The sequence below is a fragment of the Camarhynchus parvulus genome, chromosome 1 (assembly GCF_901933205.1).
Source record: "Camarhynchus parvulus chromosome 1, STF_HiC, whole genome shotgun sequence".
Classification (NCBI taxonomy): Eukaryota; Metazoa; Chordata; class Aves; order Passeriformes; family Thraupidae; genus Camarhynchus; species Camarhynchus parvulus.
In genome coordinates this window covers 99,822,306-99,949,381 of record NC_044571.1, presented here as the reverse complement: position 1 = coordinate 99,949,381, position 127,076 = coordinate 99,822,306, and the positions used below count along the sequence as shown (strand labels likewise).

Genomic DNA, 127,076 nt, shown 5'->3' with positions numbered 1-127,076 from the left:
GTGCTGCTCAGGGGCAGGAGGGGCCAGATCAGCCCCACAGCCCGGCCATGGTGCTGCTCAGGGGCAGGAGGGGCCGGGCTCAGCCCCACAGCCCGGCCATGCTGCTGCTAGGGCCAGGAGGGCGCTCAGCCCCAGCCCGGCCAGGGGCCAGGGCAGGAAAACCCCACAAAAGCCTTTACTCTGAGCCCCACAGCCCTGCTGCTGCAGGGGGGCTCCCGGGGGCATATCATTCCCCTACTCTCAGAATTCCCACTCCCCCCGACCACCACATCCCCCCGCTCCCTGCCCCACTCCTCGGAGCCACCACACCCCCCACGTTATCCCATCCTGCTCCCCAGAACCAATCACATGGCCCTGCTCTCCTATCCCAGACCTTTGGATCCATCTGGGGGGATACCCTCCCCGAGCCTTTGGCAGAGGATTAAGGGTGCCATGGCCTTACCCAGTTTGGGGGTGTCACACAACAAAGTGCTGTCTGAGACCCCAGGGGCCAGCAGCAGTGTGTGATCCCTGAAGGGCTGAAGCCTTGTAGCCCTTCCCAGCAGCATTTCAGGGACGACCCACGTCAGCACCTGAGGATGTCCCCAGCACAGCCCTCAGATCCCTGCCCCAGCAGCATTTCAGGGATGACCCATGTCAGCACCTGAGGATGTCCCCAGCACAGCCCTCAGATCCCTGCCCCCCTCCACATATCCTACCTGTGCCCCAGCTCTTCTCAGCCCCCCCGGCACCAGAGATGTCCAGAGCATATTCCACTTCCTTCTGGAGCCATCTTCTCTCTCTGGTCCTGCAGCTCTGGGTCTCCAGCTGTACCTCCCAGAGCAGACAGAGCTAAGCCCTCCCCACAAGGGGCTTTACCCCATCACCTGCCCTGCTCTGTGTCCCCCTGGCTCCAGAGCTGCTGCAGCATGTCCTGTATCCAGTTCGGTTCCATTTCCAACCTGCCAGGCGGGTGGTGGCCAGGTTCCTTTTTAATTGGGTTCTATTTTTAATTGGGAGCAGTGCAGGAGGGTGGGAGGGGGTGGAAATTAACAGGAGAAATGGGAAGCAAGTCCCTAGTGCCCAGCCCAGCCCCATAGGTGACAGACACAGGCACAGAGGATGGCACATGCTGAACAATGCCACCCACCAAGACCCTGCTGGGGCACAGAGAGGGGCTGGGGCCTGCTGAGGTGTTGGGGTGCCACAGCACTGGGAGGGCGGAGTGGGGTGCACAAGTAGCTTTGTCCCTGGGTCACTCCAGGAGGAGACAAAGGCCCCACAATCCAGGGAGTGCCACCTCTGTTCCCCAGTATTCTCCTCCTGGAGAAGCCAGGATGTATCCCCCCCAGAGTGCCCCCAAAGTTGAGCCCCCCACGTCTCCTCTCCCAGAGGAGCTTTTGGGGGAAATGTACCGGTGGTACTGGCTTGGCTGGGGCTGTGGGAAAACCAACTACAAGGGGTGTGTAGCCTCATGCCTAATTAGTGTCCAGTGCAAATTCATTTTAGGGGTTTCTCTGCCACCCTCTGGTGGCATCGCCATCACCCAGAGCCCCCCTGGAGGGGAGGGTCCCACAACCTCTGAGGGTCCCCCCAGCAACCACCATGAGCAGGGACCCCCTGCCTGAGCACACTATGGGGACAGGGATGGCTACCAAAGGACCAAGGTGGGACAGAGGCTAAGTCCCTCCCATGCCAGATTCAATTATTTTATTCTTAAATAATCAACTCTGGTACAAGGTACAAAATCTCCCAAGTCCCTGTGCACCCCCAGAAAAGGAGGGGGCAGGAGCATGGCCAAAGACCAGCTCCCAAACCCCCAGTCAAGGCCTCAAATTCCAGTGGAGGAAGGGTCCAGGCACCCAGTTTGGAAAGGGTCCCCATCCTAGAAAGGCAGGGGACAGGACAGGAGCCTTCAGAGACCCACAGAACACCGGGAGGTGCCAGGAGCCTCCCCAAGTCCTTTCAACGTGCCTGAAGATGCTGGGAGCCCCCAGAGACACTGGGCACACCTGGAGGTGTGAACTTACCCCAAAACCTCCCCCAGACAAACCTGAAGATGCTGAGACTCCATAAGAACACCCCCCAACATGAATGGAGATCCCAGGAGCCCCCAAAATGCCCACCACAGAACATCTGGAGGTGCCATGAGCCCCTCAACTCCTCCCACAAGCCTGAAGGCAAAACCTCAACATCCCCTCCAACATGCTGGAGGTGCCAGGAGCCTAGAAGCTTCCCCTCTACATGCTTGGAGATGCCAAAAAACCCCGAAGGCCCTCCTTCCCAGCATGCCAGGAGGTGCCAGAAGCCCCCCAAACCCCTCTGCATGCCCAGAGGTGCAGGCAGGTGCCCAAGCACCCCCGGTGGTCTGCTGGGGGTGGGAATCCCATGGGATGAAGGCAGTGCTGTTGGACCATAACAGAGATGGGGAGCGGGAATGGGGAGCAGAGGGGGAGTGCAGTGGAAGGGTCTCCAGGGCTGAGGAGCGGGCACAGGGCCCCCCTTTTCCTCTGCCCCCCCAAAAGCTGAAGGTCACTTTGGGTTTGCCACCTATAGGGACAACACTAGCGTCCCACAAGGGCTCAGCGACCAGACAACCCCCAGCTTCTCACCCTGGGGAACCCACTATGTCCCTGCTGTCCCCAGACAGGGGTACACCAATGAGGGGGGGTCCCCCTGAACCCAAAGTGGGGGTGCATGTGTACAGGTGTGTGAGATAGAGACACAAACCATGTTGGAAGTGGGGGGATAGGGAGAGTAGCCCCCCGGGGTGGGGGTCATGTCAGGCTGTGCTAGCCACGGGAACAAGGAGAGGAGCTCCCAGGGGAATCAGGTCAGGCTGTCCTCGTCGCTGCCCTCGCCACGGTCCTCCTTGCTCTCGGCCAGGGAGCTCTCGTCAATGTTTTCCAGGGAATCCGCATGCTGGAGGGAGAGCTCAGAGAGGGCCAGGGCTGGGAGCCGGCTCTGCTCCGGGAACAGCCAGGGCTTGAAGTGAGGGTCATGCTTCTGCTTCCACTCAGGGTACTTGAGGCATGCCTTGTACATCTTCTTCATCGCCTGGGAGGAAGAGGGAGATGGGCACAGAGACCCCTCACCCCACACCAGCCCCACCCCTGTGCCACAAACTCACCTTGGGGGCCAGGAACTGGGAGGATTTGTTCACCACCCACTTCGGTAAGGAACCTGGAGGGAAGGGAGGGGCGGCTGGGAGTGGGACCCCCGGCATCCCCCAGGTGCCTAAAAACCAGGACTCCCACACATGTGACCACCATAGCACTCTCAGTGGGCACATTTGGCTAGAGAGAGTGAACAGGGCTCAATCCATACTGCTCTCTGCTCTTGCAGAGGTCAAAAAATAGTGATTTCAGCATTTTGGGTCCCTCTTCAACCCATAAAAACAAAAGATTTCAAGAGAACAGGCCCAAGATGTTTCCTCCTGACATTGCTCCATGCTGCATCCCAAGATGCTCCTGCTGATGAGCCCTTCTAAGCCCACCTTGAGCATACCCACATACCCACCCCGAGTCCCACTGAGCTCAACCTGAGACTTCCTGAAGCCCTACTGACGCTGCCCTGAAGTGCCAGAGCCCCAAATGAATCCCCACTGAGCCACCCCAGCCCAACCTGAGCTCCCACTGAGCCCCCATTAAGTCCAAGTGAGTGCCCATCAGCCTTCCCCCAGCCCACCCTGAGCCCCCCAAGCTACTCTTGAGCCCCCACTGAGCCCAAAGCCCTCATGAAGCCCCTGAACTGCCAATGAGCCCACAGTGAGAACCCATGAGACCCCCACTAACCCCCCCCAAGTTCCACCAGGACCCCACTGGGCCCCCAAGCACACAATGACACAAGGGAAGGACCTGAGGGTGCTGAGCCCCAGGGCACAGAGCTGGGGGTCCCTCTCTCACCTTTGGGGTCCACCTGTGCCAGGTAGGTGATGGTGCAGCTCTTGGCTCCTGTGCCCTCGATCAGGTAGCCTGTCTGAATGGAGACAGCTCGCACCATGTCCTTGCGGGGGGGATACTTCTGTGGTGGGCAACAGGGAGGGAACACAAGTCACTGGCAGGGCAGGTGGGGTACAGCAGGCACCAGCCACAAGCAGGGCTGTCACGACCCCCTCAACTCTCCAACCTATCTCCCCAAGCTCTGAGTGAGCCCCAGCCCCAGCCCAGCACCACAGCACCCCTGGTGCCCCGCTAAACTCACAGGATGCTTGACAGAGTAGTTCATGATGATGTAGTCAGAGCCCATGGGCAGCCAGGAGCGGAGTGTGACCACGTCCCGGTTCTTCAGGGGCTTGGGACACCTCCCTAGGGACAGCACCAGGTGGGATGTTCCAGAGTGAGACACCCACCTTCAAGAATGGGCTCCCCTTCTGCCCTCCAAATCCCCCCAAACTGTTATACAGGCTCCTCCCTTCAATGCCACACACCATGGCTCCCCCAGATGCCAAGCCCAGAGTGGAGTGGCAGCAGCCCAGGGATTGAGCCCTCCCCCAGGAGCACCCAGATCCCCCAGGCCCCTCCTCACAGGCGTAGTATCCCACATCGGAGTTGGCCGTCAGCCTCCCGATGTCAAAGGTCTCGATGACGTTGGTGTCCCACTTCTTGCGGTACTCGATGTCATGGAGCACGTCGTAGAGCGTCTCCGCCGGCACGTCCCTGCACTCCATCCTGCACTGCAAGGCAGGGGGCATCAGACACCTACCAGGGGCCCCCAGGGTGGAAGCTCAGCTGTGGGGACCCCCAACAGGATGGCAGTGGGGACCTCGTGGTGGGGGGATGGCCATTGGGACCCCAGAGTGGAAAGGTGGCTGTGGGGATCCCAAAGTCTGAGAGTGGCTGTGGGGCCCCTGGGAGAGAAGGAGGCCATGGGGACCCCCAAGTGGGAAGGCAGCTGTGGGAAGTCCCAGCAAGTTGGAAGGAGGTGTTTCCTCTTTTTGTTTTGTTTTGTTTTTTTTTTTAATATCAATGCAACATGCTCCAAGAAGACCTGGATCCCAAACTGGATCCCAGCCACCCCCATAGCACAGGCACACAGGGCCTCAAGGCAATGTGGAGATGAATCCTGGGTGCTAGGGGACCCTGCTTCCCACCTGCCACCCCATCACTGTGGATGTGCTCCCCACAAAGTGGCACCCCTGCACAGGGGAGCCAAGAGGAGCCTGTGCCTGGTGCCTTGGGGCAGCATGGATCACAGAGAAGGGGTTGGGGGGTGCAGAGCTGCTCCATCTCTACAGCAGCCAAATCCAGGGAAGGCAAGGAGACAAGAATGGAGAAGGTGAAGGGAGGCTGCCCCTGCAGCAGGGATGCCATCTGCTGAGGTCAAGGGTGCTGGAGCCAAGTGTGGGGCAGGGACAGCCAGCAGCCTGTCCCTGGGAATGCCACTGGCTCCTGTTTATCCCCAGGGATAGCATCAGCTCCTCTGGCCCCCAGACCCTGCAGTTCAGGATTTAGGGCTGGCCCTGTCACCCCAGCACAGGGTATTAGAGACCCCCCAGCCCTGGGAAGGGGCACAGAAGCATCCAGCAGTGGGGCACAGCCTCACACGGCCCCTTGGTGGGACACAGCCATGGAGCCCTTTCCCCCACAGCACTCATCCTCAATCCCATCCTTGTCCCACAGAGCCCAGCCTCACCCCCACAGTGCTCATCCTCAACCCCACAGGTCCATCCCTGCCCCATGGAGTCTGCCCTCAACCCCACCGTGCTTATCCTCAATCTCAGAGACTCATCTCTGTTCCACAGGGCCCATCTCCAGCTCCTCCATTCACCCCAAAAACTTGTCTGGGAACAGCCACCGCTGCAGGGCAGGTTTGGGGAGAGCCTGCCAGGATGACTTCCTTGAAGAAGCCCCGCTCCACCCTGCAGCCAGGCCAGCCCAGCACCATGCTCAGGTGCATGATTCCCAGAGCAGCAAGGCTGGTCAGGCCAGTAGTGCAGGACTGGCCCTGCAGGTGACTCACATCCTGGGGGGGTGCCAGGGGGGTCGCAGCAGGAGAGGGGATGGTGCCACCTGGGAAGTGCCTGGAAACACATGCCCCAACCTTGAGTCAATATTGACTAATGGGGTGAGGAGGAGGAGGAGGAAGAAGAGGAGGTGGAGGAGAAAGAGATGAAGTCCCCAGGGCTGGGGTTATGCTGTACCTGAGGGAACAAGGAATGGGTGCCAGACTGTGGGACAGGAGCAGATCCAAAGGGAGACCAAGCACCCCTGCCTGCAGCCACCAAGGGAGTCCCCAAGCTCATCCTCACTGGCAGTTTTACCAACACCCCAGATCCCCCCTCCGCTGCATCCTACAGGATGGCTCCTGGCCATCCTTTGGGACAGCCCATTTAGAGGGGAAACCATCATCCCTGGGAGATCTCAGATGCCCAGGGACCAACTCACTGCCCCACCGGGTAGGATGGGGTGTCCTGGCTGGGCTCCCCCAACCTGTAGCCAGTCCCAAGGCCACCAAATGTCCCACTGAGAAATCAGCCATGGCACCAGCTTGTTCCCAGACTCCAGAAAACAGGTTAGACGGGAGCTGCATCCCTAATGGAGGGGGGCGGGGAGGAGGGGGCGGCAGCCTCAAAGCAGGGCGAGACCTTCAGGTTACACTTAATTAGGCAAGGAATCCAGGAGGAATCCAGGATGAATTCAGGGGGAAAACAGCTCTTGGGAAGCTGCAGAGAATCCCCAGCACCCACACAGAGACCCCCAGCATGAGGGGCAAACCCCTGGGCTGCACCTTGCCGTGCCACGTCAGCAATGCCACATGTGTCCCTCCCTTCAAAATCCAGCAGGAGCGTTTCATCCTGGGTGGGATGGTGGGCCTGGGTGCTGCTGGGGGCCACGGGGTGGGGACAAGGACTGCTACCACACAGGGTCTCCAATACCCAGTGGCACACACATGGAATCAACACATGAACACCCAAGAGGACCTTTCCAAGCAGGATTTGTCCAGGAGGGCGTGGAAAGAGGCAGGGCCTGGCTCAGGGACCCCCGCAGGCAAAAGACAGCTCCAGGTGCGGTGGCAGGAGCAGCTGTTCCAGGACATCCTGGAATGGGCTGGGTCCCTGCCACGCCAACGTGGCACACTGGGATTGTGGGACAGGCAGGGGACGCACCCAAGCACCACCTCAAACAGGGGATGTTTTGGGATGCAACCCCCAAGAGCAAGCAGCAGGGCTGGGGGACACGAGGAGCTTGGGGGTGGGGGGGTTCAGGATGCACTGTCACACAGAGCCATGCCCGTGCCATCATGCCTGGATGCCACAGGGATGGACGCTCTGCATCCCACCCACCACGGGTCCCCACCTCTGTGGGGATGGGGCAGGGTGCAGGTGGCACCAGTGACCCCCTACATCCCAGAGACCACCATCTTCCCCCCAGGGTTCACTGCTGCCACCAGGGCACAACAGGGACCCGTTCCTGGGTCACGGCAGCCCAAACTCCTCCATGGGGAGTGCTACAGTGGAAGCAACCCAGTGGTTCCATGGCAGGAGCTGGGCACAGCCACTGCCAGTGCCCCAGGGACAGGTTTCCCCAGCAGGGCCAGTGCCAGCTGCTGCAGAGCTGTGTGTGAGCAGGCCGCGTCGTCACTGCTGCCACCGCCAACCACCCGGGCTCGACACCACGGCAAGGATGATGCTACCCACTATACCAAGACAGCTTAATGGAGGTGCCACCAGGGACAGGGACAGCTGCCAGAGATTCCAGTGTAACCCCATCTGTACGCTGCTCCTGTCTCAAGTTGTCCCTACTTTGCCAGAGGGAAGGGCCAAGATAAGCGTGCACCTGCCTGTGCCAGCACACTGGCACCAAGAGGGCAGGGACCCACGGGGAAATGCAGTGGGGAAATAGGGAGCTCTGGCCAAGGGGGACAAGCCCAGTGATAGCAGGCCAGTGGCTGCAGGCTCCAAGGAGTCCCCAAGCCTAGCCCTGGTGTGCAGCAAGCATGGGAGGGACATTCCCTATGGGTGAAGTGGGGAGAAGCAGCATCCAGGACCCACGGCCCCACACGTCCTGGGGCTCCTGTCTGTCCCTGGCTGAGCCCCCAGTGTCCCTGCACAGCCCTCAGCGGTGCCTGCTTGTCCCTGGCTCAGCCCTGCTGGAGTTGTGTTTGTCCTGGCGTCCCCAGACTGCCCGTTTGTCCTGCTGTGCCAGTTAACCCCACCTCTCCCGGTGTCCGGGCTGCCATCGGGGCCCAGCTTGGCCTAGTCCCCCCTCACCCCAAGGCGCTGCATCACCTGAGGGACGCCACTATTCCCTGGGATTCCCCCTCACCCCTGGCTGGTGGTTAAACCCCCGAGTTCCCACTCATTCCCTGTTCACTGTGGGGGTCTCCCGTCCCTCCCCCCAAGCCCAGGGTCCCTCCTGCCTTCAGGTGCCCGCGGGGTCCCCGCGCCCCCCCTCGCTGCTGGGTACCCCGGTCCCGGGGGGATGCCGGGCCGGTGGGGGGGGTCTCACCGTGGACTGGGGATGCCCAGGGTGGATGGGGATGTCTCACCGTGCACCAGGGTGTGCCGGGCGGGAGATCTCACCTTGATCTTGTGGAGGGCGCGCTCGGGCTCCAGCAGCTGCACCCAGACGCCCACCCCGCCCTTGCTGTAGGTGAGGCTCCAGCCCTGCTCCGACTCGCACTGCGCCCGGAACGCCCCGAAGTCCCGGTCATCGGGGATCTGCACGCTGTCGCGACTCGACATGCCGCCGTCGTGACCCGACATGGCCCCGGAGCGCGCCCAGCCCGCCGGTGCCGGTGCCGCCAGCCCCTAGGGCGGCATTGCGGGGCGCGGAGCGCGATGGGACCGGCAGGGGCGGGCCCGGGGCGGGGCCGGGCCGGGAAGCGCCGGGGGCGGGAGCGGGGGAGACCTGAGGGAAAACGGGGGGAACAGGAACACCGGGAGGGAGGAGTTGGGGGATGCCGGTGGGGGTGGGATTACCGGGAGAAGCAGCGGGGAGGAGCCGGGGGAAAACGGGAAGGTCGGAGCTGAAACCGGGGAGACCAGGCGGGAAGGGGAGCGCTGGGAGGAAGGGCAGGCTGTGGGAGAGGGGAGCAGCTGGAGGACACGGGTGCAGAGTTGTGGCACTTGCAGGGACACCTGCACTGTGTGCCAGGGAAGGTTTAGGTTGGATATTGGGAAAATTTCTTCACTGAAAGGATTGTCCGGCCCTGGCACTGGTGGAGTCCCCATCTCCGGAGGGGTTTAAAAAGACAGATGTGACACATGTGAGGACATGGGTTAGTAGTGGCCTTGGCAGTACAGGGGAGTGGTTGGACTCAATGGTCCCAGCGAGCTTTTCCAACCCAAACGATTCCATGATTCCAGTCGGGGTAGGAGGGGACACGAGTGCAGACAGAGCCCACAGCCTCTCTGCAGGCTGTGTCACCCTGATGTGACACTGCCAGCTGTGAGCCCGCGCCCTGTCCCGTGCATTATCCATCCTTTGTGCCAGTGCTGGGCCTTGCCGTGGCATCCCCACGGTGCCGCGGCCAGGAGCAGGTGGGCATGCTGCCATTGGCAGTGATGACTAGGATGTGTTATTTTTGGAAAAGCTCAGGCTCTGGCTCCCATCCAGCTCTGAAAATGCTGCCGACTCAGGATTTCTTTCTTTCCATTTGGGAGCACCAAGGAACGCTCTTCCAGCTCCCGTGAGTAACTGTGTACATGATGACAGAGCAGTGTGGCATGTACCTAGACTGGCAAAGCAAAGCCAGGAATGTGGGACCAAGCTCCTTATCCAGGATGAGGCTCTTCCAGGGATGCAGTAGCTGGAGGGATAGGAGAGCACAGGGATGTCACCATGCTCAGCACCTGTGAGGAGACAGGGACCTGGCACCACAGGGCTCACCATGCCACACCACTGCTCCTAGCATCCTCACCTGGGAAAAGGAGCCAAGGGAATCTCTGGCATCCTGTCCCACTGGAAGTGGACATCCACAGTGGGTGGCTGGGGACAGGGTGCTGTGGCTGATACAGGGGGAGCCTCTCCCCTCATCCTTCTCTCCTTGCCCTTTCTGCCCGCTCTGCTGTGAAAGCTTGGGCTGTTCCCACCCTGTGTCCAGGGAAGGAGAAAGGTGAAAGCCATCACACTACAGCCCTTCCCAGCCTCCAGCAGTCCTGGTGCTGGAAGCAGGAGCACCCACATTCCCAGCAAGTCCAGCCATGTAGCACCACATGCCATTCCTAATCTGGAACACATATGGCATGGGAGTCATGGCATAGGGAGGACAGGCTGGGGGAATGGGGGAGCTGGGCTGGGGAGCTGGGGAAACTGTGCTGGGGAACTGGGCTGTTGCAGCAGGGAGAAGTGGGGGAGCTGGGCTGGAGAAGCTGTTGACCTGAGCTGGAGAGCATGGTGGGAGGAGCTGGGGAGCTGGAGAGATTGGGCTGGGTACCTGGGGGAGCTGGGCTATCAGAGCTGGAAGAACTGGACTGAGCAACTGAGTAAGGGCAGCAAACAGTCTGGGGAAGCTGGGCTGGGGAACAGGGAGCAGTGGGCTGATCTGGCTGGAAGAACTAGGCTGGGGAACTACAAGCACTGGGCTAATGGAGTTGGGAAACTGGGAGCACTGAGCTGATGGAGCTGGGCTGGGGAAGTGGGAGCACTGAGCTGATGGAGCTAGGGGAAGTGGACTGGGGATCTGGGAGCACTGGGCTTTCTGTAACAACTCCCAGTCCTGCTGGCCCCAGTCTGGGTGCAGAAATGCCCATTTCTGACACCTTCCTTTCCCACACTCCTGGTTCTTTCCCAGCTCCCTGGGTCCCAATCCTTATTCCTGCTCCACCATCCCACATCTGCCAGCAGTGTGTGGAGCTAAATGCAGGAATCAGTAATTCAGGCAATAAAACAAAGTCTTCTAAATATATATATATAAATATAATTATATATTTTTTAATCAAATCCCTAAAATGCATCTTAGCAGCTCTGTTTAATCCAGGAGTTTGTCGAACCCCGTGGAAGCACTGGAGTGATGGTGGGATGGCAAACTGGGCAAACAGCTGCTGGGGTAATGGGAAATGGAGGGAATTGGGGTGAAACCGGAGGAAATAGGTAGAATGGGAATTGCTGGTGGCAAATCCTGGCCGGGAAGGCACTCACACACACATGCATGCTCACACATGTGCCCACACAGGCATCCCCCAGAGGCATCCACCCTGAGCCCAGCCCGCAGCAGATGCCCAGGATTCATTCATAGCACCACATGAAGTCCTGCCTGGGGTACAAGCGCTGCACACGCGTGTGCACAGCGGCACGGGGAGAGCAGCGTGCCTGCAGGTGTGCACAGGTGTGGCACTGCATTTGTGCATGCAGGAACGCCCCTGTGCGTGCGCGCCAGTGCACACGTGTTTGTGTGCGCCCCGTGTGTGAATAAACGCGTGTGCACGAGTGCATGTGTGCGCCAATGTAGGTGTTTGGTGTCTGTCTGTCCGTCCGTGCCCGCCCCCGCGTGCGGGACCCCTTACATCACACACGCGGGCGCCCCGCCCCCCCCGGCTGCGCTGCGCCCCCTGCCGGAGCCCGCCCGCCACTACGCCCCTGCATGTCCCGCAGCCTACGCCGGCTTCCCGGCATGCCCCGGGAAGGCCGTGCCGCGGCACCTCCTGGGGGCTGTAGTCCTCCGCGTCGGATAAGCGCGCCGCAGGGCGTGGCGGGAACTACATCTCCCGGCACACCTTGCGCGCCCCCTTCATCAAGCTCCGCCGGCCGGCAAGCCGCCATCTTGTCCACCGGCCTCAGCGACGGGGGGGGGTAAGGTGCGAGCGGCGCAGCGGGAGGAGCGAGGGAGCTATGCTGGCGTCTCTGGCGTTCTGCCCGCTGCCGCAGGGGCTGGCGCGGCTCCTCCGAGCGCGGCCATGGTGGTCGCCGTCACGTGCGACCTACGGGACTGCGACGGCGGCCGTGGCTGAGGGGGCCGGGGCCGCCCGGCTGCTCCCGCTATTGGCCGCCAGGGGGCGCCGTGGGCTCGCGCCGGCGCCCGGAGCAAGGCTGTCATGGCGGACCGCTGCCTGCAGGGGGCGACAGGGGGGCCTGGGGGGCGAACCCCCGGTAGCGGGGCCGGTGCCCGGGGGCTCTCGCCCCGCTTTGCCAATGGGGCCGGTGCCCGGGGGCTCTCCGGTGGCTGCTCCGCCAGGCCCCACTTTGCCAATGGGGCCAGGCCCAGGGGGCTCTCCCTTAGGTAATGGGCCAGGCCTAAAGGGGAGCACCGCAGCGGAGAGGTCAGTGCTGCCTGTTCCAGGCCTGGCCGCACTGCAGACACCCCGGCCACCTGCCACCGGCCCGGCCCGCACTGGCTGCCTTGTGCCAGCAACATCGTCCAGCCGTATGGCCTCCCTCAGAGAGCCGACGCCACGGCCCTCGGGTGCAGAGCAGCGCTGCTGTCATGCGGGAGACCCCGGCGGGCATCAGAGTGGAGCTGGGAGCTGCTCCCCGGGAGCAGGGCTGCCTGCCCTCATCGCTGCGCTGGCTTACTGCTACCTGCGGGACCGCCTGTCCAAGGGTGACTATCGCTGCTGGGGCCCGCCCCAGGGCAGGAGGCGTGGGATGCAGCACAGAGTGTCCCCTGCCCTTTGGGAGGGGATGTGGGGTCCCTCCTTGGGGATGGAACCTGCCTGCTGGCTGTAACCTGGGAAGGGTTATCCTTAACGCATCAGTGCATAAAGGGGCTCCAAGAGAGCTAGAGAGAGACTTTGGACATGGGTCTGGAGGGACAGGATAAGGGGGAATGGTTTCCTACTGACTGGCTTCTTCTAACCCTGAGGTCAGGCTTAGATGATGGAGTATTGGGAAGAAATTCTTGCCTGTGAGGTTTGGTGAGGCCCTGGCACAGGTTGCCCAGAGAAGCTGTGGCTGGAAGTGTTCATGGACAAGGCTGGGAGCAGCATGGCCTAGTAGAAAGAGTCCTTTCTCATGGCAGAGAGGTGGAACGAGATAAGCTTTTAGGTTCCTCCCAACCCAGCCCATCACTTATCCCATCTCCCAGAGCTGGGTGCTGCTCTTCCCTTCTCTAGCCAGGGGGTGTCATTCTGACTCTGTGGTAGGAGCACTTCTGTGGTGTCTGGAAATCTCTAGCTGAGGCTGACACCTTGGGGTGACAGTGCCCACTGCCCTGGGATGGCTGCTGCTGTTCTCAGGGTGTGTGATGGGGGCTGCAGTCAGTCACCAAGGCAGCGAGGGTTTTAGATAACCTGCTCACAGGAATGGGTTCTTGCTCGCTGGGGTGGTCAGTGAGAGCTCTGAGCAGCAGCAGCCCCTGCCCATTCCAGGTTAGGATGTCCATGTGTGTTCTCCACACTAACTCCCTCCTCCCTTCTTTCTGCATTTCAGAGGATGCTCTTCTGGAAGCTGCAAGGATTAACAACGTTTCAGAAGTCAAGAGGTGAGCAGGGTTCTGAGACTTGAGAGCAGTGTGCCAAGGGCTGGGAGGGCAGGAAAACCCCGTCAGCGCACAGGGGAGGGAGGAAGGGGCTGGCTGCTCCCAGCTCCCATGGGATGCTCCCCTCACTCTCTCAGATCCAGAGTGGATGAGGAGAGATGGGGAACATCCTTACCTGTTGGGTAGGAGGTGGATTGCAGATCCTTGTGCTGAGAGAGGACAGTGTGAGGCCATACTGTGCAGATGTGGGTGTTCCCCTGTGAAGCTCATCTGTTGGGGTCTGTCTCTGAACAAACAGCCCTTGTGGGTTCCTCAGCCTGAGCCAGCAGTTCTCCAGGAGCCTTTTGTCCCACAAGGAGCAGAGGAGAGAGCTCCACCCAGCCAAGGAGGCCAGGGAAGTGAGTGGTTGGGTGACCAGAGATACAGCTGTTAGGGAGTGGAGCATCTCCAGAGCTCCTGTCCCATGGCAGCAGGCTTTTTGTCCCAGTTGGGTGTGCCTGCCTCATTGGGGTGGTACCATGGCACCTTTCAGGTAGTGTTACATTCCCTGAGGTGGTAGCAAAGGGCCAGTTTGTCACAGGCTCAGCATGTGACTAGTCCCCAGGAGGCACGTTCTTTCTGCAGCCAAACCTCCAGGGAGGGACTCAAAGGTTCTCAGGATGGTGTGTGAGCAGCAGCGCCATGCCACTGAGACATGCTCCAGTGACGGCTCCACCCAGTGCTGGGGGCAAGCTCTGGGGCTGTGGGAGGAAAACAAGTCTCCCCTAAAGTGGGAAGAGAAGTGTGAGAACCTTGGAGCTGCTTCTTGAACAGATCCTGGCACTCCTACCTGGTCTGTCTCATAATGCCAGAGGTTTCCCAAGTGCTGCCCTCAGCCAGTAGAGAATTCAGACCTTTTGGCAGCCTGGCAGCTTGTGTAGGATGGGAAGAGACATTGCTACTCTGTGTACACCACACATGTGTTCCTGTCTCTGGCTGAGATCTCCCACCTAGCACAGGCACCTGGGGAGGTAGGAGCTGCCATCCCTGTGTAGAAGCAAAGGGAAGAGAAGGATGGGTGCACAAGAGGACAGGGAGAGGAGAGCCCTCTTGGCCTGCAGCCAGGGGATGTTCCATCCAGTTTCCAGGATCTTGGAGGAAGCACCTGGCTCTGCTGCACCCCAGGGCTGAGATCTGGCCTAGATCAAGGGCCAAAGAGGATATTGGTGTGCAGCTAATTGGCACATGTGTTCTGCTGCTTGTAATTGCAGGAAGCTGCTGTTTAGGGATGTCTGGGTGATTTGTGAGCCTGGTCAGGCAGATCAGCAAGAGGGATGCTCTGTGCTCCTGCTGGTCAGCGCAGGGCTGGTGGCTGTACGCCATCCTGCTAGGCTGCACGTCTACAGCTTCTCCCTTTGTTTCTGTGCTCTGTCACAGAATCACAGAATTGTTTGGGTTGGAAAAGCCCTCTGAGATCATTGCCTCCAACCATTCCCCCAGCACTGCCAAGCCCACCACTAAGCTGTGGCCCCAAGTGCCACATCCACATGTTTGTTAAATCTCTCCAGGGGTGGGAACTCCACCACTGCCCTGAGCAGCCTGTGCCAGGGCTTGATGACCTTTTCCATGAGGAAATTTTCCCAAACATCCCACCTAAACCTCCCATAGCGCAACTTGAGGCTGTTTCCTCCAATACAGTCATTTGTTACCTCTGAGAATAGCCTGACCCCCACCTGGCTACACTCTCAGAGAGCTGTACAGAATGAGAAGGTCCCTCTGAGCCTCCTTTTCTTCAGGCTGTTCCCCCACCTCCCTCAGCCACTCCTCATCCACCCCTTTGGTCCAGATCCTTGAGCAGCTTCACTGTCCTTCTCTGGACCCACTCCAGCACCTCAAAGTCTTTCTGCTCATGAGGAGCCTCACACTGCACACAGGATTTGAGGTACCTTGCCCAGTGCAAGGGAACAAGGATCTGCCTTGGGCTTGCTGGCCACACTGTAGCTGATACAAGTTAGGGTACTATTTACATTCTTGCCACACCTGGCTTATGTTCAACCACTGTCAACCAGCACCCCCAGGGCCTTTCCTGCTGTGCACTTTCAGCCACTCTCAGCTTGTATATCTGCACAGGGTTGTGGTGACCCATGTACAGGACCCAGCACCTGACCTTGTTGAACCTCATAGAGTGGCCTCAACCCATCAAGCCAGCCTGTCCAGATCCCTCTGCAGAGGCTCTCCAGGGCCTTCCTTCCCATCCTGTTCCCTGTGGGGCTGGCAGCCTCCCACTCTTTGAAGCTTGGTGCCTAACTCTGCTTGGCACATGCTTTTTGCTTGTGTGAGAAGCATGAATGGTGAAAATGACTGACTCGCCCTGCTGCAGGCAGTTTCAGCCTCAAACATGATGAAGGGATTGGAGCATCCCTCTTATAAGGAAAGGCTGAGGGAGATGAAGCTGTTCAGCCTCAAGAAGAGACAACTTGAGAGGCAAACTCATCTTTGTCTGTCAGTGTCTGCAGAGAGGTTGTTAGGGAATTGACCAGGTTCTGCTCCATAGGGCCCAGCAATGGGACAAGAGGCATCAGGAGAAACTGATGCACAGGAAGTTCCATCTCAATATGAGAAAGAACTTTGGGCTGTGAGTGTGACAGAGCACTGGAACAGCCTGCCCAGAGAGCCTGTGGAATCTTCTTCCTCGGGGATATTCAAACCCCACTTGGACACAATCCTTTGCAGCCTGCTCTGGGTGAACCTGCTCAAGGAGAAGGTTGGACACAGTGATCTCCAGAAGGTGCTTCCCACCCCAGCCACTCTCTGATTCCATGATTCTCTTTACAAAAAACTTCCACAGCCCAAGATTGCCAGACCTACTGCAGAGCTGACAGAGGAAACACAAACAGTCTTGCCTTCAGTGCTCTCTCCAGCTGCAAGGGGTGAAGTCCAGACTGAGCTTTGATGGGGCGGGAGTGTGACAATCCAGCTGGGCAGCCATCCATGGAACATTACCTGTCCTCCTGCCTCACTGCTGTCCCCTGCCTGCACTGTCCCCTGGGGTGGTGTTTCTTATCCAGCTTCAAGCTTGTTTGAAGTGGGATGCTGATCTTTTCCAAGTGCCTTCAGCTGACAGCTGGTCATGGCCCTCTGCACATGAAAACATCAGAATACAGTTACTAGGAAATACAGTCTTAGTATAAAATGTGGAAAATGACTGTGTGAGAGAGGGTGGGAGGTACCAAGAAGACCACGAGATCCCACCTAAAGTACCGATTCTAGCTCTGGGGCCCTCATCATGAAAAGGCTGTGGAGCTGCTGGAGTGAGCCCAGAGGAGGCCATGGAGATGCTCCAAAGGTTGGAGCCCCTCTGTTCTGGAGACCCGCTGGGAGAACTGGGGTGTTTAAGGCTCCTGAGAGAGCTGGAAGCCCCTGCCAGTGCCTAAAGGGGCTCCATGACTGCTGAAGAGGGACTCCAAGGGCATGGAGTGACAGGCAAGGGAGGATGGCTTCAGACTGACGGAGGGCAGAGTTAGATGAGATATTGGGAATAAATTCTTCTCTGTGAGGGTTGTGAGTCCCTGGCACAGGCTAGCCAGAGAAACTGTGGCTGCTCCATCCCTGGAAGTGATCAAGGCCAGGTTGGATGGGTCTTGGAGCAACCTGGTCAAGTGGAAGGTGTCCCTGCCCATGGCAAAGGGGGTCAGAACTAGCTGAACTTTCAGGTTTCTCCCAACCCAAACCATTCCATGATTCTGTGATTATTCCAAGCAGTGATTTTTCACTCTGAAAAGGACCAGGCCTTTCAGGCATAGCAGACAGACCTCACTGGAGTACACGTTTGTATTGCTGTGGGAAGAATGCATATCCACAGGCTGAATCCAGCCCCTCTGCTGTAGGCTTGCCTCTATCATCTCTGGCTCCTCTGAGCTTCCAGCCAAGTTTTCTCATCTCTAACCACTTGCTGAATGGAGAGAACCAGGCTGAATTCTTCACTGAGCTGAAAGAACATGCTAACTTCTAAAAGCATCCCCTTTGGAGCATGTGGCAAACCAGCTCTTCCCTCCAAGGCCTTCATGCTGTTAGCCAGCACAAAAAATAATACCTAATTGATGTAGATAGTTTAATTTCCCTCAGCCTCAGTTGTTCTGTGCATTTGGAGGGAAAGCAAGAAGCAAAGGCATAAAAAGTGCCCACCTCACTCCCACTTGTGTTGGTATTCAGTATTAATATTGATTCTTTGTGTTCTAGCTTTGTTTCTTAGTAAGCCACCCCAAGAGCACAGGCTTTCAGCAGTTTTCTCACCAGATAAGCATGATGGAGCAGTGTTTTCCTCAGCCCTGTGCAGCTGTGACTCATGGAGACACAGAGCATGTGTCAGATGGCTGTTATCAGCCTCATTCCCAACAGCAGGCAGCCACTCATATCTGTCTGGTAATGAGATCTGGAGCTGACCAGGTGCTCTCCTGCTCTCACAGGGATCCAGACAGATGTGGCAGTGGGGCAGGAAGCTCCATGTCAGTTGCTTCAGCTGGGTCTGCTCTCTCCAAGCTGATTTTTTAGTTGGAGGAGATGCAGAAACAGCTAAGTCAGGCTTGATTGCCCCAAACAGTGATCTCTCAATTTTCAAGCAGTACCACTCATCTTGGCTCTGACTTATGGCAGTTCTGCCTCCTCCAGACTGTGCTTGTCTCTTCTCCCTTGTTTGTAAGCAGCACAGCTCATTGAGCAATTTCCCCCATCCCTGTCTCTGGAAGTGTTCAAGGCCAGGTTGGACAGGGCAGTGGAAGGTGTTCCTGTCCATGGGAGGGAGTAGAAACAAGATGAGATTTAGGGTCTCTCCCAGCTGTAACCCTTTCAGTTCTCTCCAGTTTGGGGGGATGAACTGGGGGTACAGTCCCCCAGTCTTTTGTTTGCTTCCTGGCTCAAGTGTTCGTTACAGGAATTTAGAGACTGGGTAAAAAATCCCTCTGCAGTGTTTCAGGCTTTGCTTACCTGGAACATCAGATCGTTGAAAGGCACTGTGTGGAGGAGGTGGGCCTTTATGGGAGCCATGTTGTACCTGTTGAAGCATCTTCTCTCACAGAATAATTGTGAGTGTCGTGACTGAGGCTCAAGGGATGCCTGAATGCTTTGTAGGGTGAGCAGAAGAGTCCTGTCATTGGCTCCTGGTCACTAGCCATCATGTACCTTATCTCAGTCCTGAGCAGATGTGACACATCTTCAGCAGGGGTAGTGGGAGCAGGTTGGAGGCAGGATTGGGAGATGATTTATAATTATGTTTATTTCTGTTGCTCCATGCTTATATATGATGTTGAGCCTGCATTTGTCTGTGTGTATCTGAGTTACAGACACCTAGGGTTTTTAGGATTAAAAAATGTTTATCATGTAAATGTCCCCTTTAATCTTCAAATCTCCCCAAATTTTCCAGGACTGTGTTTCAGTGAAAGTTTTGTTACTGATTATTGAGTTTGAATTGGCCTGTGGCTGCAGGGAATTCAGAGCACATACAACAGCCCAGATTTCTTCATGTTGGCAATGAAGTATTGGGGGAGATGTATGTGTGCTGTGCTTTCCTGTTCTAGATAGCTGGAAAACTGCCCTTTTTGATCTGTTTCTTGGTGTATTTTGGTCTCCCAGGATTGTTTGAATTTGTACACTGAGTACAGAGCAGTGTCTCTGCAGTCAGTGCCAGGCCTACAGGAGATTTCATGCTTCTTTCCAAAATAGCTTTAAAGCCCATAAATCCCAGATCCCTCTCTCTGGAAGCAGACACCAACACACCTGGATGCATGGGAGCTTCTGTATGTCTGGAATATGCCTGGGAACCATCAGAAGGTTAATTCCAGTTAGTGGAGATGTTTATCAGCAGGGCTGAGTGCAGGAAAGCCTCCTGAGCAGCTCTGGGTTTGGAGGAGAAGCAGTCCACCAGCATGGATGTGGCCTGTACAACCAGGGGAGCAATAATTCCACTTTCCTCACAGCTCAGGAGTTAAGGGACACCTTGGAAGATGTGAGGTAGCAGGTTAAAAACACGCCGAGTGCTTGCTTTGTGCTTGCTTACACAGCACATCAGCTGTGAATGTTGGTGGATGTGGGAGAGTCTGACACTTGAGTTCAGACCTGCACAGAGTAAGTCGAGCAGGTAACACATGCCACCTCCAGGAGGAATGGATTGTCAGAAGTTAGTGTATTATGCTCAAATTCCTCTGCAAAAGTGATGGCTCATTTCCCACTTACACTGCTGACTCTGCCAGAGCAGGTTGCAGGCTGGTAGGGTATTTTTCTGGCACACAGCTCAGCTGTTGTTGGGTTGACCGGATTGGGGCTACTCCATGTAGGGTTTCACATTCTCTTCCAAACCTGGTGATGCCAGCTGTGAAATCACAGAAGGATTTGGGTTGGAGGGCACTTTGAAGCTCATCCAGTTCCAGCCCCCTGCCATGGGCAGGGACACGTTCCACTAATCCAAGTAGCTTCAAGCCCTGTCCAACCTGGTATTGAACACTTACAGGCACAGGGCAGCTGCAGCTACTCACATGTCTGTGTTAGCCTTTTCATGCTTGGGTTGTACCTCTTTGACTTTTCCCACTCCATGTGCTTCACCCATGGTGGTTTTGCCCACCCTCTGTGCCTCCAGACCTGCTCTCCTCTTGGAGTTGGCTTTACCTCCTGAAACTTGGATTTATAAGAGCTTCCCCTTGATTTTGAAAATTTCTTTCCAGGAGTTTCTCCTTGGCCACTGGCCTCTCTTCATGGCCTGTTTGTGCTGTCAGAGCTAGGCTTACCAGGATTCCTCCAGAATCCCCCCTGTCCTGGGAGCAGCTTTCCTGCCTTACGAGCTGCAGGGAAATGCTGTTCCTCTCTTCCTTCCCGTTCCCCTTCCCCTTCCCCTCCCCTTCCCCACGATGTGCTGCTCCATATGTTTTCAGGGAGCACCATGGTGTGTTTCTGCCCTGCAAAGGTGGTGAGGGGTGAGAGACAGCAATGAGCTCTCTCCAAGAATACAGCAGCTGCATCAAAGGGTGTCAAGCAGCTCGCTGTGTTCTCCTCTCCAAGCAGATCCTTTCCCTGGCCAGAAAATCTAGCAGGGATTGTGCTTTCATGTTCCAAGATATTGTTCAGTTGGGATGTTTTTCTTTCCCCCTTCTTCTGCAAAGCAGAGAGCAGTTCCCAAGAGGGTGAGCACATCTGAGGGTGTCCCACACTCTGCAGTTAAACAGTGACATATTGGGACAGGGCTGGGGGAAATGTCTAAGAGGCTGACAGAAACAGAAGCTATTGTTGTTGCAAAAGTTCAAGTTTCCAGCTTCCTCTTCCTCCACCTGTCAGGATGGAGTGCTGGGCATGCTCCCAGCACTGAGCACAAACTCAAACATGCCCTCTGGGCTCAGCAGTGTCACCGAGTCAGTCACCCAGAACCCCAGTGACGGGTGAATAGAAGGCACATCTGTCCGGGGGCAGTGGGGGGAGAAGGCTCATCGCTGCCGATGTGCGCTCTTTATCTCTTCTGCGGGGATCAAAGTGCTAAAGCTTTGGGAACTGCTGGCTTGGGGTAAAATAGGGCATATGCACAAAGCAGTAGGTGCTGCTCTGCCCAGATTCCTTCAGCAAATTCCAGAGCAGACAGTGATGTTCAGAGAGTCAAGGAATCGCAGAGTGGGCTGGAAACAACCTTAAAGCTCACCCAGTTCCAACCCTCTGCCATGGGCAGGGACACTTTCCACCCGACCAGGTTGCTTCAAGCCCCATCCAGCTTGTCCTTGAACATTTACGGGGATGAGGCAGGCATGGCTTCCCTGGGCAGCCTGTGCCAGGGCCTTACCACCCTCATAGGGAAAATATTCTCCCTAATATTCAGTCTAACCCTGCCATCTGTCAGCTTTCTGCCCTAAAACCATTAGAAAAAAAAAAAGTTTTACTGAAATCCCTTAAATATGAGTACTTCCCCAATCAGAAACAGCACCAGCTCTGGTTTGGGGTTCTTCCCCTGACCAGGTCTTGAATCACAGAATCCCAGAAGAGTTTATGTTGGAAGAGACATTTAAAGGTCATCCAGTCCAACTCCTGCCAGGGGAAGGGACATCTTGGTGGCATCACTGCAGTCAAAGAACAGTTTGTCATTTGAGAAACACTGGAAATGGCGCTAATAGAGCTGTATCCGTGTGAGAAACTCCTTAGGAGAGGAGTGTCCTGGATCTTACTTGGTTAAAATGTGGATAAACATCCTAAACATTGATCAGAGGATTTTATTTAATTAAAATAAAATACTCCTGCTGGTAAATACATTTGGCTGTCTGGGATCTGAGCAGTGGTCTTGGCTTTATCGATTGTCATATCATTAAATCAGGCGGACAAAAAATAAATGGTGGGCCTGAAGACCCTGAACATAAAGTTCAGTTGTCTGAAAATCTGTTAAGTTGCTGAGCATCTTGCAATGATTTAACCAAAAAAAAAAAAAAAAAAGCAATCCAGCTCCTAAATGAAATGTCAATGCATATTATGGTAGATGGTATGATGCAAGTAATTCCCTCACTGGGCTCAGTGATGTGGCATTCCAGATGCTTATGATGATCTAGATTCCTGAACGGAAAACTACTTGACTGATCCTAATACCTTTGCTCCAAGCCTGTAACCTAATCCCACAGGAGAGGCTCCAGCATCCTTCCTGTTGGATGCACGATGATTAAACAGGTTTGACTGCCAGACTAGGATCTTTTTCATTATTTTTTTTAAGAATGAAGATAATTCATTATTCAGTGTGTCCTTCGAGTGTGTCTGTAAAGAAAAAAGCCTTTCAGTACTCATAGGTATTTTTCAGTGGCTCCAGAGTGCCTTGAGAATTCTAAAATCACAGGATGATAGAATGGCTTTGGTTGGAAGAGACCTTAAAGATCATCTAGTCCCAACCCCTTTGCCATGGACAAGGACACCTTCCACTAAACCAGGTTGCTCAAAGCCCCATCCAGCCTGGCCTTGGACACTTCCAGGGATGGGGCAACCACAGCTTTTCTGGGCAACCTGTGCCAGGGCCTCACCAACTTCACAGGGAAGAACTTCTTCCCAATGTCTAATGTAAATCTCTCATCTTTTAGTTTAAAACATTATCTTTTTACTTGAAATAAGGGCTGATGTCCTGTCCTTTGTCTCAAAGGGAGATACTGAAGAGTTACACTGCAGGTCCCATTTATGAGAAAACAAATGTAACAGGAGAAGGGGGTTGACTTCACACTGACATAATGCAGGGTTAGATTGTATATTGGGAAGAAGTATCCATTCACATGGCTACCCTGTCCCTGGAAGTGTTCAAGGACAGGTTGAATGGGGCTTAGAGCAAACTGGTCTAGGGGAAGGTGTCCCTGGCTGTGACAGTGAGATTGGAACTGGATGATCTTCAAGGTCATTTCCAGTCCAAACCCTCCAATGAAATGTTAAAACTCATGACAGGCAAAATTAAGACTGATTCTTTGCAGCAGAGCAACCCAGTGGCTGGCAGAAGGTGACCAGGATGGTCTCTCTGCCCCTTTAATGTAAAATCATATAAACACCATGGTCAGGTGTAAATGGGCCTGATACTTTGCAAAATTACATCAATTAAACTCTACTGAGGATGTTAATCAGTGGTTGGTGTTGGGCTTTAAGGCTTTTATTGCCAGGCAGAAGTTCCCAGCCTGAAGGGATTTGTGTGCCTCCATCCTGGCATAGCTGATGCCTTCTTACCTGCAGTTTGGTGTTGGGGTTACTGTGCCCCTTCTGGGTTCTTTTTTCAGGCTCCCTCTCCCTTGTCATCAAGATGCTTTTATTTCCTGGATTTTCTGTGGCTATTAGGCTGTCACAGTGACACACTATAGGAAGGGGGTGATGTGAATGTTACTGCTTTCAAATTATTTTCAAATGTAAAGTAAATACAATGAAATTCAGAAATTACTTGGACATGTTGATCCACACCTCTCTGAGACAAATGGAAGGGGATTTGGCATCACAATATCTGGGAAAGGATTGTTGGAAGCAGTTAGGGTGAGTCAGAGGAGACAGTAAGATCTCTGGCATTGCATCCTGAGCTCTGGTGCTGGTGGGATTGGCTCCTTGGGGTCTGGGGGAGCTGGGTGTGGAGTTTGTTCCTGCAGTGACAGCGAGCGAGCAGTTTTCCAGCACAGGGAGCTGCTCCCTGTGCCTGCGCAGAGGACACGGCACACATGGCGGTACAGATGGAGCTGTGGTGTGGATTTCTGCTGCAGGCAGTGTCCTTCCAGCTGGAGCAGGTGATGGTGTGACCAGCAGCGGCCGTGGGTCTGAGTCAGGCTACCTTATCTCTGTTGTGAGTGCAAACACCTCTGTAAGCGGAGCTGCAAAGGGAGCTGATCTGTGCAGATAGCAATCTGCTCTCCCCTGTGTGTCTGGGCACACCCTGCCTCACCAGGATGGAAAGCTGTGTGGCTGCACAGGGTTATTTCTGCTTTCAGCATTCTGTGCTCTGAGAGTGCTCTTCAGGCAGCAGAACTGGCAGCACACTCTTGGCATTCACTTGCAGGGATGTGGTGCTGGCAGAAGGAGAAAGCATAAGGATATTTCACAAATTCTTCATAGAAAGGGCTGTCCAGCCCTGGCACAGGCTGCCAGGGGCAGCAGTGCAATCTCCATCCCTGGAGGAATTTAATAGATGTGTGGATGCAGCACTTGGGGACATGGGTTAGTGGTGAGCTTGGCAGTGCTGGGGGAATGGTTGGACTCAATGGTCTCAGAGGGGCTTTTCCAGCCCAAATGATTCCATAATTCTGTGCCATACCCTGCAGAGGGCCAAGGCCGCTCTTGTGCAACTCCCCAGATGAGTTTACTGGGCCCCTGGATAATGCAGGGGCTGCAGCTTGACCAGTGTTGGCCATATCCAGGGCTGTGTAGATCCAAACCCCCATAAGGCTGTAGGTGAATCATCCCTGCTCTCCATCATGCTGCTGGATGGTTGTTCAGGTATTAAACCACAGAGAAAAACGAAATAAAAATTGGATCTGGAGTGGATTCTGTGTGAAAATTTGTTCTACAAGTATCAGACTTCTTTGGACCAGGGTCCTGTTGTTGACTGCCAGATAGTTCATTACTATTGAACTTTAAATTGTTACCCTGGTAAAGAGAGCATAAAGCTTCTATGGTTGGTGCTATGGTAATTTACAGTGGTCACAGCCTTCTGAATCACAGCTGGGAGCTACAAATGGAGGCTGCCAGTTATGATTCTAGTATTTCAGCTATTAGGTTTCTGTCCAAATGTGTAATGAACAGTTCAGAGCTTCCAGAACCACAGCACTAGCACTGGCCACTCCTTCTGTCAAAAAAAGGGTGGTCAAATTGTCCCCCCAGACCCATTCCCTGTGTATCATACCACTGCTCCAGTCAGAAGAGTTCACCAATGTGCTTCTGTGTAGAGCTTGCCTGAAGCCATCTGCCTGTTGGCTCTCAAGGCCCAGTCTCTGTCAAATAAGGCAGGTAGTTCAACTGGAGAGGAAACAGGCTTTTTATTCATATGATGTTTATCTGGCTGGTTTGTCCAGTCAGTGGACTGAACTGCGTTCAGCTGTGTTCGAGATACCAGCCAAAGTTCAGGCATTGCTAGTTGGAAATAACTTTAGAATTATCATACCATATATTGTAGCACTGAGGGGTTTGGTTGGGAGGGAGCTTCAAGACTATCTAGTTCCAACCCTTCTGCCATGGGCCTTCCACTAGACCAGGGTGCCAGAAGCCCTGTCCAGCCTGGTATTGGACACTCCCAGGGATAAGACAGCCACAGCTTCTTTGGGCAACCTGTCTCAGGGCCTCACCACCCTCACATCCAAGAATTTCTTCCTGATATCCCATCTAACCCTGCCCTGTGTCAATGGGAAGCCATTTCCTCTTGTCCTGTCACTCCAGGCCCTTGTCCGAAGTCCTCTCCAGGTCTTTTGGAGCCCCTTTAGGCACTGGCAGAGGCTCTAAGTTCTCCCTGGAGCCTTCTCTTATTCAGTTTGAACATACCAGGTGTCTCTCTGTATATGAGTGTATTTGTTCCTCGGGATAAGTTTCTAGTGAAACTGCTGTGAAGGTTGCAGTGAGGTGGAGGGAGGTTGGCAAGACACCCTGGGTATATCTGTGAGTGTTCCCTGGACCAGCATTCCTACTTTCCTTTATTTTTTTCCAACTGTAGGAAGAGGAATATGGTTCATTTACCTCCTTTTCACTCATTCCATCCCAGCACTCTTAACCAGTGAGAGCATTGCCACCAGAGCAGCTCAAGGGTGAGGAATTTGGAAAGGCTGTCTGAGTTCAGATGTGTACCTTTCTAGGTCCTTAAAGAAGTGATCTGACTTGTTCAGTGCGTGCAAGCACTCACACCCACACCTGACCTTGACTTCCTTGCCTGGGATTCTGGGCAGAATTTTAAAACTTGCAAGTGTGGTGCTTGCACAGGTGGAACATGGCTGCTGTGTTCACTTGTGTCTCTCCCAGCAGGGAGTTCAATGACAGCTCTTCCCTGTTATACCCGTGTGGAGGATGCACAGTGCAGGGACAGCCTCATCCAGAAAGGAGGTTGGAAAAGCCTTAATATGTGAAAAGGGAGAGGAATAAACGAAGGGGCAGAGAACTGCTGACTCTTGTGTGGTCCACCCTCCTTTCTAAAGCCTGACCCATGCCTTCCCTGTCTTGGTACTGGCAGCACCTTGCTCCTGCAAGAAAAATGGGTTCATAATCATGGATCTGGTTGTGTAGAGGGACCTTTTACACCGGCAGAAAGTGGCAGGACAAGGGGAAATGGCTTCAAACTGACAGAGGGGAGATCTAGATTAGATATGGCAGTGTTCTTCCTTGAGAGGGTGGTGAGGCCCTGGCACAGGTTGCCCAGAGGAGCTGTGGCAGCCCCTCCCTGGAAGTGTCCAAGGCCAGGTTGGACAGATCTTTGAGCAAACTGGTCTAGTGGAAGGTGTCCATGCTTAAGGCAGAAGTGATGGAACAAGATGGCCTTCAAGGTCCCTTCTAGCACAAACCCTTCTGTGAATCATTCTATGATTCTATGACTTGAACATGCAGGGTTTAGAGTTTGTCTCATTTAATTTGAGCACTGTAAAATTTGTGTCTCAATTCTGAACTTCCTTTCTTCCTTGTGGTATGCAGAGAGAACTATCATTTCATACTGTCTGGGTTCAGCACATGTTTTAGGTTGAGCTAAAGTACCTGCTGCAAAAACCTGTCCCTTGCCATTATCTTGCAAAAGCTGAGAAAATTTTGGAGACATAAGGAGAGTTTCGTTTCTAATATATTTGGAGGTTGTCTTATTTGTTCTTATGTTGTATGAGAAAACTGTGAAGTATCTGCAGGTGGCATGGACTTTGGAGTTCCACTGAGCTGCTTCTGAAGCCTAATGGGTGCTTTGCAGCCAAAGGATTCAAATGTCATTGGAATTTGGGTTTATCAGTTTTGCTACTGATTGGTTCTTCAGAAATTAGACTGAACAGAATAAATAAATTTACAAACAATACAGAAAGCAAGATGTTGGCATTGCACCCTTTGAAAGGAGTGGGATTGCCATCACCTGAATGTTTGTTTAAGTTTGGTCACCTTTGAGAACTATTGAATCAACTTCATGTTGGGTCTTCTGGACCGTGCTGGAGCAGGTGCCTGCACAGTAAAACATTCTGCTTTCCCTCATTAGCTCCAGAATGCCTGAGGTGCTCTCTTCATATCTGTTTTCTGACCATATCTCTCCCCTTTCCAGGTTGTTGGAAGAAGGCACAGATGTGAATGCAAGGCACAAGCTTGGCTGGACGGCTCTCATGGTGGCAGCCATCAGCAGGCACTCCAGGTATGTGCATCTCACATCATGATTACTCTCTTCAACCTTTTCCTAAAGTCACACTGAGCTCTGTAGAGGATCCTCATAAAGTTTGGGATGTGTTGTGAAGCTTAACCAAAGGGAGCTTGTCACTCTCCTTATGCCCAGTATGGGGTGTGACAGATCAGGGCAGGCTGCTCCTCTGTCCCACAGATGTGACAGCTGAACTGATGGTGCCATTCCACACCAGCTCTCAGGTTTTGGCCATGGATGAGCCCATACCTGTGGGATGTTGTTGTGGTGGGTATCCCACCAGCCAAAATCACTCCTGTCCCATATCTTCTCACTGGTGATGGTGTCACCGGGGCTGAATGCTGTGCCCTTGCTCCACAGTTCCCATGATGATCACTCTGGCTTCTTGTAACCTTTTAAAGACACTCCTAAATATATTCAGTCTACAACTAAATTCAATTAGGTTTTTTTATTTAAGGAAAAAAAGAGAAAAAGAAATCCAATTTTGGAAAATGTGGGACAGACGGGAGAATGAGCTTTGATGTTACAACCTCTCAGGGATGCTTTACTTAGTCACAAGTTCATAAGCAAAAAAGCTTAATTACTTGGGAAAACACAGGATTAAAGCAGTACACAAAGGCTGCATATCCGCTCTCGGGTGACACTATCCCAATCCATGCGCTGAGTTCGTGTGTGGTGCAAACTTTGATGTGTGCTATGACAAGCTGAAAGTCGTGACCTCCTCAGGGAGCTCCTTAAAACAGGCCCAGAGGTGGGGGCTTGCGAATGTTTGTTTAACTTTGATGTCCGAGCAGCAACAGGCTCTGTTATTTGCCTGTCCATGAAGGGATGGGCTTGGGAGCCTCCCACCTTTCCCAGTGGACAATGGTCAGCAGCAGAGTGTGACGACTGTTGACCATTCCAAGTGACTGGTGAAGCAGAACAGGACTTCCCGAGTTGCAAAGGCTAAGGGGAGACAGGGAGAAAGGCTGTTCATGGGACAATAATTACCTAAAATCAGGCCTAAAATCAAGTGGAAATGCTAATGAAAACATCTTGACAAAAAATGTGTGGACTTCGGGCTGGTCCCTTCTGAGAGGGCAGAGTCATCACCACGTCTGTCTTTGTTGTGTACCTGGCCAAAAGAAAAAGGGCTTGGATGTGTTGGGCAAATTCTGTTTATTTTTCCCACATTTTAGATGAATACCAACTTAAAGTGAAAATTAAGAAGATCTTGAATACCTGAAGCTCAGTATAACTTTTCTTCAGATAGCAGAAGAGTAATTAAATACTACTGGACTTGCTGATCTTAAAGGTCTTTTCCCACCTTTGTGATTCTGATTCTATCCTTGCTGGAGACAAACATAAATGCAAGCTTATTCCTTATGTAACAGCTCTGGCATTGTGCCAGACAAGGTTTTGGCCCTCAGTCCTGTTTCTAGACTTGAAATGTCCACAGTGCAGAGTGGGAAATGCATTGAGCTGGAGTGTGACCCACAGAGAGTTTGAAATTCCTTGCAAATAGTTTGCTAATGGACCTAGTCCACAGGGTGAACTGTGTAACTGAAACTAGATGTTGTGGCCAGGGTGTAATGGGGAAGGGAAGAGTCAGAGGCACAATGATGCAGGATGGTTTTGTTTATAGATTGTGGTCCCTCTGTAAAAGGTTGTGCTCTAAATCTGCTATCTCCAGCCACAGCAACTGATCTCAGAATCAGAATCATGGGTTGGAAGGGACCTTGAAGATCTTCCACCCTTCTGCTGTGAGCAGCAGCATCTTCCACTAGACCAGGTTGCTCCAAGCCCAGCCCAACCTGGTCTTGAATGCTTTCAGGGATGGGGCTGCCACAGCTTCTCTGGGCAACCTGTGCCTGAGCCTCACCACTCCATCAAGGTAGAATTGCTTCCCTCTGTTCAATCTAACCCTGTCCTCTGGCAGTGTGAAACCATCCTCCTGTGTCCCAATTGCCTGTGTAATCCACCTGATGTGATGGATTTGAAGTTTTTATGGCTTTTGGTCCTTTGCCCCTCAGGCCAGCACCTCTGCAGAGGTGAGCTGGGCTGTCCCTGGCTCAGAGATGGCTTGAGGTGCAGCCAGCTGAACAGGACCTACAGGTACTGCTTGCCTGCAAAAATATCAAGGTCATTCCAATGTTTAACTTATTGGCTCTCTCACCACTTCCTATTTTGTGGCTAATGATACCTCCACAGGTTCCTCAGCATGGTTTTGAAGGGCTGGGATGCTGGGAACTGAGATGAGTGTTCATCCTCAACACCTTTCCGAAGGTGTTTTTCAGAGAGGAATGATGTTTTCAGTCTCCACTGTGTGCTGGAGATTTCTATGACCTGTGCTTTAGCTTTGTCATGTTTCCCAATTTCCATAGCCCTCACTCTTCCAATTAGACAGCCCCAGTCCATCTGTTTAATTTAATTCCAGAGGCACTGCTTTAATGATTTCTGTCAGTTGCCATCAGCTACAAGATGAAATCCAGTGTGCTGGAAGGCAAGTTTGGGGTCCATCTTTTCTTTTTACAGCAAAACAATAATCATCTTCTTCCTCTTGGAAATGTCTTGTGTCCAAAATGTGGGGAGGCATTAAGAAGCATTCTGCAATATTGCCATGGATAGGTCTCCAGGAGGAGACCGGTGTCTGCCTGGGTGGGGAGATACAGTAGTGAATCTAGTGGAGACAGATATTTAGGCTTTCTTTTTTGCATGAGACAGAGTCAGTGTCCAAATTATTTGGCTCCATGATGATATATGTTGTAACTGGGTCGTGGGCTAAAGACACATCAGCTGTGACCATGTTTACAGCAGCAAAGGAAGGTTTTATGCTGTAGTTCCCATTGCTGTGGGAATTACCATAGCATTGTCATATTTTTAGAGTTTAGCTGTATGTCTGTATTCTGTAGAATAGTGACCTTTTCTATATCTGGTTATCAGCTACTCCTTCGCTTTTTATCATTTCCACAGAAATAAAGTGACAGTGAAATGTCAAGTCATCTTCTCAGCCTCCTCTGCCTCCTCTGAGGCAGAGAACTACTTGTGTGGTAGGGGAGACTAAGGCACAGAGCAGCATGGAGAGTCTGAATCCCAGTGGGATAAGTTTGAGTGGTTCTGAAAAACACTGGAACCTGCTTCTGCTCCCATTCAACTACATTGGCACAACCCCTGGGCAGCAATTCTGAAGGCTGGAGCGTGAGCACGAGTCTGATGAGGAGTGGCTGAGGGAGCTGAGGGCCTCAGCCTGGAGAAAAGGTGGCTCAGGAGAGACCTTCTCACTCTGTCAAACTCCCTGAGAGGTGGGTGGAGCCAGATGGGGGTCACTCTCTTCTTCCAGGTAACAAGGGACAGGGAAAAAAGGAAACAGCCTCAAATTGTGCCACGGGAGCTTGAGGTTGGTGTTAGGGAAAATTCCAAGCCTGAAAATATTGTCAAGCCCTGGAAGAGACTGCCCAGTGCAGTGGTGGAGTCACCGTCCCTGGAGGGATTTAAAAATCCTATGGAAGTGGCACCTGGGGACAATGTTTAGTGGTGACCTTGGTAGTGCTGGAGGAACAGTTGAACTCAATGATCTCAAAGGGGTTTTCTAACCTAAATGGTTCTGTGATTCTGTGATTTTAGGGCTTCCAAAGTTTTCTGCATGGCTCAGGTGGTGGGGAGGAGCACCTGGGTGCACTCACAGGGATTCCTTTCTCAGAATGCAGTTCAAGTGCAGTTCAAGCCTATGCAAGGCTCCATAAAGGCTTTTACAGTAGCAGCAGCAGCAATGCCCGTGTTTTAATTGGACAGAAGTGCTCCAGCCCTCAGAGCATCATTTTGTTCCCCTCTGGACTCACTCCAGCAGCTTCACATCCTTCTGATTTTGGGTGGCCCAGAGAGGGAGGCAGCCCTGCATGTGGGGTCTCACCTGAGAGGAGCAGAGGGTCAGAATTGCCCCTCCTCTGCTGTCCATGCTGTGGGATCAGCCTAGGGTGTGGGTTTCTGACAGTGCACTGTCAGGACATGTTGAGCTTTGTCTTCTTGTTTCACTGGGGGCTTTAGCCTCCAAATTCCCCTTGACTCTTCCCCACATCTACTCATCTTCATTTTCTTTTTGCAGCTTTTACTTCCTGTGCACCCTTTCTTCTTCTGCCTTCCTCTTCAGGTCTGGATCTCTTTGCATTTCTTCACCTTTGCTTCTCACCACCTTTCTTCTGGGAATGACCAATGTCAAGTGACTCCTCCTTGAGTTTGGCTCTCCTTTTCCTTCTCTGCCTTTCTGTGAAGATCAAAGGAGCTGTGGGTCAAAGGTTCTCCCATGGAACCAGAACCAGCAGGGCTTGGGCCAGCGTGGCCTTGTCCCATCCCTCACCCTCCTCCAATCCTCCTCGGGGAGAGGCGTCAGGAAGTAGTTTGTTCCATGCCTCCATGTACATTGCTGGGAGCTGTGCCTCATCCACATGTGCATTGAAGATGCTCTGTGGTTGTTTTATATTGGTAATGACAATTCCTCATGGACTGTGATATTCTAGTGGGTTTGTTCTGAGATTGGTGAAGGGTGACTGATCTGGAGCTGTTCCCTGTCTACAGGCAGTGACATGATGAACTGGTGCAGTCTTGTTGTCTATATTAGGTACATACATCTGTTCCATGGGGATTTTTTCACTCCTTTCACTTTAGACAAATCATTCAGAGCTGTCTGCAGTGGAGCTGGAGAAATATCTGAGTACCTTTGGAAGAAGATAGGGCCCAATGTGTCACCTGTCAGAGAGCTGAGGAGTTGGGTGTGGGTTTCAGCTATGGTGACAGAACATTTGGAGGGCCTGATCCTACAAACTGGGGCATTGACTTTCAACCACTCCCTTTCTGGGTGTTTTTGATGAACAGTGACCACTTGGCTGGTCCTGCAGCTGTTACTCACACCTCTGCCTTGGCAGCACCCCATCTCAGACCCCAGGACATGAGCATCCCTGTTTTCAGGAATGAACACCCTGTGATGTCTTGCAACTCAGGCACAATGTGATACTGTCAGTTTAGCAGATTCCTGCACCTCTCCAAACCACAGAAATGGCTTCTCTTCACATTTTCTTACTGTTCCAGGCAGGGAGCAGGGCTTCTAACACTCTTCATGGTGAACTCCCTTCACCCTGCCTCTGAAAGATGATTCACCCATGTCACACTCTTAAAGAAAACTGAAGAATATAACAATTACCACCTTTCAAGATTTTTTTCCCCTTTTTTTCAGATTCCATAGTTCCTTTTTATTCCTTTTTGAGGAGTCAGTAATTTTCATCTGGGTTAATAATAACACATCACAGCACAAGGGGTTCCTGCGGCTGCCTGGCTTTCTGTGCCATGGGTAGATGTAAACATGCTCCTGGGAAGGCACACATCCACTTTTAGCTTTATCTGAGAAACAGTTCCTCCCAGCCCTCCTGCTGTGCTGAGTTTTACACAGTTAAGATATAACCAGGCAAGGATCTTCTTTGTGTCCAGGCAGGACATGTGGCTCCTACCAGAGCTCAGGGCAGCCGCCTATCAAAGCCCAGCCAGGCGTTTGCATTGTGCTGATAACACACGGTCATGGGGATCACCAGGCTTCTTGGTTCACCAACCCCAGCTGCCGGCGGTGGTCCAGGCATAACATCTCTCTTGACGCAGCCCCAGTCACCTCCCACCATCTCAGCATTGATTTCCCCACCCCCTGTATTGTATTTATGTATTTATTTATTGAACAATATGTTAGTGCAGCCATTACAAGCAGAAAGCACTTTCCCCAATCGATCGAACTGCCCAGCCAGCTCTAGCTCAGCATTGCCCTCTGAGTCATCACCAGGGTCAATTTAGATTTATATTCATGCTGATGAATAGGCTCTGCCTCTAATGCAATCAAAACTTGATCAGCAAATTAAAACTCAGCTTGTTGAGGCCATTGAACCCAGGTGAGTTATGGAGGGAGCTGGAACAGCCCAGCCGGACAGTGGCATCCCACTCCTTCTAGGATCTGGTGTAGGGTGTTGTTCTGCCCCAGTGTCTCACAGCAAGAGGAAAAACACAAAAAGTGTCTGGGCCAGGGAATTCCTCATTTGAAACTCACTCATCATGGGATAGTTTGGGTTTGGAAGGGCCTTAAAGCTCATCTCATTCCAATCCCTCTGCCATGGGCAGGAGCACCTTCCACTAGACCTGGATGCTCCAGGAACCATCCAGCCAGACCTTGAACACTCCCAGGGATGGGGCAGCCACAGCTTCTGTAGGCAACCTGTGCCAGGGCCTTGCTACCCTCACAGAGATGAATTTCTTCCCAATATCCCATCTAACCCTGCCCTCTGACACTTTGAAGTCATTCCCCCTTGTCCTGTCACTCCAGGCCCTTGTCCAAAGTCTCTCTCTGGCTCCCTTGGAGCCTCTCTAATCACCTGATTTTGCAAGTCCCTTCCTTTTTCCCAGGAACATTCACATGCTTTACATCACTGAGTACAGTTCCTTTGCATTTTCATGGTGCTGTTATCTTTCCCACAGGGTTATTTGCTTGAATGTCCCATTACCTGCAAATTGGATAGGTGCAATTAATAGCTGTGATTCCAGGAGTCTAGCTGATGGACAAGTGCTTGTAGGGGTCAGCACCTCCCAAAAGCAGGAGATGCAATTGAAAGATGATTGGAAAGGAAGGCTGGATGTGTAATGTGTTGTTATTAGACTAGTGCCAGTATTTTGGCACAGCAGATTTTGCCAGGAAGTGATGATATCAGTGCTTATTATTAAACTTGAGTCTCCCAGCCATCGTAAGAGCTATGGAAATGTTTGTTACCACAGGGAATATGGTGCAGAGGGTAATTGACAGGGAGAGCAGAGCAGTTCTGCCACCATCACTTGCTGCACCACTCTCAGACCACCTTGCATCTAGCAGTTGTGGTCCTCTGACCTCAACTTTTCACAGAAGGTCACTTCCCAGAGAAGAATGCTGAACATGTAGGCAGTGGATGAAAAGGACAGGGCTTCCTGAGTATCTGAGAGCACATGGAGGTAGTATCTGATGGAGTGCCTGGGAAGAAGAAAGCTCATTTCAGTGTAGTCACTGAGGGCACAAAAAGGCAGATGGATAGAGTTATGCACAAAATGACAAATCCTGTTTTACCATATGATTTGTTCAGTACCTGTAGCTCATGGGCCACAATGTTGTGGATTAAAGTCCTTCACTGGGACAAGGGATCATTTTCCTTAAAATGAGGCACATTCAGGGACCTGAAGGTATATCACAGCCTGTGACATAAAACTGAAGTAGGGAGGTCTCTTTGGTGGTAATAGCCATGAGAATGGGGTCCAAGAAGGGTGGTTTGACCATATCAGAACCTGTGCTTCCAAAGACTTGAGTGATCCGTGAGGCTTAGCTGCCTGGTGGGGATGCTGGAAACCCTGATTGCAAGAATCACAGTAAGCGAGCTGCTAGGGCAAGATCATCAAAGGCTTCATTGAAGCATGTCATTTCTTGCCTGAAGGAGTTGTCCAGCCCTGTCACTGCCAAGGCAGTGGCTGCCCAGGACAGTGGTGAAGTCCCCATCCCTGGAGGGATTTAAAAGCCATGATTCCATGATTCTGTGATGTTTTCTGTTCAGTAGGTAGATGTCCATCTCTAGCAGCACGGAGGTTGTCAATACAGGTCCCATAGAACAGCAGGACATAACCTGCCCCACCATCTTCCATCCTGCACCTCCTGCTTTCATGGGGACCTCCTCTTTGAGGTCTTTGATGCAGTTCTCTTGATGACTGGCTTGACCACAGTAGCCCCAAGTACTGGAGATGCAGGATGTTTCCAGAGGAATCCAGCACTGCATCTTCCAGACGAACTTTGCACAGATCAGTGACCTGTGCTAGAGCTTTCCCAATAGAAAAACTGGATGTGGTGCATCTCCCTCTGTTCCACTGTCTTTGACAGATGGCACAGTGCCAGACAGATGCTATGGGTGGGTCTGTCCTACCTAATGACCAGAGGTGGGAGAGCCTGGGTGGGTGGCCTGTGGCCACATCTATTCTGGGTGTCCCAGGCCGTGCACTTGGCCTCATGGGGCTTTTTTTGCAGCCAGACCTTCCTTGCTTTACATTTTGCGGCAGCCATAGAGGGCAGTGGTAAAGGTCCAAGTTCTGAAGCAGAGGTGGGAGTGGAGCTAGGCATGCTGAGCAGCCCTTCCTAGAGGTGCCGAAGGAATTTCAGGATACATTTTGTGCCCTGTGCCTTTTCCATGCTCCTAAGGTAGTCCAGAAGGATCTATAGGCTTGTTGGTAGCACTCCTACATGGGATGTCCTCACTGATAGGGCCTTAAGGAGCAGTGTAGCAAGATAGTGTAGACATGTCTCTTTTGAACATGGAGCAGATACTTGGATCAGTGTCATTTCCCTGGCATCACATTGTCTGTTCTCAGATCATAGTGTGGCCTGGGGGTGGGGCAGGGGGTGCACTACCGTGGAGGCCTGAGGATGACACAGTGTGGTTGTCTCACTGGAACTGTACTGAAGATTGTGGGTTATCCCACACACTGACCCTTCAAACAAAAATCAAAACTACTTTGTGAACTGAGAGAAAACTCAGGCTCATTGAAGAATTTTGTGTGGTAGAGAGTGAGCACATCTGTGATGAAAGGCTGCTCTGGGCTTTATGGCTTCCACTGCTGATGTCTGAAAGTAGGTGAGGTGATCCACCATCAAGAAAGATGTCAACCTGTTGGAGCAAGTACACAGGAAGCCATGGAGATGCTCCAGGGACTGGAGAGAGGCTGAGAGAGGTGGGGCTCTTCAGAAGAGAAGGCTCCAGGGAGACCTTAAGCCCCTGCCAGTGTCTAAAGAGACTCCAAGAGACCTCTAGAGGGACTTTGGACAAGTGTCTGGAGTGACAGGACAAGGGGGAGTGGCTTCCCATTGATGGAGGGCAGGGTTCATGGAATATTGGGAAGAAATTCATCCTTGCGAGTATGGTAAGGCCCTGGCACAGGTTGCCCAGAGAAGCTGTGACTGCCCCATGCCTGGAAGTGTGGCTTAATTGGATGGAGCTTGGAGCAACCTGGTCTAGTGAACGGTGTCCCTGCCCATGGCAGGGGGCTGAAATTAGATGAGCTTTAAGGTCCCTATCTAACCCAAAGCATTGCAGGTTTTCATGATGCCCATCCTTAGTGCCTGTTCTGAGCCATCAGGTATGATCATGGCTGTACAACTCAATCCTCTCAAGAACCTGTGCATTGCAGCTTCTGATGACTGAAAAGGGGAAGGGTCATAATTGGAAATTGCTGTTTGCAGAATGAGAGCCAGAACCTCTCAACCTAAATATTATAGAACAAACTATATTATCTAAATATGGATATACATGAAATATGGATATTAATGGAGTAGAAATGTAAATGAGCTCTGTATGCTCACAAGGATTGCCTGAAAGGAGAGTGGAGCCAGGTGGGGTCAGTCTCTTCTCCCAGGTAACAAGTGACAGGACAAGGGAAACAGCCTCAAGTTGCACCAAGGGAAGTTTAGGTTGGATATTGGGAACATTTCTTCCCCAAAGGGGTTGTCCAGCTCTGGTACAGTCTGCCCTGGGGAGTGGTGGAATTCCCATTCTTGAAGGGTTCAAAAACATTTGCATGTTTGACATAGGGATGTAGTTTAGGGGGGAGTGATACCTAAGATTTTTAGCTTTTTATATATTTTATATATTTGTAGCTTTGTAGATTGCTAAAGCATAGCTGTAGCTTCTAGTATTTTCCCTATCTTTCCTCTTTACATTTAGGAATGATAAGCTAACCTTATAAACACATTCCTAAGTACTGTTTAGTCTTATTCCAAGAAGAGAACCAGCTGCAAGGACATTCTCTTTTCCAATCAGAATCTGGACCAGACATAACAGAAGTGGGGCAAAAGAAACCTCTGGACTGCTTCCAGTGCAGCAAGACCCCAGCAATTATTGCTTAACCAACTAACATTTTAATTGGACAGTATATGATAAGCACACTAATCAACTAACCTTAAAAAATTGTAGAATTAATATATATACCATGTGCAGTTTTCACCACATTGTGTACCTGAAAGCTTTCAGGTAAAGATTTGCTTTTGTATTCACTTTATATGTAAAGATATGCTTTTATATTCACTTTAACATTGTTGGAAAGATCTATTACATTTTCCAGGTATCAGTGAGTGACAGTGCTGGGGGAACAGTTGGACTCAATGGTCTTAGAGGGCTTTTCCAACCTACACAATTCCATGATTCTATCTCCTGCCCCCAGTCTTGGTGCTGTGCTCACTAGAGGTGACTTTATACATGGTGAGGAGCACACCAGTACTAGTAAAGAGCTGGCCTCTGCTATACTATGCTCAAATAATAAGATAACCACCCATGATTCTGCTAATGCATTTATAGGGTAAATGGAAGAGGAGCTTAAGTTAAATTCCAGATGTGACTTGACAAGCCACAGCCTGCAGGTACATGTCAGGCTGTGGCACACATCGCTGTCAGCCTGTGAGCCATGTCACTGGTGATGAATGCTAACAAATGAGTTACTGTCTAGTTGTCATGGGAAGCCTGCATCCTGAAAAAAAAATTAAGAATTAACTGGCTTTAAGCTGCTTTCAGAAGGAGTGAGAAATTTAATTCTGACCTGATGATTGTTTGGATTCAGAAGCAGAGAGTGAGGACTTCCACACCAAAATGGCCTGGGCAGTACGTCCCATGTCCCACTGCAGGATGTTCATAATGTGCAACATTTGCTGGCAGCTCAAAATCCAGCATGTCCTGGACTGATCCCCAGCTCCATGGGCAGCAGGGCAAGGGAGAAGCTTCTGACCCTCTGCTGCACTCTGATGAGACCCCACCTGCAGAGCTGCATCTGGCTCTGGGGTCCAACCTCAGAAGTATGGGAAGCTGCTGGAGTGACAAGGTGAAGTGGAGTGAAGCTGCTTGGATATGCCAGGGAGGTGCTCCAGGGTCTGGAGCACCTCTGCTCTGGAGACAGGCTGGGAGAGCTGGGGTTGTTCAACCTGGAGAAGGGAAGGTTTCAGGGACACCTTAGGGCTCCTTCCAGTGCCTAAAAGGGCTGTAAAGTTCAAGTCATAGAGTCACAGGATTGTTTGGGCAGAATGGGTCTTAAAGCCATGTCATTCCACCCCCTGCTGTGGGCAGGGACACCTGCCACTAGATCAGTTTGTTCCTAGCCTCAGTCTGGCCTGGAACGCTCTCAGGGATGGGACAGCCACGGCTTCTCTGGGCAACCTGTGCCAGGCCTCACCACCCTCACAGACAAGAATTTCTTCCTGCTATCCAATCTATCCTCTGTCAGTGGGAAGCCATTCCCATTGTCCTGTCACTCCAGGCCCTTGTCCAAAGTCTCTCTCCAGGACTTTTGGAGCTGCTTTAGGCCCTAAGAGGCTCTAAGGTCTCCCTGGAGTCTTCTCTTCTCCAGGCTGAACACTCCCAATTCTCTCAGCCTGTCTTCTAAAGCAGAGGCTCTGATTATCTTCAGAGCCTCCTCTGAACTGCTTGCTGTGGGAGTTGTTTGCACTTCTGTGGCAGGATGGCACCTTTAGTATCAGAGGTGCAGGTGCTGTACAATTGCCTCCCAAAAGCAATGTAGTTTTGCTTCCCTTAGTCTGCAGATTGTTACAGTAATCTTCCTTTTTGCAGGGACAGGGGTGGCCTTGGAGCCATGGTCTGTGTCTAGGAATATGCCTTGTGCTAGAAGCATGTTCTGTGCATGTCACCTCAGAAGGATTGCATATCTCTACAGTGTCACCCCTTCCTCCAGTCCCTCCCCCATATAATTAATTTTAACCTATTCTGGTGGAGCTCCATTTAATGAAATGTTCAGTTATGGTTGTGGGTTAACTTCCCTGGAATGTTACCATCCCAAGAATATTTGAAGAGGGCTTTCTGAGCACTTCTCAGTCTCTGAAGGGCTTCAATTCCTCATCTACTACTTCTGCCTTACTTTCCTTCTGTTTTGTGACAGTGTGGTAAAGGCTCTGCTCACAGCTAATGCAGATCCAAACCTTGGGGATGATTTCAGCAATGTGTATGAGATTGCCAAAGAAAAAGGCCTCCATTCCTTGGAAGGTAAGATGGCTTGTGTGTAGCTACTGACATTTGCTTTTCAGGTCCCAAAATTTTGTTTCCTGATCTGACCTCATGGGGTTTTTTTAGAGCTTGTTTCATCTTCTTCCATTTAAATGCAAAGTATTGATGGTACTTGGGTGAATGTGTGTCTGAAGAGGAAAGAAACATTACATAGATATTATATAGAGGCGATCCTTCAATTTACCAGAGATAAACTGGTTTTATATAGCCAGAGCAAAATAAAAAGTCATGGATAGGAATGTCATTCCATTGACTCATATGCAGCCATATCTTGGGGAAGGGTTCAGGGCAGTGTATTCCACCAGCAGCCTTAATCCAGATTTTATCAGGAGCTGTGAAATGCAGACAGACTTGGCCAATTGAAATAAAGCTGAATGATGCAAGTGGTTGCAGTGACTGCTCTTGGGTTTGGGCAGGCATCAGTATCAGCTCTCAGCCCTAGATGACTTTCCATGAAAACAAGGTCATTTTCTGTAGAGTCATGTTATCTCATTATGGATATTCTTGGCAGATCTCAGTTTCCATGCTCACCCCTTCATTATCCTCATCACTGGTTGATGCAGACTCAGAATCATAGAATCATGGGATGGTTTGGGTGGGAAGGGACCTTTAAAGCTCATCCAGTCCAACCCCCTGCCAAGGCATGGATACCTTCCACTAGGCCAGGTTTCTCAGACACCTGCTTTGTTTATTCAGACCTATTTAAATTTCCCAGACAGTTTCCAATTTTCATGACAATAAATGGTGGTAAAATTTTCTTGGTTTTATCATTATCAGGATATGTCTGGATTCTAGGTGCCCAGCTGTGCTTTGGAGCAGCCAGCTGCATGTTCAGAGATTCTGCTGTTCCTCATGCTGGCAGGAATGATAGTAGAACTCAACCTCCCTAAAATGTCCCTGTCTTTCATTCCCCATCCCAGAAGCCTTTTCTCTATCCAGGCACTGTGCTGGCCTGCCAACCTCACCTCTGAGCTGGCAGACCATGGGATGTTTCCCAGACATTCCCCTTGCCCTGCCAGAGCCCAGCCAGCCACTGGGACTTGCATTCCCAGATACACCTGCATCCACAGTGGCTGCTTTTGTGTGCTCTGACTTGTTTGGAAGTTAAACCTTGTTCCTGCTGCTCTGGGTGGAAAATGGGAGGAAGTCACACAGTTTGTCCAGAGCCTCAGTCTGTACAGCATGGTTTACAGAGCCTGAGTCATAGAGTCATAGAAGAGAATCATGGAATTATTTTGGCTGGAAAAGCCCTTCCAGACCATAGAGTCCAGCCATATTCCCAGCACTGCTGAGGCCACCACTGAACCGTGTCTGCAAGTGCCACATCCACACGACTTTTAAAGCCCTCCATGGATGGGCAGATGGTGCCAGGGCTTAACAAGTCTTTCCATGAAGAAATTTTTCCCAATATTCATCCTGAATCTCCCCTGACACACCTTGAGGACATTTCCTCCTGTCCTGTCCCTTGTTCCTTGGGAGCAGAGCCTGATCCCCACCTGGCTCGACTCTCCTGTCAGGGAATTGTAGAGAGTGAGAAAGTCCCTCCTGAGCTTCCTTTTCTCCAGGCTGAGCCACTGCAGCTCCCCCAGCCACTCCTCACCAGACTTGTATTCCACACCATTCCACAGCTCCATTGCCCTTCTCTGGAGATGCTCCAGTGCCTCAATGTCCTTCTTGGAGTGAGGGATCCAGAGCTGAGCCCAGGTGTGGCCTCAGAGCACCCAGCACAGGGTCACTTCCCTGGTCAGGCAGCCACACCATGGATGCTGCTGAAGCGCAGGGACATTATCCACGGGCCTGTCTGTGCGTTTGGCTCGGTGCTAAGCTCTGTGAAAGCCTAATGAAGGTGTAATATTTGAACCTTTCATAAAGCACAGGTTGAGTTAAGAAGATGGAGCAGTGAGGCGACAGCTTTGACAGGGCATTATTCTGTATTTTTAAAAGCTCCCTGCTCTCATCCCTCACTGTGACCCACCCGTGCAGCAGACCTACTTCTTGATGGGAGAGAGAGTATACATAGATCATATCCCTATAGCAGGGAATGTAAAATGTATGAAACTGCATTAAAAAATGAGCAATAGAATGCCAATACATAATGCATGTACATAGACTTTATTTAAGATAAAGTGTATCAACCAAGAAAGTTAATTGTTTTTGTCTGCATTCATCCCTCTCTAATGTTATATATTTTGGGGTGAAGAAAAGATAAGGCCACTCCATGAGAAGTTCCATTAATTCTTTGGTTGACATGTTTTATTAAAAAGAATAAATTCAGTTGTGTTTTTAAAAAGAGAGAGAGAAACTGCCTTTGTTTTTTTCTTTTTTTTTTAGACATTTACATATTTCGTGTATAAATATTTTTTCATAAAAACATCCAAATCGAGAGGGTGTGCTCCACAACCACTGCACAAAATATATTACAGACATTTATATGGATGGCAGGAAGGGAGACAGAGGGCTGAAAATTTCCAGGCACCCAGTGATGGATGGTGGACGAGGCTTCCCCTGACGCTTTATTGAGTTTCCGATGATTATCTTTCTCAGAGACATTTTTTACAGATGACGGCCGAGCTGTCACAACGGACCATGGGGGAAAAAAACCAACAATAATAACACTTTAATCTCTTTACTGCGCTGCTCCCTAGTATCTCAGATTCATCTTCCCTGACGCACGCAGTTCATTATCCTGCTCCTCCCTGGGTAGGAAATGACGACAAATAAATATACATACTCACCCTGTGTGCTTGGAGAAAGGACCCAGGGAAGGAAAGGAGCCAGGGCATTAATTGATCTTCCTGGAGGGACTGTGGTTCATTAGTGGAGATACTGGGCTTGGACAGCATCAGGTATTCATCACCGTGTTTCTCTCTTCGGAACTTTTCGAATCTCCTAGATATCTTTTGATGGCTCTTAGGAGGGACCGTGAAGAAGTCCCTGCAGCCCATCCATTTTCCAGCTCTGCTTGCTTTGCCATAGCACAGTATAAGGTGCTCAGAGCACTTGGGAGCTCTCCCTGCCCATGGATCTGGGTGTAATGAGTTTTGGGTACAGACCTTTTCACCAAGGAACTGGACACACCTCCAGGAGCAGAATTTGGTCCACCAGGTGGGTGGTGTTCATTTGAAGGGAAACAGCATATGCCAATTCCACCATCACTCATGCTCCATGGTGGGACTGGATATTTTTGGGGCTTCCTCTGGGCAGCCTGTGCCATTGTCTCACTACTCTCACAAGGAAGGATTTCTTCACAATATTCAATCTTACACTGCCCACTGTCAGTTTGAAGACATTCCTACTGGTCCTGTCACTGTCTGCCCCTGTAAAAAGTCTCTCTCTTATTTTTTTTGCTGATAACTAAAGCAAGGAGTTTAAAATCCAAGTTTTCTAAAGCCTGATCCTTAAACCAGCTACAGGAGAGCAGGGTTGCTGCAGACCCTTCCTTCAGAGCTAGCCCTGCTAAGATACATGGACTTATGTGCTGGAGACTCCCAAAATCAGGAATTTGCTTAAAGGTCAAGCAATAGTGGGGCAGCATTCATTCCTGACACAGCTTCCCTTCTGTTTGCTAAAAACATTATTTAGATTAGATATTGGGAAGAAATTCTGCCCTGTGAGGGTGCCAAGGCCCTGGCACAGGTTGCCCAGAGAAGCTGTGACTGCCCCATCCCTGGAAGTGTTCAGGAATAGGCTAGACAGAGCCTGGAGCAGCCTGGTCTTGTGGAAGGTGTCCCTGCCTATGGCAAGCGGGTAGAACCAGATGAGGTTTAAGGTTTGTTCCAAGTCAAGCCATCCTGTTACCCTACAATAAATGGCTGGGAAAAGACTGAGGCCTTTGGTCAGGTGCTCTCCACCCACCTCCTCCCCTGCCTGGGCACTGTGTAGGCAGTCACTGGGATACATGGAAGCCATGTTGTCCTTATCTCTACTGCTGCTCAATGGAGTGGGGACAATGGCCACCAGAAACACCCACTGGGGTCCTGGTAGTCGCAGAAAAGGTCACAAAGCCCTTAAGAAGCTTCTTGCCTGGTGAGGGGTGGTGGGTCCATGCTGCTGCTGCACATCCAGATGAGCAGTTCTGTAGTTATCTCAGCGAGCTGAGCTTTCACTCTTTGTCCCCTGCAGTCCTTGTCACCCGGGAGGATGACTTCAACAACCGTCTCAACGTCCGAGCCAACTTCAAGGGCTGCACAGCTCTGCACTACGCAGTTCTGGCTGATGACTACCTGACAGTCAAACTGCTGCTGGATGCAGGTGAGTTTTGTAGTTCCACCCAGCTCATGGGCCAGGAGCACTTCTGAGTCAGCCCACCCTACAAAACTGTCAGGCTCAGACACAGGCCACGCTCTGTCACTGTCACAGTTTGGTGTGATTTGCTGTTTGCTTTCATCTCTTTACTTTTTAGTTTCTGTGTTCCCGTTCATTTCCAGTGGTTTTTCTCCATGTGCTTTCATTGGCTCTTCTCACCTTAGTCACTGAGTTTTCCCTTTCCTCCTGCAGTTAAACATCCAGGGAATCATAGAATCCCGGTATGGTTTGGGTTGGAAGAAACCTCAAAAATCACCCAATTCTAACCCTCTGCCATGGGCAGGGACACCTTCCACTAGACCTGGTTTTGCCAAGCTGCATCCAACCTGGCCTAGAGCACTCCCAGGAATGGGGCAGTCACAACCTCTCTAGGCAACCTGTGCCAGGGCCTTGGCGCCCCTCACAGGGCAGAATTTCTTCCCAATATCTCATCTAACCCTGCCCTCTGTCAATGGGAAGCCACTTCCCCTTGTCCTGTCACTCCAGGCTCTTGGAGCCCTCTCCAGCTCCTTTGGAGCCTCATTAGGCACTGGCAGGTGCTCTAAGGTCTCCCTGGAGCCTTCCCTTCTCCAGGCTGAACACCCCCTACTCTCTCGGCCTGTCTCCAGAGAGCCCTTGGAGAGCTTCTGTGACCTCCTCTGTCCCTCACTTCAGCAGCTCCACACCCTTCTAATGTTGGGAGCCCCAGAGCTGGACTGGGTGCCCCCATGTGCCCCCCCTGGTCTCTGCTTAGTATTTTTTCATTTCCCACCTGCAGTATTCACTCAGACCATCTGTCATATCCCTCATGTCCCTTTGTGGAATAGAAGGGTCCCTGCTATAGCAGGAATGGATCTGCTCTGTAGCCAGGGCACAGGATAGGTGCTGGTACCCAGATGAAAGTGGGGGCACTCAAGTACTGTTGGCACTGGGACAATGTAGCTCTTGTGAGAATTGGTTGGAATTATGCAGTTACTGGTTCTCCTGGTTAAATCACAGGGCCCTTCTCCTCACAGAGTCTTCTCTTGTATGCTCACCTGGGCAACTTGTTCAGTGGTCAGCTGTCTTCATGGGGAAAAGGCTTTTCAGCACTAGTGGAGTAGAATGAGAAGATGCATTTAGCCAACAGAACAGGAATGTGCTGCCCTGGCAACAGTTTTTATATGTACCCTCCTGCTGTTCCTTCTGGGATGGTATTTGTGACTCTTGTGCTGTTCTCCAGAGCTGGCATCTGCTTAATGTGTACCTGTACATGCACAGTGTGCCAGACCACCAAGCTGGTCTATAGTTCTGCTTTTGTCCAGGTGTGATGTCCTTTGTCCCCAGCATTCCTTCTCCTCCAGCAATTTCAACAGCTCTCCTCCTGCAATGTCCCCAAGGTCACCTGGAGATGAGCCAGTCACAGCAATGCTGTCCCTGCCTCTGGTGTATGCTGCCAGCAGCCTCTGCCAGGTGGAACATAAAGAGGTCACCTGTCACAGTCTGGCCCTACCAGAGACAGGCTCACTAGGGTCTGGCTGGCCAGATGATGATTTTTGCAAAGATTTGAGGAATGCTGTAGTCTTTGTGGTGTGGGCATCTCAGAAGTTAATTCTAGGGAAGCACAAGTATGTAATGGTATGACACGGTCTCATAAGGCTCATTCTTTAAGAAAGCAGCTAAAAAGATAATAGGAAGTAGCATCTGTGATGGCTAAATGTCCCCAGATGGAATGAGGAAAATTAATTGTGGCAACATTGAACCTTGATACTCATCTGTATTATGTGCTTATTATCTTTCACAAATAGAAATATAAGAGTGAAAGGGTGAGATTCTGTAGCACTGAACTCCAGGTCAGAGTTTCCCTGGGAGCCTTACAGATACCAGAACCCCAGCTCCTGGCCATAAATTAACCCAAAGCCAAAGGAACCAATGAAAGAAATTCAATTGCAAAGGCAGGGCTCCTTGCAGGGAAGAGAGCTGAAAAAGCAGGAGCTGCTAAGGAAGCTGTGGGACTGTGTGGACATGGTGACTGGGAAGTCTTCAGACAAAAAGACTGCCCTCCCCAAGTGGGGTTCACTGCATTTTCTGACATAGGAGCCCCCCTTGGTGTTCACAGCATGTGTGGGCATTGCATGAACACAGAACCTGGCATGGTCCCAGAGCATATGACTGACTGCATGTCTGTTCCATGGGCCAACAGCACTTGCTCTGCAGTCACTTGGCCATGGGCACTGACAGTCAGAAGGTCTCCAACAAGACCTCTGGGATCCCACAGTTGTGGCAAGGATGCCTACAGGAGGAGCAGAGTGGAGCAGAGTGGAGTGGAACGGGCTTTACCTGCTTGAGCAATGGGTTGTGAATGCCCAGACCTGGAAGGGCTTTTTGGGAGAGTGCACGGGGCTCTGGAGCATTACAGAGAGTGGCAGTGGGGTGGAAGGGCTGGAAAAGTCCTTATCACAGCAGTATTGGGAGCAGATCTGTGCAGAGGGTCTGTACTGCAGGCTGGAGAGTGTTTGACATATGTCATGGTGTGAATCATAGAATCACAGAATGGTTTGGACTGACCACTTCCAACTCTCCCAGCCTGTCTCTGGAGCAGAGGGGCTCAGCCCCTCTCAGAGCACCTCTGTGGCCTCCTCTAGACTCACTCCAGCATTTCTACATCCTTCTGTTATTGAACCCCAGAGCTGGAGGCAGCACTGCAGGTGGGGTCTCAGTGGAGTGGGGCAGAGGGGCAGAATCACCTGGAATAGCATTTTCTACAAAGATACCTGCTTCTCATTTCTGCCTTGGAAAGCCTCCTTGCATGACACATATTATCAGTTGATTGAAAGTACCAGGGCAGCTCCTTGGTTACCCTAAGTACAGGTGAAAGATGGGTGTGAATAACTGAAGTTGGCACTAAAGATTTTTTCCATCCTGAATAAATCATTGTAAGGAGGAAGTCCACCTTATTTCTCCAGTTGTGCCCTGCTTAGCTCTCCAAGTACTCTTCCAATCCAGGCCTCACTTCACAGAGGCAACTGTTCTTTATGTTCCAGAGATACTTCTGTGTCTGTCCTGGAGCCACTGCCATCCCTGTGAATGGGCCTTTCTCTGCCTGGTGCCCACAGAGAGTTCTTTGTTGGTAGTAAAGTGTCTCAGCTTGAAAGAACTCCCTTGGATCTCCGGAAAAAAAAAAGCATTTAACAATCTGTGGGACTGTGTTTGTTTGGGTACAAATGGAAGGATTGTGTGAAATCAAAGTAAAAATTCAGAACTTAACCAGAAGATGTGATGCTCACTCATCACTGTTCCGTTCTTAGTCCAGCCCCACAGAAATCCTTCTGGATCCTGCTCAGGAGCCTCAGAGTTCATTGCCAAGCGGAAATCCTTGTCTTGTAGAGCATGTCCCAGTGCTCAGATCCTGGAGACAGTAACCCACCGGTGGGAATCTCCATTTGGCAATGGTTTGAAATTCCCATTGGAGCCCCTCCCAAGGTTGAGTTCACAGTGTTCCTCAGATTAATCCCTGTTCACTGTCCACAATACCTACTTACCCTTTGCAGTCATGGTTTAGGATGCAGATTTATGAAGATATTTGCTAAATGTAATAAACTTCACTTTTCTGTCAGGTGGACTCTGAGTTGCTGGGGTGACAGCAGACCCTTCCCTGCCCTTTCAGCAAGTTTTGGGTGCTGGAATTGGATTTCCTGATGGGTGCATGATAGGAGGATTTCAGGGCATTCACTGGAGGCATTCCCCTCCTCCCAAAGCAGGGGATCCCTGCCTCCTGGTCAGTGTAATCTGGGATGAATACATGGCCAAGGGTCTTCGTGTAGAGATCGAGCCCTGTTCAGCCCTTTGTGAGGGTAATGCCCCTGTGCTGCCATTCACATCGCACACAGGGTGGCTCCTGGTTGCTGACATGGAACAGGCTCCCTTGATCTCTCCCTACACCTGCCTTTTACTAACTCTCCATTTACTCTCCCTCTAACTTCTCTCGCTGGTGCTCTGCCCTCGGGCCAAAGCCATTAACTGCCCAGCCCCTCTCTGCTCCAGCCACTTCCCGACCCCCCTGTTGTTTTTAAGGGAAGCCCCCTGCACTTGCCCCTCACCCCACATCCCTGGCCTTTTGTGGCCCATTCAGTGACTCGCTTGACCCCTCCAGGACCTTATAGCCCTTTGGTCAGCATGTGTGTGCCCAGCAGACCGCAAGATGAAGTGGCAGCTCTGTTGTCCTTTCGGGCAGTTGGTGGTGACATTTCACAGTCCCCTGACCTGAGGCGACACCATAAATGTCGGTGTTTGGGGAAGGGGTGGGTGAGCGCTCGCATCCGCACAGTGCACCAGTTGCTACTGCAGGCACAATTGATTCCAGGGACTTTGTGTTTGGCTCAGAGCAAGGCAGGCAGGGTCACCAGCTTGCTGGTGACAGAAATCCCCTTGTTTTAGAGGGTGCTTTTATTATGTCAGTATTTAAGTGAAGTAGACAGTATTAAAAGGTGCAGTTTTCTGGCAGTAGCGTAACCCTGCCATGGAGCATAGCCAGCATCAACCTCCCTTCTACAAACAGTTCTGCTCCAGAATCTGTTGCTGAAATGCAGGGAGGCACTGATTCATGTGTCCAGAGTCATGGAGATTGTTCAAGGGCTGGAGCCCTTCTGCTCTGGAGACAGACTGGGAGAGCTGGGGTTGTTCACCTTGGAGAACAGAAGGCTCCAGGAAAACCTTAGAGCACCTGCCAGTGCCTAAAGAGGCTCTAAAATAGCTGGAGAGGGACTCTGGATAAGTGCATGGAGTCACAGGACAAGTCAGGGCTCCCCACTGATAGAGGGCAGCGTTAGATGGGATATTGGGAAGAAATTATTCCCTGTGAGGGTGGTGAGGCCCTGGCAAAGGTTGCCCAGAGCAGCTGTGGCTGCCCCATCCCTGGGACTGTTCCAGGCCATGTTGGATAGGTCTCGGAGCAACCAGGTCTTGTGGAAGGTGTCTCTGCCCATGATAGGGTGATAGGAATGAGGTGGGCTTTAAGGTCTGTTCAGCCCAAACAATCTTGTGATTCTGTGATTCAGAGCTAGGGACAGCACTGCTGCTGCTGCTCAGGGATTTGCCCTGCAGGTAAATGACCCTTCTCCCAGTATGAGAAACTGTTCTCTTTTCACAGTCTTGTACTGGGAAGAGTTGTCATAGCTGTGGTAACCTTTCAGTAAATTAAAGTTACACTAGACAGAGCACAGAAGAAGATGCTGCAGGAACTGTCTTAGGTTGGAGCTTACAAAATGCAAAATCAGAATATTGTGAGCACTTGCTTATGTATACCCCTGAGAAACCAGGCACAGGAAGAAGCGTAGAAGCAAGGTTCCCCTGGTGTGTAGCAGCTCAGCTGCCATTTTGCTAGGATCTCAAAATTAATTTCCAAGTGCTTTTCCAAGGTGTGTTTGGGACGTGTGTGTCTGTGTGTGTATGTCCATGTAGCAAGGGGTTGTCTGAACTGTCATCTGCTGACATGTGGAAGTGTTGTTTCTACACCCTTGTGTGGCAGTGTGCTACTCTGTTGCTGCACATAGGTGGGTGGGGGCTTGTATTTCCTACCCTTGCCTGAAAACAGAGCAGTTTCTTCCTTCAGAGATTGACCCATGCCAGTTCCTGCGACTTCCCCTCTCTCTATCCCCACTGCAGAAACCAACACCTGCCCTCCTGTCAAACCTGAGCAGGCTCCATATGTCCCCCATTCTCCCCAGTGCTCTCCTCACCCCTGACTGCCGTGCTTTCTATTTCCCATCTTCAGGAATCATCCCCTCTGCTCCCAGCCCCTCCTAGAGCCAGCACACAGGCTGACCAGGCTGTTACTGCATTGGAAATGCCTCCTGCAATAACATCTGCAGGGGGATCACATGATCACAAAATGGTTTGGGTTTTAAGGGACCTTAAAGGTCTTCTCATTCCACCCCACTGCCATGGGCAGGGACACCTTCCATTAATTTAGATTGCTCCAACCCCATCCAACCTGGCCTTGAACATTTCCAGGGATGGGGCAGCCACAGCTTCTCTGGGCAACCTGTGCCAGGGCCTCACCACCCTCACAGGGAAGAATTTCTTCCTAATACCCAATCTAACCCTGCCCTCTGTCAATGGGAAGCCATTCCCCCTTGTCCTGTCACTCCTTGCCCTTGTCCAAAAGTCCTCTTCAGCAGTCTTGGAGTCTCTCATCTCTAATTAGATGTGAAAGAGAGAGAGGAAGAAATGAACATACATTTGTGAAAACATTTTAGCTGAAGCTGCAATAACCTGGTCTGCTGAACTCGATTTGTTAGTAAATTTAGCCCAGTGCATTTGTCCATAATGTTGTGCACTCGTCTCCTCAGTGCAATGTAATTGCAGATCTTCTGAGTAGGGTGAGTGATGGGTAAACAGATTATGGAGCCAGCATTGCAAGGAATGGGCTTTGGACATCCGAAAGCAAAAGTGCTTATGGTATTCTCTGGAAAAATCAGGTTCTAATTAATTGGGTTTTTCTAACCCAATTAATTTCTTATTAACTACTACTTAATATATCTTGGAGTGTTTTCTGTTGCATCTCAGATTAAAAGGGTCCATTCTTCCAGAGGGAGAGTAAAGGATATCCCTAGAGAGTAGGCTCTCAGGTCCCCAGCAGCCACTTCCAGAGAGGAGAGAGCTTTGGTTTTAACACGTCCGGAGAAAGTAACATTGAGGTTTTGCTGCAGTCCGCAGTTACCACAGTAAAAAAGAGCTCAGGGCAGAACTCCTCCCTCTCTACAACTCCCTGAAAGGAGGGTGGAGTCAGGTGGGGGTCAGGCTCTTCTCCCAGGTAACAAGCAACAGGATTAGAGGAAACTGCCTCGAGTTATGCCAGGGGAGGTTTAGTTTGGATATGGGGAAAATTTCTTCCCCAAAAGGGTTGTTCAGGCTTGGCACAGGCTGCCCAGGGCAGTGGTGGAGTCCCCATCCATGGAGGGATTTAAAAGCCTTGTGGGTGTGGCACTTGGGGACATGGGTTAATGCTAAGGGAGTGATTGGACATGATGGTCTGGCAAGGCTTTTCTAACCCAGAAAATTCCATGAAACTATTCTATGACTCTATGACAGACTCTGTAAACCACACTGTGCAGAGTAAGGCTCTGCACAACCTGTGTGGTTTCCTCCCATTTTTCCTTTAGAGTGGCTGGGACAAGGTTTAGCTTACAAGCAGGTCAGAGCATATAAATGCAGCCACTGTGGTTGCAGCTGTCCCCAGGAATGCACGTCCCAGTGGCTGGCTGGGCCCTTTTTGATGAGTCACAGGCATGGTAGCTGTCCTGGGTGGTCTGTTGTGGAGGTTTGCTGCCCTGACCAGCTGTCATGCCAGAGTGCCTGACATCTCTCTCCCTCTCCATGCTCATATTTACAAGGGAATCGGATAAATTCCGTATTGATTCCTTCTGTTGCACTGTAAATTTTGCAAAAGATGATTAAATAGTGCAATAGCATCTGCGAGTGCCGAGGCTCAATATGTTCTGGGCCAGCGTATCGATCCTTCGTCTGACCGCAGCCAGTTCCACTCTCTGCCATGCCAGACCAGTAATTAAAATCCTATGAAACTGGGATTTAGAAACCAATCATATCCCAGCATTGAGGCATCCAGCATCCCACTGTGGTGAGAGCAATAAGAGTCCAAAGTGCCAGCACATTTCTGTCTGTGTTGAAGCACTAAGGAATAGTTTTCCCTTAGGACAGGGGAGTAAACAGATCCCTCTTGAAGTGTTTCCGGGGACAAACTCGACAGTGACAACATGTTTGGCATGATCTTAAGAGCCCTGCACACATGGGTATATGGAGAAAGGAGAAAGGGTGATGATATATAGGAAGAGTATGATTTTGTAGTTTTCTCTCTCTTACCTTACAAAACAAGAGTCACGTGGATTGTTTTCACACGCTTTGTTGTCAAGTAGGCATAGACCAAATTACACTCAGACTCCAATAAAGCAAAGTGAAAGGTGCAGGCATTTAAGACATTTATTCATTCTTGCCCTATTTCTTTATTGCAACTTTCCCATTTGCCATAGAATCAGAGAACAGTTTTGGATTGGAAGCGACCTTCAGGCTCATCTTTTTACAAACCCTCACCATGGACGGGACACCTCTCAATAGATCAGGTTGCTCCAAGTCCTGTCCAGCCTGGCCTTGATCTTTATCACTTATGGAAACTCACTGTCTCAGGCTGACTTCCAGCTTCTAATAAGGCTCCTAGCTTTCATTCCTAAAGAAAGGGCTTGTTTTAAATTCTTTTTTACCTGTGGGTTTTTTACATTTAATTTGCCAGAGCAAACACTTCATTGGATTTTCTTCATCTCCCCTGGGTTTGGAAGGATTATGGTGTGGTTTCTCCCTTTAGGAGAAGGTCCTAACTCTTCTTGTGATAAGGACTTTAATAAATATCATTGGTATCTTTGGTCTTTATATCCATGTTTCTGACAGTTACCTGCTGGTGGGCTGCTGCTTCCTTTCAAGCAGGATCCATGTTTTCCCCTTGTAGTACAAAGCTCCTTGGCCATGGATTCTTTGCTGGATTTTCTGGTGAGGAAGTTTGGCATTAACATGTGTCCCATTGCAGTGTGGTACTTAGTAGCTGAGGTTTGGAGAAAGCCTTTTGCTTTGTCCAAGGCCAAAATAAAGCTTACACCTTGTCTTGGAAGCTTTCTGACTGCCAGAGCTCTTAGTCTCTGGTTTCCACCAGTTTAACAATTTATTGGTGTTTTGCTCTTTATCCTTGCAGTCCCTGAGCTAGTTTTCTGTGTGTTGCAGTGCCCTTCAGTGTCTCAGAGAGGTGACCTTCATGCTGTATTTTCCCTGTTTGGTCAGGGTATTTCATTCTGTAGTAATCCTGTGTCCCTGGCTCATACAATTGCCTCTCTTACCTTCATTTTGTTTCCAGTCTTTAACAGCTGACCTCACCCCTCCACCAGTGGGGCTCAGTCCTTTCCTGCAGTCCAGTTTACATGCTGCTTCGACCAGTCTCCTCCTTTGCCTCTGTTCCAGCTTATGCATCCTGGTCCTGAGACTGTTGTTTCTGTTTCTGTCCAAGTACATAAAGATTTGTGTTCAGTCTGGTTCACAAGGTTTGGGAGCACTGGTTAAGCTGCACCTCCAAGAGGACCTCTCCTTGCTGGTTGCTACCTGTCCTTGTCAGCATCTGACCTTTATCTCAGAGCTCTGAGTATCTGCTTCTCCATGTAAACTCTACCCCAGAAATGTCTAATTCTTATTTAAGTCTATATCCTTCCTTCACAGAATCACATAATGATTTGGATTGGAAAGGACTTTAAGCTCATCCAGTTCCAACCCCCTGCCACGGGCAGGAACACTTTCCACTAGAAAAGGTTGCTCTAAGACCCATCCAATCTGGCTGGCCAAATTTAGGTTGGAAAGGCTTCTTGTGCTTTGAGTGTGAGGCCACTGGACCAAGGGAGCACAGATCTTGTTCCCTGAAGCTCTGTGAGGGCTGCTGCCAGCCCAGGGCTGGGCATTGGGCAGCACTTGATGTGGTGGAACTGGAGCTGGTGCAGCTGCAATGTGTGTGCCCAGGTGGGCAATAGGACCAAAGGGATCTTGGCTTGTGTCACCAATAATGTGGCCAGCAGGACCGGGACAGTGACTGATCCCTGTACCAAGCACTGGTGAGGTCGTACCTCAGATCTTGGGATCGGTTTTGTGCCCCTCATGGGAAAAAATGGAGGTTCAGGTGGGACCTTCTCACTCTCTACTACTACTCAAAAGGAGGTTGTAGCCAGATTCTCACAGGCAACAAGTGACAGGACAAGAAGAAACGGCCTCAAGTTGCACCAGGGGAAGTTTAGGTTGAATATTAGAGTAAATTTCTTCCCTGAAAGTGTTGTCCAGCCCTGGCACAGGCTGCCCAGGGCAGTGGTGGAGTCCCCATCCCTGGAGGGACTTAACAGATGTGTAGATGTAGCACATGGGGACATCCTGGTCTAGGGCGATGGCCACTCAGTGTGTCCACTTCCAGCACCCTCAGCACCAACCACCATGGCTTTGGTACTTCCAGGCTCCTCTTCCTGGGATTTTGTTTTGTTCAACAGAAAAAAATAGTTGATTTCCCGCTCACTTCTGGGATATGGATCCAGCAGAGTCCCAAATCCCAGAAGTCTGCAGGGAAAGGGATGCTCCCCAAGTCCCATCAGTGTGCTAGAGCACAGGATGGGTCCAAGGCAGTGACCTAGGCAGAATGGGTGCTCAGAGCCTGGTGAAAGATGTTGAGGTACTCCTGGGTGCAGTGCCATGAGGAGCAGAGAGAAGTGCCCTCAAGGTTCACTCTTGCTGCCTCTACCCAGACCTTGCCTGTACCTGTCCTGCCCAGGGGCCAAGTGTGCTCAGACCCTCCACTCAGGACAAACTCAGTGCTAGGGTTCTATATTGGAAAGAATAGCTTTATGCTAGAGAAAATAGCTTTATACTGGAGAGAATGGCTTTGTACTGATTCAGTGGCTTTATACTGGGGAGAATGGCATCCCTATTCATGGCAGGAGGGTTGGAAATAAGTGGTCTTTATGGTCCCTTTGGACACAAACCTGTCAGCAATTTTGTGATTGTATGAATGTTTTTATAGTGGGGAAAATGACTTCAGACTTCTCCCCAGTTTTATACTGGGGAGAGTGGCTTCATGCAGGGGCTGTATTGTGTAGGTGGGGATTTGTATCTTCTCCGAGATAACAAGTTATAGCTAGGACAAGAGGAAATGGCCTCAAGTTGTGCCAGGGGAGTTTTACGTTGGATATGGGGAAAATTCCTTCCCTTGAAGGGCTGTCCAGCCCTGGCACAGGCTGCCCAAAGCAGTGGTGGAGTCCCCATACCTGAAAGGGATGGCCATGTAGTTGTGGCACTTGGGGACGTGGGTTAGTGGTGGCCCTGGCCATGCTGGGGGAATGGTTGGACTCAGTGGTCCAGAGGACTCAGAGGACTTTTCATACCTAAAATGTTCTGTGATTCTGTCCTTGTTGAATGGCTTTATAGTGGGAGAATGGCTTTCCCTGACTTTGGTGACTGAAGCAGTGCAGTCTTCTGTGCCAGAGACTTGTGCAAGCACTCAGTTTCCACCTCCACCATATTGTACCTTTGGACACCAAAGAAGGAAGATAGGAGACATTGAACATTTTGGCATCTTGTCTTTCCATAACACAGGTCACCACAGGCCGCTGCTGCTGCCCAGCTCATTTGCAGGCAGGACCTCTGGAGTGACATCAGACAGGGACTGTGTCATGCCAGTTCTCTGTCCCCGCAGCACTGCTGGGAACAGCTCAGCACCCAAACACTCAGTTTGAGGTTGCCTGTGGGTATGCCCAGGAGCAGGAGGTTCCACACCATCTGGCTGGGCTGTGAAACAAGGTCCTCAAGAGTCCTTTCCTTGTCCCAGTACTCAGGGCTTTCTCAAGCTGTGATCTGTCCACTCTTCAGAGCAGTGTCATTCTCTGGTTGTCTGTATGAGGCTCCAATGCCACTGTGTGCCCTGTCCTGTCTGTTAGCAGTGTGAACCTTGTCTGGCTGCAGCAGGCTCAGATCTGCCAGTCTTCTGCCCTGACAGGATGGAGTGACAAGAGCAGGGTCTTGGGGCTGCCGAGGACACAGGGAGCATCACTGGGATGTTTCTCCAGGTTCTGTCTGTGCCCTTTGGCATTCTCCTTTTCCCCCTGCCATCTCTCCCTCCTCCTGCCATCCCCATCCCTATCCTGACAGCAGTGGAGGACCTAAGTACCAGTATCCGCTGCGTCGCCAGCTCTATTGACAGTTATCCAGAATCTGAAGGAATTCAAGACAAATTGTTAAGAGGATGGAGTTAATAAAATTTGAAAAATTGAGGCCTGTCACTCCACTAAACTTTTTTCGATCCCACTGACAGAAACATATTTCCCCAATGAGTGACCTTCTGCAGCTGCTGCAGCGCCACAATGCAGGGCGGGTGCAGGGAGAGAACCCCCACGCTATTTATCAAATATTATCAGCCGGGGCCTTCTAATATGAGCATGGAGGGTGGGAGGAGGCCACGGGCTCATACAGCCTGAGGTGCTGCCCAGGTGTCCATCTCCAGCTACAGACAGCGAGTGGGAGGTGACAAATTGCCTTCTATTAAGTTGTGGAAGGTTGACGTCCCCTTGGATACTGCTGCAGCCTGTGGCACAGGGTGGGAGAGGGCAGGAGAGGAGGTGGGGATGTGGAATGGGGTCATCCAGGGCACCGACAGACCAGTGGCTACTTTTACCTTCTATTAGCAAGCCAAGTGATACTGTTATTTATGGCAGCATAATATTTTATTGCTGCCGGTACTCGAGGTTGGAATCGACCAGTTATAGGAGTTGGGTTCTATCAATTATTGCAGCAATTAGTCAAGTCGTCAAAGCCATTAACAGGGGGATTAGGCCAATATTGGAGAGCCATTCTTGATAGATCCAGGGCAAAGCCAAACAAACCCTCCATCAGAAATGAAAGCACGCCTAGCCTCGAGTATGTCATCATTTGGAGAAGTCAGGAACATGCCCCCACTGGTCACTGACAGACCCAGGTGGGTTTTGGCAGAGGGGGGGGATCATGGGAGCACTGTCTCTTTAATGTATATGGAGGAGCCAGCCCCAGCAGTGTGTAATCTCACCTGTCTTGATCGTGGTCTTTATTTGTGAAGACAAGACTTGCCATAGAAATTAGTCCATGTCAAATGTTTATGGAGCACATTTTTCATTCTGTAAGCAAATATAGTTCCTTGATGCCAGTGCCTAGGAATGGCTAATCTCTGCGGCTCCGCTCCCACAGACTCCCCTTGCTTCATTCATCTGTTCTGATTGCTGCTTGCCCTTACTGAGCACTCCTGGTGCTTTACGCTGTCTCATGGCACAGAAGCAGCTTGGTCTGCCTCTGCCAAGGTACTTGTCTCACTCCCATGTTTCCAGCAGGGTCACAGAATGATTCAGGCTGGAAGGGACACCAGTGGAGTCATCTGGACCGACTCCCCTGCTCAGGCAGGAGCACATTGCACAGAATTGCAGTGGAAGGATTGGAATAGAAGATATACCTGCTGAGCACAGTTATGGAGGTCTTCCTCCACCAGATTGCTTTTCAAGGCTTGATAACTAGTGGGAGGGTCAGTTTCAGCACCAGTTTGGGGAGTTTGGGACCAATTTGAAAGTTCATTCTCATAAACTCTAGCAGTTAGGAGCTGCTGTGGGGTCATGGAGTGCACCAGTGTTAGTGACAAGTCTCTGCCTTAGAGACAGCTGCTGAGATACTGAGAGATGAATCCCGAGACCTTGTTTGCCCCTCTGGCTATTGCCATTACCCCTGTCTCCTGATATCACTGAGTTTCCCTCCGTATACTTCCCATCACTGCAACTGGACCAGTTTGACGTGGAATTCTCTTCTGTAATCCAGTGTATCTAGGAGGGAGAGCTCTCTCCATGTGTGTGTTTCTGTGGGGTGCCCATCCAACTCAGTCTAGCTCAGTCTTTGGTATTTGTTGATTTTGGGTTTTTTTTAATTAAACTGAAAGGAAGGGTGTGATTTTCCCCAGAACTGCTCCAAGGGCTCAGTGGAGCAGCTGGTCCACAGGTCACAGCCAGCTCCAGCTTCAGCTCCATCTTCAGCTCCAGCTGGCACAGGCAGCATATCCAATTGAAGCTGTAATGGTTCCACTTGGCTCCCACAGGACTGAGAGTGGGACTTTTGTGAGACTGTATTTCCTTCTGGTGACCATGTGCTCTCATCCCTGCACAGCAGCTCTTCACTGACAAGCCAGCTGTTAGCAGTGACAGTCCCTTTTCTTCCTCCCTGGAGATCCATGCTTGTAATCACTGCTTGTACATTCTCTCTTTCTGATCCAGACACCCTCCAGAGCAAAAGTTAGGAGGGGCCATAGAGAGGATGCGCTTCCTGCTCCTTCTTCCCCAAGACTGCACTCTGAGCTCCTGATCTTACTCATTTCTTGTGCTGTCAGGTGCCAACCCCCTGCAGAAGAATGAAATGGGACACACACCCCTGGATTACGCCCGTGAAGGGGAGGTCATGAACCTTCTGAGAGCATCAGAGGCAAAGGTGAGCGTGAGATTCTGGCCAGTTTGGGTTTCCTTTCCCACTACAAGAACGACTTTAAAGATGTCATGTGGATGTGGCACGTGAGGACATGGGTTACTGGTGGCCTTGGCAGTGCTGGGACTCGATGATCTGAAAGCTCTTTTCCAACCCAAATCATTCTATGATTATATGTTTTTAGGGTGCAAGTGATGGAAGGCCACCTTAGCACCCCTACAGCTCCATCCTTTTCCAAAAGAAGTGTGTAAAAATTAAGAATGTGATGCATAAGGAAAAACATCCTCTTCTGTAGTTTTTTAACTGTGGCTGTGCCCACCTCTTCCAAGTTACCATTTCTCACTCAGGAGTGACCTGCCCAGGATCAGTAATGCTGCTCTGTAACCCCTGGATGCAGTAAAATCCAGAGCCTGTTTTTACTGTATTTTCTGAAACTATCTGTCAAACAAGCAGGGCTGAGAATCCAGAGTCCAGCTATGGCCTGGGATCCAGGTGTTCGTGTGCACCAATCTAAGGTAGAAGACACCCATTTCCGTGGTGGGATCTCATCCCTTCAGCCTCCATGTCTCATTTGCTTTAAAGAAGGAAAGGAAACACATTTGCCATCATGGTTCCAATAAAAATGCCAGGAATCAGTACATTTGTGGAGCAGTGGGCTACTAGACAATGAGGGGTCTTCAGCTAGATCTCAGGGATTTAAAATTCCTGGGCAGAGGCCTTGTTCAGCAAATTATCAATGGATAGGAGAGGCCATCACAGCAGTGGCAAGTGATGCCTCATCCCTGGAAGTGTTCAAGGCCAGATTGGATGGGGTTTGGAGCAACCTGGTCTAGAGGAAGGTGTCTCTGACCATGGGAGGGGTTGGAACTGAGTGAGTTTAAGGATCACTTCCAACCCAAACCCTTCTGTGGTGCCTTGTGAGCATCATCTCTCCAAGCAGCACGGATCAGCTAGGGCAGGGGTCTCCCAGACAAGGGGCATTCCCTTGTCACCAGACCACAAGAGCAGGAGCTGAGCCACAAGGGGACCAGGTTTGTTCCTGGCTGCAAAGTTCCTCTGACATTGTGTACCTCAGTGTTTGTTCTATGGGTTTGGCATTTAAACTTGCATGCTATAAACCTGAGGCTAACAACTTACCACAAGTGGAGGATGAAGGTAATTAAAACTGTGTCAATTACTGCACTGAGGAGGTATTTCCATGAAATAAACCTGCCAGGTGTCAACTGCTGCACTGTCTGTGCTCTCCTCTTAAAGTCAGCGCTCAGGCAGGAGTTCAAAACCACATTCCCCAGTGCTAAATAAACCTCTGTCCTTAGTAGAGACAGAGTGATCTTTCCTCTGGGACTCTCCATACTCCTTCCTGGCAAAGGAAGTGCTGCCATGGCTGTCCTCTGTGGTCCTGATGGCTGCTTTTGTAGCCAGTGTGTGGTCACTTTGGCAGCTCTGAGAGCAGGTTTTCATAAAATCATGAAGGAAGGAACCTTAAAGCTCATCTCATTCCGCTCCACTGCCATGGGTAGGGATACCTTCACTAGACTTGGTTGCTCCAAGCCCCATCCAACCTGGCCTTGAACACTCCCAGGCATGGAACAGCCACGGCTTCTATAGGCAACCTGTGTCAGGGCCTCATCGCCCTCATAGGGAAGAATTTCTTCCCAATATCCCATCTAATCCTGCCCTCTGTCTTCCAGGGGGAAGCCATTCCCCCTTGTCCTATCCCTCCACACCCTTATTCAGTCACTCTCCAACTCTCTTGGGGCCCTTTAGGCCCTGGCAGGGGCTCTAAAGTCTCCCTGGAGCCTGCCCTTCTCTGTGTATACATTCCTAGCTCTCAGCCTGTCTCCAGAGCAGAGGCGATCCAGTCCTTGGAGTACCTCCATGTTCATCAGCTTCATTATCCATTATCCCTCCCAAGCATGGTTGCATTTATGAAAAAACACTCCAAGGGAAGAGGTTCATGAGCACAGCACCAGCAGAACCAAACCTTAGCATAAAACTGGCAAAGAGTGACAGTGTCTTTCACCTTATAGGAAAAAGAATTTGAAATACTAAAGGAAAACAGGATATAAACTGATCAGCCCAGACGATGTCAGGGACATGTGCTAAGCTCATGTGATAGCTTTGTGGAGGTCTAGAGAGGGGTTTTTCCATAGGAAGGGCCAAACAAATCCTGAGGTAATTCTTGTGGGTTTAAAGAAAGGTTAAAATGAACTTTCACTGCTTCAAACTCCACATGGAAGGTTGTGGCCAGATTAACCAACAGCCAGCTTTCAAATAACCAAAAGAGACCTTTTTCTCATGAAATGTGCTTAAATCAGCAACCTTAGGATGCTCAGGAAGGAAAAAGAAGAATGTCAGTCACAGCTGGAGGCTTGTTTTCTTGGAAAGGCCTATCAAAGGGGATGGCTGGGATTAAGTGGACGCCAGCTTCTGGTCAGGAGGTCTCACACTGCTGCTTTCAGAAGGGAAAATGCAACTGTATGCTCTTCCTAGCTGAAATATTCCTTAAAAATCCTTCATCAGACACTGATGAAGACAGGGGAGGTCACCAGATGGGTCTGATAGGGTGCAAAGAGGAGCTGAATGGCAAAGCCAGACTTGCAAGAGCCAAGCTCAGTCCAGGCACTGCTATCCCTCCAGGAACAGAGGAAAGATACCAGTTTCAAATGCTTTCCCTCCCTTTCAGTCATAGATACAGAAGTGCTTATTTTAATTTCTTCAGAGTGTTTAACACTGGGAACCAACTCAAGAGTCCTCACCACCAGGCAAGTGTGGTCTAAGCTCAGGAAAAGCACACACAGAGTTCTGGTTTGGTTTTTTTAAGAAGAATAAAGGAAATCAAAATAAATTAAAAAAACATATGAAAACTCCTTGTTATTCTGTCACAAGGATATGTAAATAAAATCTATGGGATATGTCCATCCCGTAATAGTTCTGCCTATTCATTCTCTAGCAGTGATTAAAATGAGCAATAAATTCTCAAAGACTCTCAGTGGAATGTGGCTGCTGGGGAGGATGAAACCCCGAGAGCACCAGTTTCCCCCCAGCTGAATATTCATCACAGGCTGGCTTGGCAGTCTGCTGGTTTATATACAAGTACAATCATCTTCCTCAGGAACAGCTCCAGAGATATATTTCCTTTCTGTCCTTCAACTATTACTTAAGCATAAAAACCAAGGCAAGTTTCAAACTGTTCAGGGCAGGTTTCCTTATTGGTGCTGGGCTCAAGAGAGCATTTACCCAGCAGATAATTCTACCCCTCCTGCTCTTAAAGAGTTCAGTTATTTTATTCTCCACTTTTCTTCCTTAAAACAACATGTGCTGGCAGTCCAGAAGCCCCCTGTGTCCTGGGCTGATCCCACAGCATGGGTAGCAGGTGAGGTGGGGATTTTGCCCGTCTGCTCCACTCAGGTGAGACCCCACCTGCAGAGCTGCTTCCAGCCTTGGGACTCCCAACATCAGAAGGACGTGGAGCTGCTGGAGCAAATCCAGAGGAGGCCACGGAGATGTTCTGAGAGCTGGAGCCTCTCTGCTCTGGAGACAGATTGGGAGAACTGGGGATGTTCAGCCTGGAGAAGAGAAGGTTCCAGGGAGACCTTAGAGCCCCTGGCAGTGTCTAAAGAGGCTGCAAGAGAACTGTAGAGGGACTTTGGACAGGGACCTGGGGGGACAGTACAAGGGGGAGTGGTTTCACACTGCCAGAGGGCAGGGTTAGATGGGATATTGGGAAGAAATTCTTCCCTGTGAGAGTGGTGAGGCTCTTGACACAGATTGTGTCAAGAGAGCAGAGAAGCAGGGCTGCCCCAAGCCTGGAAGTGTTCAAGGCCAGGTTGGATGGGGCTTGGAGCAACCAGGTCTAGTGGAAGGTGTCCCTACCAGTGGCAAAGTGGTTGGAATGGGATGGTCTATAAGGTTTCTTAAGATCGCCCTTCTGTGACTCCATGGCTGCCATGCCCATCCCAGTGACAGGCAGACAGCTGTTATCACCTGCCAAAGCACAGACCGAGTCTTCTCTTTTTAATAGTTAAGATTTCTGATGCTTTTGGCCTTGCATCAGGAGAACTTCTTAACCCAGTTGAGTGCAGAAGTCTGGTTGCCTCCAACATAAGAGCAGAGCAGTGCTCCCTGCATGGCTCTCCAAGCAGGTAGCACCACTGTGCTCCACTTAAGTGCTGATCCTGAGCCAGGCTGGGGTCATCAGGACAAGGGAATACCAGCTGCCAGAGGGTGAGGACACGATCCCCACCAACACCATTGCACACCACAAAGTGGGAAGGTGGGAACAGCTGGATGTGTATGGAGAGGGGAGCAGACGAGAGAGGAGTGGAAGTTTGTGTCTTATGTAAAGTCCAGGATTAGTTGGGCTTTTTCTTGGAGGTTCTGTCACCAATGGATCTAAAATACGTTTTTCTTGGTGGGTTTTCTTGTCCCAGTGTCCCCTGTACAGTGTAAGGCAGATGCTCAGGATGCTCCAGGCCAGCTGCATGACCCAGCCAGGAGCTGTGTTAGCTCTTCTGGCCCACTGAGTAGCTGGCCTGAGTGCAGGGCTCTCCAGAACAGATCCTGAGCAGAATATGGTACTTGTGCACAGGACTTGTACTGTGTCAATTTTCCAAGGACGGAGGGAGAGGACATTACATAGGATGGGTATCCCTTCCTTCTCTTCCTGCACATCTTACCCACTCTCCATAAACCCATGGGAATTGTTGGGTGTCCTGACATCACTGATCACATGCCTGCGTCTTCCAAAAGGCCAGAGAGGAGGGAGAGAGAAAAGATTTGTCAGGATCCTGCAGACACAGACGTATGGTGAGGTCGTACCTAGTGCCGGGGGGATCAGCACAGGCAGGATGTCTGTCCCAGAGCTGCTCCACTGGGATTTGCAGGGAAGTTATTGCTCTGTGTGAGGATCAGGGCTCATGGCATCTCTGTTACACGTGAGACTGATAGCACTGGCCAAAATTGGATTGTTCACTATTTATTATTTTTTAACTTCTGTCAGAATCACTGCTAGCCCAGGAGATGTCAGCAGCCTGGCTGGGGGTTATCCACTCCGGCTCCAGCAGCTGGATCCTGCTGCAGCTTTGGCACCTGCCTTCTGGCTTTGGTGGAGGGTGTTTCCCCTTAGTGAGGTGGGTTCAATGACAGGGACTGTTCTGTGGGTGCAGTTACTCACTTGGCAGACCCCATGGAATCTTTTTGTTCTGTCTTCATCTGAGTCTGGCTTTGGGGGATGAATCTTCCCAAGGCAGTGGTCTCAGCTGGGCATGTCTGAGCTCGGCTTGTAGCAGGAAGAGTGCTCAGCACCCTTTCTAAAGATCTTAGAATCACAGGGTTTGGGTTGGAAGGGACTTTACAGCTCACCTAATTTCACCCCCCTGCCGTGGGGAGGGACACCTTCCACTAGACCAAGTTGATCCAAGCCCGATCCAACTTTGCCTTGGACACTGCCTGGTATGAGGCGGCCACAGCTGCTCTGGGCAATCTGTGCCAGGGCCTTACCACTTTCACAGGGAAGAATTTCTTCCCAATATCCCTTCTAACCCTCAATGGGAAGCCATTCCCCCTTGTCCTGTCACTCCATGCCCTTGTCCAAAGTCCCTCTCCAGCTCTCTTAGATGTAAGGCACAGTGATACTCTGCCATCCCTGCAGGATCTGGTTGGAGTCTTTGAACAGGAAATGGTTGGAGGGTAGGAAGAAAAATCTAGGTAGAACAGTCATGACTTTATTTCCTAAAATAAACAGCACCTAATGGTTAAGAGCTGATGAGCAGTGCCACTGTTCCCTCTGTCACCAGTACAGAGGTAGCACAGGGTCTGGTTTCCCGTCAGCAGAGCAGGATCCCCATTCCCACTCACCCCAGCTTCCATCCATTACAGATTCAGCAATTTCCTCTTGCTAGGGCTGGAGCATCCAGACCAAACTGCATCTGCCCTGGGAATGCTCTGGCTCCATGTCAGAGGGATGCCCATACAGGGCTCTGACATCTGTGTAGTGACCCAATGCTCTGTCAAGTCTCTGATCCCCATGTTTTCTTCCCTCCACAGTTCCAGGAGGAGCAACGCAGGAGGGAGGTGGAGGAACGGCGGAGATTCCCACTGGAACAGCGGCTAAAGGAGCACATCATTGGTCAGGAGAATGCCATAGCCACAGTGGGGGCAGGTAGGACCCTTCACATGCTGCCGACTCTGCCCTCCACACCTGCTCCACAGGGGAGACAAGCTGTTGCCTCAAGCCTTGATCTGAGGCTGCCTCAGGGCAGCCTTGCAAGGTTGCTGGGGAATTCACAGTGGATGCCCCATCCATGGAAGTGTTTAAAGCCAGGTTGGATGGGACTTGGAGCAATGTGGTCTAGTGGAAGGTGTCCGTGCCCATGGCAAAGGGTTGGAATGAGATGAGCTCCCAACACAAACCATTCTCTTCTATGTAATCAAGGCTCTGGCAATCTGGGCTGGGTTTGATTTGCCGTTCCAAAGCCTCTGTATCCTGTCAGTAATTCCTGACCCATCCATGCATCCCAGTTAATGCCTGAAAATGGGACAGCAAAATAAGAGCTGTTGAGGCCGGGGCAGAATCACAAGGAGCGTGCTGTCAGAAGCACAAACCCTTTGCCTTTAGTTAACAAAGAGCAGCCCAGTGTGGGCTGGGAGCTGAGAAGGAGCCGGGAAAGAGCTGGGAAGGAGTCTACACTCCTGCAAAAACAACAGCCACCCTGTGTGTTCAGAGAACGGCTGTGCCTGGGGGCAGCAGCCCGGCTAATTGGGGAGCTGTGATTAATGGGCAGTGCCTGTTCCTGACACAGGTGGCGTTTCTGCGCATTAACGTCCTTGCCTTTATGGAGGTTTTTCTTATTGAATTATAGGGAATGTGCTTGATACCCCTACAGCCTCAGGATATTGGACCAAAAGGTAGTGGGAGACTCTCTGTCCCCTCCTCCCCCCCCTTCCCTTCTGTCCAGTTTTTTTCATTTTCTTTTCTTTTTGTTTTCTGTCCAGAAGGATGAATTTTAAGACAGGACTTTCTCTCTCAAGCACTTCCTCTCTATCTTTGCTATTTATTTTGTGCCCAGCTGGTTTTCCTGCTGCTTTGTGGACCCTGCATCCCTCCACTCTGCTCTCACCACTGCCATTTGGTGGTGAGCAGACCTGCCACACACCACATCTTCAGATCCACCAAGCCTGCCTGATATGTTTAATTTATAACTGGTGCCTTAATTGAATAATTGGATTTAATCCGTCACTCGGTGCATGATCCAAACAGTCTCCAGAGGGGCTTAGCCAGAATACAAAGGGAACGTGTGATCTGGGGTTAGAAGCACAAGGTCTGGAGTGATGGGGATAGAATGGAGTCACAGAATTATGGAATAATTTAGAAAAACCCTCTAAGATCACCAAGTCCAGCTGTTATCCCAGCAACCCCCTGCAAGGGGATACACCAGGAATGTTGGTGGAGAGCTCACTGCAGCCACAGCCTCAACAGCATGGCATCACTGCTAGAGGGAAAATCCTTCCCCATTGCCTCCATAGGATATATCCAAGCCCTGAGGCACTCTTTTCTGATATGTGGAGCAGGACAGGACTGGGAGAAGGTGGATGATGGTTAACTGATGGTAACTGGGCATCTCCCAGTGTACAAGGTTTCTACTGGTGCCTGACTGGTTGATGGTGGGAGGCAGCTTGGCCACCCCCCTCGATCGGTGTAGATGTTCAGTTCATCTTAACAAAATCCCCATTAAATATTCCATCTCCTGACATCAGAAACAGGCAGGTCATTGCTGCCATCTCAGGAACTGCTGGGATTCTCTAACTGGTACATACAAATGAGCAGCTAAAAGGCTTAGGGTTGTGTTTCCAGGCACTTCCATAAATGGTTGAGCTCTGGATCTGATTAGGGCTGCTTTGCCTTTTCACTGGAAGACGAGGAGGTGGAAGGGATCAGCAACATCTCCTCTCTGAGGTTATAAGCTACAGGAGACATTTTTCCCAAATATATATATATATGTGTAATTTTTTTTGGTCTAATATCCTAAATATTATGCCAGGTAAAGAATATCTTTTTTATATGGATATACCATGTTTGCTGGTCAGTACTCACTTAGAAGTAGGATGGTTCAAACCTACCACTTCCCCTTTTCAGGGGGAATAAATCTTGAGGGTTGACGCACTCTCTTCCAGCTCTTCCTGAAGTTGAATAAGGAGCGAGGAAGGAAAAGTTTATTTTTCAGAGATTTTGAAGAAAGGGTAGTTCAGAAAAATCTATGTTTTAGTGATAAAATCCCCAATTTTAGCAGCTATGATACTGAAAATCAGTCAGTGTTTCAAAACTGCAGGGAAATGGATGAGCAGGACTATCATCCTGCTCTGGTCTAAAGGAAACTGAGGTTATTTTGGACAATATAGGATCCTTTATGAGGGCTGTTTTCCGATGTGTGCTGCTGCCTGCAGGTCAGGTGAAACTTTGCAAGGACACAGCTTTGATCTAGTTTGGGGTTCCATAAGCGTGAGCCACCAGCAGCAGGGCTGGAAGAGGGCTTCTTTGGGAATGCTGCAGACCCTGGAGCATCAGTGCAGTACCTGGATAGAAGCAGTGATCCCAGGACAGGTTTGGCCCCAGAGCCTTCGCCCTGCGGTACCCCAAACCCGGACGGGCTGAGGAGCCCCACAGAATGAATTGATTTGATAAATGGACATTTATTACACTCACAAATTGGCTGAAACCAATTTCAGTCACATCAAGTGCTGATAACTGCTGGGGTATTGATTTGTGTAAAGTAATACAGTGAATTTATCAGTTCAATAGCGGGCTGAAGGGCCTCTTGGAGACACAGGGCTGCAGTCACACTGTTACAGATGGACGAAATAAAGCGAGAGCACGGCAGCAATGCCAGGAACAGCTCCGCAGAAGAAGGCCCCAGCGTCATCATCATCAGGCTCTTGTTTTGGACATTGGGGCTGAATGTCATAATGAGATTTCAGCACAGCAGTGTGACCTCCCTCCTGGTATATATTTATTTATTTATTTATTTATGCCAGGAGGAAGGAAGGGGGCAGCTTTCCCAGAGGCAGAGCATGGATTTCATGCTTGGGTGACAATGAAGAGCGGTCAGCGTGGCCAGCAGCTGCTTTGGCAGTGCAGACTCCAAGGAGAAGAGTGCTTCTGTGGCTTTCCTAGCTGAGATTTTCATCCTTGGAACTGGCACTGATGTTCTGCCTTGGCCCAAGATGGGGCTTCTGTTCCTACTGCTGAAGCTGAACACTGCACTGGACAGCCTGAGAGAGCCTCCTCCAGCCCCAGTGGTAGAACCTAGGGAGTGGTGTCCCTTCCCTAGGGATATCCAGATTTTTAAAGTTTTTCCAAACTTCAAGAGTGCTGTGTGCTGGAATAGCTCATCGTTTTCAGGCTGCCTGTAGAAAAGCATTTACACTTCATCACTCTGTTGATCTGATTAATCTGCTGGCTAGTGACCATGGAACAGTTTGACTTAGACAAGACCTTAAAGCCTATCTCATTCCAACCCCCTGACGTGGACAGGGACACCTTCCACTAGACCAGGTCGCTCTAAGCCCAGTTCTAGCCTGGCCGTCCAGGCACAACTTTTCCTGGCAACCTGTGCCAGTGCCTCACTAGCCTCATAGGAAAGAATTTCTTCCTAAATATGATGCTCAGCATCTTCTGACAGAGATCACGTGCTGAATCCAAGCTCTGACTTTATGGTAGTTTTTTAAGGGATGCTTTATATCCCTGGAGTTGCTTTGAGTATTCATCCATAAACTCTGGCATCCTGCTGCAGAGGGGAGGGGAGGAAGGCAGCACTTAACCCCACTGGCTTTGGACCCTGAACATGCTTGACCCTGTGAGTGGTCACTCCATGCCCCAAAGCAGAAGTTTATTACTTTTATTACCATTATTATCTTAGCTGAGATAGCTGCAGGAATTATTGGCGGTTGTGTTACTCCCCATCAGTTTTTATGAAATTTCCCACCCCAGGTGTTTGACCTCTCGTTCATTGCTGTAAAGGGTTGAGAAGGAACATGTACAGCACTGGGAAGGGCACACAGAGGGATGCAGCACAGACCCTTCCCTGCATCTCCCTGTCAGGTGGCTGTTTCCAGGGATGACATGGCCAGGGAGCAGCTGAAGGACGGGATGGGATTCCCACCAGTCTTTGCCCATGATTTTGAACAGAACCAGATTGCTGGCTGGGGCCAAGCTGGTCTGCCGTGCTGATATGCCCAGGCAGGGTGAGATGGAGCCAGGCACCAGCCAGTGCTGCATCTGGCCTTGTGCCCAAGCTAATTAAACCTTGGCAAGAGTCAGGACTCATCAACATGGCCAGGGGGACAGGTAGTGTATCTGCCTGTGCCCAGGCATGGAATGGCAAGTCCATGAGGCACTGGGGTTCAGCTCCCACTAAATGCACGATCCCAGCACTCAGTCCCATTTCTGAAGGAGTTGGAACTGTGGTCTTTAAGGTCCCTTCCAACCCACACCCTTCTACAGTTACATGATTCTACATGCCTTGGATTTAAGGTTAAATTGGGGATTTTTTGATGTTTGGACAGCGATGCAAACCTTCATCTTCATCCTGAGCTCCCGCTGCCTTTTGGGAAGCCCTTCTGACTTTCCCTGCAGACTTTACAGGGATTAGGAATTCAGTCCCACTCTCTTCCTAAGTGGCTGCAGTGGTTAATCACCTTCGTTATTAAAACTGTTCTGCTTTATTTGTAGTTTGATCCTCTTGCTCCAGCCCCTGGAGCACCTTAATTTTCTCTGTAGCTGAGCAAGTTCAGTGCCTTCTTGGGGAGATGCTTAATGACTGTGGTCAGGTCACTCCTCACACCCCTCATCATTAACCTCAGCTCATTGATTTGTTCTTGTAGTGAGGCTTTGCTCTTGTTTTTATAATCCTCATTGGATCTGCTGGCTCCCCTGCTACCTGGGTCTCCTGGAATACAAGCATGGACTCTGAGGAGCTAGGTTTCATGCAGGTCTTGCAGCTCCAAATTCCCATGAGACCCCTCCATGCATCTATAAACTCCAGCTGCTGGGATATCTGACTTGAGCTCCTGCTGTTTAACATCTTCCCGGTGTGTCCCTGCTGGCACAGGCAGCATTTCCATGTCAGGCTGTAGGCTGTGACATTCCATTTCTTATTATTTGCAAAATGGAAATATTGTTTAAATATTTTTATATGTAAATCTATTTTGTGCAAAATGGCACTATTTATTTCGCATGTCAGTTTGTTCTCCCGTGCAGGAAGAACTCATGGCATGCCATGCCTAGGATACCTTTTTTTAGGTGCCTTCTATTTACCACATCCCATCAAGAAAAGGGTTTTATGGACTGACTTTGAGATTGAATTTAAGAATTCTGCAGTTTTAAAAGCCACTCTTGTGCTCTTCTGCCAGCTCAGGGAAGAAAACAAACCCACAGCTCCCCACAGAGCCATCCAGTGTCTCATTCAAGGGAGACACAGGACTGAGGCACAAGGACAGAGGCTGAGGCCCAGGAGAGTGGCCAGAAGAAGATGAGGGAGCTGTGTTTAGAGGGTGACAGTCACAAAGAGAAGTGGGTTTATTCTTTCTTGGCTTTTTCCTGTTTTTGCTGTGGACACCACTGAAAGGCAGCAGAGGCCGAGCTTTGCCATGCCTGTGTGCAGCAGCATTCCAAGAGCTTTAAGCCACCACTCTCCCAGTGTTTTCCTTCTGCTCATCCCGCCTCCAGTGCTGCTGTTTTCCCCTACTACTTTCAAACTCCTTGTCAGTTACAATTCTTGGGCATCTTGCCATTTTCATGCCCTGCTTCCTAATGTGCCACATTTTGGGTTCAGCAGGATCTGGGGGTGCCATGTGACAGTCATGAGACCGTGCTGGGTCTGAGGTGTCCTGAGACTGTACAGTGCATGTTCTCTTTTACAAAATGCCTTACAAGATTTACAGGCTGGATTGAAATACTGCAGATAAAGCAAAAAGGCTGGGATGTCAGTTAATCTCTCACATGGAACTGGAATCTGGTCTAATCCAGGGAAACCACTTCTGTGTTCCAGAGACCAGATCCAGCCAGCAGAGGATGAGGTTTGATCTTTTGGCCTCAAACGCAGTTTCTCCTCCTTCAAATAAGCCCAGTGCAATGATGTTACTGGTTTGGTGAGCACACTCACAGGAGGAGGGCTGAAGAGTACCTTGGGGAGCCATGGGCACCCCTGGGGATAGGAGCTATCAACCACTCTGCACAGCAGATCCATGTCTGTCCTGAGAAAGGGCTGTGCTGGTCAGACTGGGGGTTTGGGAAGGAATCAGGGCTCTTGCCTTTTGTAAAATTTTCCACTGGTATCTCACCCAGGATGCACTTGGATGCCGCTATCCAGGGAGGCACTGAGATAATCATCACACTTTTCCCAATCCTTGCACCAATTCAGAGTGTTTGTGACCTTCAGCCACCTCTTTCTTCCCATTCCATGCCAGAAATAACCTATAAACCTCTTCAAAACTGATGGTTTTTCCTCACAGAAAGGTTGCACTTGGGAGCTGGTGAGGCAGAGCGCCTCTCCATCCCTCTGTCCATCCATCCATCCTTGTCCCCCCCCTCCACCATCTCCCTGGCAACGCTGAGTGCACATCCTGGAAAACTTTATCCGAAATCTGCTCTGGGCAGCTTTCCAAATCCATGCTAACCTTATTAGGTGTCTCTGGGGCCTTGGCTAGCTAATCAAATTAGAGAGCGCTAATGGCAGGGAGAACTGGGAGTGGGTAGAGAGCAGTAAAACATAGTGTATACTTAGTGATAATTACACTTGCTTTGTGGCATTGATTTATATGCTTCCCCCCCCTCTTTTTTTGTTTTCATTGTCTTCAAATGCAGCGATTCGGAGGAAGGAAAACGGCTGGTATGATGAGGAGCACCCGCTGGTGTTTCTTTTCTTGGGATCATCTGGAATAGGTAACATTTGGGTTGTGGGGAGGGGGATGGAGAGCCCTGAGGAGAGGGGGTGGAAGCTGTTGCAGGGCTGCAGGGTCTGAATGAAATACCAGTTAAACACACTGTCATCTTTCAGCCATCCTCCAGCAGGGTGACCCCAGCTGGACACCAGCACACACAGTCACATCCAGCCTCATGCTGAGTTATCCCAGAGGGCAGCCCTCCTCCAAGTCTCAAAAAGGGGCAGTTTTCAGAGTAAAAGTATTACTTTAACAACTTTCTGGTGAAAACCCCTCTATTCCAATGGGAATGGTGGGATAATAGTAGAAATTTGCTGCCTGCAAACTGAATCTCTGCTCGTTTGCTCCTGTGGGCACAGATTGCTTTGGAATGACAGGATTTTATTGACACCGATAAGATTTGTCCTCCAGCCCAATCAAATGCCACATGACAGCTGATCAGTTCATGAAATGGTCCAGATGACTTTTAGTTGTGGAAAAAAACCCCAACAAAACAGCTTCAAAATAACTGATCTGTGACATTTGGAACAACCTCAGGGCTTCTCCTGCCTCCACTGCTTCCCAAAGGGCTCCAGAAGGTGCTGATGCTCCAGTGCTGGAGGGGTTAAAGGGGCACAGGTGAGATTTTGCTCCTGCTGCAGAACAGTACCAGGCCAAGCATTAACTCCAAATAAGTTCCTATAAAGCTGTATAAAATCAGGATAAAATATTTTTGATACTTCATTGCCCTGCTAGAGCATATCTAAAGACTCAGGGATGTAAATTGTTGGTTCTTACACTCCCATGGACTTCCATGGGGGCTTTTCTTTTCTTTTCTTTTCTTTTCTTTTCTTTTCTTTTCTTTTCTTTTCTTTTCTTTTCTTTTCTTTTCTTTTCTTTTCTTTTCTTTTCTTTTTTCTTTTCTTTTCTTTTCTTTTCTTTTCTTTTCTTTTCTTTTCTTTTTCTTTTCTTTTCTTTTCTTTTCTTTTCTTTTCTTTTCTTTTCTTTTCTTTTCTTTTCTTTTTCTTTTCTTTTCTTTTCTTTTTCTTTTCTTTTCTTTTCTTTTCTTTTCTTTTCTTTTCTTTTCTTTTCTTTTTCTTTTTTTTCTTTTCTTTTCTTTTCTTTTCTTTCCTTTCCTTTCCTTTTCCTTTCCTTTTCCTTTTCCTTTTCCTTTTCCTTTTCCTTTTCCTTTTCCTTTCTTTTCTTTTCTTTTCTTTTCTTTTCTTTTCTTTTCTTTTCTTTTCTTTTTTTTTTCTTTTCTTTTCTTTTTTTTTTTTTCTTTTCTTTTCTTTTCTTTTCTTTTCTTTTCTTTTCTTTTCTTTTCTTTTCTTTTTTTTTTTTTTTTTTTTCTCTTTTCTCTCTTCTCTTCTCTTCTCTTCTCTTCTCTTCTCTTCTCTTCTCTTCTCTTCTCTTCTCTTCTCTTCTCTTCTCTTCTCTTCTCTTCTCTTCTCTTCTCTTCTCTTCTCTTCTCTTCTCTCTCTTTTTTCTCTCTTTCTTTTTTATAGGAAACATAGTTTATTGCATCCTTACACATCAGGAGCTCTGATCCAACGTCATCCAAAGTCAGCAGAACTCAAACAGAAATCAAATGCAAAATTTTGGCAGAGATTTATCAGGTGGAGCAGAGCACACCCCATGAATTCCTGTATTTGCAGCCCTTTTTTTGGTGATTTACTGATCTGACCCACCAGATCTATTGTCCCTGCAATACAGCTGTGGGTAGATGTATAATACTCCAGTAAAAATGTACTTTTTAACCTAATTTCCTTTTAAAAACACATGGGTTTTCCTTCAGAATAGTTATTTCTGTCCCTGCTCATTTATTTTTCAGTGTGCAAGTAAATCCTACAGGGATCCATGTGCAGTGCACTGCTGACAGGTGTGCAAGGGACAAGTGTGAACCCCCAGAGCATCCATCCTCCAGAGGGGGGACTGGCTTCACCTCAGCTTTGCTGGTCACCCCAGGAGCCAAAACTGGCCCAGTCCTTCCCCTGATCAACCTGACAAAGCCAGCAGTGTCATACTGGGGGGTAGCAGCCGGGCAGAGAAGTTTTCTGGCATCCATTCTTAATAAAACTGCCTCACTGCCTCTTCAATGAAGTTTTTCCCAGATGGATGGGCTGGGAGAACAGGACATGGCCTGGCATGAGCTGGTGCATGTGTTCACCCTCAATAAATGCCTCAGGCCTCTGTAAATGCCTTCCAGGGTGGATTTGCTCCATTACTGATTGTTCCTAATCTCAGAATTTTTTTACTGTCATCTTATATAAAGCAAAGAAAAAACACCCCATTTCCTTGAAATTCTTTATTTGGAGATTACAAGGCATTGCACAAGGAACTTGGACTGTTGGGGGTAAATATAGCAAAAATCTGATCTATCCAATATAACAAAACTCTGATCTATCAACATCTTTTTGTGGAAAGAATCAAGAGCTTTGTTCCCATCATGTGAGAGTCAATTAAAGCTGAAGGAGCCAATGCAGAGATGTCACTGTTCTAATGCATCTGTTCACCCTGCCCAGGCTGGTAACCCCAGTGAATGTGATCCTGGGGATAAACAGCAATATCACTTCTCAAGGAAAATTCATGTATTGGTTGCAGGAAGTGCCAGCCCTGATGTTAGCAGAGCTGATGAGCTGACAGGAGATGGACAGAGCTGGTTTAATGGAAGGGTTTTTTTTCTCTCTCCAAAACAGGTAAAACAGAGCTGGCCAAGCAAACAGCCAAGTACATACATAAGGACATCAAGAAGGTAATGGCTCATCCCAGCTTTGTGCTGGCACTAAAAGGGATGCTGGGAGGGTGATCAGGGGGTTCATTGTGTGGCTGTGCTGCCCTGAGAAAGGGTTTCTTCTGCACTGAGAATGACCTGTCAAGCTCATGGAATCACAGGTCTGGGTTGGAAGGGCGTTTTGAGCTCATCCAGTTCCACCCCCCTGTCAAATGCAGGGACACCTTCCACTAGATCAGGTTGCTCCAAGCCACATCCAAATTGGCCTTGAACACTTCCAGGGGTGACGCAGCCACAGCTTCTCTGGGCAGCCTGTGTCAGGGCCTCAGCACCCTCACAGGGAAGAATTTCTTCAGTCTTACCCTGTCCTCTGTCAGTAGGAAGCTGTTCCCCCTTGTCCTGTCATTCCGTGCCTTTCTCTTCGAGCCCCTTTAGGCTCTGGAAGGATCTCTGAGGTCTTCTAGGAGCCATCTCTTCTCCAGGCTGAACACCCCCAGCTCTTCCAGCCAACGTCTATGGCCTCCTCTGGGCTCACTCCAGCAACTCCACATCCCTGTGATGTTGGACCCCAGAGCTGAAGGCAGTTCTGCAGGTGGGGTCTTACCTGAGCAGAGCAGAGGGGCAAAATCCCTGCTTCACCCTGCTGCCCACACGGTGGGATCAGCCCAGGACACTGCCTATGCTCCTGTCTGTCACCAGAATATTTGAATTGGAAAAATTTAAATGGATGTAACATTTGTGCTTCCTGTTGAATTTTGCTCTAATTTTGACATCCTGTGTTGTGAACATATTTTTTTGCCTCTATTACTAATATCACTGTAAATTGTTAGAAGGATAAAATTCCAGAAATCTTTTTTCCGTGTCCCCACCTCCACCACTTGTGATATCCTGCCAGTATGGACTGTAGCAATGCAACATTGATTTCCTGCTCAAAATTTTAAGTGCTGAAGTGTTTGGTATCCAGGAGCAGTTTGAATTATTTAGTTTGTTACCCAGTGGTTAGATTTTAGAGAAGATGGGTTGGAATTATTTCATGGAGGAGGTGGTGGCTTTGCAGGAGAACACTTCAGTGGTGTCTGGGGTTTCCATTCCATTCTGTTCTGTTCTATTCTATTCTAATTATCTCTCTATTCTATTCTATTCTATTCTATTCTATTCTATTCTATTCTATTCTTTTCTGTCCCATCCTGTCCTCTTCCATTCCATTCCATTCCATTCCATTCCATTCCATTCCATTCCATTCATTTCTAACCTGTTCCATTCTTTCTATTCTGTTTCTTTCCAAACTATTCCAATCTATTCTATTCTATTCTGTCAATTCTGTTCTATTACAATTATTTCAATCCATTCAATTGCAGTGTATTCTACTCTGTTCTGTTCTATTCCATTCCAATATTCTCTTCTATTCCAGCCAAATCCATTCCATTCCATACTTGTCTTCCATTCTAATCTATTCTGTTCCATTCCATACCATTCTATTAAATCCAAGTCTTCCATTCCATTCCATTCCATTCCATTCCAATGGAATTTTCTTCCAATCCATCCTGTTACATCACATTCTCTTCCATGTTTCACATTTAAACTTTTGCCTACCTGTAAGAGGTACTTAGCTCTCTCCCACATGGAGCCAGGGAAAAGAAGGAAAGACAAGCAGAGCTGTGCATAGATGAATCCCTGTTCCCCACATCCTGCAGCAGAGAATGGACACACAATGCAGCAACACATGTAGAAAGACCAAACTGGAACCAATGCTATAAAAACAGCTCTTCTGGTTTCTTTTCCTCACGCCTCTATAAATGCCTTCCAGAAGCCATAAATCCTGGATCTAGAGCACCTTCATCCCTTATCCTGCACGTGGAACTGCTCCATGGCCAGACACCCAATGGGGAAATCAGTTAAAGCCTGAGTGTTCATTTGATAGCAGCAGGAATCTGGGATTTATTAGGAATGAACCAGCTCAGCCACTGGTCCCCTAATGAGGGAAGAGAGGGGGTCATACCCCCCACAGGCTCTGATGAGGGGCAGCAATTCATAGGAACTGATGGATTAAGAAAGGAAAACCTGAAACTGTCCCCCTTTCATTTGGAAGACAGAGTCAATTTTTTCCATCTTGCTCTGCCCTGGGCAGTTTGTAGATATTTTAATAATTTTCAGGGAAATTTTTGCATGGGAATATTTTGCCCAGAGAACCTGTGGCTGTCCTATCCCTGAAAGTGTTCAAAACCAGTTTGAATGAGGCTTGGAGCCACTTGGTCTAGTGGAAGGTGTCCCTACCCATGACAGGGGGGTGGGATGGGATTGTCCTAAAGGTCCATTCCAACCCAAACCATTCTCTGATTCCATTCTTTTCCCAGGTAACAAATGACAGGACTAGAGGAAACTGCCTCAAGTTGCAAAAGTGAGGTTTAGGTTAGATATTAGGGAAATTTTTTTCTGCTCAGCTCTGGAAAAGGCTGACCAGGGTGATGGTGGAGTCCCCATTCCTGAAGAGATCACACATGTGGATGTGTGAATGTGGCACTTGGGGACATGGGTTGGTGGTGGGCTTGGCAGTGCTGAGGGAACAGTTTGGCTCTGTTGTCTCAGAGGGCTTTTCCAACCCAAAGGGTTCAGTGATTGTGTTCTCTAATTCTGGGATCCCTGTGTGATGGTGTCTGTGAGTGTGCCATGTCCACATGTCCAGATGAGATGTATTCCCAGACATGTCTCTTTCTCCCTCATGGACAGGGGTTATGGCTGGTTGACTATCCCAGGATGATGCTGGGAAGTTGAGGCTTGGCACTTGGGCAGCTGGATGAGAGGATCGCTGTGGGTCCTTTCCAACTGAAATATTCCTATTCCTTCCCCTTCCCTCTTCCTCCCTTCTTTTCCTTTCCCATCTAGGATGTGGATTACAGCTCCATGATCACAACATTCAGTACCTGCAGTGAATCATCAGCTTTTCAGATGCAAAATGGATACTTGGGTGGATGCTGTAAATTCTCTAACACTATTCTCTGTTTTAGGTGATCACCCACAAGCCCAGTTCACCTCAGCTTTATGATTTTTGCTGGATTTTTGTGGAGGGGTGTTGCATTCTTCTTGTGATTGATTTCTAAAAAGCTGAACGACAAAAATATCTATTTTATTTGGAAAATTTCAGCCCTGTCAGTACTGCTCCAGCTCTGGCAACGAGCAGATTGATCAAATCTCATCCTAAATCTCTTGCAGGGTTTCATCAGACTGGACATGTCGGAGTTCCAGGAGAGGCATGAGGTCAGTAAATGGGCTCTGAAGGGAGCAGCTTCAAACTTAATCCAGAAAAAATGGGCATTTTGGTGTGTCGGGGTGGGAGCACAGCAGAACAGGAGGAGTTGCTACAAGTTGTGCATTAAATTGCAAGTAAATTTCCAGAAAGCAACCTTAATGGGGTGTTGTGGTTTAGTGCTCCCACTGAGACACTCCAAACCAGGAGCCTCTTATTCACTCCCTGCCTCCCCTTGTCCCTCCCCACAGCAGTGGGCTGGAGAGGAGAACTGGAGGCTCAAAAGGTAAAGACCATGGGTTGAGATAACAACAATTTACTGGAAACAGAAATGACATAAGAAAACAAACAAGCAACAGTATTAAAAACAAAAGTATGTAAAAGAGAGAGAGGGAGATTCACATGCAAAATGCTCACTGACCCAATCCAGCCGCAGCCATGCTCCCCCAGCCACGCCCTCTGGCTCAGAACCAGCTACTTCACATATTCCACATCTTTCTGCTGCTCTTATTTGACCAGAAGGAGCCCATTCTCACCAGAAGACTCCTTTCCCTCTGCTCCCAGCAATGACATGAGTAAGATAGAATATCCTCCAGGTCCAAGCCTTGCCCCTCCTGGTTACTGCAAAAATTAATCCTGTCCTGGCTGGAACAAAGAAATAGAGGCAAATTAGGAGCAGAGACAAAGAGCAAGGAAAATTTCAACAATATGTGTCCTGTGCTGTGAATTCTCTTGGGATGGGGTCAGCCCCTGGGGAGAGAGCAGCTGAGAAGAGATGGTGGAATCCAGAGGATCATCTTGAAACCCTCAGCCACATGCTGTTCATCACCCAACATTGCTCAGGCAGGCACAGCTTACCCCAAACCCCTTATCCCCAAAACATTGCTAAGTCCAGCGTGGGATCTTTGCCTCAGCCTACCTTCCATGTAGGAAAGGGAGAGAATCCGTCAGGATAAAGGACAGTGGTGCCAGGTGCACCCCTCCCATCACTTCTGCCCAGTTCTGGTGCCATGGGAGGTCCAAGGTGCCAAGTTTTCTGTGATCCTTGCCAAAGTCACCCCTGGACCTGAGCCCTCCCTTTGGAGAGCTCTGTGTCCCCAAAAAGTAGCAAGGTCCTAGCAATGAGAGTGGTAAAACAGTGGGGCAGGTTGCCCAGTGAAGCTTTGGCTGCCCCATCCTTGGAAGTGTTCAAGGCCAGATTGAATGGGGCTTGAAGCAACCTGGTGGAGTGGAGGGTGTCCCTGTGTATGGCAGCAGGGCTGGCACTACATGGTCCCTTCCAACCCAAACCATTCCATGATTCTGTGATAACAGGCTGTGACTTTGGATGACACTCAGACATGGGTAAATGTAAGATGCATCAAGCTATGTGTCAAAAACTGTCATTTTGCCAAAACTTCTGTTGTCAGAAATACTATTCTATATAAACTTCTAAATTTCTAAATGTTTGTTAAAAACACTGTGTCAATAAGTGATGACATAGGAAAAGTATTTTACTTGTGGCTTTGATTCTGCACCAGAATCGCCTGCCACTTATAATCCTTTGAATTCTTGCTCTTAAAAGGCTAAAAGGGATGAAAATAGGTCTTGGACATCTTGGACAGGTTGCTCAGACCCTACATAGCAAAGCAGGGCTGGTGCCTTCCCACCTGGCCATGCCTGCTCCTTGGATTCTGCTGGTTTGAGCTCTGGGCAAGGAACTGCTTAATCCTTATTTTGCTTAATTGTTGCTTATTGAGCTGATTTTGGGATACCTGGGGTGCAATAGGTGTCACAAAGAACATGGAATTTGTTTTGTCAGCAGCAAAGAGTGGTGGCAACCTGACAAGCTACCAGAAGGGCTTCATTCCCACTGTCCATGGATCAGCCTTCACCTTTCCTGTTCCTTCCTCCCAGGTGGCGAAATTCATTGGCTCACCACCCGGCTACGTGGGCCATGAAGAGGGTGGACAGCTCACCAAAAAGCTGAGGCAGTGCCCAAATGCTGTGGTACTCTTTGACGAGGTGGACAAAGCTCACCCTGATGTGCTCACCATCATGCTGCAGCTGTTTGATGAGGTAAATCCACATCAGAGGTTAGAATCAACACAAGGGGCATGCAGAAGAGGACAGTGAGGGGTGAGAGGGATGACAGGTGGAGGAGTTTGGGTTGGAAGGTACCTTAAAAGCACATCTAGTCCACTCCTCCTGCCATGGGCAGAGACACCTTCCACTGGACCAGGTTGTTCTAAGCCATGTCCAACTTGGTCTTGAACACTTCCAGGCATGGGGCAGCCACAGCTTCTCTGGGCAACCTGTGCCAGGACCTCACCACCCTCACAGGGAAGAATTTCTTCCCAATATCCCATCTAACCCTGCCCTCTGGCAGTGTGAAGCCATTCACCCTTGTCCTGTCACTCCAGGCCCTTGCCCAAAGTCCCTCTCCAGCTCTCTGGTTGATTTTGAAGGTCCCAGTCTGTCCTCAGAGGCCACCAAACTCCAGAGCAACATGCTGGAAGATTTTGAAGGGGTTTTTTTTTGTTTTGTTTTAAGGATTAATAACACTATTTTTCTTGCATAGATCATCACAGTAGCAGTTCAATGTGAAATCAATTCCTGTACCAGGAACTTGACAGGGCAATAACCCAAATGTTAATCTCAAGCACCCAACAAGGATTTCTGTCATTGTGCTGGATCTCTGCTGTTGGAGATGGATTGAGGAAAGAAACAGCCTGGGGAGATGCTGCTTTTTTCCTTATTTCCCTCTCTTTTTTATATTATTAATCAAGAGCACTGGTGCTTTGGAGGTTCCTGGATTGGTTTGGGGGGCTGAGGGTTGATGTCACTTCAGCAGTGGCGGTGCTGGGCAGCCCTGGTTTGCCAGGTGATCAATCCCACAGGGATGAGGAGCTCTGCTTCTCAGGTCACTCTGTTACAGCCATAACATGGTTATTTGTGGGCTCTGCCCAGCCCAAACCACAGCCACAGGCAGGGTTAGGGTCAGGGCTAGGGATAGCATTAGCATTAGTGCTGAGCTGAGCCTGGGGCTTGTGTCAGACCTGAAACCATCACAGGGAGGTAGGCAGAGGGTCAAAGGCTGGGCAGTTATATATGGGCAGCCACACAGTCATGGAATCATTGAGGTTGGAAAAACCCTCTGAGACCATAAAGTCTAACCCTTCCCTCAGCACTGCCAAACCCACTACTAAACCTAAATGCCAAATCCACATGACTTTTGAATCCCTCCAGGGATGGGGACTCCAACACTGCCCTGGGTAGACTGTGCCAAGCCTGGACAACACTTTCAGGGAAGAAATATTTCCTGATACCCATCCTATACCATCCCTGGTGCAACTTAAGGCCATTTGTTCTTGTCCTGTCCCTTGTTACCTGGGAGGACACCAAGACCCCCACTGCAGATCTGTCTTCCTGTCAGGGAGCTGTAGAGAGCAAGAAGTGCCTCCTTCTCTCCAGGCTGAGCAAGGACATGGAATGCCCAATCCTCCTCCTGACAAGGCATCTCCCAGTGCTTCCATCAATTCTGTCCTGGACGGGGCAGGCCTGGGACCATGTACAGGAGAAGTTCCTGCTGTTCATGGAGAGACAAGGACTTCTCCAACCTCATCCTTGCTTCCTTCTACCTCAATCCTTGGATATCCCTTCAAAATTAAATTCACTCTGGGGAGAAACAGGACCCATGTTCTTTTTCCTGGTGTTTTGGCTATGTCCTCCAGCACCTGCTGACACAGCTGGTGTTGTCTTGCTGTTGTTGCAGGGCAGGCTGACAGATGGAAAGGGGAAGACCATTGACTGCAAGGATGCCATCTTCATCATGACCTCCAACGTGGCCAGTGAGGAGATTGCCCAGCACGCACTGCAGCTCCGGCAGGAGGCCATGGAGATGAGCAAGAAAAGGATCGCAGAAAACTTAGGTACTGCAGCTTCAATCTTCACATCCCTAAAGAACCTCCCTCCTTCCTAGTACAACTTTCACACCAGCTCAGCCATACCTTGGCAGGGGGCACACCCAGACCCTTCAGTCCCCTCTCCACTGGTCCCAGTTGGTCCACATGACTTGGGAATGCTCCTCTGCCAAAAAGTCAAGAAATCCCAGAAGGGTTTGTGTTGGAGGGGACTTTAAAGACCATCCCATTCCAACCCCCTCCATGGGCCAGGACACCTTCCACTAGACCAGGTTGCTCCAAGCCCCATCCAACCTGGCCTGAAACACTTCCAGGGAAGTGATGAGAAAGGCTGAGGTTCCAGGGAAGTGATGAGAAAGGCACAGGATGAGAAAGGCTGAGGTTGGACAGAGCCTTAAAGATGCAGTCTTCCTCTGAAGGATACAATGTCAAATAATGAGGATTTCAGAGCAGGGGGATTGAAACTGGATGGTCTTTAAGGTCCCTTTCAATCCAAACTCTTATGTGATTCCATTATTCTCTTTATCAAATCACCCTTCACTTTCTTTTGGGACCCTTCCAAATGCCTCCTGCAAAAGACTGTGGCTGGTCCATTGCACATATGAAAGAGGAAAAGTTTTGTTTCTTCTCAGTCCTTCCCAAAAGAACTGAGCTTAGTGAATTTTACTTCCCCGTGGAATGGGAGCCCTGTCCTCACATATCAGGCTCCTGGAGAAAAATTTCCCAAAATGTGAATTAGGTAATAAAAGGGGAATGAGGAGAGCAAGGGCAGCCTCTGAGATTGAAAATGAACAACTTGATGTGCAACATCCAGTGCCTTTGCTGGTAACTCTGGGGATATACAGATGAATGGTGATGCTGGCACCAAGGCCTGTCCCTCTTAGGCAGTGTTTGTCACATGGAGCAGAGGAAAAGCCTGTTTCTGTCAGGTGCTGCTGTGCCTGTGGATAACCAGGAAATCATGGACAGTGACTGCATCCCTTCTTTTCTCATCAGTTTTAAAAAAACTTACTTTGGGGTTTTTATGATCTTAATTGTTGGATACCACATCTTTCTCAAGGTATCCAGCAGCCTGTGCCATGTCATTCCTACATCAGCTCCACAGGAGCAGGAAAAGATATTGGATTTTGGCATCAAATCTATTTTCCAGCTTCTTTCTCCCAGTCTCTTCCTTTTGCTTTGGAGAAGTGGCTGTCGACACTGACTTAATTCAGAATCTTTAAACTTCAATCAGGCTGAGTAAAGGACAAAACACATCATCAGCTGAACCTTCCAGAATAACATTTGAAAATGCCACAGTTTCCCTGCTCAATGAGGAGAGCATTGAATTTTAATTTCTGGGACAGTAGAGCTGGAGCAGGAGAGGAGGTGGGGAGGGCATTTGGGCACAGCAGCTGCCCTCAGTTGGGTTTCAAGGAGCTCCTGCCCATTTTCTGAGCTCTCAGGGTGGAGATGCCATGGCAGGAAGTCACTAAGTGCCTGGCAGACAGATAAATGGGAAGATAAAGGGAAGGAGCAGATTCCCCAGTGGGCTCTGCATCTACCAGTGGCAGGAGCAGATCTTACATGTGAGAAGTGGGAATGCTGGTAGCAGTGCTGGCTCCTCTACCTTTCCAGCTCTCCTCTGCCAAAACACTGGGAGTTATTGGTATCCTTGCCCGAGAGAGAGGGGTTGGAACTGGATCAGGTGATTCCAGAGCACCACTTTGAGCATTAGGGGGAACCTCCTCACTCTCTGCAGCTGCCTGAACAGAGGATGCAGCCACGTGGGCATCAGTGTATCCTTCCAGGAAACAAGTGACAGGACAAGAGGAAACAGTCTCAGTTTATGCCAGGAGAGGTTTAGGTTGGATATTGGGAAAATTTACTGCCCAGAAGTGTTGTCCAGCCATGGCACAGGCTGCCCTGAGCAGTGGTGGAGTTCCCATCCCTGGAGGATTTAAAAGATTTGTGGTGTGGAACTTGGGAACACATTTAGCTGTGGGCTTGGCAGTGCTGGGGGAATGCTTGGACTTAATGGTCTCAGAGGGCTTTGACAACCTAAACTACCTCTTGAGTGGAGCCTGAGAACCCCTTCTGCCACGGCTGCTGAGGGGCAGCAATCTTCATCAAGGCTGCAAAGCTGAGACAGGGTTCCAGCACCCAGCATGGGCCTATGTCCCCTGCCCTGCCCTGCCCTGCCTGCCAGGATCCAATCCAGAGCACAGGAATCTCCTCCCTGTGAGCACCCTGGTGTCAAACAGCGCATGGAGGCAAATGAGGGTGGAATGGGTGAAGCTGTGGGAAGAACTGGGATGATGAAGACAAAGGGAAAGACAGCACTGGGAGGAAGAAGGGTGATGCTGCAGTCAAGCTTCCAGAGTGTCTGGGAGGCAGGATTTGAGAGCAGCCAGACCCTGGCTCCATCTGCAGTCAGCAGAGGGAAGTAGACTGCAGCCTGAGCAGTGCTGCAGGCACCCTGAGCAGGAGTTTGGTGCTTGCTGGAGAGACCACAGGCTCTTTCAGTTCTCCAGCCCCAGAGGGCCGGTGTGCTCTGTGTCAGGTCATTGGCTGCTCTGGAGCCCAGCTGGGCACTTCAGCTTCCCAAAACCCCTGGGAGCAACTGCTGCGGGCACAGAGCAGGGAGCAGAGGCAGAGCCAGGGCTCTCTGGCCATTCAAGGGAGCCACATCAGCACAGGATGTTCCCCTGGAGCACCACAACACCCAGAACTGCTGTCCAAGTGCAGGGACACCACACTGCCAAAGCAAACTGCTGGCGCATGTGGAGGTCCCAGGTCTGTCCTGCAGTACCACCCAGACCTTCCTTGCCCTCAGCTCACCCAGACAGAGATGGAGCCACTGTCCCACTGTCCCTGCTGACACCCCCTCTCCACCTCTCTTCCAGAGGATGTCCAGATGACCGACAAGATCACCATTTCCAAGCAGTTCAAGGAAAAGGTTATTCGCCCCATCTTGAAGGTATGGACAGTGTGTTCATGGCTCAGGTTTCAGGTGTCCTGAACTTTGGTCCCAGACTCCTTCCCTGTGTTTCTCTACCAGCTATGAGAGAAGGGATGTAACCCCACTAAAAATGTTGGAGAGGTCAGAGCCCAGCAGAAATAAATCACAGCTTCTTTACTCTTGGAATGGAGCCTCGGTGCATGGTGCAAAGGGGACTCAGGACAGGAAGTGCTGCAGTGATTTGGGGGTTCTCTGTTCGCCCAAGGTCAGGAAAACCTGACTGCAGTGACGTCCCCACGATCTTCAGTTTCTTTAAGATGTTTCTGAAGCACCTCAGGATGCTGCCCAGCTCCATGGTGTGGGGAGAGGATGGCTGTTGGGAGCTGTGGGAGGTGGGATGATCCCTGGGGAGCTCCTTCTGCAATGCCACTCTCCCTGGTGTTCCCATCAGGGTCACCATCCCTCTCCCTGCTGACCTCCTCCCTTGTTCTTGCAGGCTCACTTCAGACGGGACGAGTTCTTGGGGAGGATCAATGAAATTGTCTATTTTCTCCCTTTTTGCCACTCAGAGCTCATCCAGCTGGTCAACAAGGAGCTCAATTTTTGGGCCAAAAAGGTAAAAAAACATCAGTGGCTTTAGAGGAGTCTTCTCAGAGTAACTCCAGGAGAAATCACTTCTGGAGCATCTGCCCTGGGGTCATCATACAAGCTGTTGAACTTGGGATGCTGGGGAGAGCTGGGACCTCTGGGAGCAGCAGAGATGGTTCTTCTTGGACTGCAGCAGGGATGAGCTCCAGGCTTCCTTCATAGATGTCATTTGTCTAATTGGTGTTTGCGCATCTGAGCTCTCTGAGGGCTAAATGGGATTTTTGGGGTTCCTGTGTTGTGGAGGAACTGGCCTGGTGGAGCTCAGCCCTTCTCAGCCCCCCCAGTGCAGCATCCTCGCTGCTCAAGGAGAAGGGTGCCAGGCTTGCTGGGGAACATCCATAATTCTTCTTCCTTTGCCTCCCTCCCCCCTGGCAGGCCAAGGCAAGGCACAACATCACCCTGCAGTGGGACAGGGAGGTCATGGACGTGCTGGCTGATGGCTACAACCTCCACTATGGTGCCCGCTCCATCAAACACGAGGTGAAGGCAAGAGGGAAGTTGGGGTGAAGTTCATGAAGTCACCTCCAGCCCCACTGCCCAGGGAGAGCCAGAATTGGAAAGGCGTCAAAAGAGAGATGGAGTCATGGAGCAAATCCAGAGGATGTTGTGGAGATGCTCTGAGGGCTGGAGCCCCTCTGCTCTGGAGAAAGCCTGGGAGAGCTGGAGTGTTCATACTGAACAAGAGAAGGCTCTGGGGAGACCTCAGAGTCCCTGCCAGTGCCTAAAAGGGCTCCAAAACAGCTGGAGAGGGACTTTGGACAAGAAAATATTACTCCTGGATAATAAATTAAGGGAGAATGACTTCAAACTGCAAGAGGGCAGGGTTAGATGGGGTATTGGGAAGAAATTCTTCCCTGTGAGGGTGGTGAGGCTCTGATACAGGTTGCGCAGAGAAGCTGTGGCTGCCTCATCCCTGAAGTGTTCAAGGCCAGATTGGACATGGCTTGGAGCAACCTGATCTAGTGGAAGGTGTTCCTGCCCATGGCAGGGGGTGTGAAATGTAACAAACTTTAAAAAGTCCTTTTCAACCCAAACCCTTCTGCGAATTCATGACTGTGTAGGTCTGACTGTCCTCATCTCTGGGGAGATGTCTGTGGTCTTGTGGAGGAGGTGGCACACCCACACTCCAGAGACAGGGAATCAGTGGGATGAAGGAAAGGCTGCATGACTTTGCACTACCTGAGGGTGGGGAGGAGCTGGCCATCTCCATGGGAGACTTTCCAGAGGGATTCCCTGACAGAATCTGTCTGTCCCTCAGGTGGAGCGGCGCGTGGTGAACCAGCTGGCAGCTGCCTACGAGCAGGAACTGCTGCCACGGGGCTGCACCCTCAGGATCATCGTGGAGGACTCGGACAAGCAGCTGCTGAAAACCACAGAGGGGTCTTCCCCCAGCACAGAGAAATCCAAGGTGCCGACCCTGCGGCTGGAGATTGTGGAGAAGGACCGCAAGGCCCGGAAACTGGAGATCCAGGCACCGCTGAACCCCAAAAACATCACTTACTTCTTGTGAGTGCTGGGCACACTCCCAGTGACAATAAAGCACCCCAGGAGCTGGAGCAAGCGGTGTCAGAGAGGGCAGAGCCACAGCCCTGCCTCCGCTGGGCATGGACACGGGCATGGACATGGATATGGATATGGATACGGGCAGGAGCTGCCCCGGGATGGGCATGAGGGGCTCCAGGGGTGCAGCTGTGTGTGACAAGGGGCCCTGGTGCCATTCAGGGATGGGGCAGTGGATGGTCCTGGGGTTTCACGGGGTAGTGGAGTTTTTTAAGGAAGGGGGAAGCAAACTGCGGACCATGCGGGAGCCAGGATGAACTTGGCATTCCCGTGGGAGGGGGCTTGCTGGGTCAGCTGGGCTGGCAAGGTGAGGAATGGGAACTGAGTGAGGATAAAAGCCACCAGGCACTTGCTCTGTATTGTCCCCGTTTCTTTATGGCAATAAACATGCTATGTGCATCCAACCCTCTGTGTCCCCAGAAGGAGCAGCTGTTGACATCACCACCCTCATCCCAGGGCACTCCTGGGTCTCCTGCTCATCACCAGGAGCCAGGAATGTCACCAAGAGTGGGGAATACCACTGGGAGCTGGGACTTACTGTCACATCTCCCCAGCCCAGCCAGGTGACATCCTGGTGCAAACCCTTGGCTGAATCTTTTTCTCATTACCTTCATCCAGGAAATATTTAATATCTCAAGTGGAACTGAGCTGTCCAAGCTCCTTCAGGGAGCTGCTCGTGGTGGAATAGGAGACATGGTCACTCCTGGGGCCACCTCAGACAGGGTTTCAAAGAGTAGAACATGAAATACATATGGAAATGGAACCCTCCCAGGATTAATGAGCCCCAAACCACTGGCCCTTGGGATGCAGATAGATCCCCATCCCACTGTTACTCCCTACCCTGATGTCCCCAGGAGGGTTTGGTTCTGGAGCTGGTTCCTGTCTTCCAGGGATAGAAGGAGGGTTGGTGGGGGATTCCTTGAACCCCCTTCCTATCCCAGTAGCTTTTTTTCCTGGCTTAATGCCAGGGGCTGGAGCTGGATCCCATCCCTGGAGGGTTTGGGAGTATCACCAGGCTCTGCTGGAGCCTCCTAAGGTCAGATCCAGTTCCAGAGGTGCACACAGGTGTGCAATGAGCTCTGCATGTGTGTGCATGGCAGCACAAAGGTGTAGTGTGTACCTGTGCATGGGTGTGCACCTCTGGGCACAGCTGTTCTCTGGCTGTGCCCTCAGGTGTGCCCTGCCATGCTGTGCTGTGTCACATTCTGTCACACCGTGCTGTGCCATAGTCACACTGTGCCATGCCACACTGTGCCATGTCATACTGTGCCAAGTCACATCACCCTATTCCATGCTGTCCCAGTACACACTGTGCCACCCTCCACCATGCCACATCCCACCATGCCAAGCCGTGCCAGCCCCATGGATCGTAGCCCCACAGGCAGGAGCCAGGGCCACATGGGCCCTCCACAGCCCTTGAGGTGCTTTTCTTGGTGCCAATACAGTAAATGGGCTTCCACTGCCAGGAAGAGTGCCTGGGAACCCAGGATCTGGGAGAAGAATCCTCTTTGGCTGTGCCAGACACATTCAGCTCCCCACATCTGAACCTCATGCTGGCACCCAATCCAGGCAGAGCACAGGGTGCCACCAGCATGGGGGCTCAGGACACCCTGGAGCACCCCAGCTTTGTCCCCAGGAACAGAGGGGCAGTGAACAGAGGCCTCCAGCACTGCTGGGAGCAGCTGTGGGGCTGGGGGACCCACCAGGACCTCCCAGCACATCATGTGGGGGACTCCATGGGGAGATGAAGGCTGGAGAGTGTGGGTGGCAATGATGAGGTGGGTGCTGTCATCCCAACCGAGCTGGGGCTAGAGCTGCAGGAGTTTGGGGCGTGATCAGAGGGGATCCATTGGAGGGGTCCCATCAGAGAGGGCCCCCTTGGCATGGGATACATTGGAGGGGCTCCACCAGAGGGCTGCACCCATCAGAGGGGTCCCGTTCAGGGAGTGCCGCTGGAAGGAGTCCCCCATCAGACAAGGGTCCCATCGGGGGTCCCATCCCTTTGGAGCTGTTCTATCATAAGGGATCCCACTGGAGAGGGTCCCATGAGCCTCCCCCGACCATCTCTGGAGGGACCCCGACCCACCAGGCACACGGACACATCTCCAGGCCCACAGGCAGCTCCCAGCACACGATGGGATGGAGGGATGGGGGTCCCTGTCCCCATCTCCACCACTGCGCTCGGCCCTCCCCGCTGCCGATGCTGCCCCAGCCGGGAGCAGGGGCCGCCAACCTTTACCCACCCCCGCACTGGGCAGCCCCGGGGACAGCCGGGCCACTGCCAGCGCCCATGTCCCTCCATCCCCCAGGGCCCGCAGGGATCACCCCATCCCACGGGAGCCGCGGGGATGCAGGTCAGCTCCCTGGCTCTACCCCCGGCTGCGCCCCATCCCCTCCATGTTCCACTGCCTCCGCTCTCCCCCTACATCTCCCTCCTCCCCTCCTCCTCGCCCTCCCGGCTCTGCCCGTCTCTGGGTAGCACCAGCAGCTCCTTGCGTGGCAGATTGCTGCCTAATTAGTTTAGAGGGAAAACTTAATTGAATTAACTTTTCACAGCTCCAGCAGCCCGACAGTGGGGCCTCGCTCCGCGCCAGCCCCACGCCCTGATCGAATTAACTTGTTTAGCAACCTGCCCGCTCCGGCCGCACAGCTGGGGAGGCGCGGGGGGGCACCGCCGGCACCCACCGGGGGCCAGGGGCTCGGCCGGGGGAGCGGAGACCGAGATGACCGCGGGGGAAGTGGGGGCTGTTCCCAGGGAACGGAATCCAGGAGGGAGCGGGACCCTTTGTGGCCTGAGATGTGGGGCAGAACGCAGGACGGGCGTGGGGCAGGACACGGGCCAAAAGACGGCGGGAGATGGGGCAAAACGTGGGGCAGGACACAAAATCGGATACGGGGCAAAATACAGGGCGAGAGACAGGGCGGGATGCTCGGCAGGAAAGGGGGAAGGACACGGGTTAGGACAGGAGATGGGACACGAATGTAGGGGAGAAGGTGGGACAGGATGCGGGGCTGGATACAGGGCAGGACAGATTCGAAGCGATCCCACAGGACCCGGCCAGAGTCCGTTCTTCCCCCCCCCCACCCCCCCCCCCCCCCCCCCCTGGGGGACCCAAAGCCCTTCGCTGGGCACAATTAGACTTTTAAATCCTCTTTAGTGAAAGTGTTTGTCTTGAAAATGTCCGAAATCCCGCCAAATCCTCCCGCATCCCCCCTCCCCACACGCCCCTCCGGTGCCGCTGAAAGGGGCGAAAGCCTTTGCCTCGGTCCCGGCAGGGGGCTGGGGGGATGGGGTGCTTTGAAATTCATCCGGGCTGAAAACTGGGGAGGGGGATTGCAAAGGCCAGAGCCCCCCGAGAAGAGAGGGGTGGGGCTGAGGACCCCTCAAAGCCACCTGCTCCCCCTGCACCCAGGGACGGCGGAGGGCACCCAGAGATAGGGCGTGGTGCCGTTGTTTGCCCTCCTGCCCCTGGGATGGTCAGCAGCCCCCAGGCATGGCATGGCATGGCATGGCATGGCATGGCATGGCATGGCATGGCATGGCATGGCATGGCATGGCATGGCATGGCATGGCATGGCATGGCATAGCATGGCGACAGAGAGAAAGATGGGGATCAGGATGGAGATGCACACAGGATGGGATAGGGATGGGCACAGGGACAGGATCGAGGACCGGGATGGGATGGGATGGGATGGGATGGGATGGGATGGGGATAGGATGGCGATGGCGCTGGGGACAGGGATGATACAGAGGGATGGGACACGGGGGAAGGTCCAAGCGCTGGTCCCAGAGCAGGCCCGCCGGGCGCTGTCCCCGGGGGTGCCCAGGGGCCGCTGTCCCCCCACCCGCCGCCAGCCCCAGTAGCGGCTGCCGGAGCCGGTCCGAGGCGGGGGGTGCTGCGACCACGAAGGGTTAAGGGGGGCGGGGGGCTGAGGGGAGGGGGGTGTCGGCTCCGCCCGCTCCCGCCGTCCCCGGGAGATATTGTCATGCAAAAGCCCCCGGCGAGCGCAGCCTTTGTCCGCGCTCCCCCCGCCGGTATATTAACGGGCCGGGGCGGCGGCGGTGGCGGGGGCGGGCGGGGGCCCGGCGGGCAGGAGGCGGCGGGGACGGGCGGGCGGCAGCCGGGGCCGCACCGGGCTCGCCATGGACTACTCCTACCTCAACTCCTACGAGTCCTGCGTGGCCGCCATGGAGGCGAGCTACGAGTTCAGCCCCTGCAGCCAGGCGGGCTCCTTCCAGTACAGCCCCATGCGGGGGGGCTTCGGGCCTGCGCCCGCCTGCGCCCCCCTCGCCTCCGCCAGCTGCGCCCTGGGTGCCCTCCGCGACCACCAGCCCTCGCCCTACTCGGCAGGTAAGGGACGGGGACCCCCGAGCCTCCGGGAGCCACCGGGGGCAGCCCCGGGACGGGCGTCAGGGAGCGGCCGCGCCGTCGGGGCTGGCCGGGGTCGGAACTGGCGGGGGACCGGGGCCACCGGGGCTCGGGACCGGCGGCTGCCGGGGATGTCGGGGCTCGGTGCCATCGGTCGCCGGAGCCGTCGGTCTCCTGTACCGTCAGTGTTCGATGCCGTCGGTGCCCGGTGCCGGGGGCTCCCGGAGCCGCCGCTGCCCTGCGCTGTCGGAACTCGATGCCGACGGTGCCCATTACTGCCGGTTCCCGGTAGCGCCGGTGCCCGATCCCACCAATTCCCGCTCCCGTTGTTGTCCAGTACCGGCGGTGCTGTGGGCGCCGATACCATCGGTTCCCGGTGCCGGCAGTGCCCGTTACTGCCCGTTCCCGGTGCCGCTGGTGCCCGGCGCTGTCAGGATTCGTAACCATCGGTTCCCGCCACCGCTGGCGACCGATACCACCGGTTCCCAGTGACCCCAGTGCCCAACACCGTTAGTGCCCGATGCCGCCGGTCCCGGGAACTGTCTGTTCCCGGTGCCGCCGGTGCCCGTTCCTGCAAGTTCCCGGTACTGTCGGTTCTCGGTGCCGCCAGCGCACGCTGCCGCTGGTGCCCGGTGCTGCCCGTTCCCGTTGCCGCCGGTGCTCGGCATTTCATGCTCGGTGCCGTCGGTAGCGGCTGCTGTCGGTCCTCGGTGCCGTCAGTTCCCCGTGACATCGATTCCCGGTGCTGTGGATTCCCGGCACTGTTGGTGCTCGGTCCCACCGGTTCCCGGTGCTGCCGGTGCTCGAAGCCCGGGCTGGCCCTGCCTGGCTCGGTCCCTCCCGCCCCCCGTCCCGGGTCTCCCCGCTCGCCTCCGCCGCTGGGGCTGAGCCCTCCCAAGCATGGCCGCGGATCCCCGGGGATCCCCGGGGCTGTGGTGGCTCCAGAGCGGGGCTGGGGAAGGTCCTGGCCGCTGGAAACCCCCTCCCCGCTCCGCATTCGTTGCCACCGCGGAGGCGCTGAGTGTGGTTCCGCCGATAACGAAGGAGCTGCCGGTTGGCACCGGCACCGCATTGCCCCGCCAGCCCTGCTCCTGCCCCGGGGCCCCGCGTCCCGCCGAACGAACGAACGAACGGGGCCGGGGGTGCAGCGGGGACAGCAGTCCTGCCCTCGTCCGTCCCGCCCTGCCCGCGGGGTCCTGCCCGGTTCATCGTGCCCGGTTCATCGTGCCCGGTCCACGCCCTGAGTCATCCTGCCCGGTCTCCCCCTTCTCGGTTCACCCCAGCCCAGTTTGTCCTTCCTGGTTCATCCTTTGCCGATTCCTCTGCCCAGTGCATCCCCCTGCCCGTTTATGTATTCCTTGTCTATTTCTTCCTATGCGATCCTTGCCCAATCCTTCCCTGCCCTTTCCTTCCCTTCCCGGTTCACCCCTACCCAGCTCATCCTTCCCGATTCATTTATCCCTGGCCAGTGTCCCCTGCCCAGTCCGTTCCTTCCCGGTTCATCTCTGCCCGATCCATCCCTGCCCGATCCATCCCTGCCCAGTTCTTCCCTGCCCGATCCATCCCTGCTCAGGTGTCCCCCGGTGCCCAGCACAGCCCTCCCACTGTACCCGCTGCACTGACTCCCCGTTTCCCTCCCAGTTCCCTACAAATTCTTCTCGGACCCGTCGGGGATCAACGAGAAGCGGAAGCAGCGGCGGATCCGGACGACGTTCACCAGCTCGCAGCTGAAGGAGCTGGAGCGGGTCTTTGCCGAGACTCACTACCCCGACATCTACACCCGCGAGGAGCTGGCGCTCAAGATCGACCTCACCGAGGCACGGGTGCAGGTCAGCTCCGGGAGGGGATGGGGCTGGGGATGGGCGTGGGAGGCTCAAATCCCGCTGGAGCAGGGACCCTGACCGTGGGACGCTGGGGCTCTGCTCCCTGCATTGGCAGGGGCGGCAGGCAGGGACTTGGCCTCGGCACTGCCGCAGTCGGGGGACACGCTGCTGTCACAGCCTTGCTCTGCTGGGAGCTCGGCGGGACAGCCTGGCCCCCAGCAGAGTGTGGGCTTTGGTTCATGCCACAGCACCGTCACTGTCATCAATGATTTAGGCCAGTCCCAAACACCTTGGGGTTGGTGAGAGTCCAGGAAGGACAGAGAGTGACTCTTTGTGGGTGCAGATGTCCCCTGTGTCAGTGCAGATTCCTCCCGGGGGAGTCGGGCCAGACACAGAGCCCCCGTGTGGGTGCAGATCCCCCTCTGGGGGTGCAGACACCCTGTGCCGATGCAGATCCGTCTTTGTGGGGTCCTTCTCTGTGGGATCCCCCCCGTGTCAGTGAACACCCCCCTCTGTGGCTTCAGACCCCCTCGGGGAGTGCAGACATCTGTCCCCACGGGAATGTAGGGACCCGTAGGAGTGGGGGTCCTGTCCCCCTCCCTCCAGGGGGGGTGCGGGAAGTGTGGACCCCGCTGTTGGCACCACGGGCAGCTCCGTGCTGCGGGCTGCGGGCTCTGGCCGCAGCAGGGGCAGGTGTGGGTGCAGTGTGAGGATGTCCCCTCCCCATTGCCCTCCCCTGCCAACACCGGAGCACACGCCGGCAGCGCCTGGCGCCAGCCTCACAAATCTACATTATCGTGGATACACGGATCCCTCTGGTGATGCGGAAGACATTTCCCCCGAGGGAATGGAGGGTTGTGAAGCCCACCCCGGAGCCTGGGAGGGCTGCCTGCACCCACAGGCTCCCCGAAGCCCCAGGGACCGCGGCAAGGGGTGCTCCCACCCCCTCCATCCCCCTCCAGGTGTGGTTCCAGAACCGTCGAGCCAAATTCCGCAAGCAGGAGCGCGCGGCCAACGCCAAGGGTGCCAGCGGCACCGGCAGCAGCGGGAAGAAGTCGGAGCCACGCTCCTCCTCAGAAGACGACGAATCCAAGGAATCCAACTGCAGCCCGACCCCAGACAGCACGGCCTCCCTGCCCGCCGCCGCCATCGGCAGCCCCGGCGGCAGCCTGAGCCCCAGCCCCGGCGCGGGGGCGCCCCTGGGACCCGGCCATGCCCCCCAGCCCCTCAAGGCGCCCCTCTGGGCAGGGGTGGGGGGCGGCAGCGGAGCCCCCAACACGGCCGAGCTGCTGAAGGCCTGGCAGCCCACCGAGGCTGTGCCGGGACCCTTCTCCGGCGTCCTCTCCTCCTTCCATCGGAAACCGAACGGCATCAAGACAAACCTCTTCTGATCGCCGAACCACCGGATCCGGCCGCCCCCCGAACCCCCCTCGGCCCCCACCCTGCCCCCTGCACCCACCGCCCCCAGCGCGGAGCCAGCCACGACGCTCCAGCGAACGGGGACAGGGAGCAGGGACCGGGCCCGGGCCCCTCCCGGGCCCTGCGTGAGTGGGGGCAGCTCCCAGCGACACCCGTGGGTGCTGCGGGACCACGGGGGTGCCAGGCGGGGGACACCAGCCCCGTGCTCAGCCAGCGTGGCCCTGGCAGAGCCTTCGGCTCCGGGGGCACTCCAGGGTGGGGGCAGATGCGGGGCTCCCCACAGCGCTGCGGGTGCTCCAGGAGAGCCCCCCTCGATGGTCGGTGCCGCTGCGCTGGGGGCGAGGAAGCACTTTATGGGGGGCTCTGGGCTCACCGGGGTGGGCAGCGCCGGGCACTCCGCTAGGGAGGCGCCCCTTGGTGCGGGGAGGAGCTGATTTCACCCAGATCCCGCCGGCCGGCATGGATAACCCCCCCAGCAGGGAAGCAGACACCCAGCCCCATTCCCGAGGGCTGCGGGCAGTAAATGCGGGGCTGGGAAGTTCAGCGCTCGCTGCATCGCTGCAGGCGCTGCCAGGGGGGACAGGGAGCCAGAACCGCCGGGGTGAGGTGCCCTGCTCGGGGGGGGAGGGGGATGTGGGATGGACCCCTGGCCGTAGGATGGATCCCTGGCTGTGGGATGGATCCCCAGCACAGCCAGTGGGATGTCTGGGAGCAGCCAGGACCCCTTGCCACCCAGGGTGGGTGTTCCCACTGAAGCTGGCGCGGGTGCAGTGGGACCCCCGCACATCCCCCAAAGGTTCCCGAGCGGAGGGTGGTGCTGGTGGTGCCCAGCCACCCACGACAGCCGTGCTGCTGTGCTGGTGGGTTTCATGGCATGGCGAGGATGCTGGCAGCCCATCCATGGATCCCTGTTTCCCCTGTATCCCTCCCAGCTCCCCCGAGGTGGGTTCCCCACTTTTCTTTCATTTTTTGTTTTGTTTTTTTTTTTAAACCATTCTGTAATTTATTACCCATGTTTGCAAATGCCACTAATCCAAATTAAACTTAATTTATTGACACTGCTGCTGGCCCTCAGCCCCTGTTGCACCCCAGCCCCACCAGGGGTTGCAGGGGTGGGGGGGCTGCATAGTCCCCACCCCTGGACCCTCTGAAACCCACCAGAACCCCCCAGGTGATGCCACAGACCCCCAGCACCTCAGGGATTATTTTGGGTGCCCCCCAAAGACCCCAAGAAGCTGTAGGATGCTGTAGGGGCACCCTGTGGGAAGCCCCCTCAAGTGGGGTGAGGAGAGGGGTGCCCCACACAGCCCCCTTGGCCTCTAGGGGCCCTTTGGGGGGTGATGATGAAGAAGGTCTTGGGGGCATTGGGATGGTGACAAGGAGCATGCCAGGCTGTTGGGGGAGTGGCCTGAGGTACCCAAATGGGCAAGAAGGGGACAAGGGAGCTGGTCCCACCTTGCTGGGACCAGTACAGCCAGCTTGGAAGGGTCACAGATTATGCAGGGACCCAGTTCTTCCCCCTGGGTTCCCACCTTGCCCCCCTCCCCACGCTGAGAGCTCCACCACACCCATAGCATGGACATGATAAAAATCACTCCAGGTTTACCAAACACCTCCAAACACAGGAGCTGGGGTTTAGTGGGGGGGAGTTCATCCCCCCCAGTAACAGAGAGGGGAGGTTGGGGTATGCCAGGGGCACCTGGCCCATCCTTCATCTCAGCCGGAGTGAGGGGTGGGGGGTCTGAGGGTAGCATCACCCCCAGCCCCCCTGAGGACAGGGAGAGCCTGGAGGGAGCATCCCAGTGGGAGCAGCCCTGTCCTGGGGACTCCCACCCTGGGGACCCTCCTGGAAGGACACTTGGCAAGGCTGGGGGCTGAGCACTCACAAGGAGACCCGGCTGCCAGCCCTGCTGTCCCCAAGGGCACACAGACCCCCGTGGGGCACAGACCCAGCGAGTGCCAATGGGCAAACGGGCTGGGATGGGGATCTGCCCCGCAGGCACTGCTGGTGTGGGCTGGGCTCTGGGGGAAGGCACTGCTCTGGCTCTGCTCTGACAGGATTCCCAGGCTGCGGATGGACTCCCAGCATGGGGACAGGCACTCCCAGAGTGGGGATGGGACCCCATGGCGGGGACAGGGACTCCAGGGGTAGGGACGGAATCCCCAGTACGGGGACAACAGGACCCCTGGGGACAGAACCTCTGGGTGGGATGGACCCTCAGGGTGGGGATGGGACCCCTGGGAATGAGGACAGCATCCCCAGGGTGGGAACAGGGACCACCATAGTGGGGATGGGACTCCCAGGAATGGTAACAGGGACTCCTGTGGTGGAGACAGGGATACCTGTGGTGGAGATGGAACCCCCGGAGATAGGGACAGGGACCCATGGGGTGAGGACAGGAACCCCCAGGGGTGGGGACAGCACATCCAGAGCAGGGATGGGGATCATCAGAGTGGGGGTAGAACCCCTGGTGTGCAGAAATGAGGTCCAGGGTGGGGACAGGATCCTCTGGAGCTGGGACAGGGGCCTACAGCAAGGGGAGGGGGCTCCCAGGGATGGTGACAGGCACCCCTTGGGTGGGGATGGGGATCTTCCAGGGCGGGAATGGGACATCCAACTTGGGGACAAGGACCCTGAGGGGGACAGGTGCCCTGGGGTGGGGACAGGGATGCCCAGGGTGGAGACAGGAACCGTCACAGTGGGGATGAGACCTTCAGGGTGGGGACAGGATCCTTAGAGTTGGGGATAGGGACCCTGAGCTGGGCCTAGTGTTGTCTACGGGGGCTGGCTGAGCTATCCCATCCCATCCCATCCCATCCCATCCCATCCCATCCCATCATGAAGGCACTTGGGTCGAGACATGACTTTGCTCAGAGCCTCCTCCTCCTAGCTGTGAGGGGTCATGGGGGGAGCCAGGATCCCAAACAGGGAGCCAGGTTACCCCCAAACACCTCTTCCCCCATCCCTTCTCCCAATAAATAAAAAAATAACTTAAATGTCAGGACACCCTGTGGGTATCCTCATGTGAAATTATCTGACCAGGACCCACCACCCTCCTGCCCCCACTCCCCCTTCGTGCCCCATTACCCTGCACCCAGGGTGGGGGGTGGGCTGTGGAGGTCATGGGGTTCCCACTTGCTGCTGGTGATGGTGGGATGAATGGATGCAGGATCTGGGGCTGTGGGATGAAGGATCCTCAGCTGCAAGATGCACAGCTGCAGGATCTGGGATGCACATCCATGGGACCCAGGGTATGGGGTCACAGGATGCTGGGCTGCGGACACACGGCCACAGGATCTGAGGGATGTGGGATGCGTGGCCGCAGGATCTGGGATGCTCAGCTGCAGGATGCAGGGCCACAGGGTCCAGGACACGTGGCAGCAGGATACAGAATACACAGCCATGGGATCCAGGATGTCCATCTGTGGGATGCAGGACGCTGGGCCACAGGACACACTACTGCAAGGTCTGAGACGCAGGGCTGCAGGATCTGGGATGCTGGGCCACGGGAAGCACGGGATGCTGGATGTGCGGTGGCAGCTACTTGCGGAGCTGGAGGCTCTCCAGAAGCATGCGCTTGTGGCCGGGCTCCAGCACTCCAGCCTCCTCCAGGTCCTCCTCTGTGATGTCACTGGGAATGAAGCACAAAGATGGGGCTCTCTGACCCTGAGGGGCACCCCAGACTCGGGTGGGCTCCCCACATGGGGGTGCTAGAGCCCCCACTCAGGTTGCTGGGTGCACACCCAGGCTCCATCCTGTCCCTGCTGCGGGGTTTTGTGACCCTCAGGGGGCACTGGGGATCCTGAGAGGCAAAGGGCACGTGGGAGCAGCGGGGACACCCAGGAGCAGCAGGGACCCCCGAGGGCAGCACAGAACCTTTGGGGGCCATGGGGCCCTCCGGGGGCAAGTGGGGACCCGCAGTAGGCAGTGGGGAACCCCCAGGGATAGTGGGGACCATCAAGGGCAGCACCCCAAGAGACCTCCCCAGAACCCAGGCATCACTGTGACCCCCTGGGGAAGACATGCACTGGGGCTGGCCAGGCTGGTAGTGGGAGTGGGTGGGGGTCCCTCCCCACCATTCTGGGGGGCTGCTCACCTGAGGAACTCCAGGTCGTCCCAGCCGTTGCGCACCAGCCCCTCCTCGTACCGCTCCAGCCCCAGTGCCCGCAGCCACTCGCCCACGCCGGGCACGGTGCCTGCGCCACGGCCCAGTGCCTGCGCCCCAACAGCCTCAGCACCATTGGGCACCCCAAAAGGAGCCCCAGCTGAGGCGCTGAGGACCCCCACCCACCCTGCATCACCCACCTCCTCAGCCAGGTCCTCCTGGATGCTCTCCTGGATGGAGTGGGGAGGGAAGGCAAGGGGGCGGCCATAGTCAGGGTGCAGGCAGCGGGGAGGCAAGGCCCCCTTGGCCAGCAGCGGTGGTGGGGGGACCACCCTCCCCTTCCCACCCCCGTAGTCCACCTCACTCAGTGTCTTGGCCATCTGCAGCACCGAGCAGGAGCGGTCATCCAGCAGCCCTCCCGGCAGGCCCCCAGGAGCGGGCAGTGCCCCAGGAGCAGGCAGCCCCCCGGGAACAGGTATCCCCCCAGCTCCCTCCATCCCAAATCCAGGCCTGGCGGCTGGGGGTGGCCGGGGGTGCAGCTTGGGCAGGGGAGCCTCTCCGAAGGCAGCAGGGTGGGATTTGGGGTCCTCACACCCACTGGATGCCAGCAGCTCCTTGGGGGTGCCCAAGAAGGTGTTTTGGGGGAGCTCCAGCTCCCGCGGCAGCGGCGGCGGGGGGAAATCCGGTGGGGGCAGGTTCAGGGTGCCGAGCTCCTCCTCCTCATCGCTCTCGCCACCACAGCACGCCGAGGGGCACTGGCAGCGCTCCGGCACTGCCAGCTGCAGCTTGGCCTTGGGGGGCTTGCCAGGGTCCCCTGGCACCAGCAGCTGGTGGGGGACCCCCTCCAGCACATAGTACGCTGGGTTGTTGAAGCTGTTCTTCAGGGGACCCCCTGAGTGCTCCGGCACTGCATCCGCCTTGGACCTACGGGGACAGGGTTGAGCGCGGCACCCCCAGAGGAAGCCCCTCCCTAGCCCTGCCCACACTCCCTCACCTGCTCGGGGTGGTCTCGTCCCTGGGGGTGCTGCGGTGCGGGGCAGGGGGACGCGGCGCAGCTGTGGTGCTGCTCTTGTCGGGCTCCTCTGGGAGCTTCGCCAGGATGGTGGTGGGGGGCTCAGCACTAGAGGCCTTCCGCCCAACAGACCTGGCAACAGGAGGTGCTGGGTGGCCCATGGGGCTTGAACGTCCCCATTGGGGTTCAGACCCCCAGGACAGGGCTCAGATCACCCAGGACAAGGTTCAGGCCCCGTGGGATGGGTCTCAGCAGCCCAGTTCAGGGCTCAAATCCCCAGCATGGGGCTCTGCCCTCTAGGATGAGGTTCAGCCACCAACACACGGCCAGAGCCACATTCAGAGGCTCAGAGCCCCATCCTGCCCTGTGTGGCACAAAACTGGCATCAGGACTGTCCCCAGCCACATCCCACACACCAGCCTAGAGGGATACTCTAAGCAATATCTGTGCTCAGGTGAGCCCCTCAGGCCTCCCGACCCCCAGGAACCGGTGCCCCCCACCCTGCCAATCCCTGTCCCCCATACTTGGCATTGTCCTGGGTGGCCCTGGCACCTAGCAGCACCTTCCCTTTGCTGGCTGTAGTCTCATCCTTATCGATGCTGATCCACTCTGCCAGGGAACAGGGGCTCAGTGGTGGAGTCCTCTCCCCAGGGTGCCCCCCTGGGTGAGGGGCGCTCACCATAGAGCCTCTCGCGGGTGCCCAGGCGCTCCGTGGGCACCCAGACCTTCATGGAGCCACGGATATTGCCGGTCTCCTCACCACGGTGGGACAGGTAGGTGAGGAACTGCTGAGCTGTGCTGCCAATCATGGACTTCAGGGCAATGACACACTCCCCTGGGGGTGACAGTGGGAGAGGTTGGGGGTGTGCACCCCACAGGTCCCCGGTGCTGGCATGGTGCTGGAGTGGACACTCACCATAGGACTCGTAACCATCAAGGGATTTGACGGTGAGCAGGAGGTGCTGGTCCTGCAGGTACTCAATCTCAGAGAGGATGGGCTTCAGCTGTGGCAGAGGGAATGGGGTGCTGGCACTGAGCAGGGGTCTCCTGTCTGCAGCTTCCCCCAGCACCACCCTGCCAGCCCCCAGCCCCTCCTCACCGTGGGCAGCTGCCGGGATGACCACTGCACCTTGAGGAAGTTGATGTTGTCACTGCTCTGGCTGTCATTCTCGAAGCTCTTCTTGAACTCTGTGGTGGTAGCAGGACATGGCATCAATCCTTTAGCCTTCCAGGTTGGCCATGAGCTTCCTGGGACCCCTCTCAAGCCCTGTGGGACCCCCCACTACCATTCCAGTCCTCACCTTCCAGGCAGGTAGAATAGAACTCGATGAAAAACTTGGTGCGACTGGAAGTCTTCACGATGGCTTCTATGCTCTCAAACTCGATGTATGCCTGCTCGGAGGACTTGGAGAGCCCTCCATGGAGAGGCAAGGCATTGGAATCCCCCTGGAGCCTCTCCATTTAGAGGGAGAGGTTGGACCATGGAGGGGCAGGGGACAGCAAGGGATCCCCTAGGGCATAGGCACCTTTTTTGGAAACGAACTGGGATGTCACTCCCACTTCAAAGGAGCCGAAGACGGGTGAGTGGTCACTGGTGACAATGTCATCTGTGCACCCTGCAGCCAGTGGGAATGGGGAAGAAATTAGGATGGAGCGGGGGGACCGTCCCCAGAACAGAATGCTGGGGGTGGTTATAGTGCTCACCATAAGCGTTGCAGTTGACGTGAGTCTCGGGGTAGGACTTCCAGAGGATGCGGTCACACCAGGACGGCACGTTGGTACGCACCTGGCATGGGTGGAGAGTGGGTGGGGGTTCAGATTGGGGTGTCCTCCACTCCCCCCAGCTCTCCCTACCCAGCACCTACCCCTGTGGGCTTCTGCTTGTGCCAGACATAGGTGTCCCTGGAGCCCCGCTCATAGCGGTAGGTTGGGGGGAAGGTGATCTCCTCCTCACCTGCAGGGACAGCAGCGGGTCAGGACAGTCCCCACAGCAGGGGCTGCAGCACCAGACCCTCCTGGAGCCCCCCAGTCCTCACCAAAGCGCAGGAACACCTTGTGCTTCTCCTTCTCCAGATTGAGCTGATCCACCTTCAGCAGCGGCTCCAGCTCCTTGCGGCTGATGTAGTTGAGGATCTCCTGTGGGGACCAAGGTGCTGGCACTGGGTTGGGAGGGGGACCCTGACACTCCCACCTGCCTTCCCACCCCCAGCCACCCCTTCCCCTGACCTGGATGTCCATGTCTAGGCGGTAATTGAGGTCCCCGAACCAGAAGAGGTGGGTGAAGCGAAGAGAGATGTCAAAGGAGCTCAGCTGCTTATCCCCCAGTGAGAGCAGGCGCAGGATGTCCAGGTAGTTCTGGTTCCTCCTGAAGCAGGGGACACAGGGACAGGGTGTCACAGACATGAGGACAGGGCCTGTCCCGGCCCAGCCCAGGGTGGGGGTGCTCACCGTGCTGTCTTCTCATTGCCAGAGGTGAGGTGGCAGTTGACAAAGCCAAAGGAGGTGCCATTGAACATGAAGGAGACACCCACAGCACCCTTGTTCCCTGTGAGGAATTGGGGACATTGGATGGGATCAGGCAACCCCCGATTCTACCCTGGGGACAGACACCCAGCCGGCCCCAGGTCACAGTGATGGGGCACAGTCCCCACCTGGCACAGTCCCCACACTGAGAGGCCTCCTCATCAAACACACCCCCAAAGTCCCCCTCGTGCACAGCACACTTATCCAGGGCCTCCACATGCAACACAGACATTCCCAGAACCTTCCCCATGCACTGCACACAAAGCCCTCCTCGTGAAACACCCATGCTCTGGGACCCCTCCCTGTGCACCAACAAGACCCCTCCATGTGCAACACACGTCAGGACCCCTCCTTGTGCAACCCTGGGACCCCTCCCCATGCAATGCCCACACACCAGGACTCCTCACCATGCAAGGTACACATGCTGAGACTCCTCCTCATGCAACACATGCAACAACAGGACCCCCCCCAGTGCAGACACCCCAGGAGTCCCCCCAGTGCAGTGCACAGCCCGTGTCCCTCTGTGCCCTGCTGCGGCCCTACCCAGGGTGTTGGCGATCCCTGTCTTGACGCTGGAGGTGCTGACATGGCTGATGCGGTTCTCGTGCTCTGGCTTCACCAGCACCACCACCTTGATGTTCCACAGGGACTGCATGGCCACCTGTGGGTGCCAGCACCCTCAGCCCCCTGCCAGCACGTGCTGGGGCCCCCTGGGGCCACGGGGGCCCCTCTGGTGTGTCCACAGGGAATGCTCATTACTGCTCCACCCCAGCCGCTCCCACCAAGGGCTGTTCCCCATGGAATCCCACCACCATCAATCAGCATCCACAGCTACCTAGCACCAGGAGACCACCCCAAAATACCTTGTGTCAGCAGACTGGAGCACCCACAGCCACCCAGCACCACGAGAGCACCTCAGAACAGCCGGTATCACAGAGCCAGAGCACAGCCACCCCCAGGACACTGAGCATCACACACCTTCACCACCCACCAGTGCCTGCACCCCAGAGCCCCCGGGTCCCCTGGACCCCCTGGCTCTTACCGGGCGGTACTCAACCTCAGTGAAGTCCTTGAGGACGGAGCGCAGGAAGTCCACCCACTCCTTGTCTCCCAGGGAATTCTCCTGGGTGCCAAAGACGTAGATGTCGTGCGGTATGGCCATCGTCACCTCGTCCAGGGTCTTGCCCAACCCCTTGGAGGTGATCCATGAAGTGATGTTCTTGGGAGGGGGAACACTGCCTGCAGGGGGACAGCACAGTTAGGGGGACCCCAGGGCCTTGACACCCCTCCGAGGGCTGCCCCTGGCCTTGCTCACCCATGTTCCAGGTGCCAATGAAGACAGAGATCATGTCAGGCTCGTCCTGGTGAGAGTGCTTGTTCTTCATCAGCTGCAGAAGCTGACAGAAGGCCTCACGTTTCTGCAGGAGGGGGCAGTGAGGGGGGGTAGAGGGGCTCCCTACAACCCTCTCCCGCCCCTCTGCTTTGGCTCAGCCAAAGCTGGCACCTCCTGGGCACGGGGACTACTCCAGGGACATCACCCAGCCATCAGGCACCGGTACCCAGCGCCTGTCCCTGAGCCCTACCAGGGCCCAGGGGTTAAATCCTGCCCCACCCCATCCCTACAAGGGACCCCTTGTCCCCCAGCCGCCTCCAGCTGAGTGTTACCCACCCGAGCACTGACAAAAACAAAGTCTTTCCGTTGCGTTTTATCCTTTTCCTTCTCAAAAACGATGCCCAGCTTGTTCTGCACCCGCTGTGACTTGATCAGCTGCCGAACTGAGGAGGAGTGGCAAGAGCTGTGAGCGTGCTGGCTGCTAGCTGGGTGCTGGAACCCCCCCAGACCATGCTTTGGGGGAACTGCCCAAGATGGGGACACCTCCAGCATGAGGAATCCCCCAGCTTCCAGCTCACCACAGAGCCTCACAGGGATGCTCCCCAGCACAAAGGCAGTCCCACGGGTGCTGGGGCCCTCCCAGACACCTTCCCACTCACTCTTGTCATGGGTGAAGGTGTTCCAGTCCTCCTGAGAGTCCTTCTGCTTCTTCAGCACCACTAGTTTACCCCCCTCCACATCCACGCTCAGCGTGTACTTCTGTGACTTCCCAATCTTGGTCAGGTCCCCCAGGGTGATATCCAGCTTCACCTGCCAGGGGACACTGGGATGAGGGAGGACACAGGGGACACCCCAGCAGCCAATCTGGCATCTGGCCTCCCCCAGAGACACCTAGGGATCTGTGCCCTCAGTGTCACACTGGAGGTACTCAGCTGATGCTGAAATCCCCCCAAAACTGCAAAAGGGGGCAGGCCAGGGGGTAGGGTAGGGCTCACCTCGAAGGTCTGCACTGGGATGCTCTTGGCCTTGCGGGAGAGGGGTTGAGAGGGGGTGGCAGGGGTGGCTGAGCTCATCTCCTGCAGGGCCTTCAGTGCCTGCCAGAGCCCCAGCAGGGTCAGCTGAGAGCCCACCAGTCCCCCAGCTCCACCAACCCATCCAGTCCCACCAATCTTCCAAGCCCCACCAGCCCCCTCAGCCCTACCAGTGCCAGCTCCATTGGCCCTTCCCAGCCCCACGGCTGCCTCAATCCCACAAGCCCAGCTCCACCAGCCCAGCAATCTCTGCCAGTTGCCCCAGTCCCACCAGTGCCCTCAGCCCCACAGTCTCTCTGGTTCACCCAGACCCCTCAGGACACACCCCCATCCACACCTGCATCTCCAGCCTTACCTTCTTCTCAATGGAGGACAGGAAATCTTTCAGCACAGAGAGTTTCAGCACCAGGTTCTCCAGCTCCTGCTCTCCACTCTGCCCTGCTGTCTGGAACCCCCAGCAAGACACTCCAGCACTGGGATGTGAACCCCAGACCCATCCCAGAGCCTCCCCCCACCCCAAGTGGCAGAGCCCACTGGCAATCTGGGATGGGGTAGGGTGGTAGGTGTTTCTCCACAGTTTTTCCCAGCACCTATGGACGGTACCACGGTTGGGTCTGTGGATGCAGTCAATGGTGGGGGGCTGCCACTGCTGTGTCCCCATATTCCCTTTACCTGTTGCAGGATCTTGGAGACCATGGGGGAGCTCTGCTGGTCAAACACCTTGGAGAGGATCTCCAGCCCTGCCAGCACCTTGTCCACCTCACTGGAGAGGCAAGAGGAGCCGGCTCACTGGGTGGCACACATGTCCTTCCATCTGTTCACCTATCCCAGTGTCTGGCACTCACCTGTGCAGCCGTTTGCAGGAGGTGACAAGAGTCTTGTTGAGGTGGGGGAGGCTGTTGGCCCCTCCCTTCACTGCCTCCAGATCCAGGCTGTAGCTGCCCTTCAGGTACTCATGAGAGATGCTGCTGAGCCCATTGGTGCTACAGACAGAGCATCCAGGGGGTGAGAGCCAGCAGGGAGGAGCAGGGGACAGACAGGGGGACAGGCAGACCCTCACCTCTCCACTGGCCTCTCTGGCACAGATGGCCCCAGGCCAGTGGGGCTGAGCCCCGCTGAGGTGCCAGAGAAACTGGTGGAGCCAGAGCGTGGTGGCAACGGCGGCTTCTCATCCTCTCCATCTGCAGTGGGGCAATGAGGGGGCCAGTTACCCCCACCCCAGGGGTCTCAGGACCCCATTCACCCACCCATGTCCCCCTGCCATACCTGAGTAGTCCCTGTCCTCCACGGTCTCCTTCTCCTTCTCCCTCTCGACAGGGAAGAGCAGGGTGCAGACCAGCCCCTGGTTGGGCTGCAGGTACAGGGCAATCAGCTCGCTGAGCGTCTTGAAGCGCCGCACCTGCACCCCCTGTGACGTCTGCGGGGACATCGGGACACCGGGACCATCAGCGCCTGCAGCCACCATCACCGCACCCCCCCAAGGTGGAGACAACACCAAGCAGGGAACCCACCATCCAGGGATGCCACCATGCAGAGACAGGAATCTCCCCAGGCAGGGATAGCACTGTGCAGTGACCCCCAGGCAGGCATACCACCACGCGAGGATCCCCTCGTGCAGAGATGCCACCACGCAGGGATGTTCCCATGAAGGGACCCCCTCATGCAGGGACCCCCTCCTGCAGAGACTCCCATGCAGAGATGCCACCATGCAGGAACCCCTCCGTGCAGGGACACCCATGCAGGATGGGGGGCTGACCCCACAGCCCCACGGTGGGGACCAGGGCCCGTTGCAATGGGGCCTGCTGGGCTGGTAGGTGGGCACACAGGGTGCAGGCAGCAGCCGTCCCTCAGCCTCCTCCCTCCCAGGGGCAGCTTTTCCTGCCAGCCTGGCCAGCACAAAGAGGGTTCTGTTGCTCTAAAAATACCCAGTGCCACAGCCAGCCAAGACAGGCACAGCCAAGCCATCCGGCACAGCCGGGCAGGCACGTGGCACAGGGCCAGGGCTGAGCCCAGCACAGCCACAGAGACAGGTAAACCCACAGCACGAGGCCAACACTGAGCACTGCTGAGCCAGAGACCCCTGGTGCCCATGAGCCAGGGGTGTCCCACACCCGCGCTGCCCACCTGCACGGCCAGGAAATCCTCCTCGTCCGGCAGGATGCGGTAGGTGTGGACATGCTTCTGGAACCTGTGGCAGCAGGGAGGGCATCAGGGTGCTGGGGGGTGGCTGGTGTTCCCCCCACCTGCCTGCACGGCCCCAAAGGGATGCCCAGTACTCATCCAGTCAGACCCCTACTTCACCAGCACCAACAGCGAGGAGCTCCAATACCTCCATTCCCCATGGAATGCAATGAACTGACAGGGAACCCATGGAAAACCCACGGGGAAATGCCTGCAGGATGGGTGCTGGGAGCCCGAGAGTGATTCCCCTGCGTGCTCCGACCCCACAATTGACAGCACTATGTCCTTGGCAGTGCTGCTGCCCCTGCTGCACCGCCTGTCTGTGCCAGAGGCACTGTCCCCAGCCCACGGCACAGGCAGGAGCTGGCAGGAGCAGGCAGGAGCTGGCAGCCAGGACACCAGGAAACAATTTATTTTCCTGTGGAAGCTGACAGGAACCAAGGACATGATCCCGGGGCAGGGGGTGATGGGCAGCGCTAAGAGATGGGGTGAAAACATCAGTGAGTGCAAGGAGCAGGAGTGGAAGCCCTCTCCATTTCAGGGACTCCAGGAGACAGGGAGCACTGCCAGACCTCCCCACTCCAGGGCTGTCAGCAGGGACCGGGACTCCTGAGCTGGCCTCTGGCCACAGAGGTCACCGTGAGCATTGAGGCTGCTGTCACCACACCAGGGCCACTCAGCTGCTGTGTCCCCTGCCCCAGGGGCAGCTTGACCCAGGGCTGGAGGACTGGGACAAGGCAGCATCCATCCCCCCACGCTGTGCCGTGTCCCTGGACAGGGTGCTGTGTCCGCATGTCCTATCCCCCACTGCCAGGTCCCCTGGTGTCACCCTACAGTTCTGGTTACCCTTCCACCACCCCACAGCACCAGGTCCCCTGGTGCCACCACGTTCCCTGCAGTGCCAGGTACCCCATTTCTCCTGCCTCCTCTGGAGGTACGACCTACCCCAGCATCGCTGGGGTCCTGCCAGGTGCCCCAATGCCCAGTCAGGGTCATTGTGAGGATGGGGCCATGGAAAACTCTCCAGTGGTAAGGGGGGCTGAATGGGACTCCACTATGGAAAACCCTGCTAGGATGGGGGACGGGATCAGGGGCTCCCAGACTCAAAGGAGTCTGTGGGAGAATCCCAGCTGGTAGGATGGGGGGGCACAGAGAGACACCCCCAAACAAGGGTAGCATAAGGGGTCTCTGTGGGAAGTCCTAATGCATAACTGGGGTCTCCATAGCAGGAGGTGTGATGTGGGTGCAAGAGGAACCCCAGCACAGCACCAGTACGTGGAACTCCAGACTGGAGGGGCAAGGAGCCCCCTCAGTTGTGGGAGACATCAAGGGGTTCTCTGTGGGTAACTGGCGGGGGCTGGAGGGACACCCGGCACAGGGGGTGGTGCTGTGCAGAGGGACTGCAGGGCCCCCTGGCTGCCCAGCCCCGCACCGCTGTCTGTCTGTCGGCTGCTATTTTGGTGAGCAGTGACGGGGAGGGGGGGCCAGAGAGCACCGGGGTTGGCTACAAAGAGCCTTTATGCGGGAGCTACGGGACTCCCCTGTCGCTCTGACGCACAGCACCCTGCCACAAGCCTGTCAGCACAGCGGGCACCCCACATCCCCACTGCTCTGTGCCACACAGAGTGGCACCTACCACCCTGCTCCACCAAGAGCAGGGTGTGGGCACCCTGGCACGGGGGATACCGTGTGCCCACTGGCACCACCCTGGCACTGGTGTCCCCCACGAACTGGCAGTGAGCCAGGATGGAAGGTCCAAGCCCCCAAGCTCCTGTGGGACACCACACCAGAACTGTCCCCACTAGCACTGCTCACCAACCAATGATGTCAGCACGCCCTGGGGCGCCGCTGCCATATGCTACCACTTCCCAATATGCAAGAGTGAGGCCACAAGTGTGACACCCTGGTGTGCCACGGTGAGACACCCCAGTGTGCCACGGTGAGGGCACAGTGAGATGTCCTGGTGTGCCACAACCAGCCCAGTGAGTCCATGGCACGCCAGTGGGAGGGTTAAAGGAAGCCAATGCTGCTGGGATCCCGCTGCAGTTCCCTTTCCTCCTCCTGATTCTGCAGCTATTTTTAGGCCAATGGCTCCACAGCCCTGTCCACCCACTCACAGGCAATGGGGGTGCCTGGTGAGATCACAGCATCAGAAACTCCCAATAGCCCTTGTTGGAGCGCAGCCTCCCAACCTGCATCCCTGTGACGGGCATTGCCATCCTGCGTGGTCCCAGTGCCACACGCCAGCTATGCAGCACCCATGGCCTCCTCACCAAGCAGTGAGAGACACCAATGACAGACCCACCTTACCCAGGCACCCGTGCCACAATGCTGTCTGCAGCCCCCTGTCACCCACACTGGTGCCACAATGCCCCCCAGCCACATGGCACCATCAGGTGCTGGAATTGCAGGCTTTCCCAGTGCTGTGCCCAGTGCTGCTGGCCAGCCCAGCTCTGTGGTGAGGAGCCAGTGCCCAGAGCCACACTGTGCCCACATGGCTGGGAAACTGCATTTGCCACTGTCCACAGGGCAGGACAACCATGCCACCATGGAGGCGGCATGCCTAGCAACTGCACGTGGCACCAGCACACAGCAACCCCAGGCCAGGGCAGGCCAGCTCACAGAGCACTCCCAACTCTCCCACAGGCTCTCAGGGCACAGAAAAGCTTTGAGTTCAAGTGCCCTCACCACCACCTCACAACCACATCAAGGTCCAGGTGCTGGCACAGGTAGCCAGCCTCGAGCAGAGCCAGTGGCGTGTCCCAGGAGCATCCCAGCACAATGAGGTGCCACAGGCCCCAGGTATGGTGGGGTGCACCCCTGGGAAAAGGCACTTCAGGACCCCCAGGGCTGTCAGCCCTCACCTGTGATGCGGCACAAGCTGGGAGCCATGGAGTTCCATGGCACAACTCAAGAGCACAGAGATGTCCCCCCTTCCCAGGTTGGGAACCCCCAGACATGAGGGCAGAAGCTGGGGACCCCCAGTGCCATGGGCAGGCTCAGGGACCCCAAGAGTATGTGGTAGGTGCCAGGCCCCCATCTCATAGATCCCCATGGTAGCAGGGGTGGGTGACACAGCCCCCCTGGAGCCAGCCCAATATCCCACCACTGCCTAGAGATTCCCAGGTCTCCTGGGACACCCAGGCCACAGCAGGTGCCATTGCCCTGCGTCCCAGAAATGCCAGTGTCCCTCTGAAACCCCAGGTCCCCCCATGTCTGTGCCCTCCCCAGCATCCACTGACAGAGCTGTCCCAGCTACCCTGTGCCCAAATTCCTAGCAACCCGCACAGTACTAGTGACCCCCATGTTTGCTGTATTCCTCAGGTGGCTTTCCCTCTCTGTTTGTTGCCCTCTTGGTGTCCCCTCCCTCTCCAACAATGCTCCCTGCGTGCTCCCCTGGATCCCTTCCAGTGATTCCCCCTGCCCGTGCTTCCTTGGCGCCCCCCTCCCGCCGTCGGTGCCTCCCCCACTGTTCTTCCCGGGGCTGTGCCAGTGCTTCCTTGGACACCGGCCCTGCGTACCACAGTGCTCCCCCGGATCCCTGCAGTGACCCCACCATGACGCCTCAGTGCTCTCCCCGGTACCTCGCAGGCACTCCCCCAAATCCTCCCCTCTGCTGGCCCAGGAGCCACCCCCGGCTGCCCTCCCGACCCCCTGCTCTCCCCGGACCTTCCCCGAGGCCCCTCTGGTGCCGCCCTGAACACTTCCACTCCTACGCCCAACTCTCCCCCGGTACCCCCGCCCCGTTTCTCCCGGGATCCCCCCAAAGCTCCGGCGGTACCTCGCCGGTGCCCCCTCAAGCTCCCCGCTGCAGCTCTGCCATGGTCGCCCCCGGTCCTCCCCCCGACTCCCTGCCCGTGCCTCCGCAGCTCTCCCGGCCCTGCGCCGGTCCCCTCCCCGTGCACCCCCTCCAGGCACCCCCGATGGCCGCTCCCGGGTGTCCCCTCATGCCCCGCCGGCACCGCGGGGGTGTCCCCCCGGCACCCCCCCGCCTGTACCCCACTCACAGCAGGCAGAGCGCGTAGGCCCCCGCCACGCTTTCGCTGTCCCGCACCAGGAAGCTGCCGTCCCGCCCGGCCCGTGCCAGCTGCTCCTCGGCCGCCGCCCGGCTCAGGTCCCGGTGGTACCAGGGGGGCACCGGCACCGGGGCCGCTCCTCCCGCGCCCCCCGCGCCCCCCGCGCCCGCCATGCTCCGCCGCCGGGGCCGCGCCGCGCGGCCGCGCTCTGAGGGGGAGGGGGAGCCGAGGGGCGGGCAGCGGGGCGGGGAAAGGTGGGGGACAGGGACATCCCGGGGACAGGCGGGGGCTTCGGGGGCTTCGGGCGCCGTGGGCCCCAGGGGGGCACCGATGAAGTACCCGGGGGCCCACGGGGAGAGATCCGGGGGTGGCCACCGTGAGAGGCGATCGCGGGAGGCGACCTGGGGGAGCAGCAAGGGGACCTTGGGGGAGCACCGGGGAGCACTGGTGGAGTCCTGGGGGGCGCACCCGAGAGGCACCGGGGCAGATCAGCGGCCGTGAGCAGGATGTTCAGGGGGGCATCTGGGGGTCTGATCGAGGGGCAGCGGCACCGAGGGGCGGAGAGCAGCGGGTAGCGGGGAGCAGCAGTGGGAGCACGGGGAGGATGAAGAGCACCGGGGCGGGGAGCACCTGGGAGAGGGAAAGCACTTGGAGAGATAGGGGCACCAGGGGACCACCAGGAGCATACCGAAGGGAAGAGTGGGGGCCCGGTGGTGTGAAGGCACCGGCAGTGTGAAGATACCGGGGAGCCGGGCACTGGGGAAAGGGGGGCCGCGGTGGGGCAGGGCTGGGGCCGGGGGTGAAGAATGGGAAACGCAACCGGGTTTCACCACCAAAACCGGGGACTTGTCCATGGGCCAGGAATCGGGACCGTGTCACCCCACAGCTGGGAATGCAGAGCACGTGGGGGGAAAAGGGATAACTGGGGTGGGCTCCGGGCCGGCAGAACTCCCTTGACAACCATGCTGTCACCTCAGGGTCCCTGGGATATCCTCCCCTTTTTGCCCATAATTTTCCCAGTCTCATCCTGTGCACCCCAGGATGTCAGTGACACCCAGGGCCCTGGAACCCTGTCAGGTGCTAGGACACATTCATGGATCCCATCCTCCTGGGGCCCAGTGGCAGGCAGCCCTGTGCCTGTACAGTGGTTTGGGGGAGGCAGTGCTGTGTAGCCAGGTTGGTCGGTACAAATGAATAGGAGTGATGTCTGCTTCATCTCCCCACCAGAAACAGGATGGGACAAGCAGACATCCCCAGGTCCCTCAACCATCCTATTGACCCCCACAACCATCACACAACATCCCAAGACCAAGCAGGGCAGGAGCTTTTATTCATGAGCCACATGCCTCGGGGGCGGGACACAGCTTGGGGACATCCCATGGGGAGGCACAAGGCAGCCTGGAGACCCCCCTGACCATCTACTGCCTGCTCCTGCCTGCAGCCCCTCCTGCTCAGAGCAGGGCCAGTAGGGTGAGGGGCAGCAGGGACAGCAGGATAGAGCGCGGGGAGTTTGGGGGAGCATTGCCATGGGCGTAATATTGGGCGACGGCAACGTTGGGGTTCCCCTGCGCGGGGTCGAACCACATCTGGATGCAGCGGCCACTGCCACGGTGGTGGGATGTGTAGCGGTAGGAGCCAGACCAGACCTGCTCGCACAGCGCAGCCGCCGTGGGGAACACAAACTTGAACTTCTGGCACATGGCGCCCTTGGGACACTGGTTGGTGCCTGGGGGTGGGCAGGGGGTGAAGTGGGTGAAGGGCTTTGGGAAACAGGTGTTGTTTCCCTGTGCATGGGGTGCAGATGGGTCGGTCCCACTGGCATTGCTGGGGAAGAGAGAGTTGACCTCAAGGAGGCACAGGGTCTCACAACACACTACCCCATACCCTGTGAGGACCCTCACACCCTCTGACCCGCTCACATGCACAGGGGACTCTCACCTGGCTGCCACCCCTACCCCATGGGGACCTTCACACCCCCAGATCCATTCACAGCCACCAGGGAGGGTGGACACAACTTCCCCTGCAGCAGGATGGAGGGTGACTGGAGACCCACAGGAGGGTCGAGGCATGATGGAGGGTGCCCTGCAACCCCCACTCACCTGTCGTCCAGTTCCAGCCCTTGTGCCAGTTGACCTTGCAGGTGACAGCATCCTGGCAATCCTCCCACCACTGCTCACAGTCCTCCTGGCACAGTGGCACATCCCGGATCCGCTCCTTCCGCCAGCTGGTGTCTGCCTGCAGGGCCCCCAGTTTCCCCCAGTTTCCCCCAGTTCACCCCAGGGATCCTGGTGGGTGGGTGAGGGCGAGTTCTACACCTACCTGGTCGATCCACGGCCCCAGGTTAGGGGAACACTCATAGAGACACGTGTCCTGGATGAAGTGGCGCTTGCACTTCTCTGGCATGGCCCCACAGTGGTCCCAGTTGAAGTTGTACAGGTAGGACTGGTCCCGGTGAGCTTCCAGACTGGTGTTGGCAGTGCAGCAGGCATTGTCCTTCCAGAGGACACACTGCACCGGGGCAGCCGGGGCTCAGCTGGGACCCATCAGGAGCCACCAGGGCTCAGCTGGGACCTGCTGCAGGTCCAGGGAAAGCACCAGTGCCCATGGGTGGGTGACACTGGGTGATGGAATTCATGGTGCGGCACAGAGCCCCCCAGCCTCCATCCTGGTGACCCCCAGCAAGTGGCACCAGTGGGTGCTGGTGCAGTGGATGAGGACCGTACCTGCCCGTAGAGCTGCCCCTCAGGGCCAGGCTCTGTTTTGTGGTGCTTGGCATCCATGCAGACGTTGAGCAGCGAGTCCTGTGTCACTGTCATTGCTGTGGTGGCAGCTGGCCACGCCACCAGCAGAGCCAACACCGCTGCCATTGCTCTGCCAGGGCGACAGCAGGTCAGGACAGCAGCACTGAGAGATGCAGTGACAGCAGGGACAAAGTCCCCCACTGTGCATGTGGAAGCGTGGCAGCACATGGTCACTGCCCACGACCACCGACAGTGGGGTCAGGGATCTTACCTGGGGGTGCCAGGGCTCTTACCTGGGGGGCAGCTGGGCTGCAGGTGCCATGGGACCAGCGCGGCTCATCTCAAAGGTCGTGGTGCAGAACAACCCGTGGCCGCTGATCACGGGACGCGGGAATGCAGCGGATTGGGCAGCACTAAGGCAACAGAGGAGACAGTGCACCCCGCCCTGGCTCCCCACTGTGTCCTGGACTGACACTCGTGCCCATCCCGGCCCCTCATCAGCCCCACATGCAGCTGGGATTCATCCTCCTGGCGCCGGGCTGGGGCCAGCACCAGCCAAAATCCACTTATGACTGTTTTTCCTTCCCTCCCGTGGGAGGTGGCCTGACTCCCCGACACCAGCACAAGGGGCAGGACCTGGCCCCGCAGCACCACAGGGCCCCTGTGAGTGACTGAGGGAGAACATCACAGTGGGTAAGAGATGTTGCTGGGAAGGACAGGTACCCCAGCGGGCTCACAGATGGCCACTGGGTAGAGGCAAGTACCCCTCATTGAGTTCCAGGTACTCAGGGGATCACAGATGCCCCATGGAGGGGGAGCAGATACCCTGGGGGAGAACAGTCACTGTGGCTCAGGAGGGACAGAAACGCTGCAGAGTGAGACATGCCGGCGGGGGGAGGACAAGGAGGGAAGATATCCTGTAAGGGACAGATACTTCCAAGGTCATAGGTGATGGGGGGCGAGACGTGCCCCGGGGATCACAGATGCCCTGAGGAGGGGGGAAGATACTGCCCTCACAGGTGACAGGTGACAGATACCCCCAGCCATGGATGACAGTTGCCCCCACAGGGGCAGATAACCCATCATGATCACAGATACCTCCTCACTGGGGTCACTGGTACCTGTGGGGCTCACATATCCACCGTTAGTCACAAATACCCCACGGGGGGCACAGATACTCCGTGGGGATCACAAATACCCCCTTACGGGGGTCACAGATAACTCGGGGCTGCTCACCTACGCCCGGGCCGGCACAGCAGCCCCACACTCTGCGGGGCCCAGACCACCGCCTGTCAATCAAACCGCGCCCCGCCCCCAGACGGCGCCCTAGGCCACGCCCCACCCGCTCTCCCCCTTGTGTGCCTGCACTCCCTCTGCGCATGCTCCGTGTGCTGTAACTGGTTCCGGGTCGGCTTCCGCTTCCGGCAGGGCGGCTGGCGCCGGCCTGGCGCCGCTCCCGGGGCTCCCGACATGTCCACGCTGTTCCCCTCACTCCTGCCCCGCCTCACCGAGTCCCTCTGGTTCAACCTCGACCGGCCGTGCGTTGACGAGACCGAGCTGCAGCAGCAGGAGCAGCAGCACCAGGCCTGGGTGGGCGCCGGGGCGGCGGGGAGCCGTGAGGCCGCGGGGCCGGGTGTCAGTGGGCCGGGAACGGGTTCGGCGCCGGGGAAGCGGCCCCTGCTCCGTCAGCGGGCACGGCCGCGGTGCTCGCTGCAGGCCGGGTGTCCCGGGATACGGGGCTCCTCCGCTGCGTGGCTCCCCCCGGGGGTTCACCGGCTGTGCCCGTGTTTCAGCGTCCTGTGCCGGTGCTGCCGGCTCGGGCACCGCTGCTCTCGTGTCCGTCATCCGTGTGTCACACCGGCTCCGTGCGGGCTCTTACCGGGGCTCCCCGCTTACTGTGTGGGCGTTAATGAATAAGGTGCTGCTGAACCGAGGCTCCTGCACTAGCTCCCAAATAATTAATTAACTAATTTCCCGAGGGAGGCGAGGAGCGATTTCTGATCCTGGTAACTGACAAGTGTTTGTGCTGTGAGCGTGGTTTGGTGCTGCAGTGCCCCTGAGTATGGGGGGAAGAACATCTATCTGATTAAAGTTTAGAAAAAAAAATCAGTAATTAAGTTTTTATAATTAAACAATAAAGTTTAAATCAATTAAAACCCCAGCACGTAGAAGAGGTTCCAAGTCCCTCTGGGTGGGAGGTGCTGACGTATTTTAATTGAACTTTAATTATCTGCTCTGGTTGTGTTTGTCTGGCTGATCAGATGTCCCAGATTTGGTTATTTTGTGATAAAGAAATACATAAGCTTTGTGTTTGGGCTTCTGATGGCACACATAAGCACACCTCGACCCCTCTCAGCACCAGAGTGTCATTGGGATCACCCTGCTTGGTGCCAGGGTGTTCAGGCAGGGTGTTAAAGCTGCTCTTCCCTGCTTGGCTGGGGGTGCCAGGGAGGCAGCAGGACTCTAGGCATGGTCAGTCAGCGATACAAGCCAGCAGCTGAGCCAGGAGGGCCTGTTTGCTGGGCTGTCATGGAGCTGTTGGAGTGCTCACCCCCCTCTCTCCCTTCCCCAGCTCCAGAGCATTGCTGAGAAGGACAACAACTTGGTGCCCATAGGAAAGCCAGCATCCGAGGTGGGTGTGTGCACAGGGAAGGGAGGGGGGGTGCCACTGGGCTTGAGGGGCAGATGGGGTTGCTGGAGCTGTTGTGTCCACAGCACTATGATGAGGAGGAGGAGGAGGACGACGAAGATGACGAAGACAGCGAAGAGGACTCAGAAGATGATGAGGACATGCAGGATATGGATGAGATGAATGATTATAATGAGTCTCCTGATGATGGGGAGATCAATGAGGTAAATAGTGTGAGACCCCAGAGCAGGGGATGTGAAGTGTGTGGGACCCTGAGCATGAGCTCTGGGGGCTGTCTTCTCTCCTTCACACCCTTTATTAAGTTCTTGCTCTGGGGGAGATCTCAAACCTCTTTCTTTCTCAGGTGGACATGGAGGGGACAGAGCAGGATCAGGACCAGTGGATGATCTGATTCTGCCACAACCACACCGGAACAGAGGTTGGGGGAGAGCCTTTGCCCCCCAAGGCTCTGGGGGACAGTTCAGTGAAGCTCCTCCTGCCATGGGTGCTGTGTGGGTTAGCAGGTTCGGAGCGAAGCCCCCCGGGGAGCCAGAGGAGACACTGCCACCTGGCATATTGGAACTCACGCATCTTTTCTAATAAACTCAGTTTTCAAGAAAACAATCCCAAATCTGGTGTCTGAGGCCACCAGGGCAGGCAGGGGGTAGGGCTGCTCCCCACCATGCACTGGTGTGCCTGGCACAGCTCCCTGTGCTGTGCAGGCAGGAGCTCTGTGGGGAATGAGCCCCTCCCTCATTACCCACTGCGCCCAGCACAAACCACAGCAGCCAGCGTGTTTCCTGCAGAGCCCTTGTTGAAGCCCAGGCAGGGGCTGGGGACCTGGCACTCCCTTGGTGACCGTGGCACCACGGGGCAGGTGGTGCCCGCTCAGTGGGTGCCGGTGTAGCGGAGCTCAGCGATCCCGTCGGGAATGGCGCGGAAGTACTCCAGGCTGGCGCGGTGCACCTTGCAGTGGTATTTGCCGCAGGTCTTGGCATACTGCAGGAAGTGGGGTGCCCCAGGGAAGAGGACGTTATCAGCCAGGATGGTGGCTCCCTCAGCCAGCAGCTGGTGGCTCTCCAGTAGCCGTAGATCCCGCAGGTAGCTGCGTTTCCAGTGATCCATGAAGACCAAGTTGGCGTTCACCAGGCCGTGCTTCTCCCGCAGGTGGGGTATCACCTCCTCCGAGGGGCCCACGATCAGCTCCACCTGTGCTGCACCACCCTCAGTCACTGGGATGGGTGGCAGGATGCCCACGCACCCCCCTGCTTCACATGGAGCAGGATCTTTCTCTTCCCACATGCACTACCCAGCAGGTCCTCAGTCCCTGCAGCAAAGGACCCCACCCATCTCCTCCCTGGTTTCCCGTGCAGAGCTGGGCTTTGTCCCAGTGCCCCGGTGCTCACCGTCTGCTCGCTGAAGCCAGCCAGGCGGATCACCTTCTCGGCCACGGCAGCGTGTCGGGGGTCCCCCTCGATGGTGTAGAGGCGGGCGCCTGGGGGCAGCCCCTGTGCCAGCAGCACGGTGCCATAGCCACAGTAGGTGCCCAGCTCCAGTACCCGCAGCGGTGCCCGCTCCAGCAGCACCCGCTCCACGATCCGCCCTGGCATGGCATGTGCCTCTCAGCACCCAGTCTGTGCCACCCCAGCCCTGGGCAGGGCAAAGGTGCCAAGCAGTTCCCAGGGCCCAGAGGGATGGAGGAGACCCATGCCAAAAATGCCACAGCCGGGTCAGTGATGCCACAGCCATACCAACAGTGCCATGGCTCACTGGTGCCACAATCATGCCAACAATACTATGGCTATATCAACAATGCCACTGCCATGCTAATAGTGCTGTGATCACACCAACACTATCACAGCCATGCCAGTGGTGTCACAGCCATGCCAGTGGTGCTGTGGCCATGCTGGCAATGCCATGGCCATGTCAGTGATGCCATGGTCATGCCCAGTGCCATGCCCTGTGTGGTGTGGACAAGCAAGGGTGGCACTCACCTTTGTCAGGCCCCACACAGCTGAGGTGCTCACAGTGGTAGCACCACTGATCGAAGGTCTGGAGGATGTGGTGGGGGTCCCCAGGGATGGCATGGGCCAGTACGTACTGGAAGGCACGCTGCTCCCGCGAGGTGCCGGTGAGCCGGTCCCGCAGCCAGGCCACCAGCACTGCCCGGTACAGCAGCACCAGGTAGTGCCGGTACCGGATCAGCAGGGTGACAATGAAGGGGAGGAAGGCGAGGGCAATCGCTGGAGACACCATCACAAGCGAGCGAGGCTGTGCTTTTTGTTAGTTGACTTTGTTAGTTTCGTACTTATCTTGGGAGTTCTGCCAAATGGGAAGTTTTGCACCCTTTGTGTCCACTATCAGTAGCATAACCTTGGGCCCAGGCTTTGAAAATCTCCCCTGTGCAGAGATCATTGAAGCATTGTGAGCCCTTAAGCCATAACAAGGCAAATCTATCCTGTCGCAGGATGCGGTGATAGGGTGTCCTCCCAGGGAGCCTCACAGCTCCCACTCATGCCTGGAGTTGGCTGTGCTATGCTGTGCACCCCCTGGAAGTACCTCTCCCTGGGCTCCAGTGCTGCTAGGCCTGTAGGACTGGGGCACCCCAGGATGCTGTGGAGATCCCTGTGCCAGGGCTGGGGAATGCTGGGGACCCACCTGCCAGGGTCCAGATATTGGGGTTTGCTGGGCTGGCATCCTAGGAGATTGTGCTGCTGTGAGGGGCCTTGTTCAGCACAACCCTTTGCACCCCCCTTTGTCCAGCTTTGCTGCTCCCATCCCCCATATTCTGTACCTCACACCCTGCTCCCCACACCCTGCTCCCCACACCCTGAGCTGTCGGGGGTGCCCAGCCACAGCGACAGGATAGGGCAATGGGGGTGGCACCTACCTGTCCCCACACTCCAGGCAGGCAGAGGCAGGCAGTCCTGTGTGGAGCCCTGCTGCCACTCAATTATTGATGGTGTCACCACAGCTGCAGCTGCTATCAGAGCTCCGGTTACCAGCTCAGTGTGGCTGGCAACAGAGATGGGGCCAGGCTGGGGTGGGGAGGTGGTCCTGGGCTGCACAAGGGGGCTGGGGTGCTGATACTGGAGCTGGGATGCTGATACTGGGGCCTGGGGTACCAGTATCATGGTTGGGGTCCCAATACTGGTGTGTAGTACTAGGAGCTGTGGTCCTGATACTGGAGCTGGAGTCCTGTCATTGTCCACTGGGAATACTGGGTACTGGAAACACTGGGCAACAGGAGCACGGGGAGCCAGAAGCACTGGGAGGACTGGGAGCCCTAATCAGTGGACACTGGGGACACTGTGGGCCCAGGGAGCATGGGGGCATTGGGAGCACTGGGGGTCTGGGGCACTGGGATCTGTTGTGGTTTAGGAATGGTACTCCCCTGTTCAGTGCCCCCACTGAGACCCTCCAAACCATGCCCATTCTCTCACTCCCCTGCTTTCCTTTCCCCCTTCCCACAGGGGCAGGATGCAGAGGAGGCACAAAAGGTAAAGATCTCAAGTTGAGATAAGAACAATTTACTGGCTATAAGAAAATGAACAGTAACAGCAACAATATTAATGACAAAGGGTACAAGAAAAGATTCACATGGAAGAACCCTTTCCAACCAACAGACAACACCAGAAGCTCCCTCTGCCAATTTCCTCGACAGTGAGCTGGTGTATCACAATGGCTCTGTACAAACTTGTGCCACGAGGACTGTGTACCCCAGACATCTGGGCCTAAAGGGGACTTTGTAATTTGAATCGCTGTAGTGGACTCAACCTCCAGCACCCCTAATTCTCTCCAAGACACTGGGTACCTTGCTCCATGGTGTTCCACATGCCTCCATGCACCACTTGATCATCCCTGGGACAATGCCTTTCCCTCACACTTGACAGGAGTTGCCTGCAGAGCCTGAGAGTTTTTGTGCTCTTCCCGATGCCCTTGTCAATGTTCACATCCCAGGACAAGGATCCCAGTTGCTTGGCTTCACTACCATCCCCTTCCATATCGTGGGCCAGGATATCCCAGCACTGGAGTAGCCAGGTCCCCAGGGGCTCACCTAACTGGCGGCTGGGACCTTCTCACACATCTTACAGCTCACCTGGGCACATGGACCAGGTGATTTTCTCTGGCCCGGCCTCCTGCCCCTGTTCTGAGGGCCCTGCTCTGCCATCCCTCACTAACTGAGCTGGTTTTGTCTTGGATTCCTTGTTCCCTGCAGGGGTGGCTGCTCCCAGCACGGGCTGTTCCCTGGCTCAGCTGCAGTTGCCGTGGCTGTGGCGCTGTTGCTGTTTCCTCCTCCTCCTCCCCTGAGGGTGCTCTCCACTGACCACCAGTGTGCAATAAAGAGTAGCCAGGGCCCAGCACACTGCAGTAAGCTGCTCGTCTCTGCAGCTGACACAGCATCTCCTTGCAAATATTCTGTCACTTTAGCAGAGTCCTGTGGTTGTTCAGGGGTGAACTCCCAAACCACCAGAGCAGAGAATGTCTCAAAAAACTGGCCAATTTTCTCACACGTTCCATGCCACTCATGACTATTCCCCCTCAGGACAGGTCTCTGAATGGCCTCCTTGGAAATCTCTGTTCTGCCTCCAAAGGTGACTCTGAACACAGTGTGGCCTGCACTGACACATACCAACAGGAACAGGCTTTCTTACCATCCAGAGGGAATTAAAAATGCTCAAAAGCTGTTGTAACAGGCCCGAAGGAGGAAAAGGGAGGGAAAAAATGGAGAAAATCATCCTTCCCCTGTTCCCCCCCCAGGATGAGGTATGGTTATTAATGGACTTCAAAGGGCAGGAGAGCAGCACTGAATACACATCCCAGAGGACCCTCATTGCCCTTGGTGTTACCGTGTCATAAACTCACCTGCCACAGTACAGCAACAGAGAAATGCTGATCCCTGTCCCTGCTCTGTAAAAGGTCACCCCAAGGAGCACATACAGGAACAGAGCCAGGGTGAGGAACCATACCCACATGGACAGACCAAGCACCACTGTGACCAGTGACCCTGGACCTAATACAGCAAATGCTGAGATCAACTTTGTTTCCAACCTACTCTGTTGTTACCTCAACCCTTAGTGCCCCATGCTGGGTGACAAACAAGGACAGTCGTGGTTCAGCCAGCAACCAAGCCCAACCCATCCGCTGGCCCACTCCCCCATCAGAAAGATCAGGGAGAGAATTGGAAGGGTAAAAACTGGAAATCTCGTGGGTTGAGGTTAGTACAGATTAACAGGGAAAGCAAAGACTACACACACAAGCAAAGCAAAACAAGAAATTAATTCACCTATGAAAAACGCCAATCACTTGTTTTTAAAATTTTAAAAGTTTAATAGTAATAAAATGGTTATAAAAATAGTAATACAATTAGAGTAATAATAATTTGACAAATTGAATGAGGACAATATCAGACAATAAAGACAAAGAGTTATGGACATCTGGGTACCTTTTCCTGGGCAGCACGAGCCTGAAAAAGGACCCCCGTTAAAAAAGGATCAACCCTTAAAAGCAACAGCCTGTTGCATATTCATACACCTCATACATGATGCGTAAATTCCATTAAAACACAGGACTCTGTCTGGTCAGTGTCAGCTTCCTCCTCCTAATCCTAACAGCATCTTTGAGACGGGAAGTTAATTTCTTCTGATAAGAGGGCAATACATTCTTTTTCTCTGAAAGATTTAGGTGTCCTGTGGCTGGTATCTTGCTGCGAGTCCTTGCCTTAAAAAAAAGTATCCTACATAGCAGTTTCTATTTTAACATTTTTTATAACCTAAAACTATATTTAACACAGTACTTAAGAGAATTAACACAGTATAACTTTCTAACACAACACATATAATATTCATTTTAGTATTTGCGAAAAGCCAATCATAAAATACATGCATTTTTCACATCACCCCCTTGCATGGGCAAGCAGGTGTTCAGCTATTCCAGGAGAGCAGGGCCCCATCACACCTTACAGTTCTTTGGGACAACACACACCATCACTCCGGGCATCCCCCTCTCCCTCATTGTTGCCCCACTGTATATTCTGAGCGCTGGAACACCTGGGCACCCGGGGGCACTGGGAATGCCAGGATCCCTGCGGGCAGGCCGCCTGAGCGCGGGAGCGCGCTCGGGACACACCGGGAGCGCGCCCGGGGGGGCGGTGCCCTGGTAGCAGACACGTGACCCCGCCCGCAGGGCCGCGTGACGTAGCCCACGTGCGAGCATCGTTCCGGCCCACGTGACGGCCCCGCGCGCGCCCCCGGCGGCGGGCGCGGCCGTGTGTCTGTCTCTGTGTGTGTGTGTCCGTGTGTCCGGGTGTTCCCCGCCGCTCACGTGACCGGCGTGACTCGGCGCTCACGTGACCGCGCGGCGGCGGGGCCGTGCCGGAGCCGGGGCCGCGCTCGCCATGGGCTGCTGCTACAGCAGCGAGGCCGAGGCCTCCGACCAGGTGGGCCTGGCGCCGGGGGAGCACGAGGCCCGCAGCGGGGGTGGCGCCGGGGGGGACGCTCGGCCCCACTCCCGGGACTTCCCGGTGGCGGGGGGGCAGGCGGCGCGCGTCCTCGGCGGGGCCCGGCCTTTCCCCGCTCCCGGGCAGTCTCTGAGCGCTGCTCCCGCCTGTCGCCGCCTTCGTGTCGCTCGTTCCGCGCGTGTCCCCCCGGTGCCGCGTGGGGGCTGGAGGCGGGGGCTCGGGGGTCGTGCCGGACCCTCCCGCCGGCCCGCTGCAGGTGTAAGCCCAAGGCCTCACACGGCACCGGCGGGAGCAGCGCCAGTTTTTCCTTCTTGGGACAGCGCGACTGCCACGCAGCTCAGGGGCCGGGGCAGAACTGGGGCTGTCACCTGTCCCGCGAAACTCAATCCCCGGGTGCGGCGGGAGCTGGGCTGTGACAGCCCGTCCCAGGGGCAGCCCAGCCGGCTTCCACTTGTGTGGCGAGAAAGGAAGGAGAAGGGCCTGGGCTAGAGTATTGCAGCAGCATTTCCAGTGGAGGAAGGGGAGAGCAAGCTTGTGGCCGGGGAAGAGCTGGAGATGCCACTGACGGCGTGTGTAGAGAAGAGGTTGCACTCCCAGCTGACCATGGGTCACAGGCTGAGCATCCTTTCAGGGCAAGACAGACATGGAAAGGCTTGAGCATGTCCAGAGAAGGGGAAGGGGCTGGAGCACAAGGTGTGGCTGAGGGAGCCGAGGGGGCTCAGGCTGCTAGGAGGCTCAGGGATTACCTTCTCACTCTCCACAACTCCCTGACAGGAGGGTGGAGCCAGGTGGAAGTCTGTCTCTGCTCCCCGGGAACAAGCAACAGGACAGGAGGAAAGGGCCTGTGGTTGTGTTATAGAAGGTTTAGGTTAGATATTCGGGAAAATTTCCCTAAAAGTGTTGTACAGCTGTGACAGAGGCTGCCCAGAACAGTGTTGGAGTCCCTAGTCCTGGTGGGATTTAAAAGCAGTGTAGACTTGGCACTTGGGACATGGTTTGGTGGTGGGCTCAGCAGTGCTGGGAGAACAGTTGGGCTCAGAGGGCTTTTCCAATTTTGCTGATTCTGTGATCTTGTTCTCATGGGTGTTTGTGGCTGTGATCTCCCTACTGGGCTCTTCTCACAACCCCTGCAGCACCATTCAGCCAAGCCAGAGGATTGAGGGCTGGGCTGCAGCTCTGCACCTCCTGGAGTGAGTGGAGGAACGTGCCCTGTGACTCTGGAAGCCCCCACCCCAGTGCCTGGGCTTTGGCAGGTGGGATTCACCTGGCTCAGGTGAGCCCTCTGCTATGCCAGGGTGGGCTCTCCGTGGTGCCCAGGCAGGGGTGGGGCACAGTAGGTCCACGTTAGCTGGGGGGTTTTATGCAGGTTGATGCTGGCTGCAGACTCCTGCCTGCAGGATTGGCCACTCCAAATGTGCTGCCTGATTTCAGCAACACTTGCTGCCTTTGTGGCTGGAGGGGCTTCATCTGGGAAAAAGCAAAATAATTGGGTAAAGAGGTGCCTGGCAGAGCTGAGGCTGTTCTGGGTTACACTGGGATGCACAGGGAGCCCTTCTGGCTGGTGAGGGAAAAGTGAGACTTGCCTCATCCTGTGGAGTTAATGCTGCTGGTGTGGGGAAGCCAGGGCTGATTTTCCTTTTGCCTTTCCCTCAGGAGGAAGAGACAAAGCGGCTGCTGGAGCCGGCAGCCAGCCCACCCAACAAGGTGCTGAACGGAGCAGAGCAGAGCTACCACAACCTGCCGTCAGCACGCACCGATGAGCAGGCCATGCTGTCCTCCATCCTTGCCAAAACAGCCATGTAAGCCTCAGGCCGTGTCCCTGGGGCAGGCAGCACTCTCAGGCCGTGTCCCTGGGGCAGGCAGCACCCTCAGGCCGTGTCCGTGGGGCAGGCAGCACCCTCGGGCTGTGCCCTGGGGCAGGCAGCACCCTCGGGCTGTGCCCTGGGGCAGGCAGCACCCTCGGGCTGTGCCCTGGGGCAGGCAGCACCCTCGGGCCGTGTCCCTGGGGCAGGCAGCACCCTCGGGCGTGTGCCCTGGGGCAGGCAGCACCCTCGGGCCGTGCCCTGGGGCAGGCAGCACACGTCGGGACAATGGTGACCCTGGCTGTGGCACACAGCTGGGGCTGCCTGGCTGTGGGCCCTGGTGGTCAGCCGTAGGTGCTGAGGCAGAGCCCCCCATGTCCCTCTGCCCTCAGACAGCCCCTCCCCCAGCTTTGAGCCCCATGGGGACACAGAAGACCCCAGGTGTGAGGTAACCCCTCGGGTGCTGGGCTGGACTAGGGGCAGGGTTTGAGTGAGAAAGTGAGCCTGTGGGGATGTGGAGAGGGTGGCTGGAGGGGCAGCAGCACTACATCCCCTTCTGAGGAGGCTTTTCCTCAAATGTACAGGGGCAATGTGGGGAGAGGGCTCTGTCCAGCCTGGCTGGGAGGGCTTTGGGGTGCTCGTAGGCCCCTCTGCTCCCCTGCCTGACATTGCAGAGCTAGTGGCCACTGGTGTGTGTCCAGCATGCAGGGCCACAGCAGCTCTGAGCACTGCTTTGCTGTGGGGTGCACACAATGGGGCTCAGCAGGGCCCTGGGCAAGAGCCCAGGTCCTCTGTGAGCCCAGGGCCTGGTACAGGGGCTCTCAGGATATCTGCCAAGGACATTGTCCTCCCAGTGGTTCCTTTTTTCTCCAGGTAGCTGCATGCCAAGCTCCCCAGAGCCCAGACCAGCCCTCAGCTTCCTGCAACCTCTGCCTGCCTCCTTCTGCCCCAGGGCAGCTGTGGGCAAACAGTCCCTGGCATTTCCTTCCTGGCAAGCAGCCAGTCCAGCCTGGCACACTTGTGGCCGGGCGAGTTTGGCCTTGAGATGTTTGTTTTGGGGTGCTGGCGGGTGCTGGACTTTGTCTGCCCTGATCAGGGGATGCTCTGAGATGGGGAGGGAACTCAGGGAACTCACTCAGCAATGAGCCTCCAGTGGGAGCCACTGTCTTGTGTCTCTGCAGCAACATCATCGACGTGTCAGCAGCGGATTCCCAGGGCATGGAGCAGCATGAGTACATGGACAGAGCCAGGCAGTACAGGTGGGAGCTGCATTCTCCCCTGGGGTGCCCGCAGCCCTTCACAGCTGTGTGTGTCCCTGGGCAGGTCCCAGGGATTTTGGCCTGGGGGGGTGAACTCGGCATGGAGAAGAGCTGCCTCATCTCAGAGAGCAGGGTGCAGCCTGCTCAAGGAAGGCTGATGGCAGCGCAGGCAGCAGAGCCCAGGACAAAGGGCTCCTGTGTTCACCCACCCCTTGGGACAGATGGTGGGGGGCTGGATGTGACTGCTTCTGCTTGACAGGTGTCTGTGTGGGAGAGCTGGAAGTTCCCTCATCCTCCTGCGGCAGGGAGTGAAGAGGGCTGGATGCTGGGAGTGCAGCACCACTGCTCTCCCTTTCTCCCCCTGGGGGTGCAGCACCCATCTTCTGGATGTCCCCATGTCTTGGCATGGCACTGATGTTGGCTGCTCTCCCCTCACAGCACACGCCTGGCCATGCTCAGCAACAACCTGACGCACTGGAAGAAGCTCCCACTGCTGCCATCCCTGACTAACCAGCCACACCAAGTGCTTGCCAGTGACCCTGTCCCCTTTGCAGACCTGCAGCAGGTGAGCAGGGCTGGGCTGAGCCCTTGTGGTGCTCCCCAGGGACACATCCTCATCCTGGAGGAGCAGTAATGCCCTCCTGGCTTGCCCAGAGCCCTGACACAACTTGTTAGAGCTGAGGGCAAAGCCTAGGTCAGGTTTAAGGCCTTGTTAGAGGTGGGGGCGAAGCCCAGGACAGGCTTAGGGACTCCTTAGGGCTGCAGGCTAACCTGCAGCAGTTTCTTTGGGATAACTGGGGGTTTCTGTAGCCACCAGTGACACAGCCATGTCTTTGTGCCTGCAGGTGTCCCGGATAGCTGCCTATGCCTTCAGTGCGCTCTCACAGATCCGTGTCGACGCCAAAGAAGAACTGGTTGTACAGTTTGGCATCCCCTGAACCTGCCCCCACCACTGCTGCTTCAGCGCTTTGGGTTGTTTTCGGTTTTTTCCTGTTTTTTTTTTTCTCTTTATATCCCTTCCCTCCCCATGCTGCTGCCACAGAACTTGGACAGATACCCTGTTTCCTACTAAATGCCAAGGCGCCCATCATTGGCACGTTGAGCCCACCTGCATTGCTTGAGGCTTTCTCCTCCTCGTGGGTGGGTGGGTGTGCATGGGGAAGAGGCTGTGTCAGCTGGATGCTGCCTTGCACAGGGACAAGCACAAAGGGAACAGCTGGTGCCAGGAGGCCCTGGTGTGGGTCAGCACCATGTGCCAGGTCACCAGGATGGGTGGGCTGGAGCCACGCAGATGTGATGCTCTGCATGGGGCCTGGTGGCTCCAACACCATCCCTTCTCCTTTTTACATGTTTAGACCTTTATTTTGGTTGTTTTTTGGTTTTATTATTTTTTTTTTTAATTATTATTTTTTTGCCACAGTAGATAAAGCCACGTTCATCCAGTGCCTGTCTCCACTGTTCTCTGTCAGACACAGCATGGACGTGATGGGGGAGCCATGCCCTGGTGGGGTGTACACACATCTGTCTGACCCCTGTCTCCTCTTTGATCATGTCCCACAGGGACAAGGGGACAGGGAATGTATGATGAGCCACCTTTAAGAGGAAGGAGGCACCTGAGATTACTAAATGCTGAAGATCGAAAGGAATGTCAAAAGTCAGGGTTTGCAAATAATCAGAAAGTTTCATTAGTAAATTACACACTTGGCATGGAAATTGCAGGGTACCTTTATGGATAGGTTTCCACAGCCTGAAGATGGATTTCTCATTTTCTATGCAAATTAGTTATCATGCACAGTCAGTTCTTTCAGGTCTTCCTGGAAATAGATCCGACAGGTTTGGGGGTCTTTGGTCATCTTAATCCTACGCACTTCCTGCCACTCATTCCTGTGCTTGTGCTGTATTGTCTTGTGCTTATCAGCAGGAACTACAAGAAGGATGTTTTTCCAGGGCTGTCCTATCTCACCTTGCCTCCCTTCTTCAGCCACATATTTTTCTTTCTCATGGTGTGTTAATATCAACAGTCTTTGTTTATTACCAGCAATCCTTGGTTGATTCCACAGCTATCCAGTTGTCTATGTTTGAGACATATGCATTAGCTCTCCTATGTTCTGGGAAGAGAATGCTCAGTGAGACTTACTTTGGACTGTGGTTTATAGGGTCATCAGAGAGTGGGCTTCAGTATGCATTAGTCCTTTATAATTGGTAATGAGAGCTCAAAGGGTCTCACTTTGGATTGCTGTCTAGGTCGCAAGAGAGTGGGCTTCAGTCATAGTAATTTTCCATCCTGGCCACGATTTGAGTTGGTTGAAGGTTCAACAGCAAAAATACTGTTCCACTTGGGTTATTCCTCAGGCAAGAAAAATAAGTTCCTAAGTCTGTTCATTAAAAAACAGGTGCTCAATAAACATCTGTTAGTTCCTTGGTACAGATTATATCCAATAAGCTCAAGAGGGGCTTAGTCTGGGTGGTCTTTGTGAAGGCCAAGGCCTAACAAGCATTTCTCAGGTCTTGGTGGGGCCTGGGCAGTGGTGGGGACATGTGCCACCACAGTCCAGTCCATGACTAAACTTACCTGGGCCTCTACAGGATGGAACAGGGCTGTGGCCACAGGGACAAGCGCAGGACCTTCCCAGGTGAGAGGAGGCCCCACTAGTAGGTCAGGACAGGTTTGGGGGCTGGTGAGGACCCCTGTCTAGCTGGCACTGCAGGGCAGAGTGGGGTGTCTGCATGTGACACCCTGCCAGAGTCCCCCACGTGCCCCCTTGACTCACTGTGGGCTTCCAGTACTCCGTATGGCCCCACACAACCCCCTCTCATGTGTGTCCTCACCTCTGACTGGGGGCTTGAGACCCACACTCCCAACACACCCCCGTGGTCCCATCTGTGT

General features: G+C 54.0%; 8 protein-coding genes across 11 annotated transcripts; 4 read left to right on the top strand and 4 right to left on the bottom strand.

The window, feature by feature from the left end:
- Positions 1-1,715: 1,715 nt before the first annotated feature.
- Positions 1,716-8,776, bottom strand: STARD10 (StAR related lipid transfer domain containing 10). Of its 3 annotated transcripts, none has more exons than XM_030948061.1 (6): positions 8,504-8,776; positions 4,507-4,654; positions 4,183-4,286; positions 3,885-4,002; positions 3,110-3,183; positions 1,716-3,036 (listed from the first exon to the last, which is right to left on the bottom strand). In XM_030948061.1, the coding sequence occupies exons 1-6, from the start codon at positions 8,684-8,686 to the stop codon at positions 2,809-2,811; spliced, it is 855 nt and encodes a 284-aa protein (XP_030803921.1). In that variant the 5' UTR covers positions 8,687-8,776; the 3' UTR covers positions 1,716-2,808. The 3 variants fall into 3 exon arrangements, with proteins under 3 accessions (XP_030803921.1, XP_030803929.1, XP_030803938.1); XM_030948069.1 differs by having other exon boundaries at positions 3,110-3,162; XM_030948078.1 differs by having other exon boundaries at positions 4,507-4,649; positions 8,504-8,766.
- Positions 8,777-11,674: 2,898 nt separating this feature from the next.
- Positions 11,675-85,879, top strand: CLPB (ClpB homolog, mitochondrial AAA ATPase chaperonin). The gene is made up of 16 exons (XM_030959143.1): positions 11,675-12,462; positions 13,290-13,341; positions 27,047-27,133; positions 39,083-39,186; positions 43,330-43,458; positions 57,449-57,546; positions 63,589-63,703; positions 70,403-70,480; positions 73,155-73,210; positions 76,400-76,444; positions 78,330-78,491; positions 80,188-80,344; positions 83,221-83,294; positions 83,773-83,892; positions 84,300-84,404; positions 85,183-85,879. Exons 1-16 carry the CDS (start codon positions 11,754-11,756, stop codon positions 85,432-85,434), a joined length of 2,343 nt encoding a protein of 780 aa, XP_030815003.1. The 5' UTR covers positions 11,675-11,753; the 3' UTR covers positions 85,435-85,879.
- A 3,733-nt stretch (positions 85,880-89,612) lies between these two features.
- On the top strand, positions 89,613-93,666 carry PHOX2A (paired like homeobox 2A). Its single transcript, XM_030951734.1, has 3 exons — positions 89,613-89,836; positions 91,496-91,683; positions 92,640-93,666. Exons 1-3 carry the CDS (start codon positions 89,629-89,631, stop codon positions 93,066-93,068), a joined length of 825 nt encoding a protein of 274 aa, XP_030807594.1. The 5' UTR covers positions 89,613-89,628; the 3' UTR covers positions 93,069-93,666.
- Positions 93,667-96,597: 2,931 nt separating this feature from the next.
- Positions 96,598-109,478, bottom strand: INPPL1 (inositol polyphosphate phosphatase like 1). The gene is made up of 28 exons (XM_030951719.1): positions 109,290-109,478; positions 105,226-105,289; positions 104,368-104,518; positions 104,162-104,282; positions 103,947-104,084; positions 103,774-103,864; positions 103,457-103,546; positions 103,066-103,164; positions 102,730-102,880; positions 102,407-102,513; positions 102,053-102,155; positions 101,780-101,976; positions 101,281-101,398; positions 100,663-100,759; positions 100,441-100,579; positions 100,251-100,350; positions 100,080-100,168; positions 99,919-100,000; positions 99,741-99,830; positions 99,516-99,629; positions 99,314-99,402; positions 99,131-99,218; positions 98,894-99,049; positions 98,739-98,823; positions 98,197-98,346; positions 97,403-98,126; positions 97,194-97,312; positions 96,598-96,728 (listed from the first exon to the last, which is right to left on the bottom strand). Exons 1-28 carry the CDS (start codon positions 109,469-109,471, stop codon positions 96,638-96,640), a joined length of 3,825 nt encoding a protein of 1,274 aa, XP_030807579.1. The 5' UTR covers positions 109,472-109,478; the 3' UTR covers positions 96,598-96,637.
- Positions 109,479-110,701: 1,223 nt separating this feature from the next.
- LOC115907863 (folate receptor gamma-like) lies at positions 110,702-112,379 on the bottom strand. The gene is made up of 5 exons (XM_030956052.1): positions 112,333-112,379; positions 112,022-112,169; positions 111,618-111,806; positions 111,398-111,533; positions 110,702-111,024 (listed from the first exon to the last, which is right to left on the bottom strand). The coding sequence occupies exons 1-5, from the start codon at positions 112,377-112,379 to the stop codon at positions 110,750-110,752; spliced, it is 795 nt and encodes a 264-aa protein (XP_030811912.1). The 3' UTR covers positions 110,702-110,749.
- A 1,056-nt stretch (positions 112,380-113,435) lies between these two features.
- ANAPC15 (anaphase promoting complex subunit 15) lies at positions 113,436-115,292 on the top strand. Its single transcript, XM_030949097.1, has 4 exons — positions 113,436-113,629; positions 114,612-114,671; positions 114,755-114,892; positions 115,033-115,292. Exons 1-4 carry the CDS (start codon positions 113,510-113,512, stop codon positions 115,078-115,080), a joined length of 366 nt encoding a protein of 121 aa, XP_030804957.1. The 5' UTR covers positions 113,436-113,509; the 3' UTR covers positions 115,081-115,292.
- A 264-nt stretch (positions 115,293-115,556) lies between these two features.
- On the bottom strand, positions 115,557-116,936 carry LOC115904033 (transmembrane O-methyltransferase homolog). Of its 2 annotated transcripts, none has more exons than XM_030949086.1 (3): positions 116,663-116,936; positions 116,075-116,271; positions 115,557-115,877 (listed from the first exon to the last, which is right to left on the bottom strand). In XM_030949086.1, the coding sequence occupies exons 1-3, from the start codon at positions 116,922-116,924 to the stop codon at positions 115,557-115,559; spliced, it is 780 nt and encodes a 259-aa protein (XP_030804946.1). In that variant the 5' UTR covers positions 116,925-116,936. The 2 variants fall into 2 exon arrangements, with proteins under 2 accessions (XP_030804946.1, XP_030804935.1); XM_030949075.1 differs by having other exon boundaries at positions 116,075-116,287; positions 116,679-116,924.
- Positions 116,937-120,907: 3,971 nt separating this feature from the next.
- Positions 120,908-125,631, top strand: LAMTOR1 (late endosomal/lysosomal adaptor, MAPK and MTOR activator 1). Its single transcript, XM_030948813.1, has 5 exons — positions 120,908-121,107; positions 122,782-122,927; positions 124,112-124,189; positions 124,628-124,754; positions 125,035-125,631. The coding sequence occupies exons 1-5, from the start codon at positions 121,066-121,068 to the stop codon at positions 125,125-125,127; spliced, it is 486 nt and encodes a 161-aa protein (XP_030804673.1). The 5' UTR covers positions 120,908-121,065; the 3' UTR covers positions 125,128-125,631.
- Positions 125,632-127,076: the final 1,445 nt, after the last annotated feature.

What these genes read in the sequence shown, in the direction of transcription:
- STARD10 (XM_030948061.1), bottom strand. Translation starts at nt 8,686, where the DNA reads ATGTCGGGTCACGACGGCGGCATGTCGAGTCGCGACAGCGTGCAGATC. An exon ending in CGATGTGGGATACTACGCCT is followed by an intron (nt 4,287 to 4,506) that starts GTGAGGAGGGGC and finishes TGCTGTCCCTAG; the next exon opens with GGAGGTGTCCCAAGCCCCTG. An exon ending in GGCACAGGTGGACCCCAAAG is followed by an intron (nt 3,184 to 3,884) that starts GTGAGAGAGGGA and finishes TCCCACTCCCAG; the next exon opens with CCGCCCCTCCCTTCCCTCCA.
- CLPB (XM_030959143.1), top strand. Translation starts at nt 11,754, where the DNA reads ATGCTGGCGTCTCTGGCGTTCTGCCCGCTGCCGCAGGGGCTGGCGCGG. An exon ending in CATAGCCACAGTGGGGGCAG is followed by an intron (nt 63,704 to 70,402) that starts GTAGGACCCTTC and finishes CTTCAAATGCAG; the next exon opens with CGATTCGGAGGAAGGAAAAC. An exon ending in TCAATTTTTGGGCCAAAAAG is followed by an intron (nt 83,893 to 84,299) that starts GTAAAAAAACAT and finishes CCCCCCTGGCAG; the next exon opens with GCCAAGGCAAGGCACAACAT.
- PHOX2A (XM_030951734.1), top strand. Translation starts at nt 89,629, where the DNA reads ATGGACTACTCCTACCTCAACTCCTACGAGTCCTGCGTGGCCGCCATG. An exon ending in GCCCTCGCCCTACTCGGCAG is followed by an intron (nt 89,837 to 91,495) that starts GTAAGGGACGGG and finishes TTTCCCTCCCAG; the next exon opens with TTCCCTACAAATTCTTCTCG. An exon ending in TCACCGAGGCACGGGTGCAG is followed by an intron (nt 91,684 to 92,639) that starts GTCAGCTCCGGG and finishes ATCCCCCTCCAG; the next exon opens with GTGTGGTTCCAGAACCGTCG.
- INPPL1 (XM_030951719.1), bottom strand. Translation starts at nt 109,471, where the DNA reads ATGGCGGGCGCGGGGGGCGCGGGGGGCGCGGGAGGAGCGGCCCCGGTG. An exon ending in CCAGTTCGTTTCCAAAAAAG is followed by an intron (nt 99,630 to 99,740) that starts GTGCCTATGCCC and finishes CTCTCCATGGAG; the next exon opens with GGCTCTCCAAGTCCTCCGAG. An exon ending in GACGACCTGGAGTTCCTCAG is followed by an intron (nt 96,729 to 97,193) that starts GTGAGCAGCCCC and finishes CTTCATTCCCAG; the next exon opens with TGACATCACAGAGGAGGACC.
- LOC115907863 (XM_030956052.1), bottom strand. Translation starts at nt 112,379, where the DNA reads ATGAGCCGCGCTGGTCCCATGGCACCTGCAGCCCAGCTGCCCCCCAG. An exon ending in AGGGGCAGCTCTACGGGCAG is followed by an intron (nt 111,807 to 112,021) that starts GTACGGTCCTCA and finishes GCCCCGGTGCAG; the next exon opens with TGTGTCCTCTGGAAGGACAA. An exon ending in GGGCTGGAACTGGACGACAG is followed by an intron (nt 111,025 to 111,397) that starts GTGAGTGGGGGT and finishes GCCCACCCCCAG; the next exon opens with GCACCAACCAGTGTCCCAAG.
- ANAPC15 (XM_030949097.1), top strand. Translation starts at nt 113,510, where the DNA reads ATGTCCACGCTGTTCCCCTCACTCCTGCCCCGCCTCACCGAGTCCCTC. An exon ending in TAGGAAAGCCAGCATCCGAG is followed by an intron (nt 114,672 to 114,754) that starts GTGGGTGTGTGC and finishes TTGTGTCCACAG; the next exon opens with CACTATGATGAGGAGGAGGA. An exon ending in ATGATGGGGAGATCAATGAG is followed by an intron (nt 114,893 to 115,032) that starts GTAAATAGTGTG and finishes TTTCTTTCTCAG; the next exon opens with GTGGACATGGAGGGGACAGA.
- LOC115904033 (XM_030949086.1), bottom strand. Translation starts at nt 116,924, where the DNA reads ATGGTGTCTCCAGCGATTGCCCTCGCCTTCCTCCCCTTCATTGTCACC. An exon ending in CTGTGTGGGGCCTGACAAAG is followed by an intron (nt 116,272 to 116,662) that starts GTGAGTGCCACC and finishes ATGCCATGCCAG; the next exon opens with GGCGGATCGTGGAGCGGGTG. An exon ending in CTGGCTTCAGCGAGCAGACG is followed by an intron (nt 115,878 to 116,074) that starts GTGAGCACCGGG and finishes GGTGCAGCACAG; the next exon opens with GTGGAGCTGATCGTGGGCCC.
- LAMTOR1 (XM_030948813.1), top strand. Translation starts at nt 121,066, where the DNA reads ATGGGCTGCTGCTACAGCAGCGAGGCCGAGGCCTCCGACCAG. An exon ending in AGGCCGAGGCCTCCGACCAG is followed by an intron (nt 121,108 to 122,781) that starts GTGGGCCTGGCG and finishes CCTTTCCCTCAG; the next exon opens with GAGGAAGAGACAAAGCGGCT. An exon ending in ATCCTTGCCAAAACAGCCAT is followed by an intron (nt 122,928 to 124,111) that starts GTAAGCCTCAGG and finishes GTGTCTCTGCAG; the next exon opens with CAACATCATCGACGTGTCAG.